This window comes from Halichoerus grypus, chromosome 15, assembly GCF_964656455.1.
Source record: "Halichoerus grypus chromosome 15, mHalGry1.hap1.1, whole genome shotgun sequence".
Classification (NCBI taxonomy): domain Eukaryota; kingdom Metazoa; phylum Chordata; class Mammalia; order Carnivora; family Phocidae; genus Halichoerus; species Halichoerus grypus.
This window is the reverse complement of record NC_135726.1, coordinates 49,602,500-49,710,834: the sequence shown is the minus strand read 5'-3', so window position 1 is coordinate 49,710,834 and position 108,335 is coordinate 49,602,500. Positions and strand designations below refer to the sequence as shown.

General features: G+C 56.7%; 9 protein-coding genes across 23 annotated transcripts; 7 read left to right on the top strand and 2 right to left on the bottom strand.

The window, feature by feature from the left end:
• Positions 1-1,523: 1,523 nt before the first annotated feature.
• Positions 1,524-10,516, top strand: LOC144378794 (cell adhesion molecule CEACAM21-like). Its single transcript, XM_078062491.1, is given in 8 exon segments — positions 1,524-1,722; positions 2,522-2,881; positions 4,740-5,018; positions 6,212-6,332; positions 7,300-7,352; positions 7,677-7,708; positions 8,117-8,158; positions 8,426-10,516. Coding segments are annotated over 8 exon segments (1,017 nt in total). The 5' UTR covers positions 1,524-1,658; the 3' UTR covers positions 8,492-10,516.
• Positions 10,517-10,951: 435 nt separating this feature from the next.
• LOC118542799 (cell adhesion molecule CEACAM6-like) lies at positions 10,952-35,208 on the top strand. Of its 3 annotated transcripts, XM_036103252.2 has the most exons (11): positions 10,952-11,121; positions 11,926-12,285; positions 13,549-13,827; positions 14,224-14,478; positions 17,276-17,554; positions 18,515-18,629; positions 19,592-19,644; positions 19,968-19,999; positions 20,409-20,450; positions 29,761-29,865; positions 35,145-35,208. In XM_036103252.2, exons 1-10 carry the CDS (start codon positions 11,058-11,060, stop codon positions 29,845-29,847), a joined length of 1,566 nt encoding a protein of 521 aa, XP_035959145.2. In that variant the 5' UTR covers positions 10,952-11,057; the 3' UTR covers positions 29,848-29,865; positions 35,145-35,208. The 3 variants fall into 3 exon arrangements, with proteins under 3 accessions (XP_035959145.2, XP_035959150.1, XP_035959149.1); XM_036103257.2 differs by lacking the exons at positions 29,761-29,865; positions 35,145-35,208 and adding an exon at positions 24,803-24,885; XM_036103256.2 differs by lacking the exons at positions 29,761-29,865; positions 35,145-35,208 and adding an exon at positions 20,718-21,071.
• LYPD4 (LY6/PLAUR domain containing 4) lies at positions 27,840-29,591 on the bottom strand. Of its 2 annotated transcripts, XM_036103266.2 has the most exons (4): positions 29,421-29,591; positions 29,082-29,225; positions 28,285-28,611; positions 27,840-28,042 (listed from the first exon to the last, which is right to left on the bottom strand). In XM_036103266.2, the coding sequence occupies exons 1-4, from the start codon at positions 29,485-29,487 to the stop codon at positions 27,840-27,842; spliced, it is 741 nt and encodes a 246-aa protein (XP_035959159.1). In that variant the 5' UTR covers positions 29,488-29,591. The 2 variants fall into 2 exon arrangements, with proteins under 2 accessions (XP_035959159.1, XP_077918618.1); XM_078062492.1 differs by lacking the exon at positions 29,082-29,225 and having other exon boundaries at positions 28,285-28,604; positions 29,381-29,591.
• On the top strand, positions 35,149-39,309 carry DMRTC2 (DMRT like family C2). Its single transcript, XM_036103260.2, has 8 exons — positions 35,149-35,372; positions 35,459-35,616; positions 35,901-35,977; positions 36,250-36,433; positions 36,589-36,715; positions 37,447-37,507; positions 37,662-37,836; positions 38,733-39,309. Exons 1-8 carry the CDS (start codon positions 35,149-35,151, stop codon positions 38,843-38,845), a joined length of 1,119 nt encoding a protein of 372 aa, XP_035959153.2. The 3' UTR covers positions 38,846-39,309.
• A 6,479-nt stretch (positions 39,310-45,788) lies between these two features.
• RPS19 (ribosomal protein S19) lies at positions 45,789-54,712 on the top strand. Of its 6 annotated transcripts, none has more exons than XR_013444285.1 (7): positions 45,789-45,911; positions 46,377-46,447; positions 46,742-46,842; positions 52,902-53,085; positions 53,614-53,668; positions 53,948-54,057; positions 54,644-54,712. XR_013444285.1 is itself a non-coding variant. In XM_078063198.1 (7 exons), the coding sequence occupies exons 2-6, from the start codon at positions 46,377-46,379 to the stop codon at positions 54,002-54,004; spliced, it is 468 nt and encodes a 155-aa protein (XP_077919324.1). In that variant the 5' UTR covers positions 45,789-45,911; the 3' UTR covers positions 54,005-54,036; positions 54,644-54,712. The 6 variants fall into 6 exon arrangements, 5 of the variants coding, with proteins under 5 accessions (XP_077919324.1, XP_077919323.1, XP_077919322.1 ...); XM_078063198.1 differs by having other exon boundaries at positions 53,948-54,036; XM_078063197.1 differs by having other exon boundaries at positions 53,913-54,036.
• A 3,542-nt stretch (positions 54,713-58,254) lies between these two features.
• On the top strand, positions 58,255-61,822 carry CD79A (CD79a molecule). Its single transcript, XM_036103262.2, has 5 exons — positions 58,255-58,484; positions 59,993-60,316; positions 60,493-60,611; positions 61,167-61,235; positions 61,369-61,822. The coding sequence occupies exons 1-5, from the start codon at positions 58,406-58,408 to the stop codon at positions 61,486-61,488; spliced, it is 711 nt and encodes a 236-aa protein (XP_035959155.1). The 5' UTR covers positions 58,255-58,405; the 3' UTR covers positions 61,489-61,822.
• A 1,120-nt stretch (positions 61,823-62,942) lies between these two features.
• On the top strand, positions 62,943-84,869 carry ARHGEF1 (Rho guanine nucleotide exchange factor 1). 7 transcript variants are annotated; one of them, XM_036103275.2, is made up of 31 exons: positions 62,943-63,085; positions 70,945-70,987; positions 71,076-71,159; positions 71,615-71,728; positions 73,613-73,711; positions 73,900-73,942; positions 74,113-74,359; positions 74,780-74,809; positions 75,068-75,167; positions 75,316-75,412; positions 75,487-75,522; positions 75,672-75,809; positions 76,662-76,767; positions 77,279-77,290; positions 78,029-78,196; positions 78,500-78,645; positions 80,070-80,216; positions 80,545-80,627; positions 80,813-80,938; positions 81,036-81,150; positions 81,272-81,372; positions 81,561-81,638; positions 81,866-81,941; positions 82,020-82,187; positions 82,675-82,762; positions 82,890-82,976; positions 83,295-83,365; positions 83,476-83,562; positions 83,891-84,054; positions 84,141-84,243; positions 84,514-84,869. In XM_036103275.2, exons 2-30 carry the CDS (start codon positions 70,958-70,960, stop codon positions 84,222-84,224), a joined length of 2,925 nt encoding a protein of 974 aa, XP_035959168.1. In that variant the 5' UTR covers positions 62,943-63,085; positions 70,945-70,957; the 3' UTR covers positions 84,225-84,243; positions 84,514-84,869. The 7 variants fall into 7 exon arrangements, with proteins under 7 accessions (XP_035959168.1, XP_035959172.1, XP_035959170.1 ...); XM_036103279.2 differs by lacking the exon at positions 62,943-63,085 and adding an exon at positions 63,185-63,278; XM_036103277.2 differs by lacking the exon at positions 62,943-63,085 and adding an exon at positions 64,069-64,175.
• A 301-nt stretch (positions 84,870-85,170) lies between these two features.
• On the bottom strand, positions 85,171-90,320 carry ERFL (ETS repressor factor like). The gene is made up of 5 exons (XM_036103291.2): positions 90,115-90,320; positions 87,142-87,376; positions 86,616-86,811; positions 86,383-86,500; positions 85,171-85,989 (listed from the first exon to the last, which is right to left on the bottom strand). The coding sequence occupies exons 1-5, from the start codon at positions 90,179-90,181 to the stop codon at positions 85,541-85,543; spliced, it is 1,065 nt and encodes a 354-aa protein (XP_035959184.1). The 5' UTR covers positions 90,182-90,320; the 3' UTR covers positions 85,171-85,540.
• Positions 87,373-106,934, top strand: LOC118542814 (uncharacterized). The gene is made up of 3 exons (XM_078063599.1): positions 87,373-89,276; positions 94,683-96,226; positions 104,480-106,934. The coding sequence occupies exons 2-3, from the start codon at positions 95,173-95,175 to the stop codon at positions 104,581-104,583; spliced, it is 1,158 nt and encodes a 385-aa protein (XP_077919725.1). The 5' UTR covers positions 87,373-89,276; positions 94,683-95,172; the 3' UTR covers positions 104,584-106,934.
• Positions 106,935-108,335: the final 1,401 nt, after the last annotated feature.

Genomic DNA, 108,335 nt, shown 5'->3' with positions numbered 1-108,335 from the left:
GGCTGACCAGTCCCTCACCTCGGCCCAGGACTCAGGCATATCCTTGGGAACCTGGTCAGCATCCCTGGTGTGGCCCCAGAATCGCCTCCAGGGGGGCGACATAGGGACATGCAGACAACACACAGGACATTAAACCCTGAATCTGGCTTTGGCTAAGGAGGTGGAGAAGGAGCCTGGTTTCCATCCCTTTCTCCAACAGACCCTTCTGGGTCCCTCCCACATGTCTGTTCTGTCCTGCCCGCTCCTTCTAGGGAGAAGACCCTTGATTTGTCAGGGGTCCCTGTGCAGCAACCCATTCCCTGCCTGGTACCACCAGGGGGATGGGGGAGGCAGGGTGACCACAGCAAAGTCCCCCAGGCAGAGGACAGGGGCTGCCCAGGACACTCAGGGGCACATGGACAATGTCTGGGCCACAATTCAGCCAACAGACCCTGAGGGAGGGTCTCCTCAAAACCTTCCTGGGAGCCCCAGTCACCTGAACTCCCACCACCTCTTCTCTTCCCAGGACACAGGAAACCCCCTTCCCACCTGGGAACTGAGCTCCTGAGACACGTGGTCCTGGGTGTCTGTCCCTGGAAGCAGAGGCCAGGCTGGGGACACCCAGGGATGGACTGTGGGTCCCTCACCAGTCATCACCCAGCCTGCCCCTTTCTCACCCCCAGAGTCATCTCTGGGACCTCGCTACCAGGAGTCAATCCAACCTCCCCAGAGCTGTGAGAACACTGGGGAGACCGGTGCCCAGCTGGGATTCTCTCTTACAACAGAAATAATCGGCTGGATTTGGGGACCCTGGGGCTCTGTGTGTGGTGCCAACAGACTCAAGGCCAGGACTCAGCAGAGGAGTAGGGAGAAGGGTCATCCTGTAAGGGAACCGGGTCCCCCTCAGTCTGGCTATTCAGAGTGTGCTCCCTGGGCCAGGACGATCAGCATCACCTGGGAGCTTGTTAGAGGCAGACTCTGGGGTCCACACCACACCTGCTGAGTCAGAATCTGCATTTTCACAGCATCTGCAGACCCTCTGTGGGCTCAGGAGAGGGACAGGCGACCCTACACCCATATCACGGGGTCTCAGTCTGGCTGGGCATCTGCTGAAGCAGCATTTCTGGGTGTCACCTGGGCATCCACAGTCTTGATAAAGTTCCACAGGTGATTCCAGCGCACAGTGGGGGTGACATCCCTGTGACATGTTCCTGAGGCAGCCCCCAGGCTCCTGCTCTGAAGGGAAAGCCACCCGGGGAGGAGAGAGGGCTGTGGGGGCGCTGACCCTGCACCTTGACCCCGAGCTGTGGGGGTCACCGGACGCCAACGCCACAGGCTTGTGCTTGTCCAAACAGGGGCGTGTGCGCGCTCTCGCATATGGTGGGAAAGCACAGCTGAAGACGGAGAGGCCTCAGCAGTTCCCAGGGAACCGCAATGTAGGCAGAAATGAAAGGGGAAGAAGAGGACAAGGGAGTCAGGAGGGAGGGGAGAGGCGGGGCCCTGGCAGAGACCCCGCCCCCGGCCCACGTGACCCCGCCCAGCGCTCCTGGCCCAGAGGCCGCTCAGCTCAGAGGGAGGGAGGACGGCAGAGCTGACAGGACAGGACGGCAGTGCTCCTGAGCGTTTCTGGAGCAAAAGCTCTTCCCCCAGAGGGAGGGACGGACCGGGCAGCAGGCACCATGGAGCCCCCGTCGGCCCCTCCCCGAGGAGGACGCGTCCCCTGGCAGGAGGTCCTGCTGGCAGGTGAGAGGGATGATCCCCTGCGAGGGGGCGGGAGGATGGGAGAGAGAGGCTGGCTGGGGTCTCCCGGGGAGGACAGGGCTCTGAGAGGGGACAGGGGAGCAGGGCAGGACGGGGGAGCCGGCTCAGCAACGGGAAAATTTCATGATCTGGAAATGGGGAGCCAAGGGCTGTTTCCCAAGTTACTCATCACTGAGGACTGAATTCTGAAAACTGATAACAACAACCAGGGACCCTAAACACTGCCCTTTCCCACCAACCTGAGATCTTGACAGACAAACGCTAGACTTGGAGGGCCCTGGGGACACGTTCATTCAGCCCCGGGTATTTGCAGCCTGCCCCACCCCTGGGGTACAGCACAGATCAGACGAGTCCCTGCCCTCCCCGAGCTCACTTCTATGGGGAGGAAGACACACAGAGACGTCTAGAATGTGATGTCAGGTCCTGACGAGCACCAGGAAGGGAACAGAGCAGGGAAAGGTCAGAACGTGAAGACAGAGGGTCTTTAGAGGAGGCGCTCAGGGCAGACCTCTCCCCAGGACCCCCTGAGTGGGAGCAGGTATCTGAGGGCAGGGAGGGAGTGAGCGACAGACATGTGAGGAAGAGGGTTGGAAACAGAGGAAGTAAGTTCAGAGGCGCTGAAGTAGTGTGGTCATGCCGCTGACCTTGACCAGCAGGAGACACACACTCACACACACACCCCGAGGCTGGGGGATTAGGACCTGCTCCTTCTCCGGGGCCCCAGCTTTCCCTCCCAACACATAGGTCCAAACACTGATCTGTGTCTTCCCTTCCCTCCTAGTCTCACTCTTAACCTTCTGGAACCCACCCACCACTGCCCAAGTCACTGTGGAATCGGTGCCGCCCAGTGTTGCTGAAGGGAAGGATGTTCTTCTGCGAGTCAACAATCTGTCTGGGGATCCTCTAGGCTATAACTGGTTCAGAGGGGAAACTGTAGAGTCGAGCCGTCAAATTGTATCATATGCAGTAGACAGAAATGTAACTACCCCAGGGCCTGCACACAGCGAAAGAGAGACAATATACCCCAATGGATCCCTGCTGTTCCAGAACATCAACCTGAAGGACACAGGATACTACACCATACAAATCATAAAGAGAGACGTTCAAGTTGATCAAGTAACAGGACAGCTGCGCGTATTCCGTGAGTAATTCCTCTCTCACCTCTGGTGTTGGGTGGGATGAATTCTACTTCACACACACAGGATGGACAGGCCAAGATTTGGCCTCCATCCCCCTCTGCATTAAGTCCCATGTGGGGTTCAAGCATTTAGTGCGGGACACACACAGTGGAGACAAACTTCCTAATATCAAATGCCTTTTCAGGAATCCAGACTCTGGGACCATCTGAGAAAGACCCTGCAGGGTCCAGTCAGGACCAGGCCTGAGGGGCTTCTGGGATCCTCACCAGAGCTCAGCCCAGAAAGCCCCTGCCCAGACCCCTGTGTTGGGGCTCCTGACTGTAGTGACCCTGGGGGTCTGTGCCAGGATGGGGTTAGGGCTCCTGGGCAGAGCTGCCTGGGAGCAATGATTTCGCAGCTGCCCGAGCTGGTCACCAGCCAGGGCTCAGTCTCAAGAGCCACATCTGGGGAGGGCAGAGCCTGGTCCTTCACCTGAGACTCAGCATGGACAGCACAGACACAGAAGTCCCCAGTCCAGGGGCACCTGTGTGGCTCAGTCAGTTAAGCAACTGCCTTTGGCTCATGTCCTGATCCCAGTGTCATGGAATTGAGCCCCGGTTAGGGTCCCTGCTCAGCAGGGGAGTCTGGTTCTCCCCCTCCCCTTGCTCATGCTCTCTCTCTGGCTCACTCTCTGTCTTTCAAGTAAATAAATAAAATCTTAAAAAAAAAAGTCCCCGGTCCATTAGCCAACTGCTGTGGAGGGCTTGGGGGACACCAGTGGAAGGGCAGCACCCCCAGGAAGGAACAGAGCAGAGAGATGTCCTGGCATCTCCTCCTCCACCAAGAATCAGGCCCAGGGAGCCTTCTCTTGTGGAGACAAGTGGGAATAGCCGCCATCTGATTGGCCAGCGGCTATAGACCAAATTGAGGTCAGGTATTTTGGGACGTTTAAAGGTTAATTCACAAGCATGGCAAGTAGAGATCATCTACCATTATTCTTATTGCATTAAGGGGAAACTGAGGCACGGGGAGACACAGTCACTGAATCAGGGTCACACAGACTGGTGAGCAGCAGATCAGAGTTACCCAGGCTCTGTGTGCAGACACAGCCCCGTCCTCTCCTCCAGCAGAGGGAGGGATGCTGGTCTGGGCAGTGATGGCAACCGGAGGCTCACTCCATGTTTACTCTAGAACCATATGACCTGCATCAGCAATCAGAGGCAGAATGATCCGGCCGACCCCCAGATGCCCAGTCCTCACCTCTCTGTGCTGGACTTGAGATCTGTGTTCCTGTCTCTCCCACTGGGGTGTCAGGGAAAGAATTTGCCTTGTCCTCCTGACTCTACACCTGAAACCAGCACAAGGTCCACGTGTAACAAACTCGGTTGCTCTTGCTTAGGAGGGAAGGAGTGAACAGTGTGGGAATCTCTCCCGCTGGAGGGCAGGGAGCCTGTGTGGCCAGACCTCCTAGGATCCTGCACCCAGGACACCTCTCTGAAGAGATGATGGATCATTAATTCACTCACCACCCCTGCTTCCTGTTCATCTCCTTGCTCTCTGCTTGGTCATTGGTCTCAGCTCTTCCTGATGATAACGATGTTGCTGGACACATGGGCTAAGACGTTCCTGGTGCTGATACTACAGAGATGTCCAGGCAGAGCAGACACATGACTGAGGGTCAGAGGGGGAGGTAAGGGCCTCTCCTTACAGATCGTCACCTGAACAAAGACACTCATCCTTCTGCAGACAGCAGGGGCATCCTCTGGGGCACATTTACACATCTCGCTAGGGCCCTTGGAATGGCTGGCGTCTCAGAGGAAGGAGTGTGACCCAAGGCCCCAGGCCCATTCTCATTCCATCACCTCCTGTGTTTCCCCACAGAGCCAGTGGCCCAGCCCACTGTCCAGGCCTACAAAACTATAGTCACAGAAGATAAGGACTCTGTGGTCCTGACCTGCTCCACAAATAACACTGGGGTCTCCATCCACTGGTTCATCAATGGCCAGAGTCTGAAGCTCATGGAGAGGATGAAGCTGTCCTAGGACAACAGCACCCTCACCATACTCCCTGTCAGGAAGGAGGATGCCGGGAATTACCAGTGTGAGGTCTCCAACCCAGTTAGTTGCAGCAAAAGTGACTCCATCAGGCTGGGTGTGAGCTGTGAGTGACCCTCAACCTCTCCTTCTCCTCCCTGTATATTTCACTGGCAGGGGGTGTGTAATAGATGCAGGCCCGTAGGTGGTGGGAGCCTCCTTCAGAGCCTCTAGGACAATGTGGATAGAATTCCCTGGAATTAGATGAATCTTGTTAGCATCTTGTTAGAATCTTGTTAGCATCTGATATGTACCAGCTATTGGAGCTCAGGCAAGATGCTTAACCTCCTGAGCCTCAGTCTCCTCATCTCTAAAATTGGAAAGAACAGCTAGATCTTAGGCCTGTTGTGAGGGTTGTTAATATGAATTTATGAGATGAAATCCTGAGACGCATCATACACAGAATCAGGCTCAATCAAATTTAGTAGCTATTGTTCTTTTGTTATTAACGTTTTTGTTACTAGCTGTAATATCTCGGGGAGTTGGGATTAAGTGTTGTGTGATCACATTACAACTCTCTGACCTTCACTGATTTACTGAAGCCCTTTACATACTCGGATGCTCATTTTGCACAGTAGGGGGTGACACCTGCCCCCTCATGGGCAGGGACAGCAGCAGATGAGATAAACATAAAGTATTTCCCACGTGCCTGGCACAGAGCTGACCTCAAAAGCAGTCAGCTAGTGTTATTCTCTTTAATTAGTGTTGAATGGACAGGTAGGGGCCTCCCTCTAAGAACATTGATAGTAGGGGAGCCTGGTTGGCTCAGTCGTTGAGCGTCTGCCTTCGGCTCAGGTCATGGTCCCAGGGTCCTGGGATCGAGCCCCGCATCAGGCTCCCTGCTCAGCAGGAAGCCTGCTTCTCCCTCTCCCACTCCCCCTGCTTGTGTTCCCTCTCTTGCTGTGTCTCTCTCTGTCAAATAAATAATATCTTTCAAAAAAAAAAAAAAAAAAAGAACATTGATAGTAATGGAAAGGATGACCCAGGGGAAGAGGCATAATGTGAGAGGAAAATGAACAGGACACTGGCACTGGCCCGAGGGTGGGGGCACAACATGAGGATTCAAGCAAGTCCAGGATTTCCCTGAGGAACAGAAACGATGCAGCGGTCGAGGGGGTGGGACATGGTGATCACAACACACACACCACCCAGACCTCAGTGGCCTTTCCTTCCTTCTGAACCAGACCCTTCCCCCATGGCCCCTCCTGGCTTCTGATTTGACCTGGGACTCATTCCCCTCCCTTTTTCTTCTTATTTCAGATGAAAGAAGCACCACAGGCCTCCCTGTGGGGTCCATCATTGGCATTGCAGTCGGGGTCCTGGTCGGACTGGCACTGTCGGCCACCCTGGGTTGTCTCCTGTTCCACACAAGGACTGGAAGGTACGATGGCATTTCCCACACTGATCCTGTCCCCCAGCTGACCCTGGGCCAGGAGGGGACCCCATCCTGACCTAGGATTCTGGGCTGGCTCTTCCAGGCCGCCCAACAGCCCTCTGAATTTTCCCTCTCATTCCATCTGGCTCCTTCCTAACCAGCTGCTGACCAGTGAATCCTTCAAATGTTCCTCAGTTATAAATTAGGGACAACTAGGAAACAGCCCGTCATGGTTTTCCTGGTTCGATTGGCAAACCTACAGTGGTGCTGACAGGACTAAGTGCTCGGTAAATGGCACCTCCCATGGTTTATTTATGTCCACACACCCTGTGAGGGAGAGTTATACCTCAGGATCTGAGGCTGGTCCTGGTCAAGGTCACACAATGGAGAGTAGAAGAGCCTGACAGTCCAGGTGAGTTCATCCCCCAAATGGCAGATGCAGGAACCACAGCCCCTGATCTGTGAGAGCAGAGAACCTGGGTTTGGCCAGGGAGAGGTCCTGGGATGTCCTTTATGCCTCTTGTCCAGGCAGATGGAGATAGAGGACAGGCTGCCGTCACATTTCAGCATCTCCTGACCTGAGGGGGCGAGGGTCTGGCCACAGCGGGGGCACCACATTCAGGGATCCAGCATACCCGGGGCTCCCCAACTGTCCTGTACACATAGCTGCAGGCTTGACCCTTCCACTCAGACAAACCCTCATGTTTGATTCCTTTCCTGGGTCCTCCATTCTTTTTCTGCACACTTTCTCCTAGATGCCCATCAGCCTGAGTGTCTTCCCCTCTGGGCCGAGGGCGTGCTCCAAAGGCTTTCCTTATCCCCTCTCCTGGGCCTGTCCTCTGCTGAACAGCACTGGTGGGGAGAGGGGGTCTCTAACCCCTGCCTGGAATGAGGATCCTCCTTTTCCCCTGCTCTCACACCAAAGCTGTGACGTCTCCCTGCACCCCTCACATGTAAGCCTGATCTTTCCTAGGGCCAGTGGCTGGTGTGATCTCAGAGAGCTCTGTCGCCCAGCATCCACCCCCCGTGAGTATATCTTCAGCACGGGTGGGACCCAGAGCCCCGAAGTCCTGCCCACATTGTCCACTCCTGCCAGTCACTCCCCAGGGCCTCTGACCCTTTCTCTGTGGCTTCAGCTCAGGGGACCTCAAATGGCCATACACGCTGACCTGTGGAATCTAGGTCATAGGTCAGCACCTTGACCTCATGGGCCCTAACATGGCCAGTGGGTCTGTCCCTGGGAGGTGCTCCTGCTTCCCTGTTCTCTGAGAGCTGAGGACCTGTCCCCTCCTGGAGGGTGGCCCCAAGCTTCTTCACAGCCCTGGTGCTAACTCCTGTCTCTGTCCCCAGGCCATGGTCCAGCCTGCAGCTCCGCATCCCCGGTAAGCCCGCCCCCTCCACCACTCTTTCCACTGGGGTCCAGGCTGTGCAGACTCAAGGTGGGCAACCAGCCAATTCAGCAGCACAGAGCAGACCTTGCTTCCCCCAGAGTAGCTAGGACAAGGCAAGCCCTGTTCTGGCCAGGAGTGGACCCTCTTCAGGGGAAGGACCATCCCCCTGCATGTCCTGAGTTGTCCCTGCTCCCCTGAGCTGGCCAAAGGAGAACCCTGGAGTCCAGCCAGGGGCAGGGTGGGCACTGGGAGCATTAGCCAGGGGTCCTGGGCAGTGGTCGGGGCCTGGGGTATGGGTCAGCAGGCTTGGAGAAGGCTGCTCCAGAGGCAGATCTGGTCACTTCTGTAGAGAAATGACCCTGCCTCTCTGACTACCAATACCCATTCTCTCCTGTTTAGGACTCCCTGCCCAGCCCCACCACAGCCGTTCCCATCTACCAGGTGAGTGTGGGCAATGACTGCTCTGGTCCCCGAAGCCCAAGGGGGCCAAAGATCTGCGCCCATCCTGCCCCTGGCTGTGTTTTCAGGTTCAGGAAACAGGAGAGCAAGGGGGAGAGGGCATTGTGGGAGGAAGGAGGGGCCTGGGGCAGACACCTGCCACACAGCCAGGCTCCCAGAGAGCAGCCCAGGTGGGCCTAGAACCTGAAAGTCACCCAGAAATGTTCTAAGAAGGTGACAGGGTCTCAGAGGCCTCTTCTTCTTTTACAGGAATTACGACACCCCAACACAAACATTTACTGCCAGATCAACCACAAAGCAGAAATGGCTTCTTAGTTTCCCCTGGGAACTGCTCCTTCCAGGGCCCTCCTGGGACCCCAGACTCTAGGTGGGGTCAGGAGCTGCAGCCTGAGCCAGAGAACCGGCTCTAAGCCCTGAAGATATTCAGGGACATGGACCCAGGGTCAGGTCCCTCCTGATTTCTGGAGACCCCTACAGGCTGTCCTGAACCCAGGACAAAGGCCCCCATTTCCCAGGAAGTGGGGGTTCCCAGGGAAAGTGTCCTGACCCCTGACCCACCAGGGATGATCTGAGAGGATCTGAATAAGGAGGACTCATCCCCTCCTTGACCCTTTTTTTGGTGAATGGTAATTTCTCTTAGCAGAAATTTCCCCAGGGGCACCTGGCTGGCTCAGTCAGTAGAGCATGCTACTGTATTTTTTTTTAACGTTTTATTTATTTATTTGAGGGAGAGGGAGAGCAAGAGAGCACAAGAAGGGGAAGTGGGAGAGGGAGAAGCAGACCTCCACTGAGCAGGGAGCCCTATGGGAGGCTCGATCCCAGGACCCTGAGATCATGACCATAGCTGAAGGCAGATGCTTAACCAACAGAGCCACCCAGGTGCCTGGAGCATAAAACCCTTGATCTTTGGATCATGAATTTGAGCCCCATGTGTGACATAGAATTTAGTTTAAAAAAATAGTAAAGTGGTCTCAAGAGACCCCTACTAGGTCATTCCTTGAAATCTTAAGGACAGAGAGCTCTTGCTGAGGGAGCACCTCCCTCTGGGGGGACAATTCTCCTGACACGGGAGCAGGAATCTTCCGGTCAGTGCCTGTGCTCTGCTAGGGCTCACCCTGCCCTGGGATGGAGTCAGGCAGTCTAGGACCCACAGAGTCCAGGACCCGGGCTGCCCAGTCCTTCACCTCTGCCCAGGGCTCCCGTCCCACTCACATCCTTGGGAGCCTAGGCAGCATTCCTGGTGCTGCCCCGAGAATCGCCGCCAAAGGGTGACATAGGGACATGCAGAAAACACACAAAAAAACCCTGAAGCTGGCTTTAGCTAAGGAGGTGGAGGAGCCTGGTTTCCATCCGTTTCTCCAACAGACCCTTCTGGGTCCCTCCCACATGCCTGTTCTGTCCTGCCCGCTCCTTCTAGGGCCCTAGGAGGTCCCTGATCTGTCAGGGGTCCGTGTGCAGCTCCCCATTCCCTGCCTGGCACCACCATGGGGGAGGTAGGGTGACCATAAGAAAGTCCCCAGACAGAGCACACAGGCTGCCCAGGACACTCAGGGGCACATGGACAGTCTCAGGGCCACAATTCAGCCAACAGACATGGAGAAGGAGGGTGTCCTCCAAACCTTCCTGGCGGCCCCAGCCATCCGATCTCCCACCAGTCCTCTCTTCAGAGGACACACAGGAAACCCCCTTCCCACCTGGGAACTGAGCTCCTGAGACACCTGATCCTGGGTCTCTAACCCTGGAAGCAGAGGCCGAGCTAGGGACACCCAGGGATGGACTGTGGGTCCCTCACCAGTCATCACCCAGCCTGCCCCTTTCTCACCCCAGAGTCATCTCCGGGACCTTGCTGCCAGGAGTCAATCCAACCTCCCCAGAGCTGTGAGAACACTGGGGAGACCGGTGCCCAGCTAGGATTCTCTGTTACAAACGGAAATATCCCCTGGATTTGGGGACCCTGGGGCTCTGTGTGTGATGCCAACAGACTCAAGGCCAGGACTCAGCAGAGGCCAACTCAGGGTAGGGAGAGGGGCCAACCTCTAAGGGAACCGAGTCCCCCTCAGTCTGGCTATTCAGAGTGTGCTCCCTGGGCCAGGACGATCAGCATCACCTGGGAGCTTGTTAGAGGCACACTCTGGGGTCCACACCACACCTGCTGAGTCAGAATCTGCATTTTCATAGGATCTGCAGACACTCCGTGGGCACTGGAGAGGGAAAGGCGGCCCCGTCCCACATCATCCCACCCGGTCTCAGTCTGGCTGGGCATCTGCTGAAGCAGCATTTCTGGGTGTCACCTGGGCATCCACAGTCTTAATAAAGTTCCACAGGTGATTCCAGCGCACAGTGGGGGTGACATCCCTGTGACAAGGGTTCCTGAGGCAGCCCCCGGGCTCCTGAAAGGAAAGCCACATGGGGAGGAGAGAGGGCTGTGAGGCTGCTTATCCTGCATCTTGACCCTGAGCTGTGAGGGTGACTGGACCCCAACGCCACAGGCTTGTGCTTGTCCAAACAAGGGCGTGTGCGCGCTCTCGCATATGGTGGGAAACCACAGCTGAAGATGGAGAGGCCTCAGCAGTTCCCAGGGATCTAAAATGTAGAAGGAAATGAAAGGGGAAGAAGGGGACAAGGGAGTCAGGAGGGAGGGGAGAGGATGAGAGGAGAGAGGAGAGGGGAGGGGAGGGGCGGGGAGGGGCGGGGCAGGGACCTGGCAGAGACCCCGCCCCCGGCCCACGTGACCCCGCCCAGCGCTCCTGCCCCCAGAGGCCGCTCAGCTCAGAGGGAGGAAGGACGGCAGAGCTGACAGGACAGGACGGCAGTGCTCCTGAGCGTTTCTGGAGCAGAAGCTCTTCCCCCAGAGGGAGGGACGGACCGGGCAGCAGGCACCATGGAGCCCCCGTCGGCCCCTCCCCGAGGAGGACGCGTCCCCTGGCAGGAGGTCCTGCTGGCAGGTGAGAGGGATGATCCCCTGCGAGGGGGCGGGAGGATGGGAGAGAGAGGCTGGCTGGGGTCTCCCGGGGAGGACAGGGCTCTGAGAGGGGACAGGGGAGCAGGGCAGGACGGGGGAGCCGGATCAGCAACGGGAAAATCTCATGATCTGGAAGTGGGGAGCCAAGGGCTGTTTCCCAAGTTACTCATCACTGAGGACTGAATTCTGAAAACTGATAACAACAACCAGGGACCCTAAACACTGCCCTTTCCCACCAACCTGAGATCTTGACAGACAAACGCCAGACTTGGAGAGCCCTGGGGCCACATTCATTCATCCCCGGGTATTTACAGCCTGTCCCACCCCTGGGGTACAGCACAGATCAGAGGAGTCCCCGCCCTCCCCGAGCTCACTTCTATGGGGAGGAAGACAGACACGCAGAGACGTCTAGAATGTGATGTCAGGTCCTGATAAGCACCAGGAAGGGAACAGAGCAGGGAAAGGTCAGAACGTGAAGACAGAGGGTCTTTAGAGGAGGCGCTCAGGGCAGACCTCTCCCCAGGACTCCCTGAGCGGGAGCAGGTATCCAAGGGCAGGGAGGGAGTGAGCGACAGACATGTGAGGAAGAGGGTTGGAAACAGAGGAAATTAAGTTCAGAGGCGCTGAAGTAGTGTGGTCATGCCGCTGACCTTGACCAGCAGGAGACACACATTCACACACACACCCCGAGGCTGGGGGGTTAGGATCTGTTCTCTCTCCAGAACCCCAGCTTTCCCTCCCAACACATAGGTCCAAACACTGATCCGTCTCCTCCCTTCCCTCCTAGTCTCACTCCTAACCTTCTGGAACCCGCCCACCACTGCCCAAGTCACGGTGGAATCGGTGCCGCCCAGTGTTGCTGAAGGAAAGGATGTTCTTCTGCTCGTCCACAATCTGCCTGGGGATCCTCTAGGCTATGGCTGGTTCCGAGGGGAAACTGTAGAGCCCAGCCGCCAAATTGTATCATATGTAGTAGACACACAAGTAACTACCCCAGGGCCTGCACACAGCGGCAGAGAGACAATATACCCCAATGGATCCCTGCTGTTCCAGAACATCAACCTGAAGGACACAGGATACTACACCGTACAAATCACAAAGAGAAATTTTCAAGTTGATCAAGGAACAGGACAGCTGCGCGTATTCCGTGAGTAATTCCTCTCTCACCTCTGGTGTTGGGTGGGGTGAATCTACTTCACACACACAGGATTTACAGGCCTGAACTGGGCCTCCATTCCCTTCCGCATTATGTCCTGTGGGGGGTTCGAGCATTTAGTACAGGACACACACAATGGAGACAACTTAATTAGATTAGAATTCCTTTCCCAGAATCCCGATTCAGGGATCTAGAACTCTGCACGCCCCAGGAGGACAAGTCCTGAGGGGCCTCTGGGATCCCCACCAGAGCTCAGCCCAGAAAGCCCCTGCCCAGACCCCTGTGTTGGGGCTGCTGATTCTAGTGACCCTGTGGGTCTGTGCCAGGATGGGGTTAGGGCTCCTGAGCAGAGGTGACTGGGAGCAACTCAGTTGCTTTTGTTAGGAGGGAAGGAGTGAACGGTGCGGTGTCTCTCCCGCTGGAGGGCAGGGAGCCTGGTGGCCAGATCTGCTAGGATCCTGCACCCAGGAAGCCTCTCTGAAGAGATGATGCATCATTCATTCCCTCACCACCCCTGCTTCCTGCTCATCCCCTCGCTCTCTGCTTGGTCACTGGACTCGGCTCTGCCATGGATGGGGTCACTGCCTCATGTCACTCATTATCAAACAGCTGGGCAGAGCTGCCATCCAGGCCCTGGGACCTGAGTACTGGACTGACCTCCAGGCTTGTTCCTGCTGTCCCCGGTGTCATTTCTGCTCAGACCCCCATCCCCAGGCTTGGCTGGCAGGTCAGTGCAGAGCCAGGAGAGGTCCGGGGCTGTCTCTGACTCTGTCCTGTGTCTTCCAGGATCAAATGCTGCTCTGTAATTCACTCTGGAGACAGCCTTGCTGTCAGCACACAGAGCAGGGGCTTTACTTTCTCCTAGCGCTCAGATGCTCATGCATTTGTCCTGAGCTACACACACCTGCCTAGTCTTTGAAGGCCTCAGGTTGGCTGAGAGGTGAGAGATGCCAACTCTGATTCAAGATGCTTGTGGAATGGGGCCCCTGGGGGGCTGAGTCGTTTAAGTGTCTGCCTTCAAATCAGGTCATGATCCTAGGATCCTGGGATCGAGCCCAAGCCCGAGATGTGGCTCCCTACGAAGCAGGGAGTCTCCTTCTCCCTCTCCCTCTGCCCCTCCACCTGCTTCCGTGTGTGCGCTCTCTCTCTCTCTTTCTTAAATAAATAAATAAAATCTTTTTTAATAAATAGATGTCTTGGAGAAATTTCATGTACCAACCACCCAGGGCAATGTTCTTTCTGTTGTCTGCACAGCGGAGTTACCCAAACCCAACATCGCAAGCAACAACTCCGACCCCGTGGAGAATGTGGATTTTGTTCTACTAATGTGTGGACCTCAGACACAGAACACAAGCTACCTGTGGTCAGTAAACAGGAAGAGCCTCCGGGCCAGCACCAGGCTGGAGCTTTCCCTGGACAACAGGACTCTCACTATACATGGTGTCACAAGAAATGACACAGGAACCTATGAGTGTGAAATTCGGAACCCAGGGAGTACTGGTCATAGTGACCCATTCACCCTGAATGTTCTCTGTGAGTAACTTCCCTTCCTACCTGACCCGGGCTGCCAGCCCAAATCCACGCTGCCGGGGGCCAGGCCACAACTATCTTTCTGGGGTCTGAGTCCATGACTCTCAGCTGGACCCCCAGGCTGGCCATGGCTTCTGGTCCCAGACAATCCTGGGCAGGCCCAACCTAAGCCAACTCTGGGAGGGGACGGGCTGTTCCTCCCTGAGAGGGTCACCAGCCTCTGAGGGGAAACAGGTGAATGTCTTAGACCCAGGCTCAGTGAACACAGGGGGCTTATGGTTGGGACTTTCTCAAACAAGGTTGGGACCCAGCTCAGAGGGACACTGTGGCCCTAATACACACCAGGACCTCCCCTTCCCTCAGATTACATCACCTGTGGCTTTATTCTGTTTGCTCCAGATGGTCCGGACGCCCCCACCATTTCCCCCTCAGACTCCTGTTACCTTCCAGGGGCCAACCTCAGTCTCTCCTGCCACGCAGCCTCTAACCCGCCTGCACAGTATTCTTGGTTTATCAGTGGGAGGCCCCAGCCACTCACACAGGAGCTCTTTATCCCCAACATCACTGCGAATGATAGTGGATCCTATACCTGCCTCGCCTATAACTCTGGCACTCGCCTCAATAAGACCACAGTCAAGACTATCACAGTCTCTGGTAAGTGGATCCCTGGAGCATCTGCATGGATCGCTGTGGTGAAGGTCTGTCTGGCTTTCAGAAAAGAGCCTAGAAGAAGTTATTTCCCACTAGCAAATCCCAGATCTGTCCCTGAACTCTCCCCCTACATGTCTGCTGTCGCTTCCTCCCCTTACTTTCTGATTGTATGGTAGACCTTGGGTCCAGCCTGGAATGTGGGGAGAGGGCTTCTCAGTTCCAGAAAGCCCCATGCATAAAATGGGACTTTGCAAATAGGGAAGAAGGATCCTAAGGGTCAAGTTGCTTTTTGTTGTTGTTGAATTGCAGAAGTCCTTTATATAATCCAGATATTAACCTCTAACCAGATATGGTTTGCAAATGTTTCCTTCCAATCCATGGGTTGCCCTCACATTTTCTTTGTTAGTGAACTTTAATTGACACACAATGTGACATAGTTTCAGGTGTACAGCATAGTGATTGGACAACTCTCTATGTTATGCTCTATTCAACACAATGTAGCTCCCATCTGACCCCATGCAGCCCCATTAAAATACCATTGACTGGGGCGCCTGGGTGGCTCAGTTGGTTAAACGACTGCCTTCGGCTCAGGTCATGATCCTGGAGTCCCGGGATCGAGTCCCACATCGGGCTCCCTGCTCGGCAGGGGGTCTGCTTCTCCCTCTGACCCTCCTCCCTCTCATGCTCTCTGTCTCTCATTCTCTCTCTCGCAAATAAATAAAATCTTAAAAAAAAAAATTTTAAATACCATTGACTATATTTCCTATGTTGTACATTTCATCCCTATATCCTGTTAATTCCATAACTGGTACTACCACTCTCCGGATTCTGTCTTTTGATGCACAGTAGTTTTCCATTTTGATGTAATCCAATTCAGCTATTTTTTCTTTTATTGTCTTTGCTTTGGGTGTCATATCTAAGAAATCATTGGGAAATCCAGTTTCAGTAAGTTTTTGCATTATGTTTGTTTTTAGACTTTTACTATTTGACTCTAATGTTTAGATGTTTGACATATTTAAGTTAATTTTTGTACATGATGTGAGATCGGGTCCAACTTCATTCATTTGCATGGCTATCCAGTGTTCCCAACACCATTGGTTGAATAGATATTTTTCTCCATTTAATGGTCATGACAACCTTCTTGAAAATCACTGGACCACATATGACAAGGTTTGTTTCTGGGGTGCCTATTCTATTCCATTGGTCTCTATGTTTGTCTTTATACCAGACCCCATTATTATCAGTTACTAAAGCTCTGCAGTCAGGAAGTAGGAGTCCTCCAACTTTGTTCTTTTTCAAAATAAGTTTGCCTATTTGAGGCTTCTGAATTTCTGTGTGAATTTTTGGAAGTTCTTCTTTCGGCAAAACATTTCGTTAAGTATTTGATATGGAGGTACCTGGCTGGCTTAGCTGGTGGAGCATGCAACTCCTGATCTTGGGGTTGTAGGTTTGTGCCCCACATTGGGTGTAGAGAGTACTTAAAAATGAAATCTTAAAAAAAGGAACTTGGTAGGAATTACACTGAATTTGTGGATCTCTTCGGATAACACTGTCATCTTAACAAGACTAAGTTTCATCACCATGAACATGGGATGTCTTTCCATTTATTTGTGTCCTCTGTAATTTATTACAGCAATGTTTTATATATTTCCATATACAGTCTATTGACTTACTAATTAAGTTAATTCCTAAGTATTTGATTCTTTTTTCTGAAGTATTTTATTCTTTTTAATGTTATTGCAAATAGAATGGTTTTCCTATTTCTTTTTTGGGTTTTTCATTGTTAGTGTTAGCAACACAGTGATTTTTGTATGTTGATTTTCTATCCCCCAAATTTGTTGAAGTTGTTTATTAGTTCAACAGTTTTTAGTGGACTCTTTAAGGATTTGTATATAAAATTTCATGTCATGTGCAAACAAACATAATGTACTTATTTTTTTACAATTTGATTGCACTGTGTTTTTTTTCCTCCTAATTATTTTTGCCTGGTCTGCTGTACTCTGTTGAATACGGGTGGTGAAAGTGGGACGTTTATCTTCTACCTGATCTTAGAGGAAATACTCTCACTCTTTCACCATGGAGTGTGATGCTAGCTGTGGGCATTTCATGAAAGGCCTTTATTATGTTGCAGAAGTTTCATTCTATTTGTAAGGGTGCCAGTATTCTGTATACAGTAACCACCACTCTACAGAAGTTTTTCACCAGGAGAGTCAAGCCACAGATCTGGAAGTAAAAGTCTTCTTCACAGTGAGAAAACCTGTAGATTGAAAACTCTTTGATTCCTAAGGTTATGAAGATGGTGCAGGTGGCTCTCATTCCCTAGTAAATTATAACAGTATAAATGCCTTCCCTACTTTACATGAAGGTGCCTTAGACACAGAGATGGAAGGGCTGCGAGTCTTCATCCTCCAAAATACATGGAAAGGTATAAAGGAATGAGGCCTGATCTTTTAAAGTCACAAAAGTTCAAGAAAATCTCACCGAAGTCCATGGGAAAAAATTCCTCATGATAATGAGGTTGCTGGACACATGGGCTAAGAGGTTCCTGGTGCTGATACCACAGTGATGTCCAGGCAGAGCAGACACATGACTGAGGGTCAGAGGGGTAGGAACAGAGCTCTCCTTACAGATCATCACCTGAACAAAGACACTCATCCTTCTTCAGACAGCAGGGCCATCCTCTGGGGCACCTTTACACATCTTGCTGGGGTCCTAGGAGTGGCTGTCATCTCAGAGGAAGGAGTGTGACCCCAGGCCACAGGCCAATTCTCATTCCATCACCTCCTGTGTTTCTCCACAGAGCCAGTGACCCAACCCTCTGTCCAGGCCAGCAACGCCATAGTCACAGACAATAAAGACTCTGTGGTCTTGACCTGCTCCACAAATAACACTGGGGTCTCCATCCACTGGTTCTTCAATGGCCAGAGTCTAAAGCTCATGGACAGAATGAAGCTGCCCCAGGACAACAGCACCCTCACCATACGCCCTGTCAAGAGGGAGGATGCCGGGAATTACCAGTGTGAGGTCTCCAACCGAAGCAATTCCAGCAAAAGTGCCCCCATCAGGCTGGATGTGAGCTGTGAGTGACCCTCAACCTCTCCCCCTTCCTCCCTGTATATTTTACTGACGGGGGTATAAAATGGATGTGGGCCTGGAGGAGGTGTGAGCCTCCTTCAGAGCCTCTAAGGAAATTTGGATAAAATTCCCAGGAATTAAATGTATCTTGTTAGCATCTTGGTTGTGATATGTACCAGCCATTGGACCTCAGGCAGGATGCTCATCCTCCTGAGCCTGTTCCCTCATCTAGAAAACTGGAAAGAACAGCTAGATCTCAAGGCTGTTGTGAGGGTTGTTAATATGAGTTCATGAGATGAAATCCTGAGACAGCGTCATACACAGAATCGGGCTCAATCAAATATAGCAGCTATTGTTCTTTTGTTATTAACGTTTTTGTTACTAGCTGTAACATCTCAGGGAATTGGGATTAAGATTTGTCTTATCACCTTCCAGCTCTGTGACCTTCACTGATTTACTGAAGCCCTTTACATGCTCAGATACTCATTTTGCACAGTGGAGGTGACACCAGGCCCCCTCACAGACAGCGAAGCAGCAGATGAGATAATCCTAAATTATTTCCCATATGCCTGGCACAGAGCCAACCTCAAAAGCAGTCACCTAATATTATTCTCTTTAATCAGTGAAGAGTGGACTGTTAAGAACCTCCTTCTAATACCATCAATGGTGATGAAACAGAAGACAAGGGGAAGAGGCATAATGTGAGAGCAAAATGAACAGGATCCCAGGGCTGGCCCCAGGGGTGGGGATAAAATGTGAAGATTAGAGTAAGTCCAGGGTTTCACTGAGGAACAGAATGGTGCAAGGGTTGAGGGGGTGTGGACGCTGTGGTGACAACACACACACCAGGCAGACCTCAGTGGCCTTTCCTTCCTCCCGAACCAGGCCCTTCTGCCACGGCCCCTCCTGGCTTCCCCAGATCTGACTTGAGACTCATACCCCTCCCTTTTTCTTCTTATTGCAGATGGAAGAAGCACCACAGGCCTCCCTGTGGCGTCCATCATTGGCATTGCAGTCCTGGTAGGACTGGCACTGGCAGCCGCCCTGGGGTGTCTATTGCTCCGCACAAGGACTGGAAGGTACGATGACATTTCCCACATGCGAATCCTGTCCACCAGCCGACCCCCGGCCAGGAGGGAGACCCTGTCCTGACCTAGGATTCTGGACTGGCTCTTCCAGGCACCCAACTGCCCCCTGGATTTTCCCTCTCATTCCCTCTGGCTCCTTCCTCACCAGCTGCTGATCGGGGTGCTTCCTTCACAGCTCCCTCAGTTATAAATTAGGGGCAATTAGGAAACAGCCCCTCAGGGTTGTCCTGGTTCAATTGGCAAACCTGCAGTGGTGCTTCCAGGACTAAGTGCTCAATAAACAGCACCTCCCATGTTTTATTTATGTCCACACTCCCTGTGAGGGGGAGTTGCAGCCTCAGGATCTGAGGCTGGTCCTGTTCAAGGTTACACAATGGCGAGTGGAAGATCCTGACAGTCCAGGTGAGTTCATCCCCCAAATGGCAGATGTGGGAACCATAGCCCCTGATGTGTGAGAGCAGAGAACCTGGGCTGGGCTGGGGGGAGGTCCTGGGATGTCCTTTATGTCTCTTGTCCAGGCAGATGGAGATAAAAGATGGTCCACTATCACATCTCAGCATCTCCTGGCCTGAGGGGGTGAGGGTGTGACCACAGCAGGGGCACCACATTCAGGGATCCAGCTTACCTGGGGCTCCCCAACTGTCCTTCAAATGCAGCTGCAGACTTGACCCTTCTACTAGGTCAAACCTTCATGTTTGATTCCTTTTCTGGGTCCTCCAGCCCTTTTCAGGACACTTTCTCCTAGATGCCCATCAGCCTGTGGGTCTTCACCTCTGGGCTCCAGAGGCCTTTCCTTATCCCCTCTCCCGAGCCTGTCCTCTCCTAAACAGCACTGGTGGAGAGAGGGGGTCTCTAACCCCTGCCTGGAATGAGGATCCTGCTTGTCCCCTACTCTGACACCAAAGCTGTGACGTCTCCGTGCACCCCTCACATGTAAGCCTGATCTTTCCTAGGGCCAGTGGCTGGTGTGATCTCAGAGAGCTCTGTTGCCCAGCATCCACTCCCCGTGAGTATATCTTCAGCCCGATGGGACTGTGAGTCCCTTAGTCCTGCCCCAGTGTCCACTCCTGCCAGGCACCCCCCTGAAGCCTCTGATCCTTTCTCTGTGGCTTCAGCTCAGGGACCTCAATGGACTATACTCCCTCACCTGTGGAATTTGGATCATAAGTCAGCACCTTGCCCTCATTGAACCCTAACATGGCCAGTGGGTCTGTCCCTGGGAGGCGCTCTTGCTTCCCTGTTCTCTGAGAGCTGAGGACCTGTCCCCTCCTGGAGGGTGGCCCCAAGCTTCTTCACAGCCCTGGTGCTAACTCCTGTCTCTGTCCCCAGGCCATGGTCCAGCCAGCCACTCCGCATCCCCGGTAAGCCCGCCCCCTGCACCACTCTTTCCACTGGGGTCCGGGCTGTGCAGACTCAAGGCAGAGCAACCAGCCAATTCAGCAGCACAGAGCAGATCTTGCTTCCCCCAGAGTAGCCAGGACAAGGCAAGCCCTGTTCTGGCCAGGAGTGGACCCTCTTCAGGGGCAGGACCACCCCCCAGCATGTCCTGAGTTGTCCCTGCTCCCCTGAGCTGGCCAAAGGAGAACCCTGGAGTCCAGCCAGGGGCAGGGTGGGCACTGGGAGCACCAGCCAGGGGTCCTGGGCAGTGGTCGGGGCCTGGGGTATGGGTCAGCAGGCTTGGAGAAGGCTGCTCAAGAGGCAGATCTGGTCACTTCTGTAGAGAAATGACCCTGCCTCTCTGACTACCAATACCTATTCTCTCCTGTTTAGGACTCCCTGCCCAGCCCCACCACAGCCGTTCCCATCTACCAGGTGAGTGTGGGCAATGACTGCTCTAGTCCCCGAAGCCCAGGGGGGCCAAAGATCTGCGCCCATCCTGCCCCTGGCTGTGTTTTCAGGTTCAGGAAACAGGAGAGCAAGGGGGACAGGGCATTGTGGGAGGAAGGAGGGGCCTGGGGCAGACACCTGCCACACAGCGAGGCTCCCAGAGAGCAGCCCAGGTGGGCCTAGAACCTGAAAGTCACCCAGATATGTTCTAAGAAGGTGACAGGGTCTCAGAGGCCTCTTCTTCTTTTACAGGAATTACAACACGCCAACATAAACATTTATTGCCAGATCAACCACAAAGCAGAAATGGCTTCTTAGTTTCCCCTGGGAACTGCTCCTTCCAGGGCCCTCCTGAGACCCCAGACTCTAGGTGGGGTCAGGAGCTGCAGCCTGAGCCAGAGAACTGGCTCTAACCCCTGAGGATATTCAGGGACATGGACCCAGGGTCAAGTCCCTCCTGATTTCTGGAGACCCCTACAGGCTGTCCTGAACCCAGGACAAAGGCCCCCATTCGCCAGGAAGTGGGGGTTCCCAGGGAAAGTGTCCTGACCCCTGACCCACCAGGGATGATCTGAGAGGATCTGAATAAAGAGGACTCATCCCCTCCTTGGCCCTTTTTTTGTGAATGGTAATTTCTCTTAGCATAAATTCCCCAGGGGCACCTGGCTGGCTCAGTCAGTAGAGCATGCAACTCTTTTTTTTTTTTTTTTAAGATTTTATTTATTTAACTGAGAGAGTGAGAGAGAGAGAGTACGAGTGGGGAAGTGGGGCAAAGGGAGAGGGAGAAGCAGACTCCCCACTGAGCAGGGACCCGGATATGCAGCTCCATACCAGGACCCAGGGATCATGTCCTGAGCCGAAGTCAGATGCTTAACCAACTGAGCCACCCAGGTGCCCCAAGCATGCAACTCTTGATCTTGGGGTCATGAATTTGAGTCCCATGTGTGGTATAGAGTTTACACTAATAAAAAAATAATAAAGTGTAAAAAACTAAAAAGAGAAAAGAAATTCACCTGAAACTCTGGGTCTCTTCTCTCCTGGGTCACATAGGGAATGTTACCTCTGAGTTGACCAAGCCCTCATCTCTTGTCCCCCAGGATAGAGGAAGGGGTGAGTGGTGTGGACATATTGGGACCATGCTAACTAGAACACCAGAGCTGTGGCCAAACCATGAGAGAACTCAGCAGTCCTCACACTGCTCAGGGACCAAAGCTATAGACACTCCCAGTGTTTATAAATGTGGTTTGGGTGTTGGGAGCACAGAACATGGGGCCTCTGATGACCACATGAAGATGAGCTAGGAAGGAGTAGCTGTGGGCAGGCACACATCCCGGTGTGGGACCCCTTCACAGCTTTTTGGTGTCCTGAGTCCTTCGGCCTTCCTCCCCCAGACCTGGTGGCCCTGACTGGTGGCCTTCACCAATAAACCTGCCTGTCCCCAAATCCAGGATCCAGCTCACTGAGACCTGCCCAAAGGTTTCTCCTCTGTGTCCAAGGCTAGCTTTCAGGATGTCCTTACCTCTGGGGTGACTTAGAGACAGGCTGTCAGAGTAACCCCAGTGGGGAAGACCCAGAATTCCTGCCTTGAGCATAGCCCTCCCAGGCACTGCCAGTGACCTCTAGCCCAGTACTTCCCATCAGTGTCCACTTTTGTCCCTGAACTGGATCTGATTGAAACACACCTCCTCCCCACAAATAAGCGTCCAGGTCAGAGGCAGGGTGCTTTCCCCTCCTAACTGTCACCCAGGTTCCCATGGCGATGGGACAAAGTGTCTCTTCCACCCGGTCCACGGGCCTCCTCCCACCTGTGCCTTACCTGCAGCCCCTCCACACACCCAGGCTATCAGGTCTTGGTCCTTGCCTGAGGCCCCAGGTTGGGTGCTCTTCCCATGTGGATTCACTTGCATTGCGGTGCCCACATTTATACAAACAAAAGTGGTCTGAGCAGCAAGGTACCCCACCCACATTCACAAGTGTGTCTGCCATTGACAGAGTGTTGTCAGTCATGAGATGAGAGGTAAGAAAAACAACCTGCAAAATATCACATCATTATTCAGCTCTAGGACCCTCCTTATCCCCACACTATGTTGGATTAGACAAGGTGACACCTCTTGTTAGTTTCCTCTCGCTGCTGTACCAAATTATTGCAAGCCTAGTGGTGTAAAGCAGCAAAAATCAAGGTGCTGACCTGGCTATTTCTTCTGGAGGCTCCAGGAGAGTGTTTCCTTGCTTTTTCAAGCTGTTGGCATCCACCGGCCTCCCATGGCTGTGGCCCCTTCCTCCACCCAAAGCCAGCAGAGCAACGTGAAGTCTGTGTCCTGTTTCCATCCATCACATCTTCTCCTCTGGCTCTGCCTCCCGTGCCTCCCTCTGTCACTTATAAGAAAGAATGCTTGTGAGTATTTTGACTCACTGAGATATACCACCATAATCTTGCATCACATGATCCTTAACTTAATCTGTAGTGTTTATCACCTTCCTTCACTACAAAGTGCTGGTGGGCAGCCTGGACTTGGTCATCTGACTGTGGAGTCACTTCCTGCAGTGATGTCCACAACACCCTCCGTGCCCTGAGGGATGGAGACAGAGGCCAGTGCACACTCCCTGCAGCCCTCTCTACCACTTCCTTGTTCATAATGCTCCTTGTTAGGAATGGAAAGTGTGTGGACAGAACCAGATCAAGGCTCCTAAGCCGGGGGAATAGCTGGGAGTCATCAGCACCACGGACAGTGTCCCAGCCAAGCTCCTCCCAGGAGTTGAGCAGGGAGGAGACAATGGGGGACTGCTGGAGAGGCTTCCCATTTCTGTTCTACAGAGGATGCAATGAGGCAGAATGCTATTACAGGGACAACCCGATTCTGCTCTAATCTGTGAATCCTAAACCCTTTGCACATGTCTGGATGTTACTTGTTGGCACATCCATTACAGCTCCCCGCTTAGCTGATTGCTGCCCCCAGAGGGTGGCCTCAGGGAGGTTGGGAGTCCGCTCCAGCCTCTTGGGGAACCTCCTGGCCCTTGAGAGTCAGGCCCCTCTCTTGTCTACAATAAGCAAAGAATGTTTCATGAGTAACTTCAGACCCTTGGTGCCTGACCTTGGAAACACATCCATCACCCAGCCTGGAGCACCCCTGAGCACAGCATCCTGTTTCCCAAGCCCCAGCTGAGCCCCCAGGCAGCAGGGCAGAGCAGAACCCTGGGCTATTCTCCCAGCTGCTCTCTGCTGAGCCCTGTGCCTGGTGTCAGAGTCCTCTGCCCTTCCCAGCAGAGGCAGACATTCCACCCAAGGGACAAATGGGGCCTTGAGATCTCCCAGGGAAGAAGCCAACATCGGAGGGTTCCTGCATCTGCCTGTGACCCCTCAGAGGAAGAAAAAAGACTAGGGCCCTCACAGTCACCCCCATCTTCCTCTTTCCCATCCACATCCCACCCACAGAACCAACTCTAATGCTACAGACCCAGCCCTGCCCTTCCATGGGGCTCAGGTCCATTCTGTCCTCTCACAGTGACCAACATGAGAGTCACCTGGGTGCTTTATCTTTACTATTTCCTTCTTTCTGCTTTTAGCTGGGGTCACCTTGCTCTTATTTTCCTAGTTCTTGTGGTAGGAACTCTGATTATTGATTTGAGATATTTCCTTTCTTAAAAGCATTTCATGCTACGAATTCCACTTTCAGCACAGCATAAGTTGCATCCCACAAATGGTGGAGATGTTTTTAGTGTATTTAATATAATTCTGTGTATTTTTAAATATCCTTTGAGACTTCCTTTTTGACCCATAGATTAACAAATATGTAGCTTGCTTTCCAATTGTTTCAAAGATTTTTCTGCTGCCTTTCTATTGCTGATTTCTAGTTTACTATTTTCAGAGAACATACTCTGATTTCAATTATTTTAAGTTTGGTTAGGGGCTCCTGGCTGGGTCGGTTGGTGGAGCATGTGACTCTCGATCTCAGGGTTGTGAGTTCGAGCCCCACGTTGAGGGTAGAGTTTACTTCAAAACAAAGTAAATTTGGTTAGCTTTTAGATATGACAGCAAGCATAAGCCACAGAGAAGGATGAATTGAACATCTTCTCCTTGGCCATTCTTTAATCGTAGGTCAGCTGGCAACAAAGCCTCATATTTTTCCTTCATCAGAAAATTTCCTTCTTTCCCCTTTCCTCCTGAGGATCATTTGCCAGATACAGGATTTGTAGTCGATTTGAAAAACCTGCCACTTCCTTCTGGCCTCCATGCTGTCAGATACAAAACCTACTGCCACTTAAATCAGCGTTCCTTAATATGCAATGGGTTGTTTCTCTGGCTGTTCTTAAAGATTTTTTTTCCCTCTTGTCTTTAGTTTCCAGAAGTTTGCGATGTGTCTTAGTGTGACTGCTTATTGTGCTCGGGGTTCACTCAGCTTCTTGGACCATTATTTCTTCAGGTACTTTTTTCAGTCCATACTTTTTTCCTATTTCTGGTATCCAGTGGTGTCAATGTTAGATTCTTCATTTTTTTAAAGATTTATTTATTTGAGAGAGAGAGAGAACTCACAAGCAGTGGGAGGGACAGAGGGAGAGGGAGGGAGAGAATCCTCAAGCAGACTCCCCACTGGGCACCAAGAGACCACGAGTCAAGGAGTACTGGCAGACTCCAGAAACTGGAGAAGGCAAGAAAATTGATCCCCCCCCAGAACCTCCAGAAAGGAATGTGGTCCCACCAATATCTTTATTTTAGTCCAGTAAAACTCATGTTGGACTTCTGACCTCCAGAAATGTAAGGTAATAAATGTCTTGCTTTTAAGCCACCATCTTTGTGATAATTTGTTACAGCAGTAATAGGAATCTAATATAGACTGCATATTAGATTATATTGTTGTATTAATATCAAATTGGGGGAGCTTGATCATCGTACTGTGGATATATAGGAGAAAATCCTGGTTTGATGAAATACGGGCTGAAGTAGTTAGGGTGAAGTAGCATGATACCTATAACTTTCAATTGATTAATCAAAAAAATCATATATAGGGCACCTGGGTGGCTCAGTTGGTTAAGCATCTGCCTTCAGCCCAGGTCATGATCCCAGGGTCCTGGGATCAAGTCCCACATCAGGCTCCTTGCTCAGCAGGGAGTCAGCTTCTCCCTCTGCCTCTGCCCCTCCCCCCCAGATCATGAGCTCTCTCTCTCTCTCTCTCAAATAAATAAAATCCTTTTTAAAAAATCATATATATACACATATATATATATATATATATACATATATATAATGAAAAAGATTTGTGTGTATGCACATGCATATATTTATCTCTATACAGATAGAATACAAATGTGGCATTGGTAAATAAGCATGACAGGTATATGGGAGTTCCCTCTCATAGTCTTTTTTTTTTTTTAATTTTTATTTATTTATTTGACAGAGAGAGACACAGCGAAAGAGGGAACACAAGCAGGGGGAGAGGGAAAGGGAGGAGCAGGCTTCCCGCGGAGCAGGGAGCCCGATGCGGGGCTCGATCCCAGGACACTGGGATCATGACCTGAGCCGAAGGCAGACGCTTAATGACTGAGCCACCCAGGCGCCCCTCCGTCTCATAGTCTTGCAAGTTTTCTCTAAGTTTGATTTTTTTTTTAACTGGAGGGGTGGGGCCTTATGTTTTAGAAGTACACACACAAGTGTTTGCAAAGAATATTATATGATTTCTAATAACTAATCCAGTAATCCAGTGGGTGGAGGAGTAGAAGGGAGATAGGTACAACAAGGTTCACCATGAGTTGATACTTTGAGCTGGAGACGGGTACATGGGGGTTCACGATACCATTCTCTCTAGTATAACGAACTAGAGTCCACTTGTATATGTATACAAACTCTCTTTGTATATCTTTGAAATTTTCCATATGAAAAGATTTTAAGTAAAGAGAAAAAAGTTTCCAATTCAGAAGTTTTATCAGAGTTCCACAGAACTTTCAACTCAGATCATCTCAAAATCATAGAAATTCATCCATAGAATGGAGAGGGAATATCCCCCTAACTTATTCCGAGGCTAGTATAACCTTTAAATTGAAATAGGAGCAACAACAAAAGTACAAGAAGCGGAAAATACCAGCCGATCATACTCATCAACAGAGAAGCAAAAATGCTAAACAAGATATTCTCAAACTAAATCCAACAGTATATAGAATAAGACAGTACACCATGACCAAGTTAGGTTTGTCCCAGGAAAGCAAAGGTCATTGAACATTAGAAATTTATAAATGGGGGGCACCTGGGTGGCTCAGTTGGTTAAGTGGTGGGCTCTTGATTTCAGTTGGGGTCATGAGCTCAGGGTCCTGGGATTGAGCCCTGCATTGGGCTCCCCTCTCGGCAGGGAGTCTGCTTGTCTCTCTCCCTTTGCGCCCCCCCCATCCTGCTCTCGCTCTAACAAATAAAATCTTTAAAATTTTTTTTTAAAATATGGGATGCCTAAGTGGCTTAGACGGTTGAACGTCTGCCTTCAGCTCGGGTCATGACCCCAGGGTCTAGGATCAGGTCCTCCACTGGGCTCCTTGCTCAGCCAGTGGGGAGCTTGCTTCTTCCTCTGCCTGTGCTTTCCCTGCTTGTGTGCTCTCGCTCTCTCTCTCTCTGACAAATAAATAGAATCTTTAAAAAAAAAATTAAAAACTACCCTGATGATACCTAGCTCTAATTCATAAGGCCTTTCATTTTATTTTTTGTTTTAAAGATTTTATTTATTTATTTGACAGAGAGAGAGTGAGCACAAGTAGGGGGAGCAGCAGAGGGAGAGGGAGAAGCAGGCTCTCAGCTAAGCAGGGAGCCTGATGCGGAGCTCGATCCCAGGACCCTGGGATCATGACTTGAGCTGAAGGCAGATGTGTAACGACTGAGCCACCCAGGCGCCCCAGGCCTTTCATTTTAATGGGGAGGAAATTGAGGCCCAGAAAAGGGAAGAGATTTGGCCAGGATCTCTTGAGTCAGTGGCTGATTGGGCTAGAGCTCAGGTCGTCACAAGAAGGGGGAGGAGAAAAGAAATATTTGAGGGGGCGTACCTGGCTGACTCAGTTGGAAGAGCATGCGACTCTTGTTCTCAGGGTCATGAGTTCGCGCCCCACATTGGGTGTAGAGATTACTAAAAAAAAAATAAACTTTAAAATAATTTTTGGGGTCCTCCTGGTTGCTGGGCATGACTGTCACTTTGCCAGTGACCCTCCTCCCCACCACCCCCTGCTCACTTCACCATGCACATACCCATCGCCTGCCTCTCCCCTCCATTTTCCTGGGTATGTTTGGCTCCCCTCACACCTTCCACGCCTCTACAGTTCTCATGGACCACAGGACAAAGCAGAAAGGCAACTCTGTGACTTTATTGGGTTACAGGAAGGGGTTTGTCCAGTCCAGCTAGACTGTCAGTCCCTGAAGGCCAGCAGAAGACCTGAGAGGATGCTCCAAGCAGGACTCTGACTGGAGGGCTCTGCACCAGCACTCTGGGCCTTCTCTAAGATGTTGAGGACCTCAGTCACTCTGATGTTCCCAATATGGTGATAATCTGCTAAAAGTTTTTGATGTCCACGAGCACAGCCCAAGAGGAGGAAGGTGGTATTGAGAAGGCCTGTAAGGCAGACAGAGAGGAGTCAGGGACACTTCCAAGACGCAAGCGTCCTGCCCCTGCTTCCAGACACCCTCACAACCCAGAACACCTGCTCTCGCACCAAAAACTCGAGTACCAGCCCCCTTAGTCCTTCCTCCTTGGAATTCATGTGCCTGGCCCCGGGGCAGCCCCAATCCCCTCTCGGATCCGACCAGCCTCTCACAGAGATGGAAAGGCACTAAAGCAAGTTTCTCTTCTCTCACCTGCCTGAAATTTTAAGGTGGAACTGTAACACTGAGAGGCCTCGTAGGGGCAAGAATCAGTGGTGACAAAATTTGGGAGGCAATCCTTAGAGTGCTCGCCCACACAGGTCGGGCAACTACGGGAAGAAAATGCTGTAGACTTAGGAGCTCTGGCCTTGAGTTTCACAAAAGGATCCAAGTTGGTAAGGTTATTGCAGAGATATGTCCGACAGACGCGGCTATAGGAAGCAATGGACAATCCAGGCGGCGAAATGAGGTAGGAGACTTGCTGGGGGTAAGATGAGGCTGGGCTGCAGCCCTTAAAACCCACAACTCCCCTTCTGGTCCCTGAGGAGAAGATTAGAGATCTCTGATCAGTGCTGTTGGCCACACACAGAGTCTACCCTCCCACCCTGCACCCTGCTCTTCCAGCTCACTCTGCGCCATCACCAACTTTGCCGTGGGGTCCACTCGCTGCAGCTGCACAGGGCTCAGATCCCCGGGTCTCCGTCTGTCTCTCCTCACCAACCCCTCCCCCCAGGAACCCCCTGCTCCTCTCTCCCCTGTGTCCCTTTCTTTACTTCTCTCCCAGATTGTCCCCCATCCACCTGGGATCACCTCCTTTCTGCCCTCCTATCCAGCCCACACCACACCCAGCCAGGTCCTGCCCTCTCCTGTCAGTGTCTTGACATTATTTCCAAAGATATAATGGAGTAAATGTTTGGAGCTCGAGTCCAGAGTCCCTGGGTGCTGGGAATGGAGTTGGGGGTCAGGAGAGGCAGCAAAAAAAGAAATGTATCAAAGTCACTTTCCTTCACCTGTCTCGATGAACACCAGCGTCTCCTCACAGCCCTCACTCAGCTTACATACCATGCTCCTCATCAGAAGCCATTTCCAGTCATGGAGAGAAACAGCTCTGAAGAGTGAAGATGTTGCTTCGTAGCATAAAAGAGCCGCGGCCCCTAAAGAGAGAATGCCCTTCCAGTCATGGGCCCCTCACATTGCCTTCTCAGCCCGCCAGATGCCAGCCAAGAACTCAGCCTCCACAGATCCTGTCCCCTGAGGAACCCAGATATCCAGCCCTCCTTCCCCTAGTTATGTGAATCCAGCCTCCCACCCTCTGGGGGTCCCAAAGCATCCAGCCCCACAGGACATACGAGGCACAGTGGAGATGGCCCCTAGGAGGCAGAGCAGCTGCACAGGGCTGAAGTGCTGGGGTCCCATGGTCCTGGGTCGGGGTCCTGGATGCTAGAGGTCAATCTGGAACCAAGTTCAATCCAGGTATCAAGCTCAGTTCTCGTCAGTTTCTGAATTCTCTGTTCACCTGCCTCTGGGTCACTGTTTCTAGAGCAGAAAGTTGATTGTCAAGTTCTTGTGACATAGGCTCCCTGAGACCTTCAGGGACACAAGTCTTCCCATCTCCATAGTGTCCCCTCCAACCTGCCCTGAAGCCACCACATTAGCTTCTCAAGTCATGACTCTCACTCTCCTGCTTAGGTCCTCCCATTGGACATGGTGCTGAGCAGAGCTGACTTAGTCAAAGGATCACTGTTACACGGGCTGTTCTCCAGCCAGAGACAATGAGATCAGAACAGCAAGGGGGTATGTATGGAAGTTAACTGAAATATTACTAAATAACTCTTGGTTCAGAAAAGGATCTTTAAATGTATATAGAAGTGAATAATAATGAACATAGTACATCTCTCACTCTATCTCTCTCTCACACACACACAAGTATATGTAAAATCTGGTGAAAACTAATTAAGGTCCATAGTCCAGTTAAGAGTATTATGCCAATGTCAAGTTCATGCTTGTATACTACAGTTATAGAAGATATCCCTGAGAGGAAGTGGAAGGAAGTATTTATGGCTTTACGACTTTCGCAACTTCTTGTGAGTCAATAACCATTTCAAAACCAAGTTTTTTTTTAACTACACATCAAATTTTGGGACACAACTAAAGCAGTGTTTACAAGTAAATCTATACTTTCAATACATTTGTCAGGAAATAGGAACGTTAAAAAAACATGGTCCTGGATTAACTCAAGAAGTTGTACAAGGTGCAACAAAGCACCTGCCCCCCCAATAAAGGATAGAAATTAAGATAATGACAGAAATCAATGAATTAGAACAACAAAAATTATTACAGAAAACTTAACATTCATTCTTTGACAATATCAATGAGAAAATTCTCCAGCAAATCTAATCAAGAGAAAAACAGAAGATGCAAATAAAATACCAAATTAAAAATCAGAAGTAACAGACAGTGGCTGTTTTTTTTTTTTTTTAAATACAAGTATCATTAAGAATTCTACATTTATAAGTTTGAAAACCCAAATGAAGTGGGGGAGCCTGGCTGGCTCAGTTGGTACATCATGCTACTCTTGATCTTGGGATTGTGAGTTCGAGCCCCATGTTGGGTATAGAGATGATGTAAAAAAAAAAAAAAAAAACTTTAGAAAACCCAGATGAAGTACATACATTTCTAAAATAATGTGAAATGCCAAGATTTGCATAAGAAGAGTATATGCAATGCCTTAAGGCAATGAGAATGGCCAATGACCTCTGGCAGAGACAAGAAAAAGAGTAACCCCAGTAGGAAAATGGGCCAAGCATACGAAGAGGCAGTTCTCAGAAGAGCAAACCAGAAAGGCTAGAAAACATGTGAAGAGACACTCAAGCTTAACAATAATCAGAGAAAGGCAGTCTATCAAACTGTCCATCTCTCAGACTAGCAAAGGACCAGAAAGCTGGAAAAAGATACGTGTTGGCAGCAATGTGGGGTACTAATACAGGGACCCTTGTGTACTGCTGCTCATGGGGCTGTTGGGAGGGCGACAGGACCCTCTTCTGGACCCTGAGGAACAGCTGAGAGTTCTGATCAATGTTTCAGGCCCAAAGCAGCATTGCAGGGAGGAATCTGGCAATACTAAGTCAAATTAGGTTTACAAATTCCCATTTCTAGTATATCCTAGGTACACATAATAGAGATTTCCACCTTCATCTACAAAGCAACATATACCAGGATGCAGCATTACTATGGAGATGGTAAGTCGAAGGCAATGTGGGCATTCCTCCCTGAGACTTAGTGAACACACAACATGCAGGGGATGCACACCATGGAATATCATGCAGCAATTTAAAAAACTGATTAGACATACACATAACATGTACATGGATGGATCAAAAAAGCGCAGTGCTGATTATTTTAAATAAATAACACAATATCACTTGCATAACTTAAAACCACATACACAGGGGCGCCTGGGTGGCTCAGATGGTTAAGCGTCTGCCTTCGGCTCAGGTCATAATCCCAGGGTTCTGGGATTAAGCCCCCCATCGCGCTCCCTGCTCCGCAGGGAATCTGCTTCTCCCTCTCCCTCTGCTTCTCCCCCTGCTCATGCTCTCTCTCTCTCTCTGTATCTCTGTGTCTTGAATGAATAAATTAAAAAATCTAAAAAAAAAAAAAAAACACATACACAGGGTTGCCTGTGTGGCTCAGTCAGTTAAGCATCCGGCTCTTGATTTCAGCTCAAGTTTTGATCTCAGGGTCATGAGTGCGAGCCCCACCTCGAGCTCTGTGTTTAGCGTGGAATCTGCTTAAGACTCTTTCTTCCTCTCCCTCTGCCCTTCCCCCATACTTTCTCTCTAAATAAATAAATAAATAAAATCTTTTTGAAAAATAATAAAATAAAACCACACGTGCAGGGGTGTCTGGCTGGCTCAGTAGGAAGAGCATGCAACTCTTGATCTCAGGGTCATGAGTTTGAGCCCCACGCTGGGTGTAGAGATTACTTGAATGAATGAATGAACAAACCTTTTTAAAAACACATGCACATAAGACACTGCACATCTTGCAAGAACACAGGAAACAAAAGATATGCATTAGCCACCTGAAGTGAGCGCCTACAGGAGGATTAGGGAATGAAGATTACTGGGAATACTAACTAAAACAATGTAGGTGGTACAAAAGTTAACAGGTGTTGGACTCAAAGGTGGAGCAAAGTTAGAATCCTTACACCTCCACTTATTAGCTGCGCAATCTTGTGTAAGTTGTTGAACTCATTTATAAAATGGATTAATAATACCTCTCATAAGGCCACTGTTGAAAATTAGTAAGCTTATTAATATAAAGTGCCAGGCAAGTGCTAAACTCTCCATAAATGTTGGCTCTCCGGTCTCTCTCTGTCTCTCCACTATCTAAAGGATCAAGGTCAACCTCTTTAGTAGACAGTCAAGCCTTCCACACCCACATCCCCCACCGCCAGATTGGCCCCAAACAACCTGTCCAACTTTGTCTAGTACTGCTCCCCTGCACAGCAGTGCAGCTAGAGGTCACTTCTGCCACCCTTTTCTGTCCAGAATGCCTGGCACACAGGCTCTGTAACTCAGGAGTCTGTAGCAAACAAAGGGGCTGAGACCCACAGAAAAGATGGGACACAGGGCAGGGAAATGAAGGCTGACAAAGGATCACACAGAAAGACTGGGCCACTCAGAGTAGATGGCACACACCAGCCTGGAAGGAAAAATGACAGAATCCAAAAGTCTGAAGCACAAGTGGAGACACAAACAGAAAAGAGTGGAATGAAATCTTCGGGGAGGGTCGGGTGGGGTAGGAGGAAGAGGTGGTCAGAGGGTATGCTACCCCTACAAAAGAGAAACCATGCAGAGGAGGAGCAAACCGATGGACTGGAACGTTGCAGGGAGTCAGAGGACCAGCAGCGGGAGCACAATAGGAGAAGCAGGAAAATGAGGCCTAGGGCGCAAAGACCTGGCTCTTTGGGGGGGGGAAAGGAGACAGGGGCGGGAGGCGCAGAGAAAAGGGGACAACAGGAAGGGTGGGAGGGAAACCGCGAAACACACGAAGGCAGGTGAGGATGACAGAGTGGAGCCCAGATGACACTGATGAATTGAGGTGCAATCCGGGAGGGATGTGCATGCAGAGGGTGGAAAGGGCCAAAGGGACAGAAATACTACAGCGGCGTCTCGGAAAGAAAGTGAAGGGGGGGGGGGGGACAGGGCCAGGCTATTCGGAAATTAGGAACGTGGAGGAATGGGGTCCGAAAATCAGCAGGATGGACAGGCGGACAGAAACTCCCAAGAGAACGGGAAAACCAAAGTTAGGAAAATTAGCACCTAAACAGACGGGAAGAGAGACACGGAAAGGGCGGCGACCCGAGGAGGTGGGATAAGGGAAAGAAACGGGAAAATCACAGGAGGGGAAACGCATAAAAGGAGAAGGGTAGATCCGGAGTTGGGGCAAGCGAGAGAAGTGAAAGAAACACGAGCGTCCACGCAGCGAAGAACCGCCCGAGCGAGGTCGAAGCCAGGAACGCCAGAGGCAAATCCTCGCTGTGCAGGCTAGAGGGCGAGACTGCGCGTGCGCACACAGGTCCCGGTCAACGCCTGGGGGTCCGACCCGGCAGCCGTTTCTGGGGGGCAGGGCCAGTCTCATCCTGGGAGCAGTACTCGACGCCCCATTGGCCACCTCTCCCAAGAGGGGAACTACAATCTGGGCAGGCAAGCCACAGGGGGAGGGGCAAGTGGGGGGCGAGACTCAACTCGACGCGCTATTGGCTGGCCTGACAGTCTGGCGCGAGGCAAAGCGGGCTGGAGGTAAGGGGACGGCCGTCAGTGCAGGATCTTGAAGCGCATTGGTCGCTTGCTTCGGCGGCGGGAGTCGACGCTTGAAGCTCATTGGCCCTTGTGAGAAGGGGCGGGAAAACCGGCGCGAGGGCGGCCGTTCCTCACGCCACTTCCTCACGGCGTCCTTTCGCGTCCTCCTGACTGAGTCTGACTTTGCTCGCTCGAGGCTGTGGTAACCGCGGGCCGAGGACGCGAACACGACCCCGCCCCTCCCTGTCCCTTCTCCCTCTCTCTGTGGCGCTGGACCCCCTCCCCCGCTTCCCCCTCGCGCTCCTCGCGCCCCTCTCCTCCCCTCCCCCACGCCGCGGGCCCCTGGGCGCGCTCCCTGTGCCCCGCGCCCTCCCTGGGACCCTGGAGCGAGGCAAGGCCGCAGGCCGGGCTACCGAAAGAGGGTGCACGCGAGTAACAGCCGCGCGAGCCGTGGTGCGCTGCGGGGACGTGGGCTGGGCGATGCATGAGATCGGTTGCTGGGAATGGGCAAAGGTCCCCCGAAGCGCCCGGCGCAGCGACCCCGGAATTTGCGTCAGAGTTTGGAGGGCATCTGGGTGCAGGAGGGGAATCGTGCCATGAGGAGGGGGCCTGCGGCCGAGATCGGGGCCTGGCATCTGGAAGGGGCTCAGTAGACGTTTGTTGAGTGAATGAAAATAATTCTTGAAAGTGGGGCAAGGAATCTGTGAGAATAAAGTAATCGCGGGGGTGGGGAGAGGCGGCAAGAGAGTGTTCTGATTTCAAAGGGGAGCAAAGGGTACGTTGACTTGCAGGAGGTACATGACGCTACGAATGGGACGGGGAGCATAACCGTAGTTGTAGGAATTGGATAAATGCAGGAGGGAAGGTTGGTGGTTGCTGAAGACGATGGCAGGAAAAACGATCAGAACAGGGTGTTGGGGGAAGAGGGGTGTAGAATCCCTTGGGGGGCCTGTGAGTGCACGGGTAGGAGCATGGGACTTGTGCACGAGAAAGCACAGGCCAGCAGCTGAGAACAATGTTTGGTTCAAAGAACACATAAGAAGGGAAGGAGGAGAGGGGAGCCGGGGAAGAAGGCGAGCCTTCTGGGAAGGAGGGTGCCCAAGGAAGACATTGGGCTGAAGGAGGGAGAAAGCTGGGGAGGGGGGTGAAAGCTGAGTCCACAGATGGGTGCCGTGGAAACCCCTTGAGGTGTGGCTTCCCGGGGACAGGAGGGATGGTCAGGAGAGGGCCCTTGTGGCCACCCTGACCTTCCACTCCTGCCTCCAGATCCATGGAAGCCAACGAAATGCCCACTGTCCACCCCTGCGCCTCTGATTCTGCCACAGGGGGTGAGACCAGAGCCCCCGCAGGCACTGAGCTTATCCCCAGGAAAGCTGTCAGTCGCTCTCCAACCTGTGCCCGCTGCCGAAACCACGGCGTCACCGCCCACCTCAAGGGCCACAAGCGCCTGTGCCTCTTTCAGGCTTGCGAGTGTCACAAATGTGTCCTCATCTTGTGAGTATGAACGAGATCCAGGGAAGGGAGGAGGATGGGCCTCGTCTAAAGCGAGGCTGACTTTTGACCCACAACCCCCATTTTAGGGAGCGCCGGAGGGTCATGGCCGCCCAGGTGGCCTTGCGTAGGCAACAGGAGGCACAGCTAAAGAGGCATCTGGCTCAGGGACTGATGAGGAGAGGGGAGGCTCCTCCCAAAGCTCCTAGCCATGCCAAGAAGGGAGCCACTCGACCAGGGGTCCCCCGTGAGTGTCTGGCCAGGGATGGGGCAGGGTTTGGGGTGGAGAAAGCGTAAGTAGGAAAGAGTCCCAGACCCGCCATTGGAATTGGTGTGTGACCTGGGGCAAGGTGTTTCTACTCTCTGGGCAGCCTCAGTCTCTCCAACTTTAAAATGCAGTCAGGTGTTGGGAGGATGTAGTGAGATCCATGGGTAGAAAAAGGCCACAGGAAGATAAGAACTCACTTTGCAGTTGGAGTGGGATGGGGGTCAGGAGAAAGGGCTCATCGGAGCTCTCCGTGGTCCCCACAGCTGGAAAGGAGAACATAGCACCCCAGCCTCAGACACCCCATGGGGCAGTCCCACTGGCACTGAAACCTCCTGGGAAGGTAAGGAGAACCTGGGCCCTGGGGGAGTGAATCCTGTACTAGCCCCTGCCCAGCCCCCTTCCTCTGTGCCCTCAACACTTGGGTTCTAGATCTAGTCCTGATCTGCATTATCATCCTGGGCAAATCATCTCTTCTATGGGTAAAAAATGAGAGGGTGGGATTTTACAGCCCTCCCAAGTCTAAAGTTTTGAGGTCCTGCCCCCATCCTAGAACATACTCGTTCTTTCCCCAGCCTCGTTCCTGACTCCAACTTGTGCTCTCTGCCCTTGCAGGATACCTCCCGGGGGCCTCTGCTGCTCAGCCGGCCCCCAGAAGCCTTGCCTTTGTCCTGGACTCCGGTGCCTCCAGGCTCTTGGGCTCCTGGACACTGGCTGCCTCCAGGCTTTTCCATGCCACCTCCGGTGGTATGCCACTTGCTATGCCAAGAACCTACAGTCCCTCTGCATCCCTTTCCTGGTAAGATGAATTCAACACTTTGATTAGACAGATATTTGAATGCCATTGAACCGCTGTGTCAGAAAGAGAAGAGGAAGACGATACAGGGTAGGAAGGAAGATGGAAGCCATGACCTTTAACCCCTGTACACTCCTGCATTCTCTTACCCTCATTAGGCTTTGACCCTGGCACTTCCCTCCGGCTGCCCACTCACGGGCCCCTCCCAACCTGCGCAGGATCTCGTCCGATACTGGCGGCTCCTCTTTCTGGAGAATCCCAAGGGCCCTCTGCACTGCCCCGCGCGTGAGTAGGGAGGGAAGGATACGTGTCTATAATGTGCCTAATCCCGTCCTGGACACCACAGTAGATGATGTAGAACACAAGGTCTCAGACTGATGCGTGAAGAGAAGCTCTCCTAGCTCTCCCATTGCCTGACTGGGAACCTTTCTACAAGTATCTTTACCTCTCTGAACCTGGTTTTCGTTCAGTAAGTTGGAGATACAATTACCTTCTTTTTGCTTTGTCGTGAGAATTAGTGATAATGTACGGAATACATCCTAGCAGAGGCCCTGGTCTTGGACAAATAGTGGCTATTAAATCCTCTTAAACAGATAAAATGGAATCAAATTGCCTGCTGAAAGGGTGGGGTGGGGCGTGATGGTGAGAGCCTCAGAGGCCTACGACAGAGGCCAGAGGCCTTTTGAGAAAGCTGCTCCTCAAATTCCATGGGGATTGGGGATCTAGGGGAGGGAAACTAGACTCTAGTAGGGCAGGAACAGCCATCGCAGTCCCTCTTGCTGTTTGATATATTTTTTAAAAATTGACACCAGTGACTCCCCATAATTGTCACAGTAGCTCTGGGAGAAAGAAGCTGGGAGGGATTTTCATTTTATAGCAAACAAAGCAGGCCAAGACAGGGGAAGGGACTTGTCCAAGTCCGCAAAGCCTAATGGCCCAGCAGGCATCCAGACTCCCATGTGTGCATGTCTCTCCATGTGTTTCATCCCCTTGGCATCTTCTCTTCTTGCTTCTAGATGCTCTACGCTGATACTCCAGCCCTGTGGCACCCCAGACCCTCTTCTGCTGCAGCCACAGGTCCTGGGAAAGAAGTGGGATCCAGGACCCTGGGAGGAAATTGAGCCTGGGGAAGGGATGATAGGGGGTAGTGAAGTAACCAGGGGCTGAGAGAGTACTTGGAGGGTGGGCAGAGTGGGGATTCCCAGTCTGTTTCTTTCCTTTCCTTTTGCAGGCCCCCGGAGCTTCTCGCCTGGCCTGGACCTCTGCCCCCTCAGAGCGGCAGCTGCAGCGTGAGGCAGCTGAGGCTCTTGTGGATCTGAAAGATTCTTCCCAGGCTCCCCGCCTGACCTCTTCTGTTCCCCCCAACCCTGCCTGGATCTCCCTGCTCCACCCCTGTGGCCCACCAGGTAACCTGTTCCCTGAAAGAAGATGGGATAGGGATGGTTGGAAAGTGGAGGTACCAGAGTAAGTAGGGACTAACCAAGGAGATCAGGGGGTCAGCAGGTTGATCATCTTCAGACCCAGGCCCCAGGCTTCTCAACCTAGTTCCTGGAATTGCAATTGAGAGTTGTTTGGTGAATTAGTTTTATTAATTTTGTGCTCAAAAGCAAATGTCCGGTGCCCTTATGTCAAGGAAAAGGAGGCCCTGAGAGAGGCAGGGACTTGCCCAAGGGCATATGGCAAGACTGGCAGAGCCTGATCTCCTGACTCCAGCCTAAGGCTCCCTCTCTAGACCCAGGCTGCCTGCTGCAGATCTGATAACTGCCTTCAAGGAGCTTCCATTCTACTTGGGAAAACAGAATGTCTTCACAAAGCTCAGTGACAAACCGGGAAAGAACTAGAGGAATCTTGAGGAATGAGACCTATGGGGACAGAGAGGGAAGGCCGAGGAGTCTCCTGTCCAAGATGGCGGATTGGGCATGGTGTGTGGGTGAGGAAACCTGCCTGCAAGAACTGCTGGAACAGAAGGAGATGAGGCTGGAGAGACTTCCGATCATGGAGGTCTGCCATGCCGAGCTTAGGAGTCCAGACCAACAATTGTGCATGAAAGGGAGCCAGGGAATATTTCTGACCTAGGCGGGGACGTATTCAGAGACCCTGAGCTTTAGAAGTCAGGTGTGGTGGTTGTGATGGAGGGATTAAAAGAGACAAGACTGAAGGTGGGAAAATCAGTGAGGGGGAAGTGTTTGCTATAATCCAGGGGAGTAAGGCTGAGGCCTGGATTGGATGGGGTAAAAAGAGGGGGTTGCTGGGAGAGGACAGGGATATGACCCAGTCCTACCCCTTTCCTTCCTGCTTATAGCTCCCGCTGGAGGAAGAGGATTCCAGCCTGTTGGCCCCTCTCTCCGACCCAGCCCAGCCCCCTCTGTGGCTCTGCATATTGGGCGTCTGGGCTCTATCTCCCTCCTAAGCTAGAAGCCCAGAGATGGAGGCCTTGCTGGGGCAAGAAGCAACAGCCTGTGGGCACTGCATATTTGGTATTTTACTTCCGGATTTATGCATGGAATTTAATGTAGTACAAGCTTCCGGCTTTTCTTTTCTTTTCTTTTTTCTCTTTTTTAAGCTTTCAGGTGCTTCGTTAGCTTTTGGTTCCTTTTGTAGTGTGGGCATTTCCTTGAATGAAAGTGGTATTCTCTTACTCACTTGGATCCTGGCACCTTTTTAAAATCCCCAACAAAGTGAGAGTTGTGCAGTTTAAGCTAACCAGTATCTAAATAGGTTTTTGCATGAGTTCACATTCCAGAATATTTGTTTGACATATGATGCTGTACATAGCTGTGCACTCATGTCTGTCTCCATGCATGCAAAAACAGGAGAGTATTTTCATTTTGTGTCTACCTTTGGGTGAGTAACTGGGAAATAAACCTTTGTTGTTTTAAGCCACTGAGATTTGGGGATTGTTTGTTGCTGCAGCCTAACCTAGTCTATCCTGACACAAAGGACTTGTTCAATTCACTTTCTGGTAACCACCACAAATAAATACAAACTTGGATTTCTTAGAGCCAAGTAAGAAAGGTTGGTAGAGGAAGATAGTGGGAGATCCACTGATTCAACAGTGAAGTGCCTGCGTGCCAGGCCTAGACCATTCCCAGCTGTCAGAGGGCTACAGATTGAAACACATACAGGGCCAAGCACATCATATAAGTGAGTGAAGAAAGCTGGATGAGCCCTAGAAAACTGAGAATGCATGCCCTGCCTAAGGGGACAGCCTCCTTTGCATTAGTGGGCTGTCACCAGGCAGGAAAGTGGCTATTGCCGCAACCTCTGATTCTTTAAGAGAAGCTGGAAAACTGAATTTCTATGTAGAACATCTTAATTTTCAAATAATGGCTCAGTTTTCTTCTTTAAATCCTATGTGAGCCAAACAAAACATTATCTTCAGGCCAGCATTGGCCAATGGAATGCCAATTTAATGCTAACCTAATGTAACATTTTTCAAATGGGGAAACTGAGGCCAATGAGAATAGGAAGAATCAAGTTATCAAGCGTTTTTATCAAGGGTATATCAAGGGTTTTTCCTGAACTAGGGAGATTTATGTGTCTAAGTTTTGAAGGACCTACACAAGGTAAGAGACCATTATTATCATTTATTGAGTACCCCACTGTATGTGATTCACATATCCTCACAGCAACTCTGTAAACCATGCATGCTTACTCCCATTTTACAAATAAATAAGTTTAAAGAGATAAAGTGACTTGCCCAACTATTTTAGGGAAAATTTCTAGGCAAATATAGGGGGAAGTTTCCCTCTTCTTCTCAAGTCCCAAATCAATTACTAGGTAATTTTTACAAAACAGAGTGAAAGATTTTGGGCTCCAGGAGATAGGCATGAGCCCAAGGGTTTTTCAAAAAGTCTCTTATTTTTCTACTCAAGGTATCCTTAAGTGATAATCAGATCTTACCTGCATTTGTTTCATAGTCCCCTGCTGTCAAGTCCTCCTTGAACCGTTCCACATATATGAAGGGCGGAGGGAGAGGGAGAAGCAGGCTTGATCCCACGACCCTGGGATCATGACCTGAGCCAAAGGCAGATGTTTAACCCACTGAGCCACCCAGGCACCTCCTCACACCCCTCTTTTTATTCAGGATGATTGCTAGTGATGGCATTCAGTCACAGCTTGTTCCCTGGTGTCTGGGGACTTGAGAAGGTAGGCTTCTTCTACTTCCTAACATTACAGAGTAAAAAATCTGTAACAATTCTCAGGAATCAGCACAAAATAATTAAAGGAGGAAAGTCCTCTTCACACTTTCCTTCCCTCCCCTTGTTATAACTTAGATATGTGAATGCCCCCTAATAGATTTGCCGTGCCATGCTCCCCCAAGTGACAGACGACCAAGTCCACATGGTCACAGAGGAGGTTTGCAACATGAAACATGGCTGAGACCCTGCTACTCAGGGCTGAGCAAAGGTCCCAGTACACCAAGGTCACAGAGCTGGGAAGAGTAAAGAGAAAGTATAATTTGGGGTTAAAGGATGACATGAGAAGGTGAGGAAAGAGATGAGGACTGGGCCAAGGAGCTAGGGGCAGGTTCCAGACCCTTCTCGTTTCTTGGCAGCCCACCTCCCCTTCCAGCCAGACCTGCAGGGCTTTTCCTACCACTGGCTAGGCCTGCTTTGTCTATCATTTCCTTAGGGCTTTCCCACTGGTGCCTGGGGGAGAGGGTGGAGGCTCTGCAGAGGTGAGCCTTGGGCAAAAAAGAGCAGACGTAAGAATTGCTCAGGCCCCTACGTCACTGCGTCTTTGGGTGCCGCAGCCTTCATCTGTGGTTGTAGGGAGCCAAGTGGGCTCCTGGCCTCTGACCAGCCCTTGGAGATGACAGTCAGTGGACTGTCCGCACTGTTTCATGTGCCACCCCCTTTCCCATTTCCCATTTCCCATGGCAGGGCAAGGAAAGGTGCTGCCCAGGTCCAATAGGTAATGAGTAAATCATACCCCTTCTCAGGTTCTTTTGTGTACCATCCTGACCTTCTTCAGAAATAACCCATGAGGCTCCAGATTTGAAGTACCATCCCTCTCTCCAAACAGGATTTCCCCAACCCACCAGTCACCCACTTATAACCTCAGAAGCTCATTTCACATCCTCCCCTTTGGGAATCTATGCTCCCTTCACTCCAGTCCACCTGGTCCACTCCTGACCACACTCCTTGTCCAGTGTAGAACCAGCATCATACCACCCATCCCTAGCCCCATCCAGTTTCTACTCAGACCCTCATTACATGATCCATGTAGGCCTCATTCTGCAACCCCCGTCCCATTGTGTACCTGGCTCTGCGGCCCCTAACACATGTTCTCATAGACACAGTCCTATAAGCCATACCCTGCATAGGCCCTCGTGAGATCCTGAGCTCCTCCCAAACACAAGATTCCCTCTCTGGGGGAATCTGACTTGATGTCTCCCAGAAGCTCCTCAGGCAGAGTTCCCTACATTTCTACATTCACAGGCCTGATCACCCTGAGCAGCCCCTGGCTCTGTGCATCTATGTCTCCCCCTCCAAGAATAAGTAGTCTCAGGGCACAGGGCCTGTGTTCACTTCCTCTCTGGGAACTCAAGAAATAACTAAACACGTTCTGTCTGATTCCTTTGGATTTATTTTTTTCCTACAAAGTTAACACACTCTAATGCTTCCTCTCCCCTCATCACAATATGAACAATTGAGAACTTCCTGTCCTCAAACCATTTTTTAAAACAGAGTTTATATTTTAGAGAAGTTTTTCACAGCAAAATTGAGCAGAATGTAAGTGTTTCCATGGTGTCCCTGCCCCCACATAAGCACAGCCTCCCCCACTGTCAACGTCCCCCACCAGAGTGGTACATTTGTTAAAGCTTATCAGTCTACATTCATGTGTCATTACCACCCAAAGTCCATAGTTTATATTAGGGTTCACTCTTACTTGTACATTTTATGTACAAATGTACAAAATTGTACATTTTATGGGTTTGGATAAACATATAATGACATGTATCCACCATTATAGTATCACACAGAATAGTTTTGAGGTTTTTTTAAGATTTTATTTATTTGAGGGGCGCCTGGGTGGCTCAGTCGTTAAGCATCTGCCTTCAGCTCGGGTCATGATCCCAGGGTCCTGGGATCAAGCCCCGCATCGGGCTCCCTGCTCGGCGGGAAGCCTGCTTCTTCCTCTCCCAATCCCCCTGCTTGTGTTCCTGCTCTTGCTATGCCTCTGTCAAATAAATAAATAAAATATTTTAATTAGAAAAAAAGATTTTATTTATTTGACAGAGAGAGAGCACAAGCAGGGGGAGTGGCAAGCAGAGAGAGAAGCAGACTCCCCTCTGAGCCAGGAGCCCAGTGCAGGACTCGATCCCAGGACCCTGAGATCATGACTTGAGCCGAAAGCAGATGCTTAACTGACTGAGTCACCCAGGCACCCATATTACACAGAATAGTTTCACTGTCCTAAGATTTCTCTGTGCTCCACCTATTATTCATCCTTACCCCCACCAATCCCTGGCAACCAATGACCTTTTTACTGTTTCCATAATTTTGCTTTTTTCCCAGAATGTCATATAGTTGGAATCCTACAGTATGCCTTTTCAGATTGCTTTCTTTCACTTAGTAATATGCATCTAAGTTTGCTCTTTGTCTTTTCATGTCCTGATAGTTCCTTTCTTTTTAGCACTAGTATTCTATTATCTAGATGTACCACAACTTCTAATCATTTTTAAATTCTGTCTATAGAATATTGAAAATGGAGAGTCATCAGCTGTGGATTCAAATCCCAGCTCAGGCTTTACCCTTACTCGAGCTTGGTCAAGCAACTTGACTCTCTAAAATTCAGTTGCCTGAAAGTGGTTTGTAACCACCTTACAGAGTTAAGATTATGAACCTATAAAAATTAACACCAAGGACATAGTACTGAGAAACCATGTTATCTAAAATCATAGACTGTCAGAAAGTTTGCTCTTTGAAATCATAGTAATAGTGAGAAGGGGACATCTCACTCTTGCCTGGAATGCCGATGTCACTTTAACATAGAGAAGCAGGCATGATTTCCAACTCAGGTGCCGAGTTTCAGAGGAGGGATTTCTGGAGATTGCACATTTATCTTAACCCTATAATTTCTGAAGAAACAGGACCCTGTGTCTACTTCTCAGCCCGGGCATGATGTTGACTCTATTACACAGGATCTGCTTTGCCTTGAGTCCATCAAAGCTCTGCTTAATATAAGTTTTACCTAACCTTCATTCTTCCCCAAAAACTGTATTAACCCCGTGTCTTCCTTTGTTTGGTGAGGCACGCTACACAGTTCCTCTGGAGAGCTCTTTTTTGAAAAAAGAAATATTTAGTAAATTGACTCAAGTGAATTAAACTTAAATGATTCAGCACTGATACTAGAAAAGTACATCAAGGGACACCTGGGTGGCTCAGTGGGTTAAGCGTCTGCTCAGGTCATGATCCCAGGGTCCTGGGATTGAGTCCTGCATGGGGCTCCTTGCTCAGCTGGGAGTCTGCTTCTCCCTCTGCCTGCCGCTCCCCCTGCTTGTGCTCTCTCTGACAAATAAATAAAATATTTTTTAAAATGTACATCAAAGATGTATAAAAAGTGAATATAAATTACCCAAGTATATGGACATTTATAGTTACACATGCATACAACTTACATATTCAAACACACAGATGTTGATTTTGGGGGGGAAATCTGAGATACTAAAACTATTTTCAAGTGTGAAATGCGTTTCAACATTCCGCATGAATCTAAATACATGATGTTATCATGCTTAGAAGGATGGTTTATATTCTAGACTGAATGTTTGTGTCACCCCCCAAAATTCCTACATTGAAACCTAATTTCCACTTGTGATGGTATTTGAAGGTGGTGCCTTTGGAAGGGATTAGCGCCCTAATAAAATATTCCCCCGAAGAGCTCACTCACTCACCTTTTTGCCATGTGAGGACATGAACCAGGAAGCTGGCCCTCACCAGACACTAGATCTGCTGGCACTTTGATTTTGGACTTTCCCAGCCTCCAGAACTATGGGAAATAAATTTCTGTTGTTTATAAGCCACTGTCTATGGTATTTTGTTATAGTAGCCTGAACCAACTAAAATAGTTGGTTTTAATTTTTTAACAGATACTGGTATATCATATTGGCTTGTTAATAACCAAGGCATTTTGCATACACAATATCTCACTGTGGAAAAAATTAGTATTATTTGCTCTGATGTTTTTCAACTTTGTCTTGTCAACATAATAGCCACACGAATTTAAGTGTCTCCCTTTTGTAGCAAGTTAACAATTTTTTTTCAAGATTTTATTTATTCATAAGAGACAGAGAGAAAGAGAGGCAGAGGGAGAAGCAGATCAGAGAGCCCCACGCGGGACTCGATCCCAGGACTCTGGGATCATGACCTAAGCCGAAGGCAGACGCTTAACCATCTGAGCCACCCAGGCGCCCCAAGTTAACAATTTTATTGGACAACAAGTGTGTCCCTTCTGTTTTTGGTTGTTGGACCCTACAAGGATTAAACTAGATTACACATCTAACACTACATAACGTTTATCCGTGCCTGGTACAGAGGAGGCACACAAAAAAATATTTGCTGATGGAATTAATTTGATACACCATGTAGAGGAGCAGTCACTTAAAAGTGGCAAACAAACGGGATTTCGGTATATCCATTTAAATTGTATTTTCTTTTTCTTAACGGAGAGAATGAAGCGTTGAACGGCCAGTGAAGTGGATAGATTCTAAGTGGGCAAAATAAACCCAAAACGCTGAGCGAACAGATTCAGGCACTAGGAGGCAGAGCTGCGCTAACTTCTCCGAAGGTCCCGCCTCCGCCTCTTTGTCCCTGCCCTGGTCTCCTCCCCGCCTGCGGTGCCTCATTCCCACTGCGGTCGCCTGGACCGCGATGAAGCAGTTTCCGCCCTAACAGGGGTGGTCCGGCGCCTCCTGCTCTCGCGAGGACTGGCGGTCGAACACATTTCCTCTTTGCTCCAGCGCTGGGTTCCCCGTCACAGTTCCGCCCTTACTACCCCCACTTCCGGCCCGAAAAGCCACCCAGAGAGGGGGTCGCCCCGCGGGGGCGCGGGCAGTGGTCGGGTCTCTCTTTCCTGCCCACCCAAATGCCCCACAACTTCCGCCACCACCGTCCCCTCCGCCGCCGTTCCTTCCGCCACGATCGACGCAAACGAAGCCACACACCCCCAGCTCAGCACGGGAGCTTTATTTCGCTCCGGGACAGGAAAGGGCGGGGAGGAAGCACGCCTCCATCCCCTCGCCCTTGGCTTTTCCCTTCGCCAGCCCGCCTCATCACCACACACCCTCCCGCCTCCGCCGAGGCGAAGCCACATTCGCCCTGAGAGAGGCGGGGCTGCTCTTCTGGCCCCGCTCTCGCGAGCTCTCAGACCTCTCGCGAGCTCTCAGACCTCTCGCGAGACCCGACGCCCGACTTGTGCGCCCGGGAAACCCCGTTGCTCCCTTTCCCCTGGCTGGCAGCGCGGAGGCCGCACGGTAGGTCCGGCGCTCCGGTTCGGGCTGGGCGCGGGGCGTCAGGGCCCGACTCCCCAGCCGGGAGCGCGTGCCGGGGGGCTCCGGGGCGACTGCGTGGGGCCGCCCCGCCCCCTGGAGCCGCAGCCACGTGCGAGCGGCAGGCCCGGACATGCCCGGTCGGCGCGGTCCGGGAACCGAGACTGGGCCAGGTGGGCGGCGTGGATGCGGGGGCGCCCCCGATTCGGGGGCTGGGGTCTTCTAGCGTTTCCACAACGGCGCCAGGCCGTGCTTGTGCGACCCGCAGAGACCGTGAGCGGCGGTGAACTCGAGCACCCACAGGCTCCGGGGCCTTTAGGGCCCGGTCCCGAAGCGGGACCTTGGGAAGTAACGGGAGTGCGGCGGTTTCAGTGCGTGGGGGCGAGGCCCCGGCTCCTCTCAGTCGTCTGCACCGGTCCTGAGCTCACGTGCTTGCTGCTCCTCTCTCAGATGCCTGGAGTTACTGTAAAAGACGTGAACCAGCAGGAGTTCGTCAGAGCTCTGGCAGCCTTCCTCAAAAAGTGAGTGTGGGGACCGGGGCTTCACGGCGGATGGAGGCCGTGGTCTTTGCCTGGCTCCTCGGCAGGCGTTGTTTCTCTCCCCGGGGCGGGGGCGGGGGGGGCTTGTGTGAGGTCTCAGAGTGGAGTCCGCTTGTCTGCGTGAGGCCTGGGTTTGGCTTGTAGCTGGGTTTCAGATGCTTTGTATTCTGGGACACATGGGGCTCCTGGTAACCTACAGTTGTGCTGAGCAGAGGGGATGGGGGGGGTGGAGTTTGTGCAGACTCCTGAATCGCGCCTTTCTCACTGTTGCCCCAGGTCTGGGAAGCTGAAAGTCCCTGAATGGGTGGACACTGTCAAGCTGGCCAAGCATAAAGAGCTTGCTCCCTACGATGAGAACTGGTTCTACACACGAGCTGGTGAGGAACTGGGGCCTCTGGGGAGTCGGGGCCTGGGTGACCTGTGGCACGCACCATACCTCCCCATTCTGTCTGTGAGCCCAAGATTGCAAGAGAGGTGAAACTCTTTAAATTATAGTTGACCTACAGTGTGAGAGGAGAAACCTCGGACTGTCTCTGCGTGCTTGTGTGACACTCGATAACTTCACATTCTGAATCCGTTTCTTCATTTGTAGGAGGTTTATGTAAGGACTGGTGGCTTCCTCTGAGCCTCTACGGAAATCCAGGGTCAAATGAGTGGTCATATTTTACTTAAAGGTGGTGTGTTTTAGAGGGAGGCATTTATCTTTCTATGTTCATGAGGTCTAGACTCAGATTCTTCTCTGCTGCTTAACTGTGTGACCTCCATCTGCGTGTGCCTCTTGTGGTCCTCTCTAAAATGGGGCTATGACTGTACCATTGCAGGATTGTAGTGGGAATCAGATGAGCTTATGGCTGTTAAAATGCTGTAAACTGTACCTATGGCACAGTATTATCTTCAAGAAAAGTTAAAGGTCTTGTTTTTATTCAGATCGTCAGGCCAGCTTTTTCCTTGTCTCTCTAGTTTGTTATTTGTAAGAGGTTAAGGTTTGGCCAGGTCCCTCCTTGCTCTAAATCTTCGTAAGTCTCAAGTGCCTAAAAGAAGGCCTTACGGTCACCCTGTAACCATGGCAGCCCCCTCTCTTTATTAGTCTCCCAGTGATGACACCTTGGAAGGAATGACTTAAATGTAGCATCTGATAGCACAGTGCTAATTTTCACCTGTCCTTGACATTTCAAGTTTCTCCAAGCTGTCACCCCACAAAGGCCTAACTTAGGGATTGGAGGGTGGGGGGGTCAGTGCAAGATTGTTCAGGTGGCAGCCTCTGCACAGGCCTTCACTAAGGGCCCTCAGCCTCTGCAACTATCAACCTTCCTCTGTGACATAGGGGCTCCCTCCTGGCCAAAGCTTGTCTCCAGATAGGAAGTAGGTGGGAAGCAAGCATTGAGAAAACTTCAGGAAGACCTTGAGAAGAGTTGGCCTCGGTACAAGTTGCCTTGGTACTTCAGAACACGGAGCGTTTCGTAGATTTGTGGTGCACTCGTGCGTGAAGTGTCATGAGATCCACTCTAATTTAGGCTCTAGACTGGGCACAGGGGCCAACATGACTCGGCCACAGCCTCAGACCCCTGAGGATGAAACTGTCAACTCTCGTGTGGGTAGGGTGAGTGGCATATGGTGGGAATCACTGCTGTGCTTTTAGAAAGAAAATGGGGGGGGGGGGGCGCCTGCGTGGCTCAGTCGTTAAGCGTCTGCCTTCGGCTCGGGTCATGATCCCGGGGTCCTGGGATCAAGCCCCACATCGGGCTCTCTGCTCAGCAGGAATCCTGCTTCTCCCTCTCCCCCTCCCCCTGCTTGTGTTCCCTCTCTCACTGTGTCTCTGTCAAATAAATAAATAATAATAATAAAAAAGTCTTGGGGAAAAAAAAAAGAAAATGGAGCTGGTGGAGGGAAGCTGATGTGACTTCCCCGGGCACATCAGTGTTGGAGCCTAAATGAGACCACCACCCCATCTACCCGTCTTGGGAAGCAAGGCTGCCTGGCCCTGAATGTTCTTTGGCAGTGCCCCAAGAATCAGTTGGTCAAGGCAGCTTTGGATCTAAAATGAGAAATTCTACTAGCTTTTTCTGTATGGTCAGGTAAATATATGTATTTTGCTTAATCTGTCTTACCAAAAACCTCCCAGGTAGTACTGGTGGTTTCTGTTTCATGGTGGTGGTCAGGAAGGTCAAGTAATATGTCAGCTAGTGATGCCCCAGTCTGCCACTCCCACGCCATCACTTGAGGCGGGGTTTCCAGCTCTCTTCCCTTGGCTCATTTCATACTTTATGTTTTTGTAGATGGGGAAAGATTAGTGGGAAATCAGATAAAGACTGGGCAGTACACATAGATGAGTCTTACTGTGGCTGTGGTCCCTTTCTGCCCACTATGCCCCTTCTCTGACAACTCACACTGAGTGTACATCTTCTACCTGCCCTTCTGGTCTCCCTTTTTTAAGATTCCCAAATGCCTTTTTAAGATTTTTTATTTATTTATTTGCAGCCTGATGCAGGGCTTGATCCCAGGACCCCGGGATCACGACCCGAGCCGAAGGCAGACACCTAACTGACTGAGCCACCCAGGTGCCCCCCAAACTCCTTTTTTGACCTCACTTGCCCAGCTGCCTTAGTGGCATAGTATGGGGGTTCTAGACCCAGGTCTGTTAAGTACCTTTTTGTTGGGACACCACCATGCCTATTTGTTTACATCCACACCAGAGGCAGAGTTGCAGTTGTGACAGACCACGTGGCCTACAAAACCGAGAATACTGACTTTGACCCTTGGGGTGCCTGGGTGGCTCAGTCGTTAAGTGTCTGCCTTCGGCTCAGATCATGATCCCAGGGTCCTGGGATCGAGCCCCGCATCGGGCTCCCTGCTCGGCGGGAAGCCTGCTTCTCCCTCTCCCACTCCCCCTGCTTGTGTTCCCTCACTTGCTGTGTCTCTCTCTGTCAAATAAATAAAATCTTAAAAAAAAAAAAAAAAAAATACTGACTTTGTCCCTTTATAGGAGAAGTTTGCTAGCCTGGAGTGCTCCCACCTAGTTAGGGTTAGCTCATACTCTGAACAAGTCAAGTCATAGAAGATACTTCATTACCAAAGAGGAAACTGAGGTACAAACAGGTGAAATGACCCTGGGAGAGCATGGCACACTAACTCCAAAACCAGAGTCTGTGCTGTATTTGCTTTATTCCTTCTCTGGATCATGGGGCCTTGGCCTCTTGTCCCCTCGGGGGTCTGGAACCAAGCACAGTGGGGCAGTGGTCTGTCCTGGGAGGCTGAGCTCTGGCAATAGGTGGTGTGGGGATTGACTTCATGGAGTGACAGGTTCTGATCTCTGGGGGGGGGGTGGGGGTGATAAAAACAAGGCAAATGGCAGAGCCCACCTGAGGGTGCTCTGGAAAAGGGACAGAGCTATAGGAGTAAGAAGTACCAAGGCACAGTGGTGAAGGGTGAGGTAGGGAGGGCTAGAAAGCACCTGTGTCAGGAGCTGCTCTAAGAGGAGGGGCAGCGTCAAGGAAAGACCATCGTAGGGTTTTGTGAAGGGGGTGTTGCAGTGTGGCCTTGGGCAAGTCTCTTGACTTCTCAGTTCTCAGAAGGTCCTGCTTGGGAGGGAGGGGAGACTCCCATTGTGTCTTGTCAGCAAGCAGCTCTGAATTGGGACATCTGAACGCGTTTTATTTACTATAGGATGGAACCTGGTCCTCTCTGCCCCCTGCTGTGTTAGTGGCAGGATCAAGGCCTTGGAGACGTGCAGGAACAAGTTAAGGGGTGACAAGGTCGGGAAAGTGATTCTGTCCTTAGAAGCTTAGCGGAGAAGGGTTGAGGGCAAGATCTATCTGGGAGGCCTCCTCTCCCCACTTTGTGACTCTCTAGGTCAGGATGGGATCACAGATCTGAACTTAAAACCAGCTGTTGAGACGCTGAGCAGCAGAGACACTTGTGCAGCTTCCTTGGGCTGTGGTGCTCCAATGCACCGTTCCTTGTGACCGTCCTCCAGCTGGCGGCCCAGTGCTCGTCCCTCCTTAACAGTTGGAGGTGTGGAGTGACTAGTGGTTACTAGGGATGGGATTTCCCAAGAGGAGCACAGCAGAAAGCCTTCAGAGGGACTTAAGGAGAAGCCAGTTGTGATGACACCTGGCTCGCTGTGACCCTCATAAATAGCAGCTAGGATGGCCTGGATTTGCGATGCTACAACTCCACTTCAAAGGGATTGGGACCCGGGTCTCAAGTGGGGTGGGGTGTGTGAAAAACAGGTCAATATTTTGTAGAACTCGTGTATTTCGACTGTAATACCTTTTCAGTTTGTGGAGTTAACACTGTGCCTTGTAATGGGTCAGGAAAATAATTATCAACTGGGTTGGGTGGGGGGACACCTAGGCTTGTGACGTCTGACACCACACCAGGTAGTTTTATGCAGCTTTATTTTTTTTATTTTTATTTTTTTAAAGGTTTATTTATTTATTTATTTGACAGAGAGAGAGACAGCGAGAGAGGGAACACAAGCAGGGGGAGTGGGAGAGGGAGAAGCAGGCTTTCTGCTGAGCAGGGAGCCCGATGTGGGGCTCGATCCCAGGACCCTGAGACCATGACCTGAGCCGAAGGCAGATGCTTAACCAACTGAGCCACCCAGGCGCCCCAGTTTTATGCAGCTTTAAAAAAAAAATTAACGGAACCCACCACCCCTTCCTTGAAGAAACTAATATGTTGAACTTGGCTGGAGCTTATTCTCTGCCACTCCTCGGGATTTAAGGAAGTCGTACCCTTTAGGTACCGTGGCCCAGACCACCTGAATCCGGGGTGGACTCTGAACAGCTGATGAGGAGCAGTGCTGGGATTCAGACCCTGTGTTACCAGACAGCCCAGGGGTTGGCCACCCCTTTTCATGGAGCCCAGATGAGGACCGGGCAGAACGTTGGTCCGGTCTTGGCCAGGCATCTCCTGGGCATCTGTGTGCTTAGGAGTATTCATCTCACCCCCTTCGTGAGGATGTCCTGCTCTCCCCAGCCCTGGGTACAGCCCAAGTGGGAGAGCAGCTCTCCAGCCCAGTCAGGGCGTGGCCTGGGACAGGCTCGAGAGGAAGGGTGGTAGGTGTTGGGCATGCGAGCTGGTCTTAAAGTCTGGAGTTCTCCAGTGATACCACTGGAAGGGGAGTTTTGGTCTTGGAGGTGTGGGGGGGTAGGGCGTGGGGTAGGAAGAACCAAGGAGAAGAGTTTTAAAGTGAGCAGAGGCCGGAAGCAGTGAAACTGAGGAGCGGTTGTATGGTGGTCCTGATAGGTGGGGAGGGTTTCGGCTGTGCTGTGGCTCCCAAAGCCGTGGCTGTATCCGGAGACCATCTTACGGGGGTGGGGGGGGGGGAACAAGTGGTGTGGAAGAACTACTCTGGGAGGGGCAGGCTGAGGGGAGGAGTATCCACTTCACCCCCACCCCGAGCTGGCCACACTGGAGGGTCATGGACATGGCCTGGCACCAGCTCTTAGGAGTAAGTAGTTACTGACGGAGTGAATCCTGATTCCCCCTCTGATCTGTAGAACTAAAGCTTACGTGCTGGGCTCTAGGGGCCCTGGAATGACCTGGAGTCCCTGTATCAGGCCCTAATGCCTCCACATTGCAGTGGCCCCCTGAGGTAGAAAGCCCGAACAGTCTGGAGGGGCTGTCCCTCAGAGCTGTGTGACATGAGGCTAGTGAGTATCCTCCGGAGCCTGTTTGCTTTTCTGTGAAGGAGAATAGCAGACTCCTGGGCAGTGCTCACAGCCACACTCTTCTCAGGGACTGTTACTCCTGATTCTCAGATGAGGGTGAGTGACTTGCCAAGGCCATACCATCAGGCCGGGTCCTGAGGCCATCTTACTGCCTTGGGGGAGAGAACGAAAAGCAGATGGCACAGGGCCCGGTGGAGAAGCGGTCCTGTTGAACAGAACGGTGAGGGACCGGGGACTTGCCCAAGCCAGGCTAGGGATGAGAACCCCGTGTCCGTGGGGGTATTCCCATTCCAGGTTGCATGGGGTGTCTGCTCTAGCCCTGAGTTCTCCGGGGCTGAGGGGCTCGGGGAGCTGCACTCAGGTGGCGGCATGGCCCTTCGCATTACCCTGCTGCCCCTCGGGCCTGGGCATGTGGAGATGGACAGTCCCGGCTTAAGCATTTGCTAGGGTCTACCCGCAGGACAGAGTCCTCCCTCACAGCAGCACAGCTGTGGCAGGCCCTCTGGTCTCCCCGGCTGGGCACAGGGTGCAGGGACGCTCAGCTGCAGGATAGCTAGCGGCGGGGGCCTGGTACTGGGTCTTGGTGTGTGTTCGCAGTTTCCGCAGGCTACATAATGGGAAGAATTAGCGGCCACACACACACAATTGATAGGTGTGTGACCTCGAGCAAGGCCCTTCCTTCGGCCTGCCTCAGCTGTGGAGAGGAGTCTTCTGTGCTCGAGAAGGGGCCTCACATCTCCTGCCCACCCCCGCCCCCCCAGCTTCCACAGCACGGCACCTGTACCTCCGGGGCGGCGCTGGGGTCGGCTCCATGACCAAGATCTACGGGGGACGTCAGAGAAACGGGGTCATGCCCAGCCACTTCAGTAGAGGCTCCAAGAGCGTGGCCCGCAGGGTCCTCCAAGCCCTAGAGGGGCTGAAAATGGTGGAAAAGGACCAAGATGGGTGAGCAGGGGCAGGGGGGTGGCTGGGAACGGGTGGTGAGGAGACTTGGGGTCAGATCACCTGTAATGAAGTTGTCTAGAGCCATCCTTCCCCGCATGGAGAGGTGCCAGGTCTGTCCTGCACGGTGTGCAGCTGCCCCTCAGGCAGGCAGGGGGTTCTGCAGAAAAGCGAACAGTGAGGGGCCTCACCCCGACCTCTCCGGCTGACTACCCTGAGCTCCAGGAAGGTAATTTGGCGACTGTCCGCTTTCATTAGCCTGCTCGTTAACTTTTCCCAATTGATTTTTCGGGGCTTTTGATCTAATGCTTGCACAAACGACACCCCGGCAGCTCCCAGGGGGGCTCCCACTCCTGCCCCCAGCTCGTTAGAATGCAGCCGACCGGGGCCCTCAGTGGGACTTGGCTGGTGTCATGTGGTCCCATGGCCAGGTGCCTTCTTGCGAAGCCTGGCTCACATCTAGGAGGGGCCTGGCAGCAACAGGGCTGAGAGCTTGCACTAATGGGGGGCTGCTTGACTGTTCTCCCACAGGGGCCGCAAACTGACACCTCAGGGACAGAGAGATCTGGACAGAATCGCTGGACAGGTGAGGCCTGGCTGTGCCAGGGCTGGGTCCCTTAGTCACTGCCTGGGGAATTTTCAGAGCCTGGGCTTTGTTAGATCAGAGTTTCCTCCCCTGGAGGTCACAGCCCAGCCTGGTGGGGGTCAGAGGAGGGCTGGCCTATGGTGGGGGGGGGGGTGCAGGAGAAAGAACATTTCTGACTGACTTCCTGCTAGAGCTGGTTGGAAATGTGGGTGCTAGAGTGCAGCTGGGCTTGTTTCTCATGCAGGACATGTTCCTGCACACACAACTCCCTCTTCCCAGGTCAGCCTTCTTAGGATTCTGGCTGCACTGTTTCCTCCTATTCTTCATGCTTGCTGAGCACCAGATGGGACGGCTGTGGAGAGGGGGAGGCAAGCCAGCTCAGAACTCAGGTCTCCGTCCAGATGACTGACTGGCTGGACACCTTGGGGCAGAGTCCGTTTGCCTGGAGCCAATCTCCCCGTCTGTGGAGCAGTCTCCTCTTGCCAGCCTCAGGGTGGTAGTGAGGGCTGTAGTGAGGGCTCAGTGAGCTACAGCAGCGGGAGCCCCCAGGGCCAGGCGTGAACCCATTGTTGGTTTTCTTCTTTATCATTGACTCAGGCCTCGTAGGAGCTTTGGAGAGGGCTTAGTCACTTAGTCCAGGAGCAGAAGAGAATAGAAGGTGTCAGCCCCCTGGGCGTCCGGGGGCGGCCTGGAAGGAGCTGGTGAACTCTTCCAGGGCAGGGCAGAGCCTGGCACGGACATCCGTGTGGGTGACAGGGCAGTGGGCGTTGCAATCCCACTTCCTGTCTTCGAGTCCCAGTTGACGCTTCTGTAAAATGAGGACATGCCTGAGGTTGTAGGGATCAGATCGGATGAACGCATGTCAGGCCACAAATCCAGTTGGCTGGTGTCCCTCGGGTGGTGGGTAGCTGCTCCAGAGTGCCCGAACGCACACCCCACGGCCCATCCTGATTACTTCCCCGTCTTTTCCCGCAGGTGGCAGCTGCCAACAAGAAGCATTAGAACAAATGCTGGGTCAATAAATTGCCTCGTTCGTAATCCTGGTCTGGGTCTCTGACTGGCTCTCCCCTTCCATTGGGGGGCAGGAGGAAGGAGCACTGCACGGCACTTCTTCACTCGTGAAAGGGGGGACCTGGGGGGCTGTGGCACCAATAGCCACTAGAGCCTGAGGCCCAGCCTTCCCAACTGAAGCTCTTCTACCCCTAGTGGGCCCTGTGCCCCAGCTGGGCTGGTGGTTGGGTGGGGCCGGGACCTGGAGGCTCTCGCCCCTCCCCCCACATCCTGCCTTTGCAGTTCTCAGTAAGATGAGAAACCGAAAAGAGTGGCTGTTGAAGCAGTGGCCCCGGTTGGGGCCTGCGCTGCAGAGGTGGCTCTCTGTCCCCTGCTGGAACAAAGCAGGAGGGGCAGGTGGCTTCTTCCCTAAAGGAGGTAGACTTGGGACAGCCAGCTTTCACTGCTGGTGGCTCCTTGAGGGTCCCTGGTGTGCACCTTTTGGAGCTAGTTGTCCCTGCCCGGAGTTGGGATGGGGTGCCACTTCCCACACCCACCACTGCCCGCAGGGAGGGTTGTGTGAGGCTCCTGCGCGGAGGTTGGGCTGGGCCGTCGGGCGGCACCGCCTCTACGGTCCTGCGTGGCAGTTGGCTCTCCGTGCAGCTGGGGTGGGAGCTCTGAAGGGCACCAAGTGGGCATGTGCCAGACCCCAGAAAGCTGAGCCTGGAGAATTGGCCCCATGCTTCCAAACCCACCTCCTCCTCGGGGAACACTACGAAGCAGAGCCTGAGCTGGCTCGGCCAAGTCTCCCGATTTCCCCCAGCCCAAGTTATTGGACCCATTTACTTCCAGTGCGAAGCCTGGGCTTTGAACTCAAGTGATTCGTGTTCAATAACTTCCAGCTCTGACCCTAATTCTATGCAATCCTGAGCAACTTACTCCCCCTCTGAGCCCTCCACTCCTTGTCTGTGTCACTCCTGAGGGACCTGCAGAGTCACCATATCAATAGTGTCTTGGCTCAGAGCAGTGCACCAAGCACACGACCAGTTACTTGGTGTTCAGGATGGAAAAAATCAAACCAGAGTCCCACATCCGGTGGGGAATGAAGCTGTCATCCCTCCCAGCTCCAGCTCAGAAGTTTGTGCTCCATAAACAGCCTATCACGTGCAAGGCACTTAATAAATATATCATTTAATACAACTAGGCAACCCTGTGAAGGTGCCCAAAAGCACCCGCATTTTGGGTATAGGGAAAGTGAGTCACAGGTTGGGTCGTTTGCCCATGTACCACAACGAGGGGGTGGCAAAGCTGGAATTTGAACTTGGGCGAGTAGGCTCTAGCCACTGCAGCTCATTGCCCCATGGAAGTAAGGGAAATGGAAAAACAAGGCCTGAAGGGTTACGTGCCTGGGCATGGCCTTGGGCCAGTCACTCCCTCCCTGTTCTGGGCTCCAATTTCCTTTTTTGTCAACTGAGGAAGAAGACGTCTTGGAGTAGACATGCGAACGCAAGGCAGCAAGGCCCAGGACCTGGTCGGCAGACACCAGCAGTGCTGGCTAAGTGGCCGGTGGGTGGCGTCCCTGCAGGCTGGTCTGGCCTGAGGGCCTGCAATCCAGCAGCTGTGCCTCTGCGGCCACTGGGGGGCAATCGAGGGCCTGGAAACCGCCTCAGCAGATGGAGAATTCTAGGGCTGCACTATCTGAGCCCAGGGTTTCTTCCTAGGTGGGGGGTCATAAGGAGGAACTAAAGCACGGACGGGCTGATGACCTGCTATACAGCAAGGGTCGCCGGAGGGAGGGGAACGGGGGAGGGCCCGCAGGCCGGAGAAGGGGAACTGTGTCCTTGCAGCCTCACGAGGGGCACAAGGGGGGCGGAGGGCCCAGATTACCAGAGAAGAAACTGAGGCCCAGACAACCAGTCGGCTGACAGAGCGGAGATTCAAACACAGGAATCACGAACTCTTGAGGCCCATGTTCCTCTGTGTAGGTGACAGTTGCATTTTGTTTTTTTAATTATGAAATGCTTCAAGCATGCAAAATAGCATACCTATTAATGTAAGAAAGACCCGTGGACCCGCTACCCAGCTTAAGAAGTAAAACAAGACCTAAAGCCGAGACAGGCAAAGCCCTCCTCCCGTCCCCCAGAGGGAACCCCTCTCGGGAATTGGGTGTCACTCACCTGCATGGGTTCACACCTCCACTACGGAGGCACGTCCCTAACGGCATCCGATGTTTCGCCTTTTGAAAACAAGTCAACTGTTGCACGCTGCATGTGTTGTGTCATTTTCATGTCATTTCTGAGACGCAGCTGGGTTGATGAGTAGAGCTCCGTCTTTTCGCCTGCTGAGTACTTTACTGGCTGCCCACGTCACCCCGTGTGCATCCCGTTCTCCCGCACGTGGACTTTTTGTTTCCACTTTTGCTACCAAAAATCTCCCTGCGGTGAATTTTTCCCCTGTGTGTCTCCTTGTGTGCACATGTGATGGTCCCCTAACTGCTCACAAACCTCTCAACAATCTCCTGTGACTCCTCAGACTCCGTTTCCTTCCACGTGACCTAAAATGCTGCCCAACGGCAGGTGGGCACACACAAGTGACTCTGAATCTCTGCTCCACCACTCCCAAGCTGTGCTACACCCGGCGAGTGATGGCATCTCTCTGGGCCTGTTTCCTCTAAAATGGCGGGTGGCCTACCTTGCCCACTTGTGGGGAGGCTGACTCACGTCAAGAGCCCATCGTGGCTCTCACTCCTCGGGTGCTGGGAACAGCATCTCATGGCACAACACTGGGGAGATATTCTTATGCTCATCTCTCAGATGAAAAATGCCAAGGCTGGGGGCGCCCGGCTGGCCAAGTCAGTAGAACGTGTGACTCTTGACCTCGGGGTTGTGAGTTTGAGCCCCACATTGAGAGTAGAAATTACAATTTAAAAAAAAAAATTTTTTTTTTAATGCCAAGGCTCAGAAGAGGAAGCCACCACCTAGTCATACAGCTGGTCGACCTGCCCCATTTATTCGTCCTGAGCATTAATAGGGGCCACGTTTTACTGAGCACCTACTATGGGCTGGGCCCTGTGTTCAGAACTTTGCATGCACAACCCCTTTAAATCCTGGATTCCGGGACGCCTGGGTGGCTCAGTTGGTTAAGCGACTGCCTTCGGCTCAGGTCACGATCCTGGGACTCCAGGATCGAGTCCTGCATCGGGCTCCCTGCTCAGCGGGGAGTCTGCTTCTCCCTCTGACCTCCCCCCTCTCATGTGCTCTCTCTCAAAAATAAATAAATAAATAAATAAATAAATCCTGGATTCCAACACCAAGAAGGGAGGACATGGAGGCTCAGAGAGGAGATGAGCTTTGCCTAGGGCCGGTGAGGAGTGGAGAGCAGGCTCAGAACCACCACCCTGACAGACCATCTGCGGGCACAGGCACCTCGAACTCTGGCTCCCTCGGGCTTCCGTCCCAGGGCTGGCCAGTGATGAGCCAGGCCTTGAACTGGTCTCTTTCCCCCACCCAGCAGCCTCCCCCCAGGGGAATTGTGGCCACAGGTGCAGGGAGCAGTTTCTCTCCACTCCGGGCCTGAAGCACACAGGCAGGGGCTGCCCCCGGGGCCCACAGCTGAAGGAGGATCCGGCAGTGGGGCCATTGGAGCCCATCTCCGGCAGGACTGGGCAGGAAGTAGGGCGGGGTTGCCGAGGTGGAATCTGGTACCCCAGGACTGCTGCGACCCAGACTAACCAACCCACTGGGAGAGATGCCTGGGGGTCCCGGAGTCCTCCGAGCGCTGCACGCCACCATCTTTCTCCTCTTCTTAATCTCTGCTGTTGGCCTGGGTACGTGGCTAACAGGCTGGTGCTGGGGGTTGGGGGGTGGCGGGGCAGGGAGGACTGCGGAGGCTGGAGAGAGGGCAGAGGCAGAGAGAAAGTCACTGCCCAGGGGGTGAGGAGCCAGCAGGTGTGTGCGTGGAGCGGGGGGGGGGGGGGGTAGGGGGGTGGCGCAGTGCTGGGAAAGCCCTTGAAGAAACTGCATCCACCTGCTTGACCGTCCCAAGCAGGCCGCAGGTCCGAGGGGAGGCCGGAGGGGGCTGAGCAAAGTTGAAGGGGCGTCTACAGCCACATGGAAGGAGACAGGGGCAACAGACGACTTCCCCACCCCCCTCAACGCCACAGGTCAAAATAAGGAACTAAGGTTGCCCTTGACTGAGCTCCAGAGCTAGGGGCAGGAAGGGGACTTGGGGAGCGGCGCTCAGCTTCAGAGAGAAGAAACAGCTTTCTCCTTCTCTGCCTTGAATCTCAGTCACCCCACTGCGTCGGGAGCCCCTTTTCAGTGCTGGGGAAGGGGGCACCTCATCAACACTGCCTTCCAGGCTGCCCCACCCCCACCCCAAGCAATACCAGCTGGTGGGGCTGTGACTCTGAGGTTGCTGCCTCTTTCCCCACCTCTTCCTCCTCCTCTCTTCCTCACCTCCCACCTCCTCCCTCCAGAAGAGGCTGAGCCAGCCTTTTGGGCTGGCCTGGGGGGCTGGAAGCTGGGGTTTCCCCAGCAGCCAACCCACTTTGCCGAGGCCCTCCCCTAACTCCCAGCGCAGCCGCCAACTGAACTCACTCCTGACCCAGGTTGACACAAGCAGAGAATGAGGGGTGAGCCTGAGGTCACAGGGCAAGGCAGGCCCCAAGGCTCAGGGTTTGGAACGCCAGCCACTTTTGCTGCCCTGGTGTGCCAGGCAACCAATCTGCGCTCCCTGGGCCTCAGCTGTCCCACCTGTAAAATGGGACAACGAGAGAACCTACCTCTAAGGCTTTTGTGAAGATTACACCAGCTAAAGTACCAGGTGTCAGGCAGGGCTGAGGGTGGGAAGGTGAGCCTGGAAGGCCTTCAGGAGGAGGTGATGCCCAAACTGATTACGGACGGCGCTCCCTGGACAGGGCCCTTCTACCATTAGGAAGCCAAGTATCCAAACACCTGTGAGTTCAGTGGGGCCAAAGCACAGAGCGCAGGTGGGGAGGGTGGCGAGAGGTGGCGCTGGAGAGGTGAGTGGGGGACCCGCAGGGGTGTGTCCCCACGCCAGGGTGTCTTACCCTCCTCCCCCAGGATGTCCTCCTCCCCCACAGGTGTGCCCTCTCTCTGTTCCCCTCGGTACTACCACACTACTCTCCCCCCAGCGGCAGCCTCACTCCCAACACTGTGTGCCCCCTCCCCCACCCCACCCTCTTCCCCAGGAGTGTCCTCAACCCCCACCCCCACCCCACGCACTCCAGGGTGCTGCCGCTGCGGGGGGGGGGCGCCAGGGCTGGGGCCTGTGTCCCCACCCGCAGTCCCCGACTCCTCCGCCTCTCCGCAGGCCCCGGGTGCCAGGCCCTGTGGGTGGACGGGGGCCCGCCCTCGGTGACCGTGAGCCTGGGCGATACGGTCCACCTGCAGTGCTTGCACAACGGCAGCAGGCCCGGCACCACCCTCAACATCACCTGGTGGCGCGTCCTCCAAGGCAACGCCACCTGGCCCGACATGTTCTGGAGCTATGGCCAAAAGCCCCACGGTGAGCTGACCATCCACACGGTGAACAAGAGCCACATAGGCATGTTCAGGTGCCAGGTGGAGGAGACAAGCCCCAACCAGAAAGTCCTCAGCTTCCAGCAGTCCTGCGGCACCTACCTCCGCGTGCGCGGTGAGTGCCGGCCCCGGGCATCCAGGGCACCCATCGTGGGCATCCCCGCTCCCAGCTCACACACGCTGCGGGGGCGGGGGGGGGTCTTCAAGGGGTCTCGGCCTTGCCGGGGGCAGGGCTGGGAAGCCAGGAGGGCAGGAGGCACCTGTGCTCTGAGCAGCACCCCCTCCTCACAGAGCGGCTCCCCAGACCCTTCCTGGACATGGGAGAGGCCACCAAGAACAACATCATCACAGCCGAGGGCATCATCCTGCTCTTCTGCGCCGTGGTGCCTGGGACCCTGCTGCTGTTCAGGGTGAGCCGCTGGGGACCCGGGCCCTCCAAGGCTGAGGTCCCCTCCTAAAATGGGAGAGTGACAGCACCCTCACAGGGCTGAGGGGCACATGAATTCGTACCATGACAGGATTTTAAAGGGTGCGTGGCCCAGAAGGGCATCCTTGCTCAGTCTCCCCTCAAGGTTGTCCTCCCTCCTCCCACCCCCCAGGTATACCTCACTCTCCCCCCACCCCAGCCCTGGTGTCTCACTCTAACCCCCCAACCGGGAGTGCAGTGGCCCTCCAGATGTAGCCAGGGCAGATGGGGGCTGGCTGTCCTCCCGGAGCCTCTGACCTGCACCAGCCCCGCCTTAGGCCATGGGACTGCCACTGCCATTTCTGTGAGAGCTGTTATTCGTGCAAGAGCAATAAGGAAGGGACCCAGAGACACCTGCCACTCACCCGCGGTGTGGCTTTGGGTGCATCCCTTACCCCCTCTGGTAAAGCACCTCTCCGGCATCCAGGAGGTTTGTTCGGAAAACATATTCTCCCCCCACACCCCCTCACTGAGGCTCCCAATCCCCCCCTCCTCCCAGAAACGATGGCAGAACATGAAGTTTGGGGTGGACACCCAGGATGACTATGAAGATGAAAACCTTTATGAGGTGAGTGGTGGGTGGGGACAGGTGAGGGGCAGGTGCATTGGGGTTCTCGTGGGGGTCCTCCCTGGGGTCGTCTAGGGGCAGGGGTCTGGGCGTCAGGGCGCTGAGCTCCCCCCCCACCACGTGTTCACCCCAGGGCCTGAACCTGGATGACTGCTCCATGTACGAGGACATCTCCCGAGGCCTCCAGGGCACCTACCAGGACGTGGGCAGCCTCCACATTGGAGACGGGGACGTCCAGCTGGAGAAGCCGTGACCCTGTGGGCTGCCCCCAGGCAGATGTGCTGCGAGCTCTGGTGTCCCCCCACCCGTTCCTGTTCTCTTTTCATAATCTTTCCCCCCCGCGAGTGTCCTGACTGAACTTCCCCCTTGAGTGTGTCTGCTCTTCTTCCCTCTAGACTGTCCTCATCCCCTGCACACACCCCAATTCAGCCCTCCTCCTGCTGCTTTTCCCAGCCTCCCCCCACACCCAGCGGGTAATGAGCCCTTAATCGCTGCCTCTAGGGGAGCTGATTGTAGAGCCTCCGTGTCACCTCCCCCTCCCTGCTCTGTCATGGCCACTTAGTGATAATAAATCCTTCCCAACTGCAGACCTTGGCAGGAGTCATGGATCTCATGGGGATGCTCCCCTCCTCTGGTGGGACCCAGGAGTCCAGGCCCCTGGCCTCCTTCTCTTTCAGACCCAGGATCCCGCTCCCACCCCCCCCACCCCCCCATCAACCCCTGCCCACTCCCTGCACCTGGGGCCAGGTAGCCAGAGAGAAATAGGAAGTGTTTGGGGAAGCATCTCACCCTAGGCTATGTTCCTGAGCAGGGAGGGGACACAGAAAGGAGCCAGGTGACCATATTTATTTATGCCTATTTCAGTCCCACAAACACAGGCGCCTGTCTGGTGGGGCTGGTACCCGATTCTGACTACAGCCAGGCCACACCTATTATTCTCTGGGAATGGACTTGCAGCAGGGGCATCTGGAGAGTCTGTGGCTCTCCTCTGGGGATGGGGGGGAGCCCTGGGGGGCACAGGGACGCAGGGTTTCTGGGAGAGGGGAGAGAGACCGAGACACAGAGAGATAGTGATGGAGGCACAGAGCAAGTGAAGAGAAAGACAATGACAAAGATACGGGGACAGAGAGAAAGCAGGAGAGAGAGAAAGGAAAGAAGGGTCCATAGAAAAATGGACACGGAGAGGCTGACCCCTGGGACTCTAGAGAAAGCAATGGTTGGGGCAATGACCGAGGTGGCCATGCAGAAAGATACAGAGACCCGGAGAGGGGAAGACAAGAGATGCGACAGAGGGGAGGGACAGCGCGGAGAAGCAGGGGCCCGGGAGCGGGAGGAAAAGACCCCCCACGGAGAAAGGAGCGACGACAGAGGGGCAGACAGAGAGGGACGCGGACAGAAACACGCACAGCGAGGCGAAGAAAGAGAGGAAGACCAAGAGACCCGGACGGAAAGCAGGGGAGGCTGTGGCGAGCCGGCCCCCACCCCGCCGGGGAGGCGATGGCGGACACCCGGCAGAGGCGAGAAACGTGGAGCCGCGGTCCGCGGACAGACAGACGGACAAAGCCGGGAGGAGCCGGGCGGGGCCGGGGCGGGGCCGGGGCCGCGGGTCCCCCGCCAGGCGGGGAAAGGAGGGGCCGGGCGGGCGGCGAGAAGGGGAAGGAAGCGGAGGTGCCGGGCGGGCGCGGGGCGCGGGCAGGAAGCGGGGAGGGGCGGCGGGGCGGGGGCCTCCGGAAAAACGCCCCAACTTCCTGCCCCGCCAGAGCCAGGAAGCGGGAGCCGGGACGCAGGGCCCGGGATCGCCGAGCCCGACCTCGGGCGCCCCGCCGGTCACGTCCCCGCGCGGACTCCAGGTACACTGTCCCTGGCCCCGCCCGGCCTCCCGCCCCTCGGCTGCCGGGGGAAGTGAGGAGGAGGAGGGAGAGGGCGGGGGCGCTGCCGGCGGTGCAGGGGCCTCAGAGCCAGCGGCCGCCCCTCCCCGGGCCTCAGTTTTCCCATCTGTCAAAGGGGGCAAAGAGAGGAGAACTAATACCTGCCGAGTGCCCAGTAAGTGGGGATGAGGGGTGCGAGGCCGGGGTCAAGGCCTCCCAACTGTCCAGCGGAGGACGGATGATCACTCCCATTGTACGGGTGGGGAAACTGAGGCTCAGGGAGCGGAACCGACTCGTCCCAGGGTACACACGCCGTGAGACCGAGTGGAGTTGGGATTTGAACTTGCAGGTGCTTTCAAGCACCGTCCTCCAACCCCACATGCTTTAGGGCCACCGAAAAAGAAAAACGTCAATAACCACGCCGTAGGCCGCCGTGAAGCTGGAAGTTGCAGAGCGCGCTTGAGAGCATTTTTTGGAAAGCTCTTTTTCTGGGCCATTAATTATAGCTTGAGAGATGGGTTGTAGGGGACAGAACTGGAGATCTTCCCCCATTGTACAGGTGGGAAGACTGAGGCTCGGAAAGAAATAATTACTTTTTCCAGGTTACACGGCTTGTCCGCGGGAAAGGTACGCTGGAACCCAGGAGTTTTGCTTTACAGCCCCAGCACAAAGTGTGCGGCCGGGGCGGTGGGGGTGCCGGGAAAATTAGTGTACGCCTTGGAAATTCAGCTGTTTCCGGAGTTAGGAAAGCAAGATAGGGTGGGGAACCCAGGCCGGAGACTAAGGGCCAGGGGCGAGTCGGAGATGTCGGATTGAGCCCGGGGTCGGGGCCTGGAACCACTCTCTAGTGGGGCTGGGGGGCGGGGGCGGGGGGCGGGGCACAGTAGAGTGACAAGGGCAGTCGAGATACGGAAACGCCAGCCCTCCAAGGCAGGCCAGAGCGGCCCTTTCTGGCCAGCGTGGCGCCGTGGAGAGCTAGAGCGGCCGGCGGGAGGAGTAGAGTCGGTCGGGCAAGAACCAGGCAGCAGCCAGGCTAGAGCGGCTGGCGGGAGGAGTGGAGCTGGAAGCAAAGGTAGACGCTGGGGCAGCTAGAGCGACTCGGAGGCGGGGGTGGGGGACCCCGGAGCCGGCGCGCAGAGGCTTCGGTTCTGGCGGCTGCGGTGGGTTCTCCTACGACCAGGAGCAGGTGAGGGATGCGGCCCCCGGCGGGCGTCAGACCCTGACTCCGCAGGTCCGCCCCATCATCCCTGGCCGTGCGCACCGCCACGTCCCGTGTAGTAGGATTTGGGGCCCGTGTAGACCCGCCACGTCCCACGTAGGATTTGGGGCTGGTGTAGATGCGCCACGTTCCGTATAAATTACAAGGGCCTATAGACCCACCAGCTTCCTGCTAGTCCCCCCGCCACGGAAACTCGGCTTCTTATAGATGTGGGGTCCCCATCGGTCAGTAGCACCCCCTAGAATCCTGGGCCCTGTAGATCCTGGGTCTTGGGACCACCACATGCTCCTGTAGAATTCTGCTCCCCTTTTAAGTCTCCACAGGTCCCGCAGACTGGCTGCTTTACATATGGAATCATGACCCGGTGTGCTTCTCAGCCCCGAGTAGATCCATCTGTTTGAACTTACCAATAGAATAGAATCTGGAGCCTTATACATTCCAAGGGCCCCTCGTGGACTTACCTTGACTACTTTGTATTTTAAGTTCTTTAAGGCTCCCGGAGGTTCTTGGGGACCAGGGTCATCCACTCAATGTCTTCTAGACCCCGAACCTTGCATAGAATCCAGGCGCCCATGTAGTCCCCGACTGGTGCCTGCTTTGCTCTAGGAGCCTCACCTCTCTAAGAACCTTCTAAACCTTCCCTGACCACCACCACCCCCAGTCCCATGCACACAGTGTCCCCTCTGCTGGGCCGTAGGCCTTTTCAGTTGCCTACAGATCCATCTGACAGCTTCAGCGTATGATTACCCTTTGTGGTACCCCCTCACCGTCTATCTCCTAAGCAGCCAACCCCCCACCTTCCCTTCCAGAATGCTCTCTTGAGCCCTAAGCCTCTGTGGAGCAGCCTGAGCAGCAACCTGCACTCCTGCCTAAGTCACAGTGCCCACACACCCCTGACTTTCCCAGACACCAACTTTGGTTCAGATTTTAGTTTCCTAAGGTTGGGGTGGGGGTTCCCCATGCTCTGAAGCAGCACATTCTGATAGTTAAATGCATAAACTGGAGCCAGACTGCTTGGGTCTGAATCCTGGCTCTGTCTCTGATGAGCTGTGCTTCAGTTTCCTCTTCCGAAAAATGAAGGTAGTTATAAAACTGACCTCCAGGAGTCATTTAGAGGATTAAATGAGTTAATACCTGTAAAGCAGTAATGTTAGGCTTCCTATATACTTAATAGCACGTATTAAACGTTAGCTACTGTTTCGTATTTCCGTGGTGAGGAATGAAGGAGATAATATGTATCATAGTGCGTGATTCGGGGCCTGCCTGGCACTGAGCATTTGCTCACATACCGTGTGTCCTCTCCTTTACGCTTTTTGGAATCTCCCTGCCTCTGTTGAGCCCCACCCCGCCTCCGCCCCAAGTGGGGTGAGCATGGACCTTCCATGTGCGCAGTCATGTTTTCCAGCCCAGAAGTTGCAGCTGGTGGCCTGGTGAAGGTTTTCCATCTCGAATGGGAATACTAATCGCATGGGGTGCTTGTGGTTGTGAGCATTAAGTGAGTTCAGATGTGAAGCACTTGGAGCAATGCCTAGCACACTGTAAGTGCTAGGTAAGTTTAGCTTTTGTAATAATCACTTTTTTTTTTTTTTTTGGCGTCGGTTTGCAAGTTTATTTACGTGAAGATTTAACAGTGCTCAAATCTTAAATTACCTAAGCTTGAAGTTGGACAGAGACACTCTATGGAAGAGAATAAAAATGTCGTGTGCTCTGGGGAACCCATGGGATGGCACAGGGATACTCCAGAAAGCATCATTGTTTCATGATCATAATCAAAATCATAGCCACCATTTATTGAGTGCTAGGGAGGAGGCCTGTGGAGGAGGCAGAAGGGTGAGTCTCAGGCAACCAGGGTTATAAATAGCTTTGGGTCGTGGGGGGAGCCCCCACCCCACCCCACTGGTCCACCCCACCCCATCTCCACAGCTCCTTCCTGCCTGACACGGGCTCTCGTGGCATTAGTCAGACTAATTAAAGACACAGAAGAGGGTGGTGGGAAGACGCAGGGGGAAGCGGAGACTCTAAGGGAGACAAGATGGGAGAGCCAGCAAGAGATGGGGGAGAGAGAGAGCGAGAGATGAGGGACAGCACATGACACAGTGACTCGAGAGGACTCAGGTGGCCGCAGAACCCGATGTGGGAAGACAGGCAGAAACACTGACAGAGGGGAAAGACAGCGACAGAAGCAGGGTTAGGGCGAGGTGGCTGAGGGGGAGGGGAGGCAGTGCTGGTGGGAAAGTGAGACAGGTCTGAAGGGAGGGAGAGAGGGAAGGAGACAGGGAGAAGAGGGGCAAAGACCTAAGGCACATTCAAGGGACAGACAGCAAGAGAGAGCTGGCTGGGGAGGGAAAGCCAGCGGGACAGACGGATGCAGGGCAAGGAAGACAGACACACCTGGGGGATGAGCTGGCTGAGGACCAAACCTTATTTTCTGGGATTGGAAGAGGGGGAAGATACCAGGTCCCTGAGGGAAAGCAACTTACGGGTTTAGGGAAGGAGGTTCAGAGTTTTGTTTTCTTATGTGGGGAGAGTTGGGGGGTTGGGGGATTTGCCTTTAGATTTCCTGTCACAGGAAGTGGGGCTGGTGGGTTCAGAGGCAACATCCGGCCCCAAGCCTGTCAGGTCTAGGAGAGCCCCCCCACACCCCACTTATCTCCTTTCTACCTTTCCTTTAACCTTCCCAACTCTGCTAGCCTCCAAGCCCTGCCTCCCTAGGACCCAGCCTGCAGCCCCCTCCTCCCTCGGACCCAGGAGTCCAGGCCCCCCACCTCTCCTTCCTCAGACCCAACCTGCAGCCCACTCCTCTCTTAGACCCAGGAGTCCAGACCCCCAGCCCCTCCTCCCTCAGACAAGGGGTCCAGACCCCCAGCCCCTCCTCCCTCAGACCAGGGGTCCAGACTCCCAGTCTCTCCTCCCTCAGACCCAGGAGTCTAGACTCCCAGTCCCTCCTCCCTCAGACCCAGGAGTCTAGACTCCCAGCCCCTCCTCCCTCAGACCCAGGAGTCCAGACTCCCAGTCCCTCCTCCCTCAGACCCAGGAGTCCAGGCCCCCAGCCCCTCCTGCCTCAGACCCAAGAGTCCAGACTCCCAGTCCCTCCGCCCTCAGACCCAGGAGTCCAGATCCCCAGCCCCTCCTGCCTCAGACCCGAGAGCCCAGGCCCCCAGCCCCTCCTGCCTCAGACCCAAGAGTCCAGACTCCCAGTCCCTCCTCCCTCAGACCCAGGAGTCCAGGCCCCCAGCCCCTCCTGCCTCAGACCCAAGAGTCCAGACTCCCAGTCCCTCCGCCCTCAGACCCAGGAGTCCAGATCCCCAGCCCCTCCTGCCTCAGACCCAAGAGCCCAGGCCCCCAGCCCCTCCTGCCTCAGACCGAAGAGTCCAGACTCCCAGTCCCTCCTCCCTCAGACCCAGGAGTCCAGACCCCCAGCCCCTCCTCCCTCAGACCAGGGGTCCAGACCCCCAGCCCCTCCTCCCTCAGACCAGGGGTCCAGACTCCCAGTCTCTCCTCCCTCAGACCCAGGAGTCTAGACTCCCAGTCCCTCCTCCCTCAGACCCAGGAGTCTAGACTCCCAGCCCCTCCTCCCTCAGACCCAGGAGTCCAGATCCCCAGCCCCTCCTGCCTCAGACCCGAGAACCCAGGCCCCCAGCCCCTCCTGCCTCAGACCCAAGAGTCCAGACTCCCAGTCCCTCCTCCCTCAGACCCAGGAGTCCAGGCCCCCAGCCCCTCCTGCCTCAGACCCAAGAGTCCAGACTCCCAGTCCCTCCGCCCTCAGACCCAGGAGTCCAGATCCCCAGCCCCTCCTGCCTCAGACCCAAGAGCCCAGGCCCCCAGCCCCTCCTGCCTCAGACCGAAGAGTCCAGACTCCCAGTCCCTCCTCCCTCAGACCCAGGAGTCCAGACCCCCAGCCCCTCCTCCCTCAGACCAGGGGTCCAGACTCCCAGCCCCCTCCTCCCTCAGACCCAGGAGTCTAGGCCCCCGGCCTCTTCTTCCTCAGACCCAAGACCCAGCCTGCAGCCCCCTCCTCCCTCAGACCCAGGAGTCCAGGCCCCCAGCCTTCCTCCCTCAGACCCAAGAGTCAAGGCCCTCAGACCCAGGAGTCCAGACCCCCAGCCCCTCCTCCTTCAGACAAGGGGTCCAGACTCCCAGTCCCTCCTCCCTCAGACCCAGGAGTCCAGACCCCCAGCCCTCCTGCCTCAGATCCAAGAGTCCAGGCCCCCAGCCCCTCCTCCCTCAGACCCAAGAGTCCAGACTCCCACTCCCTCCTCCCTCAGACCCAGGAGTCCAGACCCCCAGCCCCTCCTCCCTCAGACCCAGGGGTCCAGACTCCCAGTCCCTCCGCCCTCAGACCCAGGAGTCCAGATCCCCAGCCCCTCCTCCCTCAGACCCAGGAGTCCAGACTCCCAGTTCCTCCTCCCTCAGACCCAGGAGTCCAGGCCCCCAGCCCCTCCCGCCTCAGACCCAGGAGTCCAGGCCCCCAGCCCCATCCTGCCTCAGACCCAAGAGTCCAGGCCCCCAGCCCCTCCTGCCTCAGACCCAATAGTCCAGGCCCCCAGCCCCTCGTGCCTCAGACCCAAGAGTCCAGACTCCCACTCCCTCCTAGGACCCTCAGACCCAGGAGTCCAGACGCCCAGCCCCTCCTCCCTCAGACCAGGGGTCCAGACTCCCAGTCCCTCCTCCCTCAGACCCAGGAGTCCAGACTCCCAGCTCCCTCCTCCCTCAGTCAGGAGTCTAGGCCCCCGGCCTCTTCTTCCTCAGACCCAAGACCCAGCCTGCAGCCCCCTCCTCCCTCAGACCCAGGAGTCCAGGTCCCCAGCCTTCCTCCTTCAGACCCAAGAGTCAAGGCCCTCAGATCCAGGAGTCCAGACCCCCAGCCCCTCCTCCCTCAGACCCAGGGGTCCGGACTCCCAGCTCCTCCTCCCTCAGACCCAGGAGTCTAGACTCCCAGCCCCTCCTCCCTCAGACCCAGGGGTCTGGACTCCCAGCCCCTCCTCCCTCAGACCCAGGAGTCTAGACTCCCAGCCTCTCCTCCCTCAGACCCAGGAGTCCAGACTCCCAGTCCCTCCGCTCTCAGACCCAGGAGTCCAGGCCCCCAGCCCCTCCTGCCTCAGACCCAAGAGTCCAGGTCCCCAGCCCCTCCTCCCTCAGACCCAAGAGTCCAGACTCCCACTCCCTCCTCCCTTAGACCCAGGAGTCCAGACCCCCAGCCCCTCCTCCCTCAGACCCAGGAGTCCAGCCTCCCAGCCCCTCCTGCCTCAGACCCAAGAGTCCACGCACCCAGCCCCTCCTCCGTCAGACCCAGGAGTCCAGACCCGCAGCCCCTCCTCCCTCAGACCAGGGATCCAGACTCCCAGTCCCTCCTCCCTCAGACCCAGGAGTCTAGACTCCCAGCCCCTCCTCCCTCAGACCCAGGAGTCCAGACTCCGAGTCCCTCCGCCCTCAGACCCAAGGGTCCAGGCCCCCAGCCCCTCCTGCCTCAGACCCAAGAGTCCAGACTCCTACTCCTTCCTCCCTCAGACCCAGAAGTCCAGACGCCCAGCCCCTCCTCCCTCAGACCAGGGGTCCAGACTCCCAGTCCCTCCTCCCTCAGACCCAGGAGTCCAGACTCCCAGCCCCCTCCTCCCTCAGACCCAGGAGTCTAGGCCCCCGGCCTCTTCTTCCTCAGACCCAAGACCCAGCCTGCAGCCCCCTCCTCCCTCAGACCCAGGAGTCCAGGCCCGCAGCCTTCCTCCCTCAGACCCAGGAGTCAAGGCCCTCAGACCCAGGAGTCCAGACGCCCAGCCCCTCCTCCCTCAGACCCGGGGTCCAGACTCCCAGCCCCTCCTGCCTCAGACCCAGGAGTCCAGGCCTGCAGCCCCTCCTGCCTCAGACCCAGGAATCCAGACCCCCAGCCCTTCCTCCCTCAGACCCAGGAGTCTAGGCCCCCGGCCTTTTCTTCCTCAGACCCAAGATCCAGCCTGCAGCTCCCTCCTTCAGACCCAGGAGTCCAGACTCCCAGCCCCTCCTGCCTCAGACCAGGGGTCCAGACTCCCAGCCCCTCCTGCCTCAGACCAGGGGTCCAGACCCCCAGCCCCTCCTGCCTCAGACCCAGGAGTCCAGAGCCCCAGCCCTTCCTCCCTCAGACCCAGGAGTCCAGACCCCAGCCCCTCCTCCCTCAGACCCAGGAGTCTAGGCCCCCGGCCTCATCTTCCTCAGACCCAAGACCCAACCTGCAGCCCCCTCCTCCCTCAGACCCAGGAGTCCACACTCCTAGCCCTTTCCTCCCTCAGACCCAGGAGTCCAGACTCCCAGCCCCCTCCTCCCTCAGACCCAGGAGTCCCCAGCCCATCCTCCATTAGAGACCCCAAATTACAGGCTTTCATGGCCACAGCTTTCTTATGGACACAGGCTCCTGGGCCTCCATCGCTTCTCCCACCCCTCCCAAGGCTCCCTGTCCTTGGGCTCCCCGCCCTGGCTGGCCTCTGAAGGGCTCTTTGTCGTCACACAGAGGCCCCATTGAGCTGCGGAGGAGGCTGGGATTGGGGGGGGGGAGGCTGTTTACGCACCTTCACACCTGGGCCAGGCATCTGTGAGTAACGGCCCTGTGCCACCACCTCCGGCCCCACTAACCGTGGCCCCTCCTCCTCCCCAGCCCTGTGGAGCCCATGGAGGCAGAGGACATCACCCGCGGGCTGGTGAGTGGAGAGAGCCTGGGGGGAGGGGACTGGGGGGCTGCGAGGTGGGATTGCACCCCGAGCTGAAGCCATCCCTCCTCTTCCACAGGCCCCAGGACCACCGCGGCCTGGCCTGGTGCCAGTCAGCATCATCGGGGCTGAGGATGAGGATTTTGAGAACGAGCTGGAGACGGTGAGGGGGAGATGGCGGGGAGAAGCTTCTGTCCCAGTCTCCCTGGGCCCCAGCCCTCAAGTCCCATCCTCAGTGTCCCCTCCCCCCTTAGGTCCATCGTGGGGTGCTGCCCCCTGCCTCCTCTCACTGCCCATTCCTCTTTCTGTAATCTAGGTACCACCATCCTCATCTCCTCCTACCCCATTCTTGATGCCCCATTATAGCACAGACTCCCACCCTTTTTACTCTAACCCTGGGTTTTATCACCGCCCCCCTTAATTGCAGCACAGATCCCTACTCCCTCTCATGCCTGTCCTCATCACCCGCCATTATAACGTTGAATCTCAGCCACCATCCCTGACCCCAGCCCCGGCCACCGCCATTACGGCGCAGACTCTGCTGCCAGGGAGGGGAAGGGTCAAGCCCAAAGCGCTTCCTCTGCTCCCCACTGTCTCACTCCCCCTCCCCGCTCTCAGAACACAGAGGAACAAAACAGCCAGTTCCAGAGCCTGGAGCAGGTGAAGCGGCGGCCTGCCCACCTCATGGCGCTCTTGCAGCACGTCGCCCTGCAGTTTGAACCCGGACCCCTGGTGAGGGCAGGGCTGTGTGGGCAGAGGGAGGGCCACAGTGCTCAGTGAGATAGACCAGTGAAGACAAGCTGGGAGGGTCTGGAAAACAGATCCAGAACCCACAGCACAAGATCTAGAAAGAGAGAGCCTGAGCGCTAGCTAGCCGTGTGACCCAGGCAAGATTGCAGGTGCCCCGTGGAAATCTCCGTGAGGAGCCAGTGCAAGGGGGGAGAGTGCTCACAGCAGGGTCATGCAGAGAACAAGAGAGAATCCAGAAGCCAGCAGAGACCATGCCTCCCAGCCTCCTTCCCTGCCTGTGGCTGTGTCACCCATCCATGACCGCGCCCTTTCCCACTGACCCTGGAAGTGGAATCCTCCTCTGTGGCCTCGGCAGGTGCCACCAGTCCATCATTCAGGGCTAGGGCATGGGAGGAAACCACTAGCCTTCCCAGGTCTAGCTGGCCCAGAAACAAGAAACGCCCGCAAGCAGCGCAATAAGGCAGAGCGAGCATAATTCATGATGCACAGATACAGGCAGAAAATACCCGGGCCCCTGCAGATGCCAACCCGTGCTGCCTGGAGGCGCCTGCAGCCCAGTGCGTGACTTAGGAAGAAAGAGGCCACTGCGTGGGTTGGAGGGGGGCGCTCTGTGGACAAGGCTGTCCTCCCAAGAAGACCCAGTGCGGCCCAGCACAGGCTGCAGTTAGGGTGTAGCCCAGAGCACTGGACTGGACTGGAAATGCGTAGCGGGGCCCTCTGGAAACCAGACAGCGGTAGAGATGCCAGGGCGGGATGCCTGGGGGCTGCAAGAAGCAGGGGCGCATCGACTGACCCCGAAGCTTCAGAAATTGGCAGGAAATCGGGAAAGTGCCTTCTCTCCAGAAAAGTAGCTGCCCCTCCCCAGTGAATGGAGGCTGTGGCCATCTGGGCAAAGAGGTCCCCTTGAGCCTGAGGTTTCTAGAACTCGAGCTCTTGGAACTCGGCCCAGGGAGGGTGCTGACTGCCGTGTCCTTTTACAGATGTGGAAACGGGCCTAGCCAGGGCCAGGGGCTTGGCTGAGGTGACCCGGATGGCCCCTGATGTTTGGAATCTGGCCTCCTGCTGCCCCCTCACCTCATCAGCTAGGGAAGCAGCCACGAGATAGTTGTGGTCCCCTGGGCCGCTTCCTGTTGGCCTCTCATGAAGTTTTGTCGTGGAGTTTGGGGGTGTGCAGAGAGTGGTTGAGAAATAGAGTCCTGCCCCTACCGCGGGGTGAGTCCTTAGCACACAGACCAGGTCCCTTACCCAACGAGAGGCCCCAGGAGCCAAGACAGGCTGCAGTTGGCAGCGCATTGCCAGACCCCGCACGGGGCTGACACACAGGCGAGCTCAGGGAATGAGTGGTGAACGAACGAGTGAGCCCCCTGGGCCACCTGGTTATTGACCCAGCCCCCACTGTGCACGGGGCCTCTCTGGGGCACAGATGAGTCAGGACCTCAGTCTCTCTCTCACACACATGCTCAGGTTGCTTGCGGTAGTTCTAGGCTGTGGGCTGTAGGGGAACAGGCTGCCTGGATTCTAAATCCCAGCTTCGCCACTAACTAGCTGTGTGACCTGGGGCAAGCTTCTTGAGCTCAGTTTTCTCATCTGTAAAACAGGATAATGACAGTGCCCGTGATTGACCAGGTTAACGTGGGTCAAGGGTTTAGAACGGCACCTGGTCCGGGCCCCGCTTTCGCAGCGTAGCAGGAGATCGCAGGAAACCGAACCATAGCAAATGCTCACGGGGGCCCCCAGGGAGCCCAAGAGAGGCCAGGGCCTGGGGGTGGGGGTGGTGGAGACCAGGGAGCACTTAGCGGAGGCTTTGCAAGGCAGAGTGGGGTTTGGTTGGCGGGGGAGAGGACAGGCGGCGCTCTGTGTCCCCAGCTCTGCTGCCTGCACGCGGACATGCTGGCTTCTCTGGGCCCCAAGGAGGCCAAGAAGGCCTTCCTCGACTTCTACCATAGCTTCCTGGACAAGACCGCGGTGAGAGACACCTTCGAGGGGTCCCGGTTCCCTCACTCCTTGGTCCTGGGGGGGCTCGGTGCCAGCTGGGCCCTCCCTCCACGGCTCCTTCCCCTCAGCCCATCATTCCTGGCGGGCACCTGGGCTGCTGCGTGGTGACCCCATAGCCACCTGGTCCTCCCCCTCACTCCATTCTCTGTCCCGAGCAGGTCTTGCGGGTGCCGGTCCCTCCCACTGTCGCCTTTGAACTTGGTAAGGAGAGGGGAGAGGGACTGTGGGTGAGGGAGAGGTGTCTGGCCGGGGCTGGGGAGCCCCAGGACGGGAGGCCACACTCCCCTGCTCCCGTCCTTCCCCCAGCGTGGCCATCGGGAGCCCGAGCGTGGGTGGAAGTGGCCCCCAGCCCCCTGCCCGTGTCCCCGCAGACCGCACGCGGCCCGACCTCCTCCCTGAGGACGTCCAGCGGCAGTTCGTGCAGGACGTGGTGCAGAGCCAGCAGGCAGCCGTCAGCCGGCTGCTGGAGGACTTCCGCTCCAAGCGGCTCATGGGCATGACGCCCTGGGAGCACGACCTGACCCAGCTGGAGGCCTGGGTTGGGCGGGACCGTGCCAGCTTCGAGGCCCGGGAGCGGCACCTGGCCGAGCGGCTGCTGGCCCACCTAGAGGAGATGCAGTGAGTGGGGCCTCCCCCTCCCCAGCCTGGGGGCAGTATGGGGGGGGGTCCCTGCAGCTTCAGGGTTCATTCCTTACCCTTTGGGCTCTTCCCCTGACTTCTGGGTTCCCCAACCCTGCCGTTTGTGATTCATCTGGTTTTCTGTTGTCTCTTCCCAACTTTGGGGCACCCTCCCAGTTTCCAGGGCTTTCCACGGTCTTGTGTTTGGGCCTGACGATTGGGTCCTGTCCTTGCGGCTCTGAGCTCACAAGTGACATTCCTCCCTGCTGCCATCCTCCATCCCTGTAGCCTCGGCCCTCTCCGCCTCTCCTCTCTCTCCTGTGCCCACTTCTAAGGGGACAGCACCCCGGACCTCTGTGCTGGGTAGACAGGGACCGAGGCTTAGCAAGTGTGTCGAAAACTCCTTTCTTCTTTTTGCAGACCCACCATCTCTACCGATGAGGAAAAGAGGTGATGACGGAAGCAGAGGGGCTGGCAGGAGAGGCATTTAGTCCCCTGGGCCCCAGGGAGGAAGACCGGGGATCAGGGGCCCGGCCCTATCCTCTGGAGCCCCCTCCCCCTTCCTCAGACACTCAGCTGGAAGCAGTTGTGGGGTTGGGGTGGGAAGCGAATGCGGAGGGGAAGGCTTGGGGACAGCAGTGTCCCCATGGCCGTGGGTGTGTGTGCATCTGCGCACATATTGGGGCCCTCACCGTCCCCTCCCCACAGCGCCGCTGTGGTCAACGCCGTCAGCCTGTACCTGCGGCACCTTGGGGTGCGGACCAAGAGCGGAGACAAGAAGTCGGGGAGGAATTTCTTCCGAAAAAAGGTGCTTTTCCCCTGAGCGCCCAAACCTGGCCCTTCCCTCCCCTAGAGGCCCCTGGGGAGCCCCGTGATTCGGGGCTCCTGAGGTCTGATTCTGCTCTGTTGGGGTCTCAGATGCATAGCCCCTTCTCCACTCTCCTTACTTCCCTCAGATGATGGGGAATCGGCGGTCAGATGAGCCAACCAAGACCAAGAAAGGCCTGAGCATCTTCCTGGATGCCGCCCGCTGGAACCGGGGAGAGCCTCAGGGTGAGGTGCCCGGCCTCTGCCCGCCCCGGCTTCCCCACACCGCCCCTGCCTCATGGTCCCATCTCTCGTTTCAGCCCCCGATTTCCGACACCTCAAAGTCGAGGCTGATGGTAATGGTCCTGAAGCTGGCTGGGGGCTTGGGGGAGGGGGTGGGGGCTGCTCCTGGGCCGTGGGGAGGAGGATGGGGCTGGAGCACAGACTGCTGTGGATTAGAGGAGCTGGGCTCTCATTTCCCCCTGCTCCCTGGATGTCTCCCCAGCTGAGAAGCCAGGCCTTACGGAAAGGAGGGGAGGCCTGGGGGTGCCCTCCCGGGACCGGAATGTTGGGGCTCCTGGGCAGGATGTCCCTGGAGTTTCTCTGCACCCTCTGTCTGGAGACAGTCCTGACAAGGAACCAGGTGAGTTTCTTGAGCTCCCCACCCCAGCCCAAGAGACCATCGCTCAGTTCTCTGCTTGCCCCTCCCTGGTCACCAGTATTATTAAGAAACCACCCCCCCGCCCCGGGGCACCTGGGTGTCTCAGTCGGTTAAGCGTCTGCCTTCGGCTCAGGTCATGATCCCAGGGTCCTGGGATCGAGCCCCACGTTGGGCTCGCTGCTCATCAGGAGCCTGCTTCTCCCTCTCCCTGTCGCTCCCCCTTGCTTGTACTCTCTGTCAAATAAGTAAATAAAATCTTTAAAAAAAAAAAGAAAAGAAACCAGCCCCCTTCCCTCAGTTCACCCGTTCCACGGCTTTCCTCTCAGGCTCCAGCCTCTGTCCTGGTGATGCTTAGCCCTCCTCCTTGGACTACATTTCCCATCCGCCCCCACAGCGTCATTTCCCAGAACCCTCTCTGAGTACATTGTCAGTCACCTCCATGAATCTGAGGCAACTGCTTGGCCGGGCCTGGGTTCAGGTCCCAGCTGGGCAGCTTAGTTGGGTTATATCCTGGAAGCCCTGTCTGAGCCTCAGTCTTCCCAAAAGGGGTCTACCTCTTCCTGCAAGTCCCGGCTTAGGGTCGGGAGAAGGAATGGACGTGGAGGCGTCACGCAGAGCCCCAGTGTGCCCTGGTTCAGTGGCTTCTCCCCCCACCGGCCCCAGCTGCTGTGGCCATGTCCCCCACCGAAGTGCAGGGCAGCCGCTGGTGTCGGCCGCGCACTGGGTGGCTTTAGCCCCCACCCCCCATTCCACGGGAGGAAATAGAGGCCCCCAGAGGGTGGGTCTTGCCGCAAAGGCCCGGCAGCCAGCCTTGCTCTCCCCCGCCGCCCACAGGTGTTGATGCCCCACCAGAGCTGGGGGACGCGCCCCCGCAGGGCCCGGCCAGCCTAGAGCCCCTGGCGCCCCCGGAGAGCACTGAGGAGGGCGCTGACACAGAGAGGTGCCCGGGGCCGGGTGTGGGGGGCGGGGTGCTGGGTGCAGGAAGGGGCTTACCAGGCTGGGGAGGCGCGTGCGGGGTCGCGCTGCCATTTGCTCCTGCTGTCCCCGAGCCGTCTCCACTCTGCCCTGCTCCTCCCTCTGCCCATCTTCGGCCTCCTCTGTCCATCCTCCACTTTTTCTTTTCTCATCTCCTCTTCCCTCTTCCTCCTCCCTCCCGCGCTCTTCGCCTCTGGGCTCCCCCTGTCCCCTCCCTCACCCCTTCAGATTTTCATCCCCTCCCCTCCTCTTCTGAGCCACTGCCCTGCGCCTTGCTCCTGCCTCCCAGTGCCCTATCCTCCATCCCCCACCCTCTGTGCTCCAAGCCTGGGGGCCCTGTCCTCCTCACAGTTGGGGGGCAGGCTCTGCCCCCTGCCTGTCCTTGTGCCGCTGCTTTGGGGACCCTTTGGTGGGTGGGGGAGGTGAGTTGGGTTCCATTTGGGTCCTCCTCTGACCCTGTGCCCCTCTCTCCCCAGAAGGTGGAAGAGGTGGGTGCCCGGGCCCTGGGTGGGGGGAGGGCTAGCCCCTCCCCCGTTTCTCCCAGCCCCTCCCCTCTCCCCATGGGCCACCCCCTCCCCTTCACCCTGCAAGGGGTGGGTGGGGACATCACCCTCCCAGCAGAAGAGCTAAGTATTGAAATCTCCTTCCCTTCCTCACTCCCTGCTCTGGCCCCCCCATCCCATTGCCTCAGGGAAGGGAGGGGTCAGTCCTGTGCTCCATCCTGGGTTTCCCTCCCCACCCCCACCAAGTTTCCCTGTCCCTCCTGACCACCCCCACTGCCCCAGCACCCCAAAGTCCCAAGTCCCACTGCTCCTTCTGACTCTCTCCTCTCTTCTGTTGCATGTTTGATATCTGTCCTGGTCTCCCCTACCCGGGTCCCTGTCTATCCCTGTCCTGGTCTCTCCCTGTCTGTCCCTGACCTGGTATCTCCCCACCTCTGTCCCTGTCCTGGTCTCTCCCTGTCTGTCCCTGACCTGGTATCTCCCTACCTCTGTCCCTGTCCTGGTCTCTCCCTGTCTGTCCCTGACCTGGTATCTCCCCACCTCTGTCCCTGTCTTGGTCTCTCCCTGTCTCTTGCCCTCTCCTGGTCTCTCCCCAACTGTCCCTGTCTTGGTCTCTCCCTGTCTGTCCCTGTCTTGGTCTCTCCCTGTCTCTGTCCTTGTCTTGGTCTTTCCCTGTCTCTGTCCTGGTCTCTGCCTGACTCTGTCCTTGGCCTCGGGGTCCAGGCTATCGGGGCGTCTGGGGCGCTCGGAGAGCCTGCGGGTGAGTGACCGCCGCCGGCCTTCCCGGGGCAGCCTCGGGGCTAAGGGCCGGGGTGGGGGCCGCTCCCGGAGTGACGTGGACATGGACCCCAGCTCTGCCACGGCCGTGCTTGGCCCTGCCCGACGAGCCACGTAGGTCATTCCTCCCACATCTACTGAGGCAGCCTGGAGAGTCAGGAGGATGGTGGGGGAGGGGTCATTGCCAGATTTACAGAGAACTGGGTATTGGACGCTAAGGTCACTGAGGTCACAGGAGAGGGGTGGGACTCTTCTTTCTAGAGATTTGGGGGCTGCTCTGCAGCATGGGCTACTCTGGAGGCATCGAATGCCAAGGCCACCGGGTGGGGTGGGGGGTGGGGTGTTAGACACTAGGAATGGAAGTCTCCTCCCTGGGATTCCCCAAGCTGGGGCCCTAACGAGGCCTCTGTCTCACAGCCCTGAGCCCGGAGATGAAGGGGACCCGGGACGGTCAGGACTAGAGCTGGAACCAGAAGAGCCCCCTGGCTGGCGGGAGCTCGTTCCCCTTGGCACCCTGCACAGCCTGCCCAAGAGCCAGGTGAAGCGGCAGGAGGTCATCAGCGGTGAGTACCCGGGACACCACCCAATTCTGGCAAAGAGACCATGGAGCTGTCCATCCCCCCAGAGCTTGAAGGCGGCCTGTTTCCACCGAGGGCCATTTGTTATGTAAATTGTAGAACAGCCACTCATGGAACAAGAATGTGGCTGTCAGCTGTCAAAGTGACATTTCCAGCGAGTTCTGCGCCCCCCCGCGCGCCCCCCCCCAGTACAGGGCAGTGCTGGTTAAGAGCAGGAACGGGTATATGAAGTTGTATTTCTCCAGTAAATCTTTGTTTTCTTATTTGGGTAGTAATAGTTCACACCTCAAAAGACTGTCACGGAGCTGAGGTGATTCATGTGAAGCGTTTAGCGCAGTGTGGGGCCGGGTAAGAACTTTCCAGTGTGACTGTTCTTACCATGATCTTAACCGTTCAGGGGCGAAAAGGGTCCCAGGGGCACACGTTTCGGAAGATAACCAGTATATTGTCAGTGCTTGCTTCCGGGCAGGGATGTGATGGAAGTATTGTTTCCGTCTTGATTCTTTTCTGTGATTTTGAACTGGGTGTGGGGAGGGTGTTTGGCAAAATAGGACACTTCTTTGGAAGCTCTGGTTTGGAGGTTTATTTACAAGTTGCTTAATAGTAAGGGTACTCATTTGGAATTTTTAGGGCAGTAGGGGAATACTTTTTGTGTCACAGATCCTTCTAAGGATATGAGCAAAACATAAAGCAGTGCTATCTGATAGAATTTTCTGGAATAATGAAAACACGCAGCATCTGCGCTGTCCAGCATGGTTACCACCAGCCACGTAATGGCCGTTGAGCACTTGAAATGTGACAAGTACAACTGGCAACGGAATTTTGTATTTCAGTTAAAATCTGAAGGCCTGTCCTTGGCCAGCGGCTGCCGTAGCAGAGAGCACAGCCAGTTCTCTCCTCAGAAAAACATTCCTAACACAGGCTTGCGCGTTTAGTCTCCAGGGACTCCTGGGGCCTCTGAAACCCAGGCATGCTCCCTCTAGGGGGTCCCTGGGTCCAAGGCTATCAATGTGTGTGTAAAGGGTTATCATTGTTCCAGAAACCAAGGCCGAGAGACTTGCTGGACGCCAAACACAGCTCCGGCGGGTGGGGGGGGGGGGGCGCTTGCTGGTGGTGGTGTGACCAACTCATCCCAGTTCACCTGGAACTTTCCCCGGTGTAGCACTGAAAATCCCATGTTCTGGGAAAGGCGTCAGTGCCAGGCACAGGGGACCACTGGTCACCCCGGCTGGCTGCCGCAGCCAAGGAAAACGCACAAACAGGATCAGGAATCTTCAGTGGCTATTTCAGGGGCAAGCGATTCCATCCAGAGAGAGTCACCCCTGTCCCTCACCCCGAGCCTGCCTCTGAGACTGCACCCCATCCTTTGCACCCTCCCCAACCATGCTTCCTGCTCGGTGGCCCCACAGAGCTGCTGGTGACAGAGGCCGCCCACGTGCGCATGCTCCGGGTGCTGCATGACCTCTTCTACCAGCCCATGGCGGAAGGGGGCTTCTTTTCCCTGGAGGAGCTACAGAACATCTTCCCCAGCCTGGACGAGCTCATCGAGGTGCATTGTGAGTGCAGGGCCATGGCCCACTGTGCGCCCCACCACCGGCTCCCTCCTCAAGGCCTTTGCGGCTAGACCTGGAGTCTAGCACATTCTCCTTGAGTGCCTACCACGGGCAGCTTCTTTTCTAGCCCTGGGGGCAACCCCAGACCCCCAGAGCTCACATTCCAGGGGGCACATCAACAAGCGCACGGCATGGGTGGGGGTTGGGGGGGCAGCCCATTGGCCCCAAGGATTAGACACTTGCAGCCCAACCTCCACGACCCCCCGATCAGCTCTACATACCACCTCTTGGGCCCTGACAGAGCACCCCCTTCCCTCACCGCTCTTAACAGCCCTGTTCCTTGATCGGCTGATGAAGCGGAGGCAGGATAGTGGCTACCTCATTGAGGAGATCGGAGATGTGCTGCTGGCCCGGGTGAGGGCGCCCAGCCCCTGCCCCCCTGGGGTCCCCTCCTCCCAGCCAGGGACGTGGAATCCCATCAAGATCCAGGGGTCTGGGTCCCTCACCCTGTCCTCCTGTCGAGGCTGCTATTCCCACGTGAGGCCCTGCTCTTCCCAATCCCACCTGAGACACCCTCCCTGGCCTGAATCTCACTGTAGTTTGATGATGCCGAAGGCAACTGGTTCCAGAAAATCTCCTCCCGCTTCTGCAGCCGCCAGTCGTTTGCCTTAGAGCAGCTCAAAGCCAAGCAGCGCAAGGAGCCTCGGTTCTGTGCCTTTGTGCAGGTGAGGGGGAAGCCAGGGTCCCAGGGGGGAGGGGGCTGGTGTCGCAGTCCCCGAGGCGCCCCCAGTACGGGCCACCTCAGCGCCACTCTGCCCCTAGGAGGCCGAGAGCCGCCCGCGGTGCCGCCGCCTGCAGCTGAAGGACATGATCCCCACGGAGATGCAGCGTCTGACCAAGTACCCCCTGCTCCTGCAGAGCATTGGGCAGAACACAGGTGCCAGAGGGCCAGGCCCCACGCTGCGGGGCCCCGGCTCTCCCATCTCTCACCATGGCGGGGCAGGGGCCAGGAGCCTCTGGCTCGGGGTTCACCGGGGCTCGTCTCTCCTTTGCCACAGAAGAGCCGGCGGAACGGGAGAAAGTGGAACGGGCAGCTGAGTGCTGCCGGGAAATCCTGCACCATGTTAACCAAGCTGTGCGCGACATGGAGGACCTGCTGGTGAGCCTGGCTGTGGGCCCAGACGGAGGGGGCGTCCGTGGGGGGGGGCCTGGGCGGGCCTTTGTCTTGTCTGCCTCGGGGCCCCTTCTCTGGAGGTCGGGTCTGGCCCTTGGCTTGTCCCTTCGGGGTCACTGTGGGTCAGCCGCAGCCCTTGGGTCATCCCCGTGACTCTCCCTTCCCTGCCCCAGCGGCTCAAGGATTATCAGAAGCGCCTGGACTTGTCCCACCTGCGGCAGAGCAGTGACCCCATGCTGAGCGAGTTCAAGGTGGCCCTGCCTGCCCTGGCCTCCCCGCTTCTCCCTGGCCTTCCCCTGCCCCTCCTGCCCCCAGGACTCTGTGCTAATGCGCCCCGGGAATGAGAGCCACCCCCTGCCCAGAACCCCGCCTCAGTCCCGGCGGCTTGCCCGTCCTGAGCCCCGCCCGCCATCCCGGCCCCGTGGTCCTCCCCGCCCTCCCCTGCCCTGCGCCGACCATGACGCCTTCCTGCCTCCAGAACCTGGACATCACCAAGAAGAAGCTGGTGCACGAGGGCCCGCTGACGTGGCGGGTGACGAGGGACAAGGCTATAGGTGAGCGCCGGGGCGGTGAGCGGGGCCTGGGGGGCGGGGTCCGGGGGGCGCTGCTGAGGCCTGGGCCTCGCCCTGCAGAGGTCCACGTGCTGCTGCTGGACGACCTGCTGCTGCTGCTCCAGCGCCAGGACGAACGGCTGCTGCTCAAGTCCCACAGCCGGACGCTGACGCCCACGCCCGACGGCAAGACCATGCTGCGGCCCGTGCTGCGGCTCACCTCCGCCATCACCCGCGAGGTGGCCACCGGTGAGGCCCCGCCCGCGGGATGGGGGGCCTCTGAGAGAGCTGGGGAGCGCACGCTGGCCCCCGGGGAGGCCACGGCAGAGGCCCAGGAAGGGGAAGCTGCGAGGGCCCCCTCCCCCCTCCCCGGAGCCGGGCGTGGCGGGGGGGCCGGGAGCACTGTGGGCCTTAGGAAGGGAGCCGCGCAGCTCCCCGGGGGTTTGCACACAGGAGCTGCCAGCTCTGATCAGCATTCGAAGACGCCCCCTGCAGGGACTGGAGGGGAGCAGGGGTGGAGGCTGGAGCCCAGCGAGGAGGGGTTTGCAGATGCGCACCAGCGGCTCCAGGGGTTTTGTGGGCAGAGCCAGACTGGGGACTGAGGATGAGGGGGTGTGAGAGGGAGGCCCTGGGAGGAGGCACCAGAGGGATGGGCGTGAGCTGGGGGAGCCCAAGCTCAGGGGAGGTGCACATCGGGGTGACCCTGGCTCTGAACCCCCTCTCCCTCCTCCTGCAGATCACAAAGCCTTCTATGTCCTTTTCACGTGGGACCAGGAGGCCCAGATATACGAACTGGTGGCCCAGACCGTGTCAGAACGGAAGAAGTGAGGGGGGCCTGGGTTCTAAGCTCGGGTGGAAGGGGCGGCCCAGGCTGGGGGGTGGGAGGCCCCAGTACAGGATCTGGGGGCTCTGACTGCCCGCCCCGGGGTGGGGGCTGACCTGTCTCCCCAGCTGGTGTTCCCTCATCACCGAGACTGCTGGATCCTTGAAGGTCCCCGCTCCCGCCTCTCGCCCCAAATCCCGGCCCAGCCCAAGCAGGTGAGGGGGACACTGGAGGGCTGAGGAGCCAGGAGAGACTTCTTTGTGTGTCTCCAGAACCTGAGCTCCGGGCACGTGTGTGTGTGTGTGTGTGTGTGTGCGCGCGCGTGTGCCTGCGTGTGTGTGTGCGTGTGCGCGCGCATGTGTGTGTGTGTGCGTGCCACCACCACAGCCCATCTGGCCCCTGTCCAGGCCCCTCTGTCTCCATCTCCCAGCCTCAACTTCTGTTTCTGGACCACCCCCCCCCCACCTCCTGCTGTCTCGCTGCTGCCCCCCAGGGCCAGGGCCGTGGGGTCACCCAGTACTTCCTCCCCGCAGCACCCGAGAACCCCTGCTCAGCAGCTCGGAGAACGGCAACGGTGCTGGCCGAGAGATGCCCCCAGTGGACAGTGAGCCTTTGCGGGGGCGCGGAGTGGGGGGGCAAGGTGTCCTGAGGAGGCCCGGCGGGAACTGAGCACCGCCCCCCCCCCCCCCGCGCTTCTTCCTCCCCTCCCCCCAGGCCGGACCGAGAGAATCCTCAGCACCCTCCTGCCCTACTGCAGGCCCGGCCCCGAGGGCCAGCTCGCAGCCAAGGCCCTTGAGAAAGGTAGGCCGGCGCCGTCCGTGCGGGGCTGCCACTAGCCCATCTTTCCAGCCTGTTTCCTGTCCAGGCCCAGTGCGTGCCAGGCCTGCACCACCACCCTCGGTGGCCCCGAGCCCCTCTTCCTTCTGTAGCCTCTGTCCCTCCCTTGACCTCCGGTCCAGCCTCTCCCTGGACACCCTCTATTCTCCGTGTCCCCTCCACACCCCCTTCACATCCCCCAGCCCCACCTGCAGCCCGGCCCCCACCTTCCCCTCTGGGTCCCCCCCGCCCCTGCAGGCCCCTGGCCTCTTTCCCGGCCCCGCTTCTGACTCTGTCCCCTTGCCCCTGCCAGTGCGGTCCCTGAAGCAACTCCTATTTCCCTCGGAGGAAGACAGTGGGGCGGGGCCTCCCCGTGAAGGGGATGGGGTCCCAGGGGGCGGCTCCCAGAGCCCAACCCAGACCCAGGAGATTCGGGAGAAGCTGCTCAGCCTGGAGGAAACCATGAAGCAGCTGGAGGTGGTGGCCTGGGGAGAGGGGCAGGGCGGGGGAGGGTGGGGCTGACTCGGTGGAGGGACCCCTCTCATTGAGGCCTCTCCATCCAGGAGGTGGAGGAAGAATTTTGTCGCCTGCGACTCCTCCTGTCTCAGCTTGGGGAGAACACCGCCCCCCAGCCTGGCTGTACCTGAGGCCCCCTGCCCCGGGCAGGTGAGTGGACACCCAGAGGGCTTGCAGCTCTGCCGGAGGGGAGGGACCGCGGTGGGCATCTCAGGGGCTCCCTTCTCCACAGCCCCCTCCTGCTGTCCCCCTGCCTCTCCCCATTCCACCTCCTGGCTCTGGCTGTTCTTTTTGGGCTCTTCTGTGTTCGCTCTGCCCGTCCTCCTCCTCCCCTCATCCCCCCCCCCCCCCTCGCCGCTTCTCCCCCTTCTCCTTGTCCCTCTGCATCTCTCCCCATCTCCCTTCTCCTACATCCCCCAGGCCTTTCGCAAGACTGAGGGCCACCCGCCGCCGCACAGCTGCCGCAGCATCTCCAACCCCAAGGGCTTGAGGAGAGGGAGCTGGGCTGCTGGGGGGGGGGCCATGCCTGGGGGGCCAGCTGGCATCACCGCCTCCCCCCCGACCTCCCATCGGCCTTGGCCTGCTCTCCCTCCTGCCTTCTGCCTGGGGGACTCAGGGCTTCATTCTGGGGGGATCCACAGTGACCCCCCCCCATTACCCAGGCCATCTCGGTATTGCCTGGGGGGGCACCCCTCCATTCCCCACCCCCAAGTGCCTTTGCTATGTTTTTATACCCTGAATTGGAGGTTTATTTTTTAATATATATTATCTAAGGAGAGCTGTGTGTGTGAGGATGGGGTGGGGGCCCTGGAGTGGTTTCTGGAACCCTCTGTGACTGTCTGTCTGGCATCACCTTCCTGGGTCTGTCTCCCCCTGCCTTTCTCCACTTCTTCCTTCCTTCCTGTGCTTTAACAGTGACTCCCCAGGTGATCCCCCACTCCCACCCGAGCCCCCCACTGTCACCCACGACGCCGGGCTCCCCCACAGCTCACACTCCTTTCCGTTCTTTTATTTTTGTAGTAAACTCTCTGGAGGTGGCTGGTGGGGAGGGGGCCCTCCTGGGTGGGGGCTGGGGGCGGGGTTATTGCTCTGAGCTCCCTGTCCCAGGGGGCCTGTGTGGGGAGGGTGTCAGGACTGGGACCGGCACAAGGGGAGACACAGCCGCACAAACACGCAGGTCACAGCACGGGTGCGGGGGGACAGGCAGGAGAGGCTGGGCGCCGTATTGCACTTTGGGAGTCGGGCCAGGTGGGGACCCCCCCCCCCATCACACTGGAGCCTGGGAAGGAGGCTATCACATTCTCTCCCCCTCTGGAGGGGGAGGGGTCGAGGGCTGGTCCCCGGCCTGGGGCGGGACATCGAGGGCAGACCAGGCGATGGCAGAGGCTGCTGCGCGAGGGTCTGCCCCGATCCCCGCCCTGGCAGAACCCTTCACCCCCCCACGGGTTCAGCTGCCGATCCCCCCTTTGCTCGCCTTGGCCTTGGGGGGCACAGGGAGGCCCTCGTCACCCTCGCTGTCAGAGCTGCAGCCGCTGACGTCCGTGATCTCCAGCTCCGAGTCGCTGTCGTCCTTCCCGCCCAGCGCGGCCTCTGGACCCCCGGCTCCCGGCAGTGCCAGGCGAGGGGCTGCTGCCAGGCCTGAGGGGCGCTCGGGGCCCAGGCCCTCCCCTGCCGCAGCCAGTAGGGGTGAAGCTGTAGGGCCTCCCCCGGCCCCTGCCGAGGGCAGGTGGCCCAGGGAACTGGCCAGAGGGTTGGGGTAGAAGTGGGGGGGGTACAGAGAGGGGGGCAGCTTGGGGAAGGGGCCGGTGAGGTACGGGTTAAAGTTCCAGGGGTAGTCTGGGAAGGCGCGGCTGTAAGGACCCAGCAGGCCGGGGGGCTTGGAATAGCCAGCGGCACCTGGGGAGCACGGGGTGGGTCAGGCCAGGCACAGCTCCAGTGGGGGGGGCGCCCCCTCCCTGCGCCGTCCACCCGCTTCTGCCCATTCTCTCCCCCACGCGGCATCTGCCCACTCTCCACCCTCACGTGGTTTTCCCCAGTTCTGCCCTGGTCTTCCCAGTCCTTTGGCGCCCTAAAAGCCCTTCTCCCAGCCTGTCCCCTCCCCAGTTTCCCTCCTCCCTGCCTCTCCCCACATCCTCCTGGGGCTTTTAAACACACACAGGCACAAGCACAGCCTCGCCCTAGGCCTCCTTCCTGCGTCCTGCCTCTCCCCATCTTTGCCCGTCCTCTTCCCTCAGACACGGGCCGCGTGTCCCCCACCTCCAGCCGGCACCCACACCCACAGGCCCTTACCGGAGCCCAGGAACGGGAAAGGGCTGTCCAGACGCAGCTTGTCTGTCTCAGGGGTGAACAGGGGCGCCCTGGCCCCCGGCTCTCCCAGGCGAGGGGCTGAGAACAGGGTCTGCAGGGTCTGGAGAGGGAGGAGGCAGCCCCGCTCAGCCTGGCTGCCCCATCCCCGGGGGGGGGTGACGGCTGGGGAGGCGGCACCAAACGCCCAGTTCTGGGACCCCAGTGTCCTGACTCACCTCGGGAGTAAGGGGAGGAGCATCTGGCCCAGAGGTCCCCCCAAAGGGACCAGGGGTCAGCAAGAGTGGGGAGCCTGTGGTGGCTGCTGCCACATCCAACAGTGGGTAATTGACAAGCACGACTTTGCTGAAGTTGAACTTGTAGGTGAACCTCTTCCCTTTGGTCTTATGGAGAATCCGCTTGTTGTAGTAGTAGCTGTGGGGAGAGGGAGGAGGAGGGCATGCTGGGGAGGGGCGCCGAGGCAGGTAAAGAGGGAGCCCCTGACTCATGTCAGTGCACAGAGCACAGCAGCTTGGGGAAACTGAGGCTCACAGAAGTCCCTTAACCAAGGTGGCAAGGCAGGGGTGAAGCAGGGGCTGGGATCCTGGCTTCCGGCCTTCCTCCTTGCTTCCCTCCCACTCACAAGTAATCACAGTGGCTACCCCATGCGGATCCCTGCACGTTGGGATCCAAGGGATTCTGCCCCAGGAGACCAAGGGCAAGCCCCCAGGGGGCGGGGTCCAGCCTCTCCCTGCCCCTCCTCACCGCAGGGCCCGGCTCAGCTTGTCATAATTCATGTGGGGCTTGCACTTGCGGATGCCCCAGAGCCGAGCCACTTCATCGGGGTCCTTGATGACGAATTCTCCGTAGTCCCCCTGCCAGGCGATGACCCCCTGGTACTCCTCCTTCTGCAGCAGCTCCAGGATAAAGTGCCACAGCTGGATCTGCCTCGAGCCAGGGGACGACTCCGGCTTGTAGGCCCAATCCGGGAAGGCAAACCCTGGGGACAGGAGGCAGGGGAGTGGCCCCGGGTCAGGACGCCAAGTCGGGGGCTCTAGGTCCTGCGTGGACTTGGGAACCAGGAGGCAGCCGGCCCCCCCTGAATCCTGGTCTCTTGGGCATCTTTAGGGACACAATTCCTACTCTCTGTACCCCAGCTGGTGTCCAGTCCCCAAACTGCCCAAATAGTGGCAGTGAACTCAGTCATCCAGGGACCCTGGGGTGGCACCTGCAGCCTCATGCTCTACCTTGGCATCCCGGGGTGGAGTGTGGGAGGGGCCGGTTTCCTGTAGCCCTGGGAGGAGGACATGGGAGGGGCACCCCCTCCTCATCAAAAGCCCTTCTCCCGCTGCCCCCTCCAGCCCTGCCCCGGGAGGCCTCTGGTCTCTGCTGCTCTCTGGACCGCCCCTAAGTTTTGCTGTCTCCCCGAAGCCCTCCACTGACCCCACACTGGCACGGCCAGGCCAGGCCGGCGTGCCCGTGTGTGTCTGCGCCTGTCCCCATATTTCTACCTTTCACATCCTGTGTCCCCCCTCCCTACCTCTGTGCTCCATCAGTCTGAGCGCACTGTGCATCAGCAGATCCCCACAGCGTATGTGTCACACAGACGTCCGCTCACGCTCCAGGGACACCCGGCGACACCACAGCGCATGGACACACCAGAGTGCCACACTCCTGCTGGGGCGCAGCACCCCACACGCAACGTGCCTCGTGGCAGGCCTGCCGGACACCCGGCATTGCGCATCCCAACACAATCGCACATCTCGGGCCCCTCAGAACTGGGACCCGCTAACCACACCGCCATGACAGGAGACACAGGGGACCCCAAAGGCCCAGCGAGCTAACAGTGCCATGGAGCCGGTGAGCACGGCCTCAAGATGTGCATCAGCCTGACGGGCACACACGGGTGACGCCACCCCTATAAAACAGCCCCCCAGGCCCTCAACACGCAGGCACCCACGGCTCGCTCTGCATGACACACCTCACACTCAGATGGGTGTCCCGCGCCCCGGTGTCCAGATGCTCCAAATAAGCCGGATGGAAATGGGAGGGTCTTGCCCACCCCTAAGTCTTACCTCCCAGCCAGAAGGCCCCAGGGCCTGGGTCCCGCTTCTGTGCTCAATCCTGGGCTACATCCTCTGTCCCCCCTCTCCCTCAGAGACCCCAGGCCCAGGCAGGAGAATAGAAGGCAGGATTAGCCCTAAGGAACCAACGCTGGGGAGGAAGACAACGCGGAGCTGAGCGCGCGGCCACATGATCTACTTGCTGTGTGGTCCCAGGGCACATCCTTGCCTTCTCTGGCTCGTTAGAACTTCAGGGGTGGGAGGCGAGGAGCAGCAGGGTCCCATCCGGGCTGCCTGGGGTGTGTGAGTGGGTGCTCACGCCTCCCTGCCGAAGGCTCAGAAGCCAGGCAGTCTCCTCCCCGAAAGGAGAATTTTCCTCTCAACCCCATCTTGGGTCTTTCTTACTCCAGGTGACGGGCTCAATTAACTCGCGAGCTCTGGCCCATTGCACACCCGGAACACATCCAAGTGGGGAAGAGGCGACCCCAGAGATGACAGCCCACACTGGCCACACACACAGGCAGATACACAACCCAATCTGGAGCCACCATCTGTCCTCAAATACACTGTACCTGCTGAGACACACACAACTAGAGAGGACCCACAAGCTCAGCCTGCAGATACACACATTAGGACAGCCCCCCAAATTCAGTCACAGTCAGTGACACACAGAGGCAAGAAACCCCCTGACACACACCCACACCCCAACACAGACACACAGGCCGGGGGCGGAGGGGGCACCCACCCACACAGCCCGAAGCGCACCGAGACATCCATTCTGGACCACGACACAGAGCCGGAAGTAACAGCAGCAGGCCCTTCACCTGACTGAGGCAGGTACGTACTTGGCGAGCTGACACACACCTACCCCCAATCCTAAAATGTACGCACGCTCGACATCCTAAAGAAACACGACCCACCCAGCCCAGAGACACCCAGGTAGCCTCCTGCGTGTGTGCAAGCAGGCACACCAGCTCACACAAAGACAGATGCTGCACAGACATACACTCTCCCAGTGTGACCCCTTCTTCCAGAAGCACTGAAGCGTGACACAGGGACACACTCAGACCCCACGCGTAAGCAGGCACAGAGTCCCAGTCTGCGCGCGCATGCACACGCACACACACACACACAGCCCATCTGTGGGGCGTGTGACTTGGACTCAAATGCACATCCAAGCCAGTCTTACTGTCCACATCCCCAGCTCTGAGTGTCCACTTCTGAGCAGGCCGTCCTCTCTCCCAGGGCTCCGGCGGGCTGGGCCATGTCTCCACGTCCCCCTGCCCAGGCAGTCCCTGTCCATCTGTCCACCTGCGCCCCCTCTGGTCCCCGCCCCTGCGCCGTCAGTGCCTGGCCGTCTCCAGCCTCCTTGCCTCTCTTTGCCCGAAGGTCCTGGGCGGGGAGCAGGCGGAGAGGTACGCAGCCGGGACCCCAGGACCTCAGACCCCTGCATCCTGTCCGTTTCAGACCCCGATACCTCCCCCACTCTCACGTCCCAGCAGGCAGGTAGCAGGGACATCTCGCTGTGAAGTTTTTAGCCAAGTTTTTCATTAGGGGGTTGCATTCAGGAGACTGTGAGAGAGACCGGGACAGAGGAGGGAGGACAGGAAGAGGTGCAGAAAGGAGGAGCCGGCTGGCTGGGAAGGGGTGGGAGGTCCGGGCCAGGGCCAGTTACCGGGGGTCCAGAGAGCCGGCAGGGCGGGCGGGGCGAAGAGAAGGTCGGAGACGCAGCTACAGTCCATGGTGGAGCCAGCCCTGCAGAGACGCCAGGACAGACACACAGGGACAGACAGGGGTCAGTGGGGTGGGCGCTCCGCCCGAGCCCACCCGTCCTGCCACCCGCCACCCTCTTCACCCACGTCCAGCCGACCCTTCCTCCCAGCCTCTCCTCCCGCAGCCTCCTCCTCGCTCTGTGCCTCGATCACTACCCACGGCGCCCCCGGCCCCCCTCCCCACTGCTCCCACTCACTCGCTCACTCACACTCGCTGGCTCGCCACCCGCCCGCCCCGCACCAGCTCTGCCGCTGCCGCCGCTCTCCGGCCGCTCCGCTCTAGCGCCTGACCTCCCATCCGTCTCTGCGTCTCTGCATCTCTGGGTCTCTGTCCCTCTCTGGCCGTCCCAGATTTGTCTCCTGAACCTCGCCCCCACCCCGTGGCCCGCCCAGCAGACCCCCAGGCTGGCTCGTCCAGCTCCCAAGCAGCCCCCAGCTTTCATCTGCCGACCCACAGCGGACCAGAAGCGGCCCATCCGCCCTGCACCCTGCAGGAGGGCTCCCCCAGATGCCCCTTCCCCTTAGATCTGCCTCCCCCGCACCAAACAGCTCCCCCAGATGCCCCTTCCCCTTAGATCTGCCTCCCCCCACCAAACAGCACCCCCAGACACCCCTTCCCCTTAGATCTGCCTGTCCCCGCACCAAACAGCACCCCCAGACACCCCTTACCCTTAGATCTGCCTCCCCCTACCAAACAGCACCCCCAGACACTCCTTACCCTTAGATCTGCCTCCCCCCACCAAATAGCTCCCCCAGATGCCCCTTCCCCTTAGGTCTGCCTCCCCCCACCAAACAGCACCCCCAGATACCCCTTCCCCTTAGATCTGCCTTCCCCTGAGACAGCCCCCCATACCTTAGATCTGCTCCCCCCTCACAGTCCCCCTCAGACACTACTTCCTCTTAGATTTGCTTCCCCCTCAAACCTCCCCCCAAACATCCCTTCTCCTTAGATCTGCCCCCCCCCGGACAGCCCCCCCTCAGATACCCTTCTTTCTTGGATATGCATCCCCTTAAGACAGCCCCCCTCAGACACTTCTTCCCTTTAGATCTACCTCCCCCAAACAGTACCCCTCAAACACCCCTTCCTCCTCAGACATATGGTTCCCCCCTCAGACACCACTACCCCTTTAGATCTGCCTCCTCCCTCAGCTCCCCTTCAGACACCCCTTCCCCCTTGGATATGCCTCCCTTCTCAGGTTCTCTCAGACCCCTACTCCTTCAGATACCCCATCCCCCTGAGACACTCCATCCCCTCCGCACTGGTCTCTCAGAACCTTTACCCTTCTGCCAGGCCCTCCCCCTTAGACACCCCGCTACCTCAGACCCCCCCACACACACTCATACCCTGAGACATCCGCTCCTCTCCGACACCCACCCCTCAGACACATCTTTCCTCCTCAGATACTTCAGGCCCTCACCACTCCACCCCTTGAGACCCCACCTCTCAGAGAGAGCACTTTTCTCAGACCCCCTGGCTCAGACACACCCCCCTCAAATATCCCACCCCCACTACATGCTCTCCAACGCAGCATTCCTCCCAGACACCACCCTGCCCAAAGATCCCAGACAGCCGCTGTGTTCCCCATAAACCTCACCTCACCCCTTGGACGCCAGACAAGACTTGGCAGATGGCCCATTCCCTCCAGACCTGCCCGGTCCCTATGGACACCCAGGCGGCCCCCCCCCACCCAGCGTCCAATGACTGCCTTCTCCCACACAGTCCCCCCCAGCACTAAGGCCCCCTGCCACATCATCTGCCTCCTTGGCCTGTGGCCACTCTGCCCCCACGCCCCCAGGTCCCCTCTGTTTCCCATCCAATCTCCCCAACTTTCTCTGTTGATCTCCTTCCCTGTCTCTCCCCCTCTTTATTTCTCTGCACGCATCTTTCCCCCCTTCTCCTGTCTCCCCCCAGCTCTTTTCCATTTTTCTGTCCCTCTTTCCTGGTCTCTCCACAATCCAGGGGGCTCCTCCCATCCTTCACCTACTCTCCCCAACCCCTGTGCCCCCCCAACCTCCCTCGGTCTCCCTGATCTCTGGCTTCCCCAAGCCCCCTCTCTTCCCCATCCCCGTCCCCAGCCCTTCTCTGGGCTCTCCCCTCTCCCCGCTGTGCCCCCGCCCCGGCTCTGTGTGCCCCCAGCCCGTCCCGCCTCAGTCTCCCCATCTCCCTCCCGGCTCCGCACCTCGCCGGCCACCTCTCTCCCACCTCCCGCTCGCTCTGCCTCTCTGGGTCCCCCTCCCTCCTGCCTCCGCCCCCGCCCCCACCCCCATTGGCCCCTCTCATTTCCGTGTTGGTTTTGATTTCTCTTCCCGACGCTTTCAACTCCCCGCCGCCTCCTCCGGACACGTTATAACGAGGAGCCGTGGGATCGGCGCTCCGGGCCCTGCTCCCACGCTCCCCCCGCATCTCTCACACGCATCTCTGCTGTCTCGCCATCTCTGCCTGCCCCTTCTCTGTCCCCGCCTCTGTCCGGTCGGGCCCACAGGGACTGGGTCCCTGCCCCGACTGTCGGGGTCCACAGAGCCACATCTCTGGGTCCCCGTGTCTGTCTCTGGGTCCCCACGTCTCCCTGTCTCCACACCGCTCTTTTATGTCTCTGGGTCTCCATGTCTCTCCTCCCCACATCCTTGTCTCCGCATCCCTCAGTCTCTGTCTCCATCTCTGTCTCTGTCTCCACGTCTCTGTTTCCGTCCCAGTGTTCGTCTCTTGGGGCCCCTTTGATCTCGCCCTGCCCCTGGCGCCCCCCTAGCCCCATTGATCGCTGATCGACCAATGGAAGGAGCGGGCCTGCGGGGGCCGGGGCTGCAGGGCCAGGAAGGGGCCCCGGCAGGACGCTGGACAGACGGACAGACGACGGACAGCCGGCCCCAGACCTGGTAGCTGCGGAGGGGGAGCTGCTGCAGCCCCCGCCCCGCCCCGCCGGTCCGCGCCGTGCGGATGGGGACTCCGGGCAAGCTTTAATTTTTAATTTTATTTTGCTTCCTCCACACACCCCCCCCGCCCCCCATCTCCACCGCCTGCAGCCATGGTGGGGTGTGTGTGTGTGTGTGTGTGTGTGTGCGTGTGCGTGCAGCAGTGTGGAGAGGGGCTGGGCAGGCGAGACGCCGCCGCTTGCCTCTCCTCGCCACGCAGACACGCAGTCCAGGCACACACACACACCACGCCACACAGACACGGGCCAAGAGCCACAGCGTCACAACACAGCACACACAGGTCAACAGAGTGGTACACACCACGCCGTCACGCACAACACATCCCACAGACACAGGTCAACGAAGCCCCACGTATCACCCAGCACACGTCACACCCCCTCAGCCAAGTGACACACTCCACTGTCGCACACAACACACATCACACCCGTGTGATGCACCTGTCAACACCACCGCATGCAACAAGACCACGACAACCAACACACAGCACACAGACCCACACGGCAACCCAGGCACACGGACCACCATGTCCCACGCAACACACGGACAAACAGGTCCACGCAGTCAGGAAGCATGTGACCGTCACACACACACACCAGGATGGCCACAGATACTCACAGAGAAACAGACACGCGGTTCCAGACACACGGACAAGACACACACCAATTCAACAGCCCACAGAAACAAAGACACACAGTCACCAGTCGTGGACAGAAGCCCACTAACAGACACGTAAGGACACACTGAGGCTCACGACCTGAGGCGTGAGTACCGACTTACAAGCACACACTGACTCGATGCCACCCAGAAACAGAGACGTGCCGGGACACACGGGACACACACAAGCACCTAGGGTCCCACGACAAGCACCAAAGGCCCCGCGTGCACACTGCTCCAACACACACATGCCAGAGATGCCACGTGGCCACAATACGGCCACCGCGAGACCACAAACACACGTGGCCACACACGCACACTCAGACCCAAAGGCCAACTGGTTGAGGGGCTGGTCGGGGTGAGGTGGGCCCTGGGAGCTGAAGCCACCGCGGGGCCCCCGCTGCTCCTGCCACCATCTGTCCGGCTGACTGTCCCCCCGCCGCGCGGGAAATGGGCTCAGGCTCGGGCCTACTTCCGCCACCAGCTCTCCAGAGACGGGGCCCCCAGCCACCTTCAGGCCCACTGGGTGCCAGGGTCCCTCGCACGGAGGTCTTTGTTGTCCTCTCTGCCTGCCTCTAGCTCCAAAGATCTGTTTCCGAGGCGCTGCGTTTCTTGTCTCTGTCTCTCTCCGTCTCTGGGTGTCTCTGGCTCTCCACGTCTCTCTCTCTGTCTCCGTCTCCTCACCCCCCATCACCCCGGCCCCCTGGGCTGGGGTTTAACCAGTTGTTTTGATTTCTCTAAGCTGCTCCGGCCGCCTCGGGAGCCGCCTCGGGCCTCACCCCCCCCCCAGCCCCTTCATCCCTCACCCAGTACCCCCTCCCCTTAACACAATCTGCACAAGTGGAATGAAAATTGATTTTTTTTTTAAATTTCATATCTTCTCCAGGGCTCTGTCTAAAGAGGAGAGAGACGCGGCCCAAGACCCTTCTCCTGCCGCCCCTCCCCGTGCACACACACACACACACACACACACAATCATGCCTGGACACACACTCTGACACTTGTCTGCCCCCACCCTGGGGACACAGCCCTCCCTACGCCACCCCCCCGCGTGGGACACAGCTGTGCACGCAGCACACACACAACGGACTCCTGCACACATGCTCCAGACGCCCCCCAGGAGGCACACGTCACACACCCCGTCCCATCTGGGCACCCAGAGCACGGCGGCCTGACACACTGTAGTGTGCATGTTCTCACACTCACACGGCCACGTCCATGTGCACACAGGCTCGAGGGCGGCCCCACTGTAGGCACCAAGGAGGCCCCTGGGGCTGTCCCGGGAGGACCGGGTCAGGAAGGTGACAGGGGTCTTCCTGCCTGGACTTGCCCCCCCCACCCCCCGAGCCCCCGAGGTCATCCCACCCCCACCCCGCATGAACCAAATGCTCTGGCGTGACCCAGGGCGGGGCGTCTGTGCCCGTGTGTGTATGCACGTACGTGTGTCACACACACACACACACACCACTCACTACTCCTCTCAAAGCCACGCACTGTCATCCCCACAGCAGGCCGGCGTGTACGAGAACCAGCCCATCCGCACACGGGGCACACAGAACCCAGGGACGGAACCACACACACAGGCCCCCACGACACACAGGCCCACAGAACGCACACAACACACGGCAGCACCGAACACGTGGCCGCGCTCACAGGTCATCAGACACACGGCCTCGCGCACCCCTCGCTGGGCGCCCTCCGTCCACACAAGGAGGGCACACGGGCACCATCCACGGGCACACACAAACCCGCGAGCACACAAGCCTTCAGCACCGTCTGGGACACACACAGGACCCTCTCGTGTCCGGTCGCAGACGCACACAGGAGCCCACGGGCTCCGAGACACAACGCAGCCCCGGCCCACGGAACACACGGCCACAGCGGCCCCCGCCGCCAGTCGTGATGCCCGGGCTGGGGGGGTTCCCGTGAGCACACCCCACAGCCGCCCCCTCCCTGGGCTTCTCCCACGCACACTCACCGGCCCGGTGCTTGGGGCCTGGCGGCCCCCGGGTCCTTCCCCCTCGCCTCCCTCGGCCTACTCGTCTCCTGCCCGCCGCCCTGGTCACTCAGACACGCCGCCCGACTCGGAAAGTCCAGACACGGCACAATCCGGAGTTTCGGGCGGTCACACCGGACGCTCACGGCCGAGCAGCACACGGCGGCACGCACGTGCTCACAGACACGGCTCGGACGGCTTCTCCCGGCCCCCGGCCTCACGCTCCCACACTCGCTCACCTGGGCTCACACACACCCCGCCACGGGTCACACCTGCTCGGACTGCAACGCAAGCCCCCCCCACGCAGTGTCACACACGCAGTGGCAGACACACCCGCACGCACCCCAGAACCTCTGCCGAGGCTGCGCTCTGCAAGAGAGACAGAAGGACAGACTGGCAAACAGACAAGGCACCAGCTTCCCAGCCTGGAGGAGGTGTGTCTGTGATACGCGGTTTGGGGTGGTTGGGAGGCAAGGAGCCAGGGCAGGGATGGAGACCTCCCACCCACCCTCTCCCTGTCTCTCCCTCGAGCTGGTGTCTCTGCCTGTCATGTGTCTCTGGGTTGGTCCCTCGCTCTCCCTCCCTCTCTCTCCCTGAGTCCCAGTCTCTGCACGAACGTCCCTGGGGCTGTGGCCAGCACGCGGAACCATGTCAGTTGGGGGGTGATGGGGGGAGCATCCCCAGGGAGGTGGGAGCCGCAGTGCCACGCACCCCGCCTACCAAACAGCACTGGGGGAGGGGAGGGGAGGGGAGGGGAGAGGCGCAACCACGGATGTGGATCCAGAGCTCAGGCTGCTTCCCTATCCCCTGCCCTCCCCCTCAGAGACCCCAAGAGATGGAGGAAGCGCAGGGGGTGGGGGGAAACAGGGAGGAGGAGAGACATGTTGGGGGGTGCAGAGAGAGAAGCAGGAAGCAACACCTACCGGGAGACAGATGGGGACAGAGACCAGAGAGACATGGAGAAAAGATGGGAGATCAGAGAGTCCTGCAAAGACGGGGAAAGAACAAGACCCTGAGAGAGAGACAGAGTGGGGAGGGGGCCGAGCTAGGGAGACCCGGAAAAGGGGAATGAGTCAGAGCAGCTTGGACAAAGTGAATTAGGGAGCGGAGGTCGGGAAGAGAGCTGCTCCAAGGAGGGACCCCAGTCAGGGAGGAAGGAGAGGAGGGGCAGAGATGAGGAAAATTAAGGGATTAGGGCAGAGGCAAAGGAGTGGACAGGGAGGGCAAGGGCTGCTGGGCAGAGGCAGGAGTGAGGGGGGAGCACAGGTGTGGGGTCAAGGCCAGCGCCATGCCCAGCTGCAGTCCTTGGGGGGGGGGGTCCGTGTCCCAGGGGTCTGACCGGGCTCCTGACTGCCACCCCAACTCCTGCCCCTCCTTCTCCTCACCTCCACCTGGCCCATTCCCACCTCCTGCCTCATCCTGAACCCCAATGTCTTCCCAAGGCTCCTCAGTCCCAGCTCCCTCCCCTGGCTCATCCCCACACCCCAGGCCCCACCCAGCTGCAGGGCTGGACCTTTTGGCCCCAAGCCTTGTATCAGAGACCGTGACAGACGTCCAGGGCCAAGACTGTGATTGGTGGTGGGGTCCAGGGACAGAAAGCTGAAGGCAAGCATGGCCAGCTAATCTCAGGAGCCAAGAGTCCCAGAGCCCCTCTGGGCTGTCACAGCCAAGAGGCAGGGGCACTGTGTGTCTTGTTCATGGGGCTTGGCACCAAGTATGTGCCCAGGAAATGTTGTTTAAATGAAATTCAGATTAAAAGAAGCAAGGCCGGGAGACAGAGAGATAGTGAGTCAAGGGACAGAAAGCCAGAGACCAAGGGATAGCAAGACCTGGGGTGAGGGGCCTAGAGATGGGGGACAGGAGGACAGAGGGATGGAGACAGGAATGGAGCAGAGAGGCAGAGGGACAGATAGATGGAGGACTGAGACACAGGAATACAGGGGGACAGGGAAACAGATGGGGAAATGGGGACAAAAATGGGGAAGAGGGGAGTGACTGAGGGTCAGAAGAAATGAGCAGATAAATGGGGTCAAAGACCCAGGAAGGCAAAAGTGAGACGCAGAAAAGGAAGAGAGGGGTAGGGGGACAGGCGATAGGGGGCAGGGCCTGATAGCCCGGGGCCAGGTGTGGGGCCTAGGCCGGCTAGAGCTGGGTGCCTGGGCTGCAGGGGATCCCATGAGGGCCAGAGAAGGGCCGGGGTCCGGCCAGGCTGGGGGAGGCTCGGGGCTCCAGGGGCATCGCACGGTGCTAATTCAGCTCCATCGATCAGACGGGATGAGAGCAATAAATTATTGTGACAAGATGCAATCCTGGCCCGCGCACTGCCGCCGAGGCGGATCGATCCCTGTCCCCAGCCCCACACCGGGGCCCATGCCCAAGCCCTGGGCCGGACGCCTCTGCCCATCTCTCTCTCCATTACCCCACCACACACACTCCCGCTGACAGCCAGGTGGGGCAGCAGCCCTGGGAAAGACAGGGACAGAAAGGGCGCCTTGGCAGGAAGACCTGCCCCTTTCTGTCCCAGGTCCTCTTGCTTCCCCTCACCACCCCATCCTCACCACGACCTGGGAGGTAGCAACTACCAGGACGCCCATTTCACAGATGTGAAAACTGAGGCTCAGACAGGAAAAGTAACTTGGCCCAAGTCCCACAGGGGTGGGTGGTGAGGCCTGGGCTCAAAAGTGGGTCAGCATGACTTCAAGCCCCCCAAAACTTGCACCATCAGAGGAGAGAACAAGGGACCAGGAAAGAAGAGGAGGGAGGAGACAGAGCCTGAGAAACACACAGAGAGTACAGGACACAGAGAAAGAGTCAGACACTAAAAAGAGTTAAGATACAGAGACACCGAGAAGGTGGAGAAACACAGAGAACAAGGAGACAGGGAGGGAGGGAGAGACAGAGAGAGACACAGACTCAGCTTCAGAGACAGGCAGAGGGGAAGTGGGCAGACTGAGGCAGAGATGGAATAGAAGAAGCGAACAAAGGCAGGGTGGGCAGAGAGGAATGGAGCTGGGAAAGCAGCCCGTGGAGGGATGGGTAGTTCTGGAGAACAAGGTGTGTCTGAGGGAACAGGTGTGTGGTGGCAGGAGCTGGGCTGGCTCCAGGCAGCTGGGAGGGCAGGTGGGAGTGAGGACGCCGATGGCGAGCTTAGCCCCGGGAGTCCGTGTCCGAGAGAAGCCAGGTGTGCGAGCAGGAAGGTGGGGCGTTTCCGAGGGCAGGAGTAGGGGGAGAGAGGGAGGCTGGGGTGCAGACAGCTGGCGGCGTGATGCGGAGACACACGCTGCCCAAGCAACAAGGTGGACAGATGTGTCCGTGGAAGAAGGGGGTCACCTGATAGCCAGGTGTGGAGCTAAGGACACCTGGATGACTGTAGTCAGATGGCCTCCGAGATCGCCCAGTTTCTGAGACCTCCAAGAAATAACTCCATTTCCCTGGGCTCAGTTTCCTTCTCCGTACAGTGGGGATAAGAGAAAGGACGTGCTTCATATGGTCTGGTGAGGATGAAAGGAGACCGTGGTTAGGAAGAACCGAGAACACTGCCTGTCACAGAGACAGGCTTAATAAGCAGTAGCTGGATGGGGCGCCTGGCCGCGACTCTTGATCTCAGGGTTGTGAGTTCGAGCCCCATGCGGGGGGCAGAGATTACGTAAAAATAAAATCTAGGAAAAAAAAAAACAAAGCACTAGCTGGGAACACGGGATGAGTAGGCAGGTGCTACTCCCGGGGTGGTCCATGGACCTGCAGGAGCAGCACCTGGACCTTGTGATGAATGCAGAGTCTCGGGCTCCATCTGGGTCAGACCCGCCACACCAGAAGCTCTGGGGTGAGGCCCAGAGCTGTGTGTCCCAGTAGGCCCTCCAGGGGTTTCCAATGCCCGCAGAAGTCTGAGAACCTCTGGCGTAAGGGAGTCCGTACAATGCAGCGGGCAGGTGTGGGGACAGCTGGGAACAGGTGTCCTGTGTTTAACAAATGCTACAGGTGGTACTTACGCCCATCAAGAAAGGTGTTCCCTGATAGATGGCTGGTGACGTGTCCTGTGAAAAGGGACAGGTATTTCCAGAGGGGAGCAGGCTGGAGACAGGTGTGAGGGATCTGAGGGGTGGGCGCTAAACACGTGGGGGTGACAGCTTGCACGAGCAGCTAGTGTGGATGAGCACAGCTGAGACAAGGTGGCTGAGAGATGTGGGAGGAGTACACAATGTCTGAAAAAGGGGGGGCACCTGGCTGGCTCTGTCAGTAAAGCCTGTGACTCTTGACCTCAGGGTCCTGAATTCAAGCCTTGCATTGGGCGTGGAGCTTACTTAAAATTTTTTTTTTTTTTTTAAAGAAAAAGCTATGAAAGGACAAGTTACATGGATGTCATGAGAGGGGGAGGAGCAAAGGGGACTTGATGTTGGTGCACGTCTGTGGGGCAGGAGTGGGGGACAGGAGTAGGCGTTCCCCCTGGGGACAGGCTGGGGACACCAGGGGGATGGCAGAGACCCACTGGAAGAGATGCAAAGCAGAGAGAGATTAGGGAGGGGGCAGGTGGGGAAGTCCCAGCACCTGTTTGCCAAAGAAATGAGGCAGGGGCGTGGACCTGGAGCAGGTGACGCATGGGGCAGACAGGTGAGGAAGGGGCCAAGGTGTAGAGAGATTGGTGTGACCTTGGGCAGCAAGGAAGGAGGAAGTGAGAAACATGGGAAATTAGCGGTATGGGTAAAGAAGAGAAGCAGACAGTGCCCGAGGGACAGGTGTGGGGAAACAGGTATACAGGTCAGGCAGGTGCCTGTGGCCAAGGACAGAGTCTCTGCCCCAACCTGTGTATGTGGGAAGCAGCGTGGTGTGGTTGTGTGTCGTGAGATAGTGAGATGAAGAGAAGCAGAGACGGCGAGACAGCGAGGAGGAGGTGAGCAGCAAGTGTGGAGGCGAGACAGGGGCCTTTCAGAGGACAAGGGCTTGTAGGAGAGGGGGGACATGAGGAAGGAGGATACACCTGATACCCAGGGACCACGGCATGTGTGAGCAACCAAGCCGTGCTGAGGTCAGGAGACAGGTGGGGCAGGTGCACGTGTTGTCTGGGCTGAGTTACCTGAAATGACAGGTGGGAAAGACAGGTGTGGGAAAGACAGGTGGAAGTAGGTATCTGTGTAAGAGGATGGGAGATGGGGACCAGCAGAGAGCGCGGGGTGAGGCAGGTGTGTTCCCAGGGGACACGTGCGACGGAAGCTCCTCGGGAAGGACCGGGATGAGGGTGGCTGCGGATAGCACCGTGAGGGAGAAGTACAGGACAGGAGAGGAGGGAGGGGGCAGGCGTTACCTGAGGGCAGATTCAGAGAAGACACGTGTCAGTGCTTCTGTGCAAGGGAAGGTGTGTGTGTGTGTGTGTGCGCGCGCGCGAAGATATGGTGAACAGGTACTGCTTGAGGGGAGGCAGAAGTGAAGAAATGTGAATCCGTGAGAAATAAGCATGTCTGGAGCTTTAGGGGACAGGTGGGGTGATGCAGGGGCAGGTAGGAAAGGGACACTATGGCGCGAAATGAGACAGATGCAGGGATTCGAGTCGGAAGGGTAGATTTTGGAGAACAGGTGTTACCTGGAAGGGCAGGTAAGAGGGGACATGTGTTGTTACCTGAGAGATCGTGGGCATCTCTGGGGCAGGTTTCAAGGGACAAGTGTTACCTGGAAAAGCAGGTGAGAGGAAACAGGTGGTACCTACAGGGACAGACGAAGAGGACAGGTTACCTGCAGGGGACAGGGACAAGGAGACTAATGTTACCTGCACGTCCAGATGTGGGGAACTGAAAGGGAAACGTTAATGTGACAGGTGTGCGGATAGGCAGGTGGGAGTGAGAGGTGTTACCTGAGGCCACAGGTGTGTGCAGCGAGGCTCTTCAGGGTGATTTGCTGCCTTGATTTCGCTCACTTCCCTCCCCTCGCCTCCCCAGGGGCCAGTTCTGGCGCTGGGATCCCTCCCCCGGCTTTGGCCCCCGGACAGGGCAGGCAGTTAGCTCCCCACCCATTAGCTCTGGGCTCAGTGAGGTCGGCAGGGCCTGCCGGGCAGCCGGGCTCCTGAGGCTGCTTGGCGATGCGGAGCGCGTCTGGGCCTCGGCGGGCCGGCCGGGCAGGGGGAGCAGGCGGGGGGGCCGTTTAGCCGTGATAGATCCGCGCGCCGCTTGTCTCTTAATCTCCGGAGCGACCGATCGATTCGCTATTTCCCTTTGTTGCCAGAAAATTCGATCCTGGGCCTGGAATTAGGTCCCCGGCTTAATCTGAGCGGAAACCAGCGAGGGGGAGACAGAGACAGAGATGCTGGGAGAGACAGAGAGATAGTAAGAGACAGAGAAAGGCAGAGACAGAGAGACAGAAAGAGATTCTGAGAAAGACACGGAAAGAGAGAGGCAGAGATTCTGAGATAGTCCAAGAGTTGGACCCAAAGAGGGAGAGAGAGATGCTTCGAGAGACAAAGAGTCTGAGAGAGACAGAGAGAGATTCTGGGAGTTAGAGGCGGACACAGAGATGCCCAAAGAGACAGAGACACGGTAAGGAGAGACCCAGCCAGGAAAGAGATGGCGGAGGTGGCCCAGCCCGGCCCTGGGACGGCTGTGGAATAACAGAGAGGGTAGGCAGCATACTCAGCCACCTGTCCCCAGAAGGACACAGCCCCCCTCGAAGGTCCGGACTAGACCTGCGCTCCCAGCCCCAAAGTGTGCAGACCCATTTATGTTGGCCCAATGTCTTTCCCACAGGCCCTGTTGACCCCCATACACCAAATATCCAGACCCAAATGTGCAGACCCTCAGCCTTGAACTCCAGCTCCAAATCCAGACCTCCCAGCTCCAGGCCCCCCATCCAAACCTCCATACTGACCACAGCCCCAAATGTCCACACCCCTAGTCTGACCCCCAGCCCCAAACAGCTCTCAACCCCAAATATGTAGTCTCTTGGCTCTGAACCCCCAGGTCCCAAATTTCAAGCCTTCAGTCCTGGCCCCTAACTCCACCCCCCATTCCCCCTACCGCCCCAGGATTCTAACCCCAAAGGTCCAGACCCACCCTCATGTGTGCCCGCCAGCCCGGGTTCCCAAACAGACCCGGGTGTCTCCCGGGCCCCACCCCTCGCACTCGCTCACACTCTCCTCCGCCCCCGCGTCCCGGCCCCCTGCCCCGAGCGCGCACCTCCAGCCCTCTCCCCCTCCCACCTCCCTGGAGCCGAGCGCTGCCCCCACCCGCCGCCTCCGCCGGGGCCGGCGACCCTGCCCGCCTTCCCCGCCCCGGGCTCGGCGGCGGGGCTCCGAAGATCCCTCGGGAGCACCTCCCGCGCCCCGCCCCCCATCCCCGCCCCTGCGCCGGCCCGCGGCGCTCACTCACTTTCCGGGGTTTGCGCCTCCGCTCCGGTCCGGCGAGAAGTGTTTAAAGTTGGGATCGCGCGGCCATGGTCCCCGCGGCGTCCTGGGGAGCGGGCACCGGGGCGGGGGGCGAGGCCGGGCGGTGGCGGGGGGGGGGGGCGAGGCCCAGGGCCCCGGGGGACGGAGCGGGAGCCGGAGTCGAGGAGAAACCCGGAGACGGAGGGACGGCCGGGGACCCGGAGAGGGGGGCCGCGCAGGGACCGGGAGACGCGGAGAGAGGCGCGCGGGGAGCGGCGCGGGGAGAGGCGCGGGCCGCCGGGGCGGGGCGCGGGGGCGCGGGGCGGCGGGGGCGCGGGCGGCCGGCCTGCGGAGCCTCCTGCGCTTCCTCCTCCTCCTCCCTCTGCTCCTCCGCGGCGCGCCGCGCGCCTCCGCCCTCGCGGCCGCCCGGCCGGCTCGGCGCGCAGATATATGGAGGCGGCGGCGGCGGCGGGCGCTGCGGGGGAGGGGGCGGGAGCGCGATCGATGGAATATAATTTTCCTCAAACTCGGAAAATAAAGTTCAGAGCTGATCAAATTTGAAAACAGATGTCGAATCGCGACTCTAAATAAGGTTCGATCCCGGGACTGAGGGAGTGGGGGTGGGGGCGGGGTGGGTGGAGAGGTGGCGAGACCCCCCCTCCTCTCCCCTTCTCTCCCCGCCCCGCCCCTCCCGAGGAGGACACGCGGACAAACCCACCGGCGGGCGGGAGGTGTAGGTAGCAATTACGTGGCCGGGACCCCTGCTGGACACGCGGACCCACGGCCTGGAGAGCAGACACAGGCCCACGGGCGTCGGGGCGCACGGACACAGTGACCCAGACAGTGCCAACACACGCAGGATCCTCAGCCTAGCGGGCACTGGGACACACGGAGCAGCATTTACACGAACAGACGGACACACGACCTGCACACACAGATGTACCTTGATCCACGGCCCCACACGCTGGACACACAGGCACACACACAACCGTGGTGACATACAACTACACTCCACCTAAAAACACAAGCCTTCCGCGGCACACAAGCCCCGGGCATATGGATAGACACACCGACGTCCCCCTTCACAGGCCCACGCGGTGGCAGGAACTCACCCACACCTGCAGCCACAGGGAAGGGCGGGGATCTGCTCCCCCTGAAATAACAAGAGGATAGCCACTGGCCTCGGGGCTCTGAGAGCAGCGCCCCCAGCCGCCGAGTCAGCCCCCTCCTGACTCCCGGGCCTAGCCTCGCCATCCACTCTCCTCTTCCTTCCCTTGTGCCTTCCCCTCCCCCATCCCCCCTCTCCTCACTTCTGTCCCCCACTTTTCTCTCCCATTCTCAGGTCAGGCTCTGCCCCCACCCCCCAGCCCCAGAGAAGCAGCAGCCCTTGGAGTCACCCGCCTCAAGAGGGCAAGTGCCTGGGGCAGAACGACCGTCCCCAAATGAATATGCCGCGTCCAGGGCAGCTCTGCAAGATGGCACCAACCCCCACTGACCTCAGCGAGGCGGGGAGGGCTGAGACGGAAGGACGGAGAGGAGCCCCGAGAACCTCAGACAGGCTCCAGCTGCACCAGCCACTGCTCACCATGCACTTGGGCAAGTCACTAAGCATCTATGCATGAGTTAGCACGAGCCTCAGTTTGCTCAGCTGCAAAACAGGGCAGTAATGACAGCTACCGCCTAGGCAGGTCGGTGGAGAGCACTCTGCATTGGGTCAAGAGCCAAACAAAGCACTTGCCGTAAGCCTTGCTGCTTCAAAATAATCACGTTAAAAATACTAACCTCTGCTAGAAAACGAGAATCCCCTCCCTTGTTTCTACGTGGAACAGCACCCTTCCACGGAGCCAGCAGGAAGCCCCTGCTCTGGGTGTTTCTACCCCATCATTAGGCCATACTCGAGACCCCCGCAGGAGAGCCACCATCCTCTGGGGGTCTAGAACCACCCCCGGCTGTACACAGCATGCTTGGAGATAGCTCACCAGCTAGACTGGTACCTCTTGGGTGTCCGTGACACCCACCAGACTGCGGGGAACACCCCACCCAGCACCCACTGGGAGGTAGAACTCCTCATCTGCACGTGATGCCGTTCGGGAGCGAGACAACAGCCTCCAGGTGTTCCAAGAAAGCTAGAACACCGGCAGGACATCACGAACACCAGCTGGAATGTATTTAATGGCCATTAAATGCAGGGCACAACACCTGGGAGGAGAGAGGGCACACCTGAGCAGAAAGGACCCAGTGGACTATATGCTACACCTGCCAGTAAGAGCCCACCCTCCGGAAAGGCGCCATTTATCACACTGCACGCAACACCCTTCTAGAAAATTCAGCATCCTTGGGATGTCAGCAGAGAGCACCAGCCCCGAGGGCTTTCACACTCTTTATCTCTAAGCCCCGCCTCTGGGAGAGAGGAGGGCATCCCAGGGTGTGAGACTATAAGTGACAGGTGTGAGGGGCTTCCGTCGCCCCATCAGAGGTTATGGAGGACCCCCCGGGGGGGGGGGAGCTCTGATGCCCTCGGTGGCCAGGGCCAGATCGGCTGAACAACCATGCCCATAGGCACGTGACACACCCCCATCTGCTCAGACTCCCCCCTCCGCACCCCGCCCCCCAGGAAACACCTTCCTGATTTCCGTAAGACCTTTCGGGCTGTGCGTCTTTGGACAATCCATGTTCCCTCTCTGAGCCCCAGGCGGTTGGGAGGATTCATGAGGAGGATATCAGAGTGTGGCGCGTCCTGTAAGCATGTAAGAACTCGACAGGAGTGAGAGTTCTTACAGTCGAGCACTCCCAGGGAGGGGGCAGCGACCAAGGCAGCCTCTTCAATCGTTAGCAGTATTGCCAACACCTACCTGACTGAACGAAGCAGCTCACAGGAGGGGGACCATTAAGCTGCAGTTAACATCCCCAGGGAGGCTGCACTAGTAAACTAGTGTAGTTAACACCCCACTGAGACAGAACACCCTCAGGGTGTTTAATGCCCCCTGGAAAAGAGAGAGAGAGGGAGAGAGAGACAGGGCACCCTCAACCAGCCCGTAACACCCAGTGGACTGAATTTATTACCCAAGAAGCAGGGAACAACCTCTGGGCTCCGTAACAGCCATTAGACTCTCTTTAACCCCCCAAGGAGTGCGAGGGCCCCTCTGTTGGGGCGAAAGCCTCCCTTTAGATCGCCTATAACACCCTTGCAAGAGGCGTCCGGGTGCAGCAAATACCACTAAGCGTGACAGAGGGTGAAGCCAGGATGGGCATAAGCAGACCGCGCCCCTCAGGAAGCTACCGCCTAACCGTCGCCCTGCACGGCTCTCCCAGAGCCACAGGAGCTCAGGACGGGGTGGACGGAGCAGGGTCTGTGCGCTGTGCTAACGGCCATGACAATGAACCCTTTCCTGGTGTTTGTTTGGGGCCGGGCACTGGCCCAAACCCTACGCGGAGATGAACTCCTCTAATTCTGTCAACGACAACCCTACGAGGCAGGTGCTGTTTCACATTGTGTCCATTTTACTGATGAGGAAACCGAGGCACAGGAGTCACTTGCCCACCGTTAACACAGCTAGTTAATGGAAGTGGGACCCGAACCTCGGCAGCCTGGCCGGAGGGGGCGGGATCTGCGTAAACCGCCCCCCCCATGTTAGACTCTGGTCTCCAGCTTGGACCGACACGGCCCCACCCCGGCTCTCCGCACTTCCTCTGCACCCTCCGACATCCCCACCAGCAGCCCCCGGCTGGAGGCTCCCTGAGGGCAGGGCCTGGGTCCGATTCCTCTCTGGTTCCCCAGTGAGGGCAGAGCCTGTCACGCAGGGACCTGGGGAGACCCAGGGAGGGGAGGAGGGGAAAGGCAGTAGAGAGGGTGCGGGGAGGAGGGCAGGGGAGGGGACTAAAACTGGGCCAGGCCTTACCAAAGGTGCTGGGGAGTGGGAGGGAACCCAGAGCCAAGGGGAGGCAAATCTGCTGGGGGGCTGGGGAGCAGACAGCAGCCCCACCCCTCCCCCACTCCTCCCCACCCCCACCCCCTGGAAGGTGGTAGAGGGATGCTGGCAGGGGATGGGGCAGGACAGACAGACCACCACACAGGCCGACAGGAGAGCAGGAGGCAGCCAGCCAGGGTGTGGGCCTGGGGCCTGGGGTGGGGGGGGTCAGACAGCTGGGCAAGAGTGGGGTGTTGAGAAGACTGATGGACAGATGGGGGAGGGCTCCCAGGAGAAGGACAGGCAGACTTAGGGCTTGGGGTTGGGCAGAGGGGACAGACAGACAGCAGAAGAGAGTGGCCACAGTGGCGGGGGCGGCGGACAGACGGAGGACAGCAGGGGACTGGAGGACAGGCGGGCGTGCAGGCCGGCAGGTGCTGCCCGCGAGGCCAGGGCCAGGCCGAGGGCGCGCGCGGTGGCGGCCGGCGCGGGGAGGCGGAGGCCGGGCGAGCGGCCGTGTTTGGGGAGCTGTCGGCTGCGGTGGAATTATGAAAAATAGCAGGCGTTGGAGCCGGCCTTCAGCTTCGATTAGGGGAGATGGGACATGACAGGTGCGATCAATACGCAGCCGTTCTATAAAGTGTCAAGTAATGAATCAATTTCGACTAAATTTTCCATTTTTCAGAGGCCGTTCTCCGAGAGAAGAATATCCTCTTTTGTAAAGATATTATTATCGATTTCGGCGGCAATTTGACATCAGGGGTAGTTAATTCCACTCAGAATAAAATTGAAAACACTTGAGAGAGAAAAGAGAGAGGCGAAGAGTGAGACAGAGGGAGTGGGGGGAGGGCGGGAGGGGCCGGGAGGAGAGAGACGGATGGACAGAGAGACAGAGACCTAGGGAGAGGACAGACAGCGCGGCCCGGGGAGCCCGGGGCAGAGACGCGTGCAGAGACACGGAGACAAACTGAGAGGCTGTGAAGCCGAGTTAGCGGGGGCGACAGAGACTGACAGAGACGTTCGGAGAGGGACTGGGGGGGCAGGACAGCATGACAGAGAGACAGTGTCTCCGAGACGAGCCCAGATGCTAGAGACTTGCCACAGAGGCGCAAAGACGTGGACAAAGACAAATTCAGAGAAAGGGAAAGATGGCAAAAGAGGCAGGGGAAACAGAGAGGGGAGAGACACAGAAAGTGAGCTGGAGAAGGGCAAGTTAGGGAGCTGGGGGAGCGGCGCTGAGCGACTGGAGGGACAGGGGATGGGATGAGCGGGGCGGGGGCAGAGGCGAGA

Excerpts from the sequence above, each read along its gene's own strand:
- DMRTC2 (XM_036103260.2), top strand. The coding sequence starts at position 35,149 with ATGGAAGCCAACGAAATGCCCACTGTCCACCCCTGCGCCTCTGATTCT. Across the intron at positions 36,434-36,588 it reads CCCTCTGCATCCCTTTCCTG|GCTTTGACCCTGGCACTTCC; the intron begins GTAAGATGAATT and ends TACCCTCATTAG. Across the intron at positions 37,837-38,732 it reads CCACCCCTGTGGCCCACCAG|CTCCCGCTGGAGGAAGAGGA; the intron begins GTAACCTGTTCC and ends TCCTGCTTATAG.
- LYPD4 (XM_036103266.2), bottom strand. The coding sequence starts at position 29,487 with ATGGGACCCCAGCACTTCAGCCCTGTGCAGCTGCTCTGCCTCCTAGGG. Across the intron at positions 28,612-29,081 it reads GCTGGTGTTCATCGAGACAG|GGACCAGAAGGGGAGTTGTG; the intron begins GTGAAGGAAAGT and ends TCTTCTCCTCAG. Across the intron at positions 28,043-28,284 it reads CACCTTAAAATTTCAGGCAG|GCCTTCTCAATACCACCTTC; the intron begins GTGAGAGAAGAG and ends TCTGCCTTACAG.
- RPS19 (XM_078063196.1), top strand. The coding sequence starts at position 46,377 with ATGCCTGGAGTTACTGTAAAAGACGTGAACCAGCAGGAGTTCGTCAGA. Across the intron at positions 46,448-46,741 it reads CTGGCAGCCTTCCTCAAAAA|GTCTGGGAAGCTGAAAGTCC; the intron begins GTGAGTGTGGGG and ends CTGTTGCCCCAG. Across the intron at positions 53,669-53,912 it reads TGGACAGAATCGCTGGACAG|GACATGTTCCTGCACACACA; the intron begins GTGAGGCCTGGC and ends TTTCTCATGCAG.
- ERFL (XM_036103291.2), bottom strand. The coding sequence starts at position 90,181 with ATGGACTGTAGCTGCGTCTCCGACCTTCTCTTCGCCCCGCCCGCCCTG. Across the intron at positions 87,377-90,114 it reads GCCGGCTCTCTGGACCCCCG|GGTTTGCCTTCCCGGATTGG; the intron begins GTAACTGGCCCT and ends TCCTGTCCCCAG. Across the intron at positions 85,990-86,382 it reads TTTCCCGTTCCTGGGCTCCG|GTGCCGCTGGCTATTCCAAG; the intron begins GTAAGGGCCTGT and ends CGTGCTCCCCAG.
- LOC118542799 (XM_036103252.2), top strand. The coding sequence starts at position 11,058 with ATGGAGCCCCCGTCGGCCCCTCCCCGAGGAGGACGCGTCCCCTGGCAG. Across the intron at positions 11,122-11,925 it reads GCAGGAGGTCCTGCTGGCAG|TCTCACTCCTAACCTTCTGG; the intron begins GTGAGAGGGATG and ends CTTCCCTCCTAG. Across the intron at positions 18,630-19,591 it reads CTCCGCACAAGGACTGGAAG|GGCCAGTGGCTGGTGTGATC; the intron begins GTACGATGACAT and ends GATCTTTCCTAG.
- LOC118542814 (XM_078063599.1), top strand. The coding sequence starts at position 95,173 with ATGAACCAAATGCTCTGGCGTGACCCAGGGCGGGGCGTCTGTGCCCGT. Across the intron at positions 96,227-104,479 it reads AGCTTCCCAGCCTGGAGGAG|GTCAGGCTCTGCCCCCACCC; the intron begins GTGTGTCTGTGA and ends TCCCATTCTCAG.
- ARHGEF1 (XM_036103275.2), top strand. The coding sequence starts at position 70,958 with ATGGAGGCAGAGGACATCACCCGCGGGCTG. Across the intron at positions 71,729-73,612 it reads AGTTTGAACCCGGACCCCTG|CTCTGCTGCCTGCACGCGGA; the intron begins GTGAGGGCAGGG and ends CTGTGTCCCCAG. Across the intron at positions 82,188-82,674 it reads CACCCGCGAGGTGGCCACCG|ATCACAAAGCCTTCTATGTC; the intron begins GTGAGGCCCCGC and ends CTCCTCCTGCAG.
- CD79A (XM_036103262.2), top strand. The coding sequence starts at position 58,406 with ATGCCTGGGGGTCCCGGAGTCCTCCGAGCGCTGCACGCCACCATCTTT. Across the intron at positions 60,317-60,492 it reads CACCTACCTCCGCGTGCGCG|AGCGGCTCCCCAGACCCTTC; the intron begins GTGAGTGCCGGC and ends CCCTCCTCACAG. Across the intron at positions 60,612-61,166 it reads GGACCCTGCTGCTGTTCAGG|AAACGATGGCAGAACATGAA; the intron begins GTGAGCCGCTGG and ends CCCTCCTCCCAG.